Source organism: Peromyscus maniculatus, chromosome 23 (genome assembly GCF_049852395.1).
Source record: "Peromyscus maniculatus bairdii isolate BWxNUB_F1_BW_parent chromosome 23, HU_Pman_BW_mat_3.1, whole genome shotgun sequence".
Classification (NCBI taxonomy): domain Eukaryota; kingdom Metazoa; phylum Chordata; class Mammalia; order Rodentia; family Cricetidae; genus Peromyscus; species Peromyscus maniculatus.
The window spans coordinates 57153777-57297955 of record NC_134874.1 but is presented as its reverse complement, the minus strand read 5'-3'; the positions used below and the strand labels follow the sequence as shown (position 1 = coordinate 57297955).

The 144179-nt window shown below is 48.2% G+C and overlaps 1 protein-coding gene across 4 annotated transcripts; it reads right to left on the bottom strand.

Moving 5' to 3' along the window:
• Nucleotides 1–76806: 76806 nt before the first annotated feature.
• On the bottom strand, nucleotides 76807–136177 carry Usp12 (ubiquitin specific peptidase 12). 4 transcript variants are annotated; one of them, XM_076560835.1, is made up of 9 exons: nucleotides 135656–136177; nucleotides 111226–111306; nucleotides 105868–106081; nucleotides 96299–96528; nucleotides 93770–93846; nucleotides 93578–93661; nucleotides 82428–82625; nucleotides 81188–81266; nucleotides 76807–79686 (listed from the first exon to the last, which is right to left on the bottom strand). In XM_076560835.1, the coding sequence occupies exons 1-9, from the start codon at nucleotides 135701–135703 to the stop codon at nucleotides 79585–79587; spliced, it is 1113 nt and encodes a 370-aa protein (XP_076416950.1). In that variant the 5' UTR covers nucleotides 135704–136177; the 3' UTR covers nucleotides 76807–79584. The 4 variants fall into 4 exon arrangements, with proteins under 4 accessions (XP_076416950.1, XP_076416951.1, XP_076416952.1 ...); XM_076560836.1 differs by lacking the exon at nucleotides 111226–111306 and having other exon boundaries at nucleotides 135656–135972; XM_076560837.1 differs by lacking the exons at nucleotides 105868–106081; nucleotides 135656–136177.
• Nucleotides 136178–144179: the final 8002 nt, after the last annotated feature.

Genomic DNA, 144179 nt, shown 5'->3' with positions numbered 1-144179 from the left:
AGCAGTCCAAAGCCATTTTTAAAACAGTGGTAGAGTTCAGTTTTAAAGATGCACCTAAGAGTGGCTCTTGGCAGGATTCTGGTTGAAAGAAACCAACTAGATGAGACATTTCGGGGGGCGGGGGGAGGGGGATGGCTCAGCTGGGAAAAATACCTGCTGTGCTGTCTGGGAAACCTGAGTTCAGTCCCCCGAAACCTGCGTAAAAATGGAAGGAGAGTATACACTCCACAAAGTTGTTCTCTGACACACACCTGAATACACTCTCACACACTCATTCACACTAACATACACACTCACATGCACATAGACAAAACTATTACTTTTTAGGAAGGACACTTGAGGGACAGCTTGAGTCTACACTTTGAGCACAGATGTTAGAAGATTCGCATTATTTCACTCACTACAATATGGGTATCTTTCTGGAAAATGTCATTTTCTAAGATAACTACCAAGTGATGATTGGAAGAGAAAAGTCAGACATGGCCACAGGTTCCAGAGTGAGAAACCTGGTGATGACTTTGGGGGTCTGCATTCTGCTCCCTCTGGCCCATTCTGCACATTTACAAGCTGCTCTTGGTTTAAGAAAAGTTAAGAATAGCGATAAAAAAAAGAAGCACGTGGCAGAAGCTTGTAATCGGGTTGTCACAAGCCTTGGAAGAAATGAATTGCATCCCTTAGCTCCCTGCTCCACGTGGCCATTAATTACCATTTCTCGAGGCTCATCACTTAAGAGCACTTGCTCTTCCAGACGACCCGGTTCAGACTCCAGCACCCACATCTGGCAGCTCACAACTACCTCTAACTCAGGTTCCAAGGGGTCTGATACCCCTCTCTGGTCTCTGTGGACACCAGCACCAGGATTTGGGTGGCAGGTGGCATCCAATATACCCAGTCAGACCCCTGTACCCATTGGGCTTCCCTTTTAATATCCACAGCAGGGGAGGGAATCCCACAACAAACTCCTGTGGGTATCAGGGGCTCTGTGCTTGCTTTTCTCTGGAAGAGTCCAAGAATGGGATGAATAATATATTGATATGGTTTCTGTGGGGACTCAATGGAGGATCCTTAGAAGGTCGACTAAAGGCAAAGAATACAGTAGAGAGTCAATAATCGCTGTTACTATTACCTTGTTCAGGAGCATCTAGAGCTGTGTTTCAGCTCCCTCTAGTGGTAATGGGTGGTAACTTCGTCTTCCAGAATTGGTTGTGGCTAATAGGCCAAGGACCTATTAGATTCCCAAGAATCACCAGCAGCCATCCTGGTGCTGACCGCCACTACGTGAAAGAATTCAGAGCGGCATGGCCTCGATAAGAAAGGTCACTGCATGGCTGAGAAGCAGTGGGCGTTTGGGGGTTTACAGAGAGAAGGTCCTAGAGAAACTGCATTTTTTGGAAATGTGGCATTCAAGAGATCATTGCCATTAGTTCATGGGAATGGATCTGTCCCACAGACAAGCAAGTCAGCCACCACCACCCGTCCTGGTCGGGATTTCAATTGTTGTGATGAAATGCCACAGCCAAAGCAGCTTGGAGAGGAAAGGGTTTATTTCACTATGCCTCCACATCATTGTTTATGGTCGAAGGAAGTCAGGGCAGGAACCTGATGCAGAGGCAGGAGCTGATGCAGAGGCCATGGAGGGGCGCTGCTTGCTGGCTTTCTCGGCCTGCTTTCCCATAGAACCCTGGTCCCGCCAGCTGGCGGGGCTCACACCAATCCTTCAAAGGGGGATCTGTTTATTTGTCAACAAATTGAGGTTCAGAAAATCTTAACCATTTGTTCCATGCCCCAGGACCTGGTCCCAGAAATCCTGAGCTGAAGACCAGGCCCTCCCTGTCCTCCCAACTCCTGCATCCCCTTGGCATGGTGGTCATTACTGTGCTCATTTGTTACTGAGCCCTTCAAGGTGGGCTTTGAAAAAAATGGATGCTTCGAGTAAGAAGTCTGGATTAGAGGAGAAACGCCAGTCATAACAACGGTCTTAAACTGAAGGGAACTGAACTTAGGTGCCAGATCAGCCACCTAACAACAGAGCCTCTTGGGTAAGTTACTTCATTTCTTCCTGCCTCGGTTTGCTTACCTGTAGAGTGGGGTGGACGGTGTGTTGCTGTTGTTGCTGTGATGAGTCAGTGGAGATCTATAAGGAGGATTGAACCGAGGGCAGAGAACACAATAGAATCAACCATCGCTGTTGCTGTTAGTGTATTGCCACACTCCTTCCCATTGTCTCAGCCCCTTGTCTCTCAGCTCTAAAGAGCCTGTGACCCCTGGTGCTTGGGGGCTGTGCTGGCTAGTTTTAAGTCAACTGGACACAGGCTAGAGTCGTCGGAGAGGAGGGAACCTCAATGGAGAGAATGCCTCCATAAGATCCGGTTGTAGGGGCTGGAGAGGTGGCTCAGTGGTTAAGAGCACTGGCTGCTCTCCCCGAGAACCCAGGTTTAATTCCCAGCACCCACAAGGCAGCTCACAACCATCTGTAACTCCTGTTCCAGGGGATGCTCATACAAACATATATGCAGGCAAAACACCAATGTACATAAAAAATACAAATAAATTATTTTTTAAAAAAGATCTGGCTGTAAGCTCTGTTGGGCATTTTCTTAGTGATTGATGTGGGAGGGCTCAGCCCATTGTAGGTGGTGTAATCTCTGGGCTGGTGGTCCTGGGTTCTATAAGAACCTCAATCCCGTATCCGGTGAAGCTTACAGCTCTCAAAATTCCTGTGAACTCCAGGAGCAGCTTATGTTTTCTTTTTTAATATTTTATCTATTTTATTTCATTTTACGTACACAGGTATTTTGTCTACATGTATGTCTGTGCATTCCTGGTGCCTATAAAGGCCAGAAGACGGTGTTAGATCCCTTGGAACTGGAGTTACAGGGACTTGGGAGCCACCTGCTGTGGGTGCTGGGAACCAATCCTGGATCCTCTACAAAAGCAGTGAATGCTGAGCCATCTCCCCAGCCCTGGGGATGTTGGTTTAAGAAGTGCCCATTTTCTCTGTAGACAGATCCTTTAGTCCTGGTGAACCCAGTGCACGGAAGACCGTTAAGGACACCAACATGGTCCAGGGAGAAGCACAGAACAGTGACCCAGAGCAGAAACACAGTCTTCAGGGGAAGGTCTTAAAGAGAAGAAGGGAGGCCAGGTATGATGGCAAAAAGCACAGAAAGACTAGGCGTGGTGGCACGTGCCTTTGACCCCAGCACTCCGGAGGCAGAGCCAGGCGAATCTCTGAGTTTGAGGCTAGTTTGATCTACAAAGAGAGTTCCAGGACAGCCAGGGGTACATAGTGAGATCCTGTCTAAAAAAAAAAAAAAAAAAAAAAAAAAAAAAAAAAAAAAAGGGCGGGGGGTGGGGCTGGAGAGATGGCTCAGTGATTAAGAGCATAGGCTGCTCTTCCAAAGGGCCTGAATTCAATTCCCAGCACCCACATGGTGGCTCGCAACCATCTATAAAGAGATCTGGTGCCCTCTTCTGGCCAGCAGGCATACATGTAGGCAGAACACTGTATATATAATAAATTAATAAATCTTAAAAAAAAAAAAAAAAAAGAGGTGGGAGGGGTGTGTCTGTATGTCTGTCCAGCTTACTGAGGAAGGAGAGTGGTGAGGTAGAGAGACAAGGCCACAGAACACTGGCTGGGTGTAGGTGTAACCGTCTTGTTAAATAAGAAACACCGAGCCAATGCAGAGATGAAAGCCCAAGAGGTCAGAGCAATAGCTAAGCGCTAAAAACCTTACCCTTCACTGCCACTTCTGTCCTTCTCAGCAAGAGACCTCCTTCCTGTGTCTCTGTCTTCTTATAGACTTTCTGTTCTGCCTCCTCATTGGTTGTAAACCCAACCACATGACCGCCTCGTCACTGCCTGTCTATACAGACCTCCAGGTCTTCTATGGTTGGTATTGAGATTAAAGGCGTGTGTCTCCATGCTGGCTGTATTCCTGAACACACAGAGATCTGCCTGTCATGTGATCGGGATTAAGGGTGTGTGCTACCACTGCCAGACTTCTGCTATGGCTTGCTATTAGCTCTGACCCCCCAGGCAACTTTATTTATTAACATACAAACAAAATCACATTTCAGTACAAATATAATATCACCATATTTCCCCTTTTCTATTTTAATAAAAAGGAAAAAGGTTATAACTAACATAAGGAAAACTATATACAAACATACAATAACTATATACCATATATACAAGCAATAAATACCTAAAAAAAAGTCTAGTCCATTTATATTTGACAAATTTAGAGAAAATAATTCCATTATCTATCCTATTTTGGTAAGTCCAAAATGTACCTGATTCACTTTCTATCCTAACTTATATCACTAACAGAACTATCTTACAACATCTTTCAAATTTATACGCTTACACCTCTTTAGTGAGGTTTTTTTTCTGAAATTCTTTTTTTTTTTTTTTTTTTTTTTGGTTTTTCGAGACAGGGTTTCTCTGTGTAGCTTTGCGCCTTTCCTGGAACTCACTTGGTAGCCCAGGCTGGCCTCAAACTCACAGAGATCCACCTGGTTCTGCCTCCCGAGTGCTGGGATTAAAGGAATGCGCCACCATCGCCCAGCTTTTTTCTGAAATTCTTAACAAGGAAAACTATAACTATAACTAATTAATCTTCAACTCCCTCAGAGACCCAAGAAGGAAATAATATTACCTAACAAAAATAAAAACAGGAAGTGCATGCAAGCAGCTTCCAAAAAAAATAATAATAATTGTGAGTTGACAGAAACAGTCAGCTGCCTGGACAGTCACCTGAGGTTTCTCCGCAGTGTTGGGGCATCATCTTCAGCCTATAGGCTTAGTGTATCTGACAGACTCATTTGTGAAGTAGGATGTACACAAGGTCAATAGTTTTTACATTGGGTGAGAGCAGTCCATGTACCAGAAACACCTGAATTCCACTAGTGTCATGTCATGATTCAGGATTTTAAATTCTGGAAATTGTTGATGTTTTTTTAATTCAGCTGTCCATTCTTCTTGGCTGTGTGTGTGTGTGTGTGTGTGTGTGTGTGTGTCTTCATCTCAGCATCCCATTCTTCTCCACATCCTTCTATTAAATGCCAGTCTACTATTGAGAGGCATGAGCTTAGTTACTCTTCAAGAATAACTGTTTCAGCTGCTGTTCCATTGCACATCAGAAGCCATCGGTCCACTGCCTGTTCAGCTGCCTTTGAAGAAAAGGGCACTGTACCTTTTCCGGATTGCGAAGGCCACTTCAGGAATGGGGCCATATCGTCCTGGCCTCAGAAGATGCCTTTTGATAAAGCCATAACCACACTTGTTTTGGCAATAATCAGTAGTCCTTTGTTTCGTGTCCTGTCTGTCCTGTTTGTCAGCAGTTGATTCGAGGATACTTTGTTGTCCAGTGGCTAACTTTTGCCACAATGAAAGTTAACTCCATATGCAGTTTCTTCAATGCCCATATTTTCTCTGAAGTAGATTGGTACTGCCAGGAACCGACATGTCTCCTAGACATAACAAAAAAGAAAAATTTTCTAAGTTATTAAAACATTTTAAATGCCATATTCTATAGATCTCTGAAGGGTTTGAAGATGACCTATCTAAAATATCTCTGCTCAATCTTGAAAACATAATATGACTACAAGTTCTATTGTAATGTCTAACTACTAACTTTCATTTCTTTTTATTCTAATAGTTGGTAATAATAACATTCAAGGATCAGCAAATTGCATTACATTGTTAAATGAACTGTATAAGTATAATATCTTGAACAAGATTAGAAATATATGTATGTCATTTTCTAACAATATCAATCTCAATATATATAATTTGTATATAATATAAAACAATCCAATCCAATGTAAAGTATTTAAAACTAGTAATTGTCTTTTTCCTTTTTTTTTTAAACAAGAACCTTAAATCTAATCTCCTTTGCTTACCCCTTTTCCTAACCCTTAAGAACAACTTGTAACCTAAACAATGAAAATTATCCCAGACCCAAAACCCATAAAAAGACCAAAAAAACCACCCGCCCCATACCACCTCTTTGGGAATGTGGGTGTCATATTCTTAAAATTGCTTCCTGCTGGATATGAGAAAAGGTATCTTTATCCTGAAAAGAAAAATTTTGGGTTAATTGTCAAATTCTAGGAAATGTAGCTATATCCTTTTTGTTATCCAGTTTGAGCATAATGCCAAAGTTCAGGGTTTATCTCAAGTCCTTATTCAAGTAGTCTTTGAAACTGGATCATCTCAGCTAGCCCTCTCAAAATTGCTCTGAGCAGTCCAAATCTGATCTGTAGATGATGTTTGTCAGCTTAGTGGTATTATTATTGTCCATGTGGAATTGTTGTTGTGGGGCCCCATCTTCTTCCTGGAGACTTCAGTTGATGTTAGGCCTGGCCGTTATTTCCTGCAGAAAACTGATAAGAGACTTTAATACAAATACATGTATAGGCAGTTAATTAAAGCCTTTTATCTAGAATTAGTTAGTACTCTAGGTGACCACTAATATCTTAACAAAGTTTAAAATGTGTGTGTATCTTGTAAATTTTGATATAAAATTCATACTTTAAGAAAAGTTGGAGCCGAGTGGTGGTGGTGGTGGTGGTGGTGGTGGTGGTGGTGGTGGTGGTGGTGCACGCCTTTAATCCCAGCACTCGGGAGGCAGAGCCAGGCGGATCTCTGTGAGTTTGAGGCCAGCCTGGGCTACCAAGTGAGTCCCAGGAAAGGCACAAAGCTACACAGAGAAACCCTGTCTCAAAAAAAACAAAAAAACAAAAAAAGAAAAGAAAAGAAAAGAAAAGTTGGGCTGGAGAGATGGCTCAAAGGTTAAGAGCACCGACTGCTCTTCCAGAGGTCCTGAGTTCAATTCCCAGCAACCACATGGTGGCTCACAACCATCTGTAATGAGATCTGGCGCCCTCCTCTGTATACATAATAAATAAACAAATCTTTTTTAAAAAAAAGAAAAGAAAAGTTTAAAGAATCAGAATAGAATCAAAGAATTGAGATTAGTAGTAATAGGATAGTCCCTTCATAATTTGGCTTTTCTCCTGTCCCATAGCAGAAGATGGCTCTTTTCTTCTGGCATGATACAGGGAGTTTGCATTTTCCTTTTAACAACATGCTTGAGTTTAAAGAAGGAGAGAGCCATTCTCCAACTCCAAAGTCAGCTTTAAATTTTAATTGAACTGGGACTATTAGAAGACCAATAGAGTTAAATTTCTTTAGAGAAGAGCAGAAACAAACATTTAGGAAGACTTATGAAATTTTATAGATGATATACCAATAGGCCATTTTACTCTGTTTCCTGGGACAGATGATTTGTCCTTTTTCTTCAGTTTTCTCATTTGTCCAGTGTTCTTCAGATTCCTTAGCCTTCATTCTCCTAGAAGACAAAAACAAAAATGTTTCCCCAAGACTAATTTTGGGGAGGTTCCCTTTTGGCAAGTTATTATCTGATTAAATGAAAAGGCATGTGTTAGTGGTATAAGTTAGTTTAAATTGGATGTTCATGCTGGTTGATGAACTATCACCTCCTCTAAGAGGTCTCTCTTGTTCAAATCGAACCTATGCATTCCATAAAATACTATTGCCTCCTTAAACCTTCGTAAGTCTAACATTTCAACTGGAGTCCAAATATTTTGTGCATTCTCTTGACCAGGTAGCTGCTGTATGGTTACAGGATAAATTAAGGGTGATTGTGTGAAACAGGCTTTCTTTCTGTAACCTTATAATCCAATCCTGAAACAACTTCACTGTTAATTTCTTCTGTCTGAATCTGAATTTCTCTATAATTCATTTTTACAGGTTTAACAGGTTTTTCTAACACTTTTATCCTGGCACTTAAATTGACTATCTTTTTAAATAGTAAAATAAGGATAAGAAAAGTAATAACTGAATAATTCGATCAATATTAATCTTCTCATATAGTTGTTCCATTGTCAGAGTGCCTAAAATTTCAAACAAAGCCCAATTTTCTTAAAATGTACACATAAAACCCATTTTTTTTAATGTGGAAAAAAATTTCTCTTTTAAATAGCTTTTTAATTTAAAAATATCTGATATGTTAAGTGGCTTACCAAATCTATGTAGAACAGTAGAAATCCGAGGGAATTTCAAAACAGCCACCTGGTGTCCGAGGTGTAAATCCAGAGAGCGAGAGCGAGAGCGAGAGCGAGAGCGAGAGCGAGAGCGAGAGCGAGAGCGAGAGCGAGAGCGAGAGCGAGAGCGAGAGCGAGAGCGAGAGCGAGAGCGAGAGCGAGAGCGAGAGCGAGAGCGAGAGCGAGAGCGAGAGCGAGAGCGAGAGCGAGAGCGAGAGCGAGAGCGAGAGCGAGAGCGAGAGCGAGAGCGAGAGCGAGAGCGAGAGCGAGAGCGAGAGCGAAAACAAGCAAGAAAGCGTAGCCCCGAGTTCTGGCTAAAAGCTTAAATCCAGCCCCGTGTTCCCACTTTAGCCGATCGAGCCTGGCCTCCGGCTTCCTTAAGCTCCGACCCCATGCGTTAGCGTTTCTGTGTAGCTGTTGCAATTCCAGTCGAGTGCAGCCAACTGGTAGCTCCGGCAGGCCTGGGTTGTTTGTAGCACCGGCTTTAAGCAAGTAGCTCCAGCTGCGGTAATGGCCTGTAGCTGCAGTTGGTCAGGCCTGCAGCCTAGGCCGAGCCGGGCCCAAGCTGGGGAGCCGAGGAGCCAGGGAGCCAGCGGGCCGCCAAAGCCACCACAACTTGCTATGTACGAACAGTGGGCGCCAGACGGTAGGTGTGACTGTCTTGTTAAATAAGAAACACAGAACCAATGCAGAGAGAAAAGCCCAAGAGGTCAGAGATAAGTGCTAAAAACCTTACCCTTCACCGCCGCTCCTGTCCTTCCCTCCGCAAGAGACCTCCTTCCTGTGTCTCTGTCTTCTTATAGACTTTCTGTTCTGCCTTCTCATTGGTTATAAACCCAACCACATGACCACCTTGTCACTGCCTGTCTATACAGACCTCCAGGTCTCTATGGTTGGTATTGAGATATAAGGCGTGTGTCTCCAATGCTGGCTGTATCCCTGAACACACAGAGATCTGCCTGTCATGTGATCAGGATTAAGGGCTACTGCCAGACTTCTGCTATGGCTTGCTCTTCGATCTGACCCCCAGGCAACTTTATTTATTAACATACAAACAAAATCACATTTCAGTACAAATAAAATATCACCATAGCTGGGTAGCTAGTTGCCCTGAGCTCACAAGTCCCCACAGGATGTAAGCTGGACAGCGCCAGGTCACCCTGGCCAAGCAGCTTCTGTGACGGCAGGTGTCTTGTTCCTTTCATCTTTAGAATACTTACACAGGGCTGCAGAGAGATGGCCCCGTAGTTAGGAGCACCCGCCACTCTTGCGGAAGATCTGGGTTCGGTTCCCAGCACCCACATAGCGACTCACAAGCATCTTACTCCAGTTCCAGGGGATCCAACGCGCTCTTCTGGTCTCTGCGGGCACCAGGCATACGTGTGGTTCACGTACACCTAAACTAATACAAATAAATCTTTTTAAATACATTTATGGTTTGTTGTTCTTTTTGTCTCTCGCACTCTATTTCTCACATTCATTAACTTATGGAAATAACACTTATTGGGGCTATAAAAATGGCTCAGCCATCAAGATCAAACACTGCTCTCTCTTATAGAGGACCCCGAGTTTGCCTCCCAGCATGATGCCAGGCTGCTCACAACTGCCTGTAACGTAGCCCAGCTTGAGGAGCATCCGACCTGTCTGGTCTCCCAGGGCACCTGCACTCACTGCACATACCCACACACGGACTCACATGCATCCACTGAATTAAAAATAAGTTAATTAAATTTAAAGATAGCTTACTGAGTATCAGCAATGGCAGGCACCACGCCCCGAGGGCAGAATGGCTGCCGGGACTGGCATAATCCCGGTTTTTCTGCTGCCTCCCACCCAGCAAAGGTAAGAACCTTGAGTCCTTCTCCTTTCCTGGTGCCTTGTCCACTCAGCCCACCTCGTCATCACAGCGCCTCGCTGCTGACGCCCACACAATGCATTTTCTACTCACAGCCCATGCAGGCCAAAGCCTCTGATATGGCAGTGGTCTTGGGGGACACTGGAGACATTTGAGTCCCCATTTTTATTAACCACTGAGATGGGAAGTAGCGTAGTTGTTGACAGGGTACTGGAGACAGGGGAGGGAGGCTTGAGGAGTGGCAACTAGGGGGTCTGACCTTTCTATGCAGCATGATGAGAATGTTCTAGAATTGACTGTGATGATGCCTACAAAATCCATGGCCATGAGAAATAAACTCTGCTTGTACATATACCTCATTTTATTTATTTATTTATTTATTTATTTATTTATTTATTTATTTATTTAATGTGGGTGGGTGTTTTGCCTGCATGCATGTCTGTGCACCACATACATGCCTGGTTTCTGCAAAGGCCAGAAGAGGCCATCGAATCCTCTGGGACTGGAGTTACAGGTGGTTGTGAGCTGCCATGTGGGCGCTGGGAATTGAACCCAGGTACTCTGGAAGAGCAGCCAGTGTTCTTAACTGCTGAGCCCTGATAATACTCCAGCCCCTGATCATACACTTTAAATAGGTGAATTGTGCGGCGTATGGATTATATCTCAATGAAGGGGTTATGGAAAAGAGGAAGGAGGGGGAGGAGGTGATGTAGGGAAGGAAAGAAGAGAGAGAGGAAAGGGAGGAAAGACCCCACCCAGTATAAACCTCTTAAAGGTAAGGGCAGTGCAATGCATCCCATGTTTGGATTCTTGGTCCCTGGGGTTGCAGGTGCGGTGGTCATTACCCTCCCACCAGGACCCCGTGGCTCCTGCCACGACTTCCGAGCAGGAGTCTCCGAGTGGCAAAGGGAGCAGGAACCGTGTGTGCCTTGGACTCCGACTCGAGGGGAGGGCATGGTCCGACTGTGGCCTGACAGTCCGCCCGCCCTTGCAGGAAGGAATGCGGAATCAGCTAAGCGGCAGTGCTCCAGCCTGCCACACGAGGGCAGTATTGTCTCAGGAAACAGCTTCTGCAGTCCTGCACCTCAGAAAACACCCAGGCAGGAATCATAGTTCAATAAAGTATGATAAAGTAACCATGAAGCTGCTCGTTAAAAGCAAAAGAGCTATGATTACATAAACAACCCTCGTTAGTAAATATTTGATGTGGAAAAAAAATCCTTTCCAGGGTGGAACTGAAGACCGCCTACTGAACCTGCTTCTAAGCCCCCGGCCCCCAGAACTGTTACCCCAGGATCCCCTAACACTTTCTCTGGAAGCGGAAGCGCCCACCAGGCCGTCAGGGGCTGAACAGCGTAGCACGTGGGGACCAGAGGCCTGAGCTCCAGCTGCAGTCGGACCTTGGCCCCCACCACATACAGGCCGAGTGTGTGTGTGTGTGTGTGTGTGTGTGTGTGTGTGTGTGTGTGTGTGTCTGTGTGTGTGTGCATGTGTATGTGTGTGTCTGTGTGTGTGTGTATGTGTGTATGTGTGTGTGTGTGTGTATGGGTGTGTGTGTGTGTCTGTGTCTGTGTGTGTGTATGGGTGTGTGTGTGTGTGTGTGTGTGTATTTCTGGCTGCAGGAATGACCATGGTCCCACTTCCCTGAGCTATGCGGAGCCACGGAGCAAACACCCATTTTATATTTTGAACAGCACCCGGCGGTGCATAACATGGTCTCAAAAGCCGTTAACCCCCGCCGTTCTCAACCCAGGTGCTTGCTGGGACCTCTTGGGGGATCTTTAAAAGCCATTCCGTCCCTTCGCAGATGGAGGAGTCCCTTATCCAGTTCTCTTTCTGCGGCTCCACCCTGCCTGTGGTCGGCTGCGGTTTGAAAACACAAAGTGGAAAATTTCAAACATTTCACAAGTTCTAAACTGTGCATCCTTCTGAGTGGCACGATGTCTCCTGTCACTCCGCCCCTCTCTGACCAGGGTGTGCCATCCTTTTGTGCAGTGTTTCCACACAGTATATGCTACCTGCCTCCCCGTCACTTGGTAGCTAGCTCAGTTCTCAGATTGGCTGCCACGGTGCACAGCATCACAGTGCTTGTGTCCCAGGGACCCTGCAGCGTCAGGCATCCTTGGCAGGGGGCCGGGGTGGGAGCGTGGTCCCGGAAGGTATCCCTTGCAGGTACGATGGATGAATTATGGTCTCCAGTTCACCTGCGTTCATCACCACATGGTTCCTAGCAGCCAAGCGTCCACCCCCATGAGTAAAATGTAGCCCCTGCCGCGGTGGAATAGAACGGGGGCCTTAAAAGGAATGAGTTCTGACGCGGTGCAGCTGGGAGCCTGAGGACATGAAATAAGCCAGCCCCAGAAGGGAAGTTCCTGCGTGGTGCTGCTCAAATGCAGTCAGACTCGGAGAGAAGGGCAGGGCGTGGGCTGCCAGGAGCCGGCGGAAGCGGGGCAGGGAGTTAATGTTTAATGAGGTTGGCTAGAGTTCCAGCTCTCTCTGCATGATGAAGAGCTGGATGGCCAGGGTTTCGACATGAATCGAGTCATCACGCCCCTGAACTGCATGCGTGATAATGGCCAGTGTGGTCAGTTTTATGGTTTCATAGTTAAAGAGCATCTTCCTTAAAATAAAAAATAAAAGTAGAGAGCGGACACGGAGTTGGGAGGAGTGGGAAGGTGGGGGGTGGATTGGGAGGAGTTAGAGGGAGGAGGGGGAGTGAATAAGGTCAGACTATAATTGTACGACATTCTCAAATTAAAATATTACGTTAGAAAGAGGTATTTTCCTTTTGCAGGTCCACATGGTTAGAGCCTGCGGCTCCGAGTAAGACATAAAGTAAAATTCAAATTTAAATAGTAGTTCTTAAATCAAGGGGACCCTCTCTCACCCAGTCGTGTCTGGCTCAAACTCAGCAGTGACATCCCCAGGATGACTTGCAGCCAAAGGCTTGACGTTCCCCCGGAGCCCTCCCTCATAGCACTGAGCCAGCCTGGCACTCACCCGCGATGACCCTGGTCACCCTACCACCCTCAGGCCGCTGACAGGGCGGGACTCAGTGGCCTCCAAGCCTGAGACATGCGCTGACTTCCCCCTCCCCAGGCTCTTTGTCCCTCGTGGGCCCCCACAGAAGAGAAGGGAACCTTGGGGGACAGTGGGTTATAGGCCAAAGGGATTTTGACCTTTCCTGGAAAGGATCCAGAACTAGCAATAGACTTCTGACCCAGAACTCGCCCTTTGCCAGGAGGTGGGTTGGCAGCCCTGCTGGCATGCAAGGACTCACTCAGTGTATGGGGAAGCGAGTCCTTTGGTGGCAGAGGTGAAGGCAGATGTTCCCTATAAGACCCGCCATTACACAGCACATACATGTAAGCACACTGGCACCAGCATCTACATCCTTAAAACATGGGTGGGCAATAACCCAAACACCCAAAGGGAGATGTTCACAGTCTCGGTGAAACTATTCAAAATGAGGGGGCTGGAGAGAGGGCACAGCAGTTAAGAATACTGCCTGCTCTTCCAGAGGACCTGGGTTCAAGCCCCACCATCTGTAACTCTAGCTCCAGGGGATCCGATGCCTCCTTTGACCTCCTCGGGTACCAGGCACACAGTGGCACACATGCATACACGTAGGCAAAACACCCGTACACACAAAGTCAACTGGTAAACTGTCCAGCCCACAGAAACACCCCAAGCAGAAGTACGGTGGGGGCCAGGGGACCCCAAGACAAATGCTCCTTTCCAGTCTGGGGCATATTCGGGTGCAGGCTCCCGCTGGAAGGAAAACAAAATGCCCTACAGGTTCTGCTTATGGACCATTAGTTAATTAAATCACAGCTTTACTGCGCCTGCAATTAGCTCGGCGCTAATCTCAACGCTCCAGCTTCCTGGGGTCTGTCTGCGGGTCTCTTTGCTCCACCCACAAGTGTCCCATTGGGGCCGCAGTGACAGATAAAGAGTTAGCGGTCCGGCCGTGATTGCAGCTTTTCTCCTTGATATCTTTATGCTGTGCTATAAAAAGCCTATTATACTTAATTTGAAGAGTGAGACCTGCTGACACCTCTTTCAACTGGTAATCTGTAGGCAACAACGGGCGGAATATTACTCGAAAGGAATAAAGCGCTTGCTTTATTGGAGAGCGGTAAAGGGCTAATAGTTGGCACAACAATGCGCTGTTTGCTCTTAGAGATAGTTGGGTTTATTAGTTTAAGCCACTCAGGGCACGTTACGGTCGGCCTCAGCCCCGCGCCGTTTTAGGACTTGGCTTGGATTAGCGGAGCAGGAGGAGGTCTGGAGAGAGGCTGGTCTGTCCATGAGCACACTCTCCCTAGGAATGCCACCAGGAGCCCACCCCACACATGCCCGTACACGTACGTGACGCCACCCTAGACCGGGGCCGAGGGGACAGTGGGCTGTCACTATGCTCTGCACACCAGTCCATGGTCTGTCTCTTTTGTCTCTTACAGGTCCAGGAGGGCCAGGCCTGGGCCTGAACTAGCCCCAGGAGCCTGAACTCTCTCGGCTCTGGAAAGAGGGCGTCAAGGAATGGAGCTCTCCCTGTTAGCACTGGGACTTTCGGTTTCTGCTCAACGGGTCAGGTCTCAGGGCCTGCAGGTGGCCCCCAGCGTGGGGGTCTAAATGGCAGGCCCGGAGAAAAGTCCAGAATGTGCACTTTTGAACTAGCAGCTGCTCCCGAGTTCTCTGGAGACCCCACAAAGAGAAGCATGGCTCATAAGTCCGCCACTTGGCCCTGCTTCAGCTCCTCCGAGACGAGACCTGGGAAGGCTCCGAAGCCTGGAGCCCCATGATTGGGCTTCTAAATATCGACTACGGCCCAGCCTTGCTCAGAACCAGAAAGGAAAATGACTCTGCCATGAGGGGTGGGGGGTGGGGGAGGGGCTGGCCAGTCATCATATCCACCCTGCCCACCCCCACCCCCCCCAAAACTATGCTGCTGGGATGGAGCGAGCCGAGGCAGCCGGCTCCATACCCACACCCAGTTCAAAAGGTGAGCAGCCCCAGCCAGGGCCTCCTGACAAGGCCCCACTGATCCTCCTGCCCCTGAGAAGCACTTATCGCTTGAACTTTCAGCCTACTAATTCCAACCAAGGTCCATATCGCTCAGCTTCAGGCAATAAAAAAAAAAAAAAGTATGTTTATCTTTTGGAGTCAAATCCTGTCTCTCCCAGATGACTCTTCCACAGAGCTATTTCCTTGTTCTCTGTGTCCTAATTCCCAGTCAAGGCCAGTTAGTACAGCTCTCCCAGAAAGCCTAAAAACCCGGCCTTCTCAACGGAGGCACCAGGGCTGAGTTCCCAGAGGCCCAGTTCAAGGTCATGGTCAAGGTCAGGAGCTGTTCTGAGAAAGAGCTCTGGTCTCCAGGTTCTCTATCCCATAAATAATGGGGTGCTAGTCAACCAGATTTGAAGGTATCTAACTAAATAAATCCCTTCTTGAAGTCAAAGTGGAACTCTGGGCGGCCAAGGAAAGTTAACATCTTCTGTAGATGTTATCTGGACACCCAGTGGCACCAGGCAAGATCTCACCTAGGCCCAGTGTAAGGCCAGAGACACAATGACCCCCCATCACCTGCTTCACCCTCTCTCGGCCTGCCCTGGGGCTGCACTGTCATGCAAGAAGCTAGGTTGGTAGTGAGATCTAGGCACCCTGGAGAGAAGGAGCCAGATGGAGGACAGGCCACCTTCGGGCAGATGCAGGGATGCCTTGCTGGCAAGCACTGGCCCCTGACCAGGTCAGTCCCAGGTAGCACTCCTTGGCTCTGGCTGCTGCTGCCCTTGACCGAGTCTCACTGAACAACAGCCTGTGGACATGGAAACTGATGCGGTAGGGAAGAGGGATGGGGTAGGGTCCTCCACCAGCAACGCCTTAGCATGCAGCCCCGGAGATGTGGCTGCCTCCAAGAGGGACAGCCCCAGGGCTCCCCGCTCTGCCAGCCAAACTGCTCTGCTCTCAACATTGACCCTTGTCAGGGCAGAGAATGCTCCCACGGCCCGGGCCGCGAGGGGCAGCTGCCAGGACTGGACCATTCAGATGGCGCCGTCTCGGGGACCACCGCTTTCAGCGGCTGGCGTAAGAACACTTTCGTGTTTCAGGACCCTCCGCTGAATCACGGCTGGGCAGTTTTACCTTCACTAGACCCGGCAGTACTGTTCCACAAATGAAGAGGTCCCACAGGGACGTCTGGAAAACCATCCCACTTGAGAGCATCGTCTTCGGGTATGGCAGTCTTCGGGTATGGCAGTCTTCAGGTATGCACCCTAAGGAAATGAGTTATGGCTGGGAGATGCCCTTGGGTTGCCTCTGCCTGGCACTGAGCGCCAGGGAACCCCCCTGCATGTGCCTTTACACCGCGGGCCAAGCACCACTGTAAAGCTGAAAGAAAATGAGGCACGAGTCCACCGGGCTTTGTGCGTCCACGTGGCACATCGTGGCGTCTCCTCACTCAGCAGGCAGCAGCATCCATGGAAGATGCTGGTACTGCCAAAGCATTAATGATGCTGTAAAATAATAAGCTGCAGGGTGCTCCCGCACGAGTGAGCACTTGATAAAAGGGAGATTTACAGCCACATCCATCAACTTAATTATCTTTTACTAGGGGTTTAAACTTAGTTGTAATGCTAATCTGTATTTAGTACAGTTTACAGGATCTATGGACACTTTACAATCTTCCTCTCTTCACAAGTGTCAAATTATGGCAATATTGATAAAGCAATGGAGATGATGGGAGGAGAGAGAGCCCCGGGACCAGCTCGCACGCTTTTTACAGCTCTGTAAAAACCTATTACTCTCTGGTTTAAGGATGAAAATGTGTGGCCAATAATCTGAGCTGATAGTGTTTCGGAAGCAGTTCCATAGATAATAAATGTGCCTTTCTTAGCCTTCTTCACCTCCTCCACCCAATCCCAAGAGCAGGCTCCATGGACCGGACCTCGGGAAGCTGGCCCCATGAAGACTGAACCCCTCTGCCCTTGCAGGCTTCTTGCCTTAGGCCAGGACGGGTCTGGGAGCCTTCTGTGGTCCCTCTACACAGACGAGCACACCAGTTCTCCAGCTTCCTGCTGCTCGATGGACGACAACCCAAGACAGAGAGGTTCTCAGCCTGTGGGTGGTGACCCCTTTGGGGGCTGAACGACCCTTTCACAGGGGTCACATATCAGAGATCCTGCATACCGGATATTTACATCACTATTCATGACAGTAGCAGAATTGCAGTTATGAAGCAGCAACGAAATAATCTTACGGTTGGGGGGTCAGCACGACGTGAGGAACTGTATTAAGGGGTCACGGTGGTCAGAAGGCTGAGAAGCACTGGTACAGGGGACCCTGGAGGGAGCTGTGCTGTGTGTGTGTGTGTGCGTGTGCGTGCGCGCGTGCGTGCGTGCGTGCGTGCGTGTGCGTGTGTGTGTGTGTGTGTGTGCGTGCGTGCGTGCGTGCGTGCGTGCGTGTGTGTGTGTGTGTGTGCATGTGCGCGCGTGCGCGTGTGTGTGCGTGCGTGTGCGTGTGTGTGTGTGTGTGTGTGTGTTCAGGCAAAGGGAAGAGGAGCCACTGTCCCCAGAGACCCTGCCTCTGCAGTGTGGCCCCCAGTTGTGCAGCCGCGCGTGGGAGCGACCTCAGGACCAGTGTCTGTGCCTTCTCAGCACACTCCTGAAAGGAGCCACGGCCTTCAAGCAGGAAACTTGGTTGTTATTTTCTTCCTCTTCCTTCCTCCTCCCTCCTCTGCTTCCTCCTCCTCCTTCTCTTTCTCCTCCTGACTGGTTTTGTTTTATTTTATCTGGAGAGAGGGACCCATGCAGTTCCACGTGGCCTTGAACTCACTATGTAGCTGAGGCTGACCTTGAACTCCTCATCCTCCTGTCTCTACCTCCTAAGTGCTGGTGTTACTCGTGTGTGCCACCACACCCAGCTACTATTTCTTTCAGGGGCACTGAGCTCTCGATGTCTAGACCAGCAGTTAACCCTGATGCCCCTCCCCCACCCCAGTGGTGATCAGTGTAAGAGACTCTCTACCTGGAACACAAAGTCGGTCTTGACACTTTCTCACTTTCGACGCTGACACCACAGCACTGAGGTGATGCTGTTTTTAGGGGTCCCCTCTCGAGCCTTTCATGGGTCTGGGAAGAAAAGGAGCCAGGGCTCGCCTCAGCTCCTAAGACCTGCTTGAGATTCCTGTTGTCACTCAAAGGCTTCCAGACAGTGGCTGAGCCTGCACAGCCCTGTGTTCCAAGTATCTATCACCCGTGTGACATTTTCACTGACCTAGAAGAAAGGTCTCCTTTCCTGCAGTAGATGCCGCTCTGGGGTCCTTGACTGCCTGGGAATGCTAGCCCCATACAGCTCATGGTGGTGCTGTCTGTGCAGAAAGGCCATGTGGAGGGTGTGTCCTGCACCCCATTCCCCATTTGCCAGCATCATAATCCCAGGAGGGAATGATGGCCTGGGATACAGTGCCACGGATGGAGGAGGAAGAGATGTCTCTAGCCCACCCATCAGCAGGTGGACCAGCCGGCCGCGGGCAGAGGGACAATGGAATGCTTGGGTGGACAGTAGCTCCCGCAGACAATTGGGGGTACCAAATACCTTTAAGGCCATGAACTAGAACCCTTTCCAAACAAGATCATCAACCACAAATCAGAGACTCCTGAGGCATCAGACAACCCCGAAGAGTTCAATGCAGTAGCAGCAGTTTCTCTGTGAAATTACTTATCTGCCTACCCCCTTCAAAGGCCCTTGTGAAAAATCACAGGAAACAGGAAATAGCAGAAGCTCTCTGTAAAGTGCCAAATGATGACAAACATAAGCTATATCACGTCACAGGTCAGGGACCCAGTGAGCATTTTATATCCGTTAACACCTTTAAATATTTCTCCTCCAGGGCTGGAGAGATGGCTCCAGGGCTAACAGCACCGACTGTCTTCCAGAGGACTCGGCTTCGATTTCCAGCACCACATGGCAGCTCACAACCATCTGTAACTCCAGTGCCAGGAGACCTGACGCCCTCCTGCCCTCTGTAGGCACCAAGCACACACGTGGTACACAGACATATATGCAGGCCGACACCACATACATAAAATAAAAATAAAATATCTACCCCCCAAATCTATGAGGGAATTTATTATTGTTGCTATTATTATTATTGTATTATTATTGATATCACCACCATCTCCATTTTGATTATGCAGAAACTGAGGCTGGGAGATGATCTGGCACCTGAACTGTCCGTGCCCTGAATGAACTTGCTCACGACTCACTGGATGAAGGCTCCTAAGGCTCAGAGGAAGGAAACACAGTCAGCACACACAGATGGCCTTGCAAACAACCCAGGCCAGGCGGGCATGTGGAGCCACTGGGGAGACTCAGAACATTCCTCTGCTAATCTAGTCTCCCCGTTCACCACCCACATGGGAAGTTACCACTTCTCTGAGATCTAGAGCATTCCACTTCTGAACCCAGGGAATGGACTACCGACTGAGCTGACCGGAACTGACTACCCTGAAGCTGGGGTTGGGATTGGAGGGATAGACCGTAGCCTTTCTGAATGGACGTGAATGGTTTGTCAGTGCCAACTAGAGGCCAAGAGGAGACTAGAAGGTGCCTGGATTGTTCATCCCACCAGGTAAGTCCCAAGGCAGCAAAATGGTGTCCTGTATCCTGAGGTAGACCAGCTAGCTTTCTGTGAGCTGGCAACCATGGACCTTAATATGTCTTAGTTAAGGATTAAACACCCGTGCGGTGGAGGAGATGAGGACTGTCTACGGATGCCTTCTTTTGCTACATGGATGGTAGGGGTGGGGTCCGGGCTCTGGTGGGAATATTTGGGGACAGCTAGAGAAGAGGCCCCCCTACCCTCTCAGGCATACATGAATGCTTCTGAAGGTTCTCATAGGTCTTTAAAAACAAAACAAGGGGTCTGGAAAGATGGCTCAGTGGTTAAGGGCACTGACTGCTTTCCCGGAGGACCCAGGTTCAAATCCCAGCACCCACATGGCAGCTCACAACTGTCTGTAACTCCAGGATCTGACACCTTCACACAGACTTAACTGTGGGCAAAGCAGCAGTACATATAAAAAGTAAATAAATTTTTTAAAAACAACAGTAACAAAAAAAAAAAACCTCTGCTTTTATGTATCTCCCACCCCCAAACTTTTTCTAAGAATCATTTGCTTTATAAGGATTCCCAGGCCTGACCCATTCCGAGGCTAGACCTTCAGCCCCTAGAACAGACAACTCCAACCTTAGGGAGAGTTAACAGAACAAGGGTGTTTTTATTTTCCTTCCCAAATAAGAATGAAAAGATGGTGGAGTCCCAGCCTGCTTCTAGGTCCACAGCATCACGGCTGTGCACCTGTTAACTGGACCACGGTGCTGGACCACGGAGGTCAAAGACATAGCTGGGGAGATGAGCACACTTCATAGGCAAGAGTCCCAGGATGCGCCTGTGAGGAGACACGTGGGACCCTCTCTGGCTGCAATGCCACCAAAAATTGTTCTCTGTGAAACTGTAAATGTGAGGGAGGAGGCATGCACAGGTCCTCCAGTGTTCTCGCCTTGATGGGGGCCTGGCTCATGAACTGCATTCCCAGGGGTCCTCAGAACACATGTAAGGGGAAGGAGCCAGCCGTGGCCGGGGGTCAAGGGTTCCTGGGCATCTGCTGTGCTACCTGGGGCAGAGTCAGTATAAAGCCTGGAAGCTGCTGAGCTGCCCAAGGCCTGCTGGAGCCTTGCAGAGACACCCCTCATTTCCTCCAGGTTGGTCCCTCGACAGGCAGCCGCCTCAGGGTCCGTGTCCAACCGTGTCCCATGTTCCTGCTGTCCCCTCCTCCTCCACCACCCGTCTCTGCATGTCAGCAGGGCGACAAGGGGCAAAAGGATGGGGTGAGGGCTTTGTTCCTTCAAGAGGAGCAGAAAGAAAAAATAATCAACTGTCTTTAAAGCCTTCTAGTGATAAAGGGAGTTCCCGGCATTCAGTTGTAATAGGACGAATTAAAAGGACATTGTCGAAGATTGTCAGGGCAGTTGTAGTGCAGTGTCAACAATGCTGAGAAATAAAGTCAATACAATTTCTCAACCTGAAAATATAAACGTTCTCGAGATGATTTATTTGGCCATAAATTATTTTCATGCATTCTCACCGCCCCCCCCCCAACTCCCGCGGCACACACTTTCAAATGAATGCCATTTGCCCCGGCAGAGCGGAGGCTGACACACTCAGGGACTTTTAATTCCATAAATTCACTAAATTTATAGGAGGGCTTGTGTCTTCTTGCTTTGCATTCTACAGAGGGTTGACATGAGGGGAGATTCACTGTCAGCCTTGAGGGGCCCAAACTGCCGGGAGGGAGGGAGGGAGGCCCAGTGGTCTCTGTAGATGCGGGAAGGGAGGGACTTCAGATCTAGTCGGTTTTGTTTGCTTGTGTGCATGGAGGCAAGAAGTCAGTATAGGATCTGCTGTATCTTATCCAGACTATCTTATCAGGTGGTAAATCTGTCCTTTGATCTTGGCAACAATGTGGAAAGTTGGGGACAGCTGCCACCACCCCATCAGCAGCCTCGGCAGGTCCCTCATAAAACATTTATGAAACCTGTAATAAACCGGGCAGATAAGGAAGAGGGCTTGAGATTTCAGAAGTCAGCAGATCCACAGAAAATGCCCTCTTCTACCTCCGAGGTTCCTTTATTTGGAAAGCAAACACAAACCATCAATTCCCACTGGCCATAAACCCTCTAAGCAAAGAGTTTCACCAGACCCTGAGATTAGCAGGATGTGCTCGGATTCTTTACCCAGATTCAGAAAGGCCCTCCCCTCCCCCTCCTTGAAATTCTCAACGTGGAGGCCACTACTAAGGGCACCAGGCATGACCAAGAGCAAGGTTGACATAAACACAAGTCCCGGAGAAACAGAGTCATTTAATGCCCCAAAGTAAACGGATATCCCAGAACTGAGTTTAGAACAGGAAGGCATGGCACGAGGCGCCAGCCTTGGCTCCCTCCGTAAACTGTAACGTGGGAAGTGTTTGCCCTCATCTCTAAATAGGGGAAATGAATTCTGGGGAAGTGAATGAAACTCTCTGAACTGAATCAGACAAGAGCTGTAACTATCTGGGACTTTCCTTAGTTGCCATTTCTGGGAAAGTATCACAGAGTTGAGCTGCTGGACTCAGGAGGTCTTAGAAGCAAATGGAGAAAACCAAAAAGCCAAGAGCATCGAGGGAAAAATCTAGAACAGCCCTGGGAAGCACAAGCTCCTCCAACTCGGGGAAGGCTGGTGGGCTGAGTGATGCAGACAGAGATGCACAGGAAGACACACAGCGTGCTAGAGATACCAGAAGCATGTGTAGGGGGCTGTACGTAATACATATGAGCATACCTTCATTCAGAACCTTGGTTTGGAGAAGATAAAATGTAACAGAGACCCCCCCAAAAAAATAGTAGAACTGATTGGGGAAGGGGTGTATGGACTTGAGGTCTTCATCTCTTCACCCCAGTCAGCTGTAGCTAAACAGAGAAAAAGAAGTTTCCAGGGGCCTAATGAGCAAACAACAACTCCCCTGAGCGGAAAGGCTGTCTCTCCCACGTGTGCCCAGGCTAGCCAGGGCTTCCCTGTATCTCGCTCCACTGGGTCTCCATCTCCCTCTCCTTCTTCATACTCTGCTTGCCTTAGGATCCTTGCACATCTGCCCCGATCTCCTCTCCATGTCAGCTTTCCTGGGCTGAGGTCACAGGGCAGCACTGTTTGGTTAGCCTTGTAAACCACCTGCCCCAGCATGCACCGGGTACCTGGCGCTAATGGGAATGTGGGTGAGGGAAGGTACTAAAGGACTGAGACCTGCAGGCTCCACCAGCAGGAGCTGCCCTTATTCAGGGCCGCACCTCCATGGACCAATGAGATCAACTGGTCACTGGAATGAGGGTTCATCAATATTAGAAGGAGAAGAAGTGGACATGGGACTCAGCTGTCGCTGGGGAGCGAGGGCACACTAATTATGCTGGCTGTGTCTAAGATACCCGTAAGTGCTGGTTGTAAATATTAGTCAATAGTGGTTTGCACAAAAGCCATTAAAGTAGGCCAAAAAAAAAAATGTGTCTGTTAAGACATACAATGCTTTTAAGCTAAGAGGCAATGGTTCGTCCCTGAAAAAGACCGTTAAGGCTGTGTTTGCGAGGGGGTTGCAGCTCAAGGGAGCAACATTCTTCGGGCAAACCCAGTGGAATAGGCCTTTGCCTGTCCACTGCCATCCCCAGGCATCCCAGAGAGGACCAGATGGGAAACAAATCAATAGCAAATCTAAGGACAGTGGCCATTGTAGTACAGAGGATGCACAGGTTCCTGCTCACCCAGACAGGACATCACCCCGCCCGCATCTCCCTTATGCCAAGGACCCGTGACGTGAGGAGACCAGGAGCACACACTCAGGCCCGGGATAAGTACAGAAGGATGACATTTGCCTGGTGTGCATAGGCCATGAGTTTGGTCCTCAGCATAGCGTCTGCCACCTTCAACACCTTGAACAGCAACCTCTGAGCCCCAGACTTTTTCATCTGTAAATGCCAAGGATCACAAAACTGCAGGCTTAGATGATGTAGCTGCTGCTGCTCTCCCTGGTATCTTTGATTGTTGATGCTCAGAATCCATCGCTGGCAACCCTTGAGTGTTTCCCATGTCCACAGCCTCTTCATTGTGAAGCTTGGATTTGGCCCAAAGGTTGGCAGCCCCTGTTTCCCCTCATCCAGTCTGACATTTTGGCTGAGATCTTTCTTTTTGTATAGTCTCTCAACTTTCACGATTACTGGCCACACGTGGAATGGGCACAGTTATTATCTGTGTTTTACAGACAAGGCAGCAGAGGTTGGCAATGTGCAAGGCTGCAGAGCATGGCTGGTCAGGCAGGGCACGGAACCTGGCCTGAATCTCTTCTAAGCACCACCTCCGACTGTGGGCCTGACTGCTTCAGACCCACAGACCGTGCGAATGAAGGGGAGCTAAAGGCACGGAGAGCCGGACTGGGTGCTGCTTACACCACACGTCAAGTGGGTTATCACAGGAAACAGGAAATGGAGGTCAGTTAGCTGTCCATCACTGTGACAAAAATGCCTGAGATAAGCATCCTATAAACAGACGAGGCTTCGTTTGGCCCAGGGTTTCAGACCGTGGCCATGTTTTATTGCCGTGGGCCTGCTCCTCCAGCCTTGATCCCAGGGCTTGTATCTGCCCCTTTAGAAAGATGCTTCCCGGGTGCCACTGGCCACCTGTGGGCTCAGAGGTGGCCCCTCATACTTGGCTCTCTCTCCCAACTGGTGGGACCGGCACACGGCAAAATCCGCTTCTCTCTGCATTCCACGCTGCTTCCGCGGAGATCGGAGAAGCTTGGTGCTTAATAGATACAGAAGAGAAGTGTGAAGGGGGGAGGGGAGGAGGCGCGAAAACACCAGACAGGAGTGGAAGGGAGACACACAGCCAGGCAGAAGCCACACCGCTTCCTGCGTACAAACACCGTCTCAGGGCGGACTGGCCGGGGACTGCGGGTGCTCTCTCGTTGGGTTTGATCGCTCCTTTCTCTGTCTTCCTAGCCAGAATTTTGGAAGGGAGGGTGCGCATACCCTCAGGGTGGCTGTTCAGTGTGAGTGGCATCGGGGCCCATAATGAAAGCCACCCACTCCCCTCCCTGCCACCGCAGAACAAGAAACTCAGAAGACTCAGTCCTGGAAGAGGCTTACATGCAGCGGGCTGCCCATCAGCCCTCTCCTCCTGAGCACCCTCACCGCCTGGGCACCCTCTCCTCCTGGGCACCCTCTCCTCCTGGGCACCCTCTCCTCCTGGGCACCCTCTCCTCCTGGGCACCCTCTCCTCCTGGGCACCCTCTCCTCCTGGGCACCCTCTCTCCTGGGCACCCTCTCCTCCTGGGCACCCTCTCCTCCTGGGCACCCTCTCCTCCTGGGCACCCTCTCCTCCTGGGCACCCTCACTGCCTGGGCACCCTCTCCTCCTGGGCACCCTCTCTCCTGGGCACCCTCTCCTCCTGGGCACCCTCTCCTCCTGGGCACCCTCTCCTCTCCCCCGCTCCTGCACCTCCCGGGCTCCCTCTGCTCCAGGGCATTATTATCTGCACACACTGTTCCCAGGCGATAACGAAAATCTCTCGGGTCAGGCAGAGGGAAGCTTTGTGGCCCTCCAGAGGGGAGGAGGGTCTCTTTGCTTGCCGGACCTCACTGTTGGCGCACCTGTCACTTCAGTTTTGTGACAAGGTGACATGAAGAGGGGAGAGGGCACATTTTTGGCAGGAGAGGTAATTTATTAGAAGGCCACTGGCTATAAACATCTCCTTTCGGTTTTCTATTGCGGCCCTGGCCTGCCACGAGGCTGATCCCTGGTTAATGCATAACTGAATGAGGGCCACTCTCAGGGCAGGTTTGCCAGCCCCATGTCCCAGCGCTTCACTTCCTACTCCACCTGCTGGGGCCATGTCACCCTCGGCTAAGTTTCAGGTTTTCCACCATCAGGTGTGGGCGGCTGTGCTGGTCCCCTTATCGTGACAGCAGCCGTTGACATGGGGACGAGTCTCCGGTTCTCGGACACCCTCCCTGGAGCTCCAGACAGCAAGGGACAGGGGGAAAACCTGCCTTTCTGCTCATCACACTGGAACTTCTGTGCTCTGGGGCAGAACTGGGGAACATTGTGTGGTGGCGCACACCTTTCAGCCCAGCGCTCGGGAGGCAGAGCAGGCGGATCTCTGTGAGTTCGAGGCCAGCCTGGTCTACAGAGTGAGTTCCAGAACAGCCAGAGCTAAGAGACCCTGTCTCAAACAACAGAAAAAAGAAAACGCAGGTCACTTACCAACAGGGAACTGACTGAAGGAATAGGTCCCTAGACACCCTCTGTAAACTTGGAGAATGAGGAAAACTTTTTCTGGAAAATCTTAGAATATAACGTGAGTACAGAAAACCACGTAGGTTGCAGCTTGATAAATTCCCACCACGTGAGCCTGCCCGCCTAACTTGGACAGGTTCAAAACAGGGCTTTACCAGAATCCCAGGTGTCCCTTCTCACCCAAGCCCCGGTGGCATCATCCTGGCCACCATCAAGAGCCCCAGATGAGTTCTGCCTGTCTCCATGTTTCCTGAATGCTCTCTTGTGTCTGGCTTCTCTCAGCAACAGGACGTATGTGGTTGTAGTTCACTCATTCCCATCAGTTTATTTCACCAGGGAATGTGAGCTATATCCGGTTTGGGCTAGCTTGTGTCAAAAACACAGGTGCAGTGCCTTGAGAGGCAGCTCAGTGGTTAAGCACACTGGCCGCTCTTCTAGAGGACCCCAGTTCAAATCCCAGCAACCACACAGTGGCTCCCAACTGTTGGTAACTCCTGTTACAGGGGATCTGATGCCTTCTTCTGGTCTCTGCAGGCACAACACACGGTACACTGGTGTACATGAAGGCAAAACATTTATACACATAAAATTACATTTTTTAAATGAATATGCATGTAGTTTGGCTTCTATGTTGCTGATTCAACCAAATATGGATCGAAAATAATCAGAAAAAAACACGTCTATGTGAAACATGTACAGATTGAAGGAAAAGTCCTTGCCAGTATGCCCTAACAACATAGCAAGTATTTGCATTAGAGTTCCATTGTATTAGGTGTTAAAAATCACGCCCTCAGCCAGGCGGTGGTGGCTCACGCCTTTAATCCCAGCACTCTGGAGGCCGAGCCAGGCAGATCTCTCTGAGTTCAAGGCCAGCCTGGTCTACAGGCTCCAAAACTACACAGAGAAACCCTGTCTTTAAAAAAAAAAACTCATGCCCTCATGTGTTCTTACAAACATGTTAGAAGGGACATCCTGGGCTTTCAATATCTGGGTGGTCCTGGAGCCGATGCCCAGGACAGATAACAAGACGTGCCCGTCTGTGCCATTTCCATTTCGCAGAGACAGCAGGGCCTTTGCTGCGCTTCTATCTCTGTCTCTCACGTGCACAGATAAACACACATGCAGAGAGAGAGAGAGAGAGAGAGAGAGAGAGAGAGAGAGATGCATAAATAAACATTAAACCAAGAGTGTCCGGTGTGTGTGGCTGACTGGACAAAGGTGAAGGCCTTGGGGTCACTTGTTACATCACTTCCTTTGTCCCTGAAACCCAGGAACAGGAAGTTCCTGGTAATAATGAACTCAACAAACCATGAGAAGATGGGGCGCTTCAGCCCCCCTTTGCTGGTGTGATGTCAGAGACTGTGAAGACTCAGGTACGTCTCATGTCTCTATCTCCCGGGCCTCTGTCACCTCCCAGGAGGAATCAGCACATTTGTCCTTAGGCCAGGCTCCTTCCGCTCCAACCACCGAACATCATCAAACCAGGACCCAGTGGCTGCCCAGTGTGACCACTGCTGAGACTTCGAGACTTCTTTTTCCCATGGAACACTTCACAAAGACCCTCCCCATGAGCGAGGGCCCAGGGAGGGGGGGGGCCTCTCTGAAAACTCACCGATGTGACTCCCCACATTTAACTCAGGACAAGAAGAAGGGGATCATGGGAGAAGAAGAAACATTTGCAGAGCTCTCCCGATCGTCTCCCCGTCTGTCCACTGTAAAAGCCAGCATTAGGAAAGCTGGCGCTGGAGTGTCCTCCATGGTAGGACACTTGCTTAGCATGCACAGCTCTCCAGGATGGATCCCAGCATGGGAAAAAGAAAGTAATCAGGTTTCAGCATCCGTAAAGCTTCTTTCTAACTGAGTCTACCAGGTTGATCACAGTCCTCGGGGGAGGTTTTGCCCTGGAGGAGGTGGGAATGGGGAGTGGGCTGGGGGTAAGGGGAGGGGGTGGGAGTGGGGAGAACAGGGGATCCTGTGGCTGATATGTAGAATTGAATGGTATTGTAAAATAAAATAAAAGGGTGGGGGGGAAGCTTCTTTCTATTGCCCTGGGACATACTTCGCTCATAACTCAAAGCGATTAAAATCTTTTTTTTTAATTTGAGAGACCCATATCCAACTCAAACTCATCAACAAGCAGGTGTTAGATGTAAATGCAGAAAGTCAAAGCTTCGACAAGACCAAGAAAGGCTTAGGTGTGTGTCTGGCTATGGGCAGGGACCACCTGAGGTCTGGAGTCTCCTCCCCTCTTGCGAGTCCGCCCAGTGTGGCTGATGAGGAGAACTAGATACCTATAAGGGAGAAGAAAGCTTATGCTGGGGGGGGGGGGTGGCTGTGAAGAAACACCAAGGCTCTTAAAGAAGACCCCCATCTCCACCCGGGTGTTATTTGCCCCTTTCTGGGCTGTCTTGGGTGTCCTCGCGGGTTCAAATCAGGCTCCTCATAGTCTCGCTGAACTGGCCTGTTTCTCCCAGTGAACAGAGAATTCCCGGCTCTCTAAGAACATCTTTCACCATCGGCTGCATCTGCAGTAAAGTGTACAGAGGGGAGTCTTCTAGACCAGCGCTGGGAGGCAGAGGCAGACAGAGCTCTGTGAGTTCAAGGCCAGCCTGTCTGCACGGTGAGACCCAGCCTCAAAAAAGAAAGAAGGAGGGAGGGAGGGAGGAAGAGAGGGAAGGACGGAGGGAGGGATGGAGGGAGGGACTCAGACTACTCAAACACTGCACGTGTCCGTTGCAGGATGCAGATCATAGTGGTAGCCATCTAAAGAGGCTGCTGCAGCAATAGCTCACCCAGTTTTGTTTGGTTTGGCTTGGTTTTTTAATCAGATCATCATCATCCTCAGCCACAGGATTAATAAAAACAGAAGATGATGAACAGAATCTTGAGGGGGGCTGACACTATTTACTGGATAATAAAAGGAAGCCCCGTTTGTAATAACCAAGTCTTCTTGTCTCATAAGCTCAGAAAGCAAACCCTGAGGAAGAGCCTATGAGGGACCATAGACATGAGGCCCACACAGGAGTCCAAGGAGTCGCCTCTCAGGATCACCATCTGCCACCACAGTGGTGGGGGAGGCCTCCTGGGGGGGAGTTGATACCCTCCCCTTCTCTACCCTCCCTTTTGTTCACAGTGGACACACACAAGGCCAAATGTCATGGCCAAAACGATGCTGGGCGCTGGGCCTCTCTGCATACAGTGAGCACACGGTGACTCTCAGAGCCAGTCACCCCCTATCTTTCCCCTTTAGAGAAGCCAGCAAAATGCTCACTGCTCGGACATGTAACAAGCCACATGAGAAGCGCCGGCCAAGTCCCTCCTTAAATGCCGTGGTATTCCCTGGGTCTTGACAATGGCTCCTTCACAATTGCTTTCTCGGCTCCGTCAAGTCAACGTCTGGCCACAGAAAGCAAGGATCTGCTGCCAAGGGAGGGCAGAGAATGGGAAGTGAAGTGTCTGTAGGATGAGGAGAACGAGAAGAAGGAGAGATGTCTGACCCCCCCCCACCCGCCCTTCTCTCCTGTCTCCACATAGCAAAGCCCAGCTTGGTGACCAAAGGACACACACAGCCAAAGAGCAGTGGCCATGGAGCAGCTGAGTTCCAGCAGTGGCCAGGCATCGAGGTCCCCCTCGATGGACATCACTGAGATGGCCTCATGGAACACAGACAGGAAAGGAAGTAGAGGAGAGTCCTATTCCCTTCTTTTCTTCTAAGGATTTCTATGCCCGTGATTGTGACGGGATGCGGGTCCCCTTTGAGCTCAGCTTGCTCCTGTACTACCCACCTGACGTTATCTAAAGGGAAGGGGAGGCCCAGCCCCAGCAGGGGGCAGTAACCTCAAGGACAATACCTACCTAGACCTGAATCATTGCCCAGAGACGCAAGGCAGCTCACAGCCTGCACCCCTGAGCTCGGCCTTGTGTCCATGCAGAGGGGAGCAGGGCAGCCAGGTACCCTCAGCATAGGACATCCCTCGGTGGCCTGGCTCTGACACAGGGACACACTGGAAGGACAGAGCAGTGAGGAAGCAGACATGGGGACAGAGACCAACAGGGCCCCCATGGGCGCAGGAGGCAGGAGATGCCACGGAGCTTAGAAGCCCAGAAGCAGGTGGACAAGTGGGGGTACCTCATTCTGCATACAGTGCTACACCAGAGTCAATGACATTTGACCACTAAGGGCTTCCCCACGGTTATCAGGGGAGCTGTGGACGAGTTCTCTCTTTTTCAGGGTATGTGTTCAGTATCCCAGGCTTATCTTTGCTCCTCTGTGGACAGCAAAAATCAGCAAGTAGATAATTTTCAGGACAGCATGCACCGTCAGCCCAAATGTCCGCTCAGGATCAGAGTCCCTGAGGAAGGGGGCCGTGACTCACGCTGGCCTCTCGGGCCCTTCTGACTGGGTCTCTGCTCCCAGGACGCCAGTTTCCTTTCATGGTTTTCTCACAGTGGAGACTTGAGGTAGTAGCAGTCAGCAACACAGGGAAGGGGATTCAACCGACCCAGATACTCCAGTTTCCCACGAGAGCTTAGGCTCTCGTGTGGGGACAGCTGAACCAGAGCCAATTGGCTGGCTGTCAGTGCGTAATCCAAACATGGCCAAGGCCCCTTGGCCAGCAATAAACCCAGCGCTGTGAAAACAGACCCTGGAGCCAGGGGTAGAGCCCTTGCTTCAATAATGATTAACTGGCAGCCAGAGGGCCCTGGAGGTCAGGGTGATAATGAGAAAGCTCCCCTAAACCTACCCTCAGTACCGAGGGCCTGGAAGAAGCCAGCCTGGTATCACCACCAGCCCGTTTCCTACCCCCACTAGGGTGCACTTTTCAACCACCCAAAAGTCGGGGCCTCCCTCACCTCCCTCATGGGAGAAGGGGCCCTTGTAAAGTCCAAGGTGAGCACTGGAGTCTTCCTGGGAGGCCGCGTTTCCCAAAGCCGAGTCTGATAAGGCTTTCCAAGTAGAAGGGCTTAAGTGCTTATCTTTATTGCCTGGTTCATCCTAAGGCACAGAGGGCCTTTCTGTTCCAGTGAAAGTAGGAACGAACTTTTTCAGGGGACTTTTCAGCTCTTGGATGCTGCTGATTCCTCCACCTCTTCCTCCTCCATCTTCCTCCTCCTCTTCCTCTTTCTTCCTCATCTTTCTCCTCCTCCTCTTTCTTCTCCTTCCCTCCTCCTGCCCCTTCTCTTGCTTAATTAATCCTCTTTTTTGTTTGTTTGGTTTTTCGAGACAGGGTTTCTCTGTGTAGTTTTGGTGCCTGTCCTGGATCTCACTCTGTAGACCAGGCTGGCCTCGAACTCACAGAGATCCACCTGCCTTAGCCTCCCAAGTGCTGGGATTTTTTTCCCCTTTAGGATGTTCATTTCCCACTAGGATGTCTTAATTTGGAAGTTCCTTTGAAAGTCTTAAATAACATCAAGAAGAGGGGCCTGGAGAGATGGCTCAGAGGTTAAGAGCACTGGTTGCTCTTCTAGAGGTCCTGAGTTCAATTCCCAGCAACCACATGGTGGCTCACACCCATCTGTAATGAGATCTGGTGCCCTTTTCTGGCCTGCAAGGATACATGTAGACAGAACACTGTATACAAAATAAATAAACAAATATTTTTTTAAAAAAAATAACATCAAGAAGAACTTGTACCTCAGTTTACATTCAGCCTCGTGTGCCCCTGCTTTGCGATTTATGGTGCCCTGCACACAGTAAAAAGGAATTCTTCCATTTGGGCAGCAAGGCCAAGGTAGAGGGTTAAAAAATAAGAAATAATAATAATTAAAAGCTCATACAGCACTCAGAAGGCTGAGGAAGGAGGATCCTGAGTTTGAGACTACCTTGGCTATATAGCAAGATCCTGCCTCAAAAACAAAACAGGACAAAGGGCTAAAGAAATATTTCAGCAATTAAGAGTGCTTCTGGCTCTTCCAGAACCCAAATCAGGCAGCTTACAACCACTTGTAACTCCAAATCCAGGGGATGGCCTCTTCTGTTCTCCATGGTACTGTACTTATGTACACACACACACACACACACACACACACACACACACACACACACTTAAAAATAAAAATATATAAAATAGAACAATTACAAAGTGAAGCCTCTCTTAAAGATGATGACCAATGGGGTCCCCTGAACCTGCATGTAGAAGTAAAGTCATAAAGTGGAGGCCATGGATGTGGCTATCAACACTCAAGATGGAACATTAGCTATTTGCTTACACTGGGCATGGACTGACAGGTCTCCTCCAGGCAGACCTTGTTGGGAGGAACATGCAACAGACGTGCCCTTCATGGATGAGCAATGCTGTTCCTAGAAGATGGGGTTATTAGCTGAACATCTCTGTGTCCAGTAGAGGATACCTCCTTACAAATTATTCATCAGGGGGGCCACAGAAACACCCAAAACAACACAGACCGTTGCCATTGCTCTTATTTGCCCACCATAAGGAGATAGGAAGACTCTGTTGCTGAAGACTCCATTCATTTTGGATGCAGTCATACAGAAATCAGCCACAAATGAACAGGACACCCTCCGCCCAGTGGCTGTCTTACACAGTGCCAGAGGCTACTGGAAGAGAAAAGACATTAATGGTCTCATCCAACACTGGACCCTGCATCCTACAACACAATTACCTGGCGAGATGTGCCCACTGATTCAATAGTGGTATGGCTGCTATAGGGGTAACTAAACAATTTCTGATTGGTATGAGGCCTGCTCCCTCGGAGGGATTTCATGCCCGGTACTGTAAAGCCCAGGACTGGGAAGATCATAGGCCCTAGCAGGGAACCTACTGCTTTTTGTCTTGCTAAATGGCCAAACTGTCAAACTGCATTCTAAATCTTTTCATTAATGCTCATAGATGTGTGTTGCTATCAACTTTGGTCTGGGAAATTTCTTTTTACAAGGGTAACAGTTAGCAGGGAGGCTTAGATCTGACCAAAGTGCTGAGTATAAATGTCCAAGAGTCCTCAGCTGTGGATAGGTCATTTATATCCATCTCCCGACACCCAAGGCTCAGGGAACATCCCAGAAGAGGGACTGAAGGAACAAAAGCTGGAGGAAGGAGAGGAGAATTGTGAAGTGACTTCTGGACATGCCACGGCCATCACACATGTCGATGTACAGCAGCCGTGGTCACCCACACAAAGTCTACACAAAATCAAGCCAGGCAAAATTCCAGCATGGTTGGGGAGGGGCCTTGAGGCCTCATCCTCGGTGGAGGAGTATTGTTTAATGGTTGTTGAAGGAGGGAGACTTGGGGGTGGGGGGGTGTGGGAGCCCGTTCTGGGGTTCCTCGTGGCTTTACCCAGCAGGTCCGAATAGAGGATGATCAGGACCACGGGCCTGAGTGCAGGTGTCTGAGATGGCCTGCACTTGGCTGTGCTGGGGGAGGAGGTCTTTTGCTCCACCCCTTGGCGTCTCTATAAAAACCCTGGACCAGAGACAGTCGGGGCCCGTTGGAATAGGTTCCAGGCCCTCTCGAGGCTATCCTTTATTTTCTATCTGTTTATCTCCGCAAGATTCTCCGCTATAAATTCTTCTATCTAATATTTCCTGCTGCTCGCACTCAAAAAAACTCTGGGAAGCTGTGGGGGTGGTGGGTAAACGCCCCACAGAATGGCGCCGTGAACAGGGACTAAAGAAAAAAAGGGACTGAAGAAAAAAAGGGACTGAAGAAAAAAAGGGACTGAAGAAAAAAAGGGACTAAAGAAAAAAAGGGACAAAAAAAGGGGGGACTAAAGACAAATGAACAGGGACTAAAGACAAAGTAATAGGGACTAAAGATAAAGGAAAATAATAGTTTTATTACAGAGTTTTTGGTGAAAGTGCTGAGTCAGCCCTGCCAGTGGAAAGGCATGCCGGTGTTATGGAATATATATATATTTATATATATATTTTTTGGTGAGGCAGGTGTTTTATCCTCGAGAGAAAAGGAAAGCGGACTGGAAGGATGTCCGATGCTGCAGCGAAATTCTCTTCTGTCAAAATTTTCTATCTTCTATCCCTTTCTCAGTTTCTATCTGTGATAAGTATAAGATATAGGGTAGTAATATAGTGTAGGAAAAACTTAGAAGTGTAAGATTGTGTAGGAAAAAATAAGTAAGGCAACTAGACAGAAAAACTCTTCAATTTTCTAACTTTGGGGGCTTTAAAAGCAAACTGGGAAAAAAATCTTTCTTTGGGCTTTACGGGAAGTAAAAAAGCTCTTCTTTGATCTTATGGGGAAGAAAAAGTTTCCTATGGAAGCTTTTGACCTGGGGACAGCTGAAATGCCAAATCCAAGCGGCAGGAGAAAGTGATTTCTCCCTGAGGCAAAAATGGGGGTGTAAGAAGTCAAAGTTTAAAGTTGGAAAGTTATGGGAAAAGTTGGTCTTTCTCCTGGGGGAAAAAATCTTTCTCTTAAACTATAAAGCTTTTCTTGGAAAATTTGGGGGGGAAATCTCTCTAAAAAGCCTTAATCTTTCTCAAAAGCTCTTAAACTTAAAAACTAAAGCCTTTAACTTTCTCAGAAGGACAAAAATTAGAATCACCTGAAGATTTTAGTATGGGGACCTCCTGTGATTAGCTCTAAGGGAAAACAAACTTAAGACAGCAAAACCTAAGTTCTTTCAAGCTTTAAAAATCATCCCTGCAATGCAGGAGGCAAGGACAAGTTTCTAAAAACCCCTTCAAAGCTCTGTCTCTTCAAGCTAGTAAAAGACAGTGGGTCAGAGTACCCTGAGGGAAACGCTTGGGAGAGTGTGGGTAAAGAGCTACAGAGAGCCCAAAGAGGCAGGAAACTTGACCTGAGAAAAGCAAAAAAGCCAAGCTTTTCAGTTAGAGCTGAGCTGAGGCAGCAGAGGTTCTGAGTGAGCGTTTCAGAATGAAAAGGTGCTCCTAATCGTCCTATGCAAAGATTCCCTGAAACTGTTAGCATTGTATCCTCGCTTCTGAGCAAAAACCCAGAGGCGACTGGCCAGCGTCTCTGAGTTGGAGTGCATTTTGGGGATACTAGGATTCCTGCAGTTGTAAACTTCCTGGAGCACAGAGATGAGGCAGGAAGGTGCAGGACCCAGGGGAAGATTGCTAATGAACAAAGCAAGCTAAAGCCTGTGGGAACGGCACAGTTGTCCACTTTCCTACAAGTCTCGGGTTGAAAGGTCCACAAATGCAAAAAGGAATCTGAGAAAAGCTTCCCTATCAGAGAAAGGACCTTTCTGGGAAAACAGTAAAGCTGAACTGTGTCTGAAGCAGTTGTGCTTCTGGGTCAGAACGCTGTCTGGGGAAAGAGCCCAGCCAGGGCAGAACAGAACTAACCAGGAGTAAAGCTTTCTTTTCTGTCAGAGAAAGCACCTCTTTGAGAAAAGCTTTGTGTCAACTGACTCCCTGAGATGAGGGAGTGTAGCCCTGAGGGGTGATTGCCTCTGGCATAAGCTCTGTCCTTGAGCACCCAGACAAACAATCACAACCCACTGGGGGACTGGGCCAGGTGAAGGCCTGATGAGGCAAAACACCTGTCCTAATGGGAGTTTAGAAATGGCAAAAACCTCCCTTGTTGGATTTTCAGTCTGTACGCAAACCGCACAGACCCCGAAAACAAACGGACTAAAGCCCCTACCTTCAGTACCAGGGAAAACCGCTGCTCTAGTGTCGGAAACTGTTTCTGGGGTAGAGGGGATAAATTGAGACCAAACTGGGAACTGTCTGGGAAAAAGACTCTGAAGAAACAGAAGGGACATAATCCTCCCCAGAAAATATGACCTGAAAAAGCTGCTAGAATCTGAGGCAGATTTAGGGGGAGAAAGAAAGCTCCTACCTCCAAAGGCAGCTAGCAGAGGTACAGAGCTGCAAATACCTGAAGCTCTGCATCTGGGGAAGGAAGGAGCAAGAAATAAGATCAGTGGGAGAAAATCTCTGAAGGAGCTATGGAAAAGCTATTGTAAATGATCTTGTTTTTCACTGACTGGCTAAAACAAGCACAAGCCCCGAGGAAAGTTGCTATCAGAAATGCCAGCCTCAATGAGCGCTAACGAGGCAGGTGTGGTTCTGATTCGGGGGCCAGTGTCTGATGAAGGAAAGACACCTGTTAAAGCCAGCTGAGGAGAGACCAGAAACCTCCCAATGTCCCATAGCTGAAAATGTAAAATGCTTGTTCAAATCTCCCATTGCAAAAGCAAAAAACTTTGTTCAAACCTCCCGGGCAAGAATTTGTAAACAAGTCTAGTAAAAGAGAACCAGTTGACTCTCAGACCCAAAAAGAACTATGGGAAATGATATAAGGGACTGATATAAGGGACTGATATGGGACTGATATTATGGACTGATATAAGGGAAATGCATTCTGGGAAAGGTAGTTTTTCCGCTAAAGATGGCGACATTGCTCTGAAATCCTTTTGTCAGCTCAAAAATACGTTCATGGTAAACTTAAAATACAGCTTTTAAAAGAATAAGGAGGAAAATCGTCTAAGAGTTTAAGTGTCAGTTCTGAAGAAAAATTGAAAGGATACGGAACTAGGTGCTTCGTGGTTTGGGGCGCCGTTGGTAAAATGCCTTATTTACCCTAATAGCTGTGAAAAGTTTTTACTGTAGTTGGATGACAAAAAAGCTACCTTTAAGAGCAAACAAGTCACTTTAAAATCCTTAAAACAAGGGAAAACAGTTTATACACTGAACGTTGTCTTAGATATGAAGAAACTTATGTTGAAATTAAAAAAGTTTTTGCCTTTTGAACAAACTACCTACAATGAGTAATTCCTTTACAAATCTAATAAGGAGACAAGGAAACAGGCATTCAAAAAAGAAATGACTGCTTTATAGATGGGAAACAAACTTCAGAAAATCTAGCTGTCTTACAAAAGAGTTGCTTCACCTGAAAGTTCCTTATAAGAAATCAATGCTAAATATCACCGCTGCTAATAACATCAGGAGTTAAAGCTAATGAAGTGAAAACACTAAATCCCAGTGCTTTATAACAAAGCTGACTATAAACTCTAAACTTTAGAAATGATGTACGTACTTCCTGTCTAGTTAAGAGAATCTTTCTAATATAGATGGTGATAATTAAGAGGAAGAAGTAGAAAGATGAAAATAAGATAAGTGAATTTGTAAAAATTCTGTCTTGTTAGATCTGTGTTAAGAAATCTTTAGGTGTTTGCTAAGTTAGATATATGCTAATGGTAGCCTATATAAGTTTGTAAAATAGATCGATAGAGTTCCTTTAAGAATATAAGCTTGTAAGAAGCATCTAAGGTAGTCTTAAGACATGTAGTAATAAGCTTGTAAGATGCTAGTTGTAAATGTAAGTTTAAATAAGAAATAAGATGGAATGAATATAAGTATATAAGAATTAATAAGAAATATATTTGCTAAAGTAGTTCTATAGTTTCCTTAAAGTATAAATAAGTAGATGTTAATATGTGAGTTTGTAAAAATGTGTAAATGTTGAGTGAGTTTATGCTTAAGCACATGTTATGTGAGTTTGTAAAGTGTAAATGTTAAGTGTGAGTCTATTAATGTATATGGTGAAAACACCTGAGACACAGGAGATAGTGTCCTAGTAGACTGCAAAGTAGGCAGTCTGAATGGTTTAAAAATCTCCAGAAGCAGCTAAGAAGCTAAGAATGGCGGACGCCAGAACCAGCACAAGGCATCCACAGCTGAGATCCGTGGAATATCAATGCAGCACAGAAAAACCTGAGCTAACAGCAAAAACGGTGCGGTTTAAAATATTACTATAACTAAAAAGTTCTGTCTGTGAGAACAAAAGTTGCAGAGACGCTTGTTTGAACAAAAATTATTAACTGCAAAAAGTTTTGGTTGAAAAACATCTCTTCATATTTGGAAGTGAAAGCCTGATACCAGAATTTATTTCTTGTTTGAACCTTTTGAACTTAAAATGAAGAAATGTATTTCTACTTAGAATCAAGATGCAATTTTGTGTATGCATATATGCTTTATTAACTGGAGATTTATGAATTGTTTTGTGGAACTGTTGATGTAAAAATGGAATTACTTATGGAACTGGTTTTGTGTTACAAATGGAACTGTTTAAACAGAAAAGTTTGGGTTTTCTAACTAGGCTTGAGATTTTGCTTAAAAATTATAAAGAAAAGGAGGAGCTATGAGATTGAATTATGTTCGCAGAAACCTATTGATATTAATGCACCCTGGCTTTGTGGAATTGAGGAAATGTTTAAGTTTGATGTGGATACATCGAAGTTTTTCCTATGTTCTGTTAACAAGAAAATTCAAATGACTGAGTTAAAGTTGTAAGACGGAGAAAATTGTTAACTATATATAGCACCATATATGCTAATTCTAATGGTTCTGTTAAGAGTTTGCTTTGAGTTGTAAGATTGAGAGAATTGTGACTATGTATAACAATATTTGTTAACCTGTTAATGGTAATGATGAAGCTAAGGGATTCTTTAAGTTTGTAGTCGCCTTAAGAGTTTTGGTTTAGAAAGGGCTTGAGGCAGCTAAGACTGCTATGGTCACCTTGGACCTAATTCAAAAGAGAAATGCCATCTATATCATCCTCTACTCCCATACTGGGAGGTGTAACAGCTATGGAGATTGCTGTAAGCCATTAATAGTTATTTTTTTATATATTAAGAAGGGGGGACCTGTGGGAGCCCGTTCTGGGGTTCCTCGTGGCTTTACCCAGCAGGTCCAAATAGAGGATGATCAGGACCACGGGCCTGAGTGCAGGTGTCTGAGATGGCCTGCACTTGGCTGTGCTGGGGGAGGAGGTCTTTTGCTCCACCCCTTGGCGTCTCTATAAAAACCCTGGACCAGAGACAGTCGGGGCCCGTTGGAATAGATTCCAGGCCCTCTCGAGGCTATCCTTTATTTTCTATCTGTTTATCTCCGCAAGATTCTCCGCTATAAATTCTTCTATCTAATATTTCCTGCTGCTCGCACTCAAGAAAACTCTGGGAAGCTGTGGGGGTGGTGGGTAAACGCCCCACAGGGGGGTCAACAACAAAATAACAACAGCAGTGTTGCTGGAGGGCTTCTCTCCAGGTTCCACCAAGCCCCACAGTCCCACAATCCACATATAAAATAATCACTCAGACGCTTATATTACTTATAAACTGTATGGTCGTGGCAGGCTTCTTGCTAACTGTTCTTATATCTTAAATTATCCCATTTCTATAAATCTATACCTTGCCACGTGGCTGGTGGCTTACCAGCGTCTTTACATGCTGCTTGTCCTGGCGGTAGCTCGCAGTGTCTCTCCCCTTCTTCCTATTTCCCCAATTCTCCTCTCTCCTTGTCCCGCCTATATTTCCTGTCTGGTCACTGGCCATCAGTGTTTTATTTATATAGACTGATATCCACAGCACAACAGGAAATGATGTCATGAAGTTAGGATGGGTGGGGAGACCTAAGTGGCAGCTGGAGGGGCATCGTGATAGAGAGATACAATCAAAACACATAGTATTAATGTATGGAATTTTCAAAGCATAAATCATAAAATATTATTTAATAAAACACCACCTAGAGTAAGGCATTTCCATTTCTAATAATTGGCTATTGATTAAGTCACAGATGTACAGGACAATAGTAATCTACTATACAGTTATTATATATAATGTGTGTATATTAATCTATATATAGAATTACACATAACTATGAGGTACACTGTGACATTTCAGTACATGCATACAACACACACAGCGCAGTGTGTGGCGGCCAGTGGAGGTTCACGGGTGCGTCTTGACAAGAAGAAGAATCCAATCCACTCAGACTCCTAGGTCTAATTACCAGTTTGTTGGAAATAGAAGGCTAGAGGCAGACAGAATGGAGCAAGGCACCTGCTGTAGCGACCGGGAGATCCGGGTTAGAGAAAGCTGTGCACACACCGATACCTGCCTGGTTATATTGAAGGGGTGCTGATCTATTGTTTCCAGGATTCTGTGAAAATTTGGTCTCATGAGAACTAAAAATACTGGAAAGTCTTTTGCATACACACATGCGCTCAAATCCAAAACACCACCCATTACGCAACCTGCTGAAATGGGAGCGAGGGAGGTAGAAATTTGGAACAAGGAGCAGAGTGCCCGTCTAGCTCTTCCTGTCCCAGGCCTCACTGCTGCAGAGCACCAACCCAAACTGGTCAGGGGCCACTGGCACACCCTTTCTCTGAGACCATGAACTCACGCAGTTCCCAACATGAGGGTCGAGGAGCACACAAAGACTTGTCCCACCCTTGAACTGGCCTGCCAGGCTCTGAACCCACGTCAGTAGCGTGGCCCAAGGGAAATGTGCACATGGGATTAAAGGGTCATAAAGAGCCGGGCGGTGGTGGCGCACGCCTTTAATCCCAACACTCGGGAGGCAGAGCCAGGCGGATCTTGTGAGTTCGAGGCCAGCCTGGGCTACCAAGTGAGTTCCAAAGGCGCAAAGCTACACAGAGAAACCCTGTCTTGAAAAATCAAAAAAAAAAAAAAAGGGTGATAAAGGCCTGGGTACCCAGATGGGGCTCTAGGTCTAACTCACTCATCCGCTGAGTGACTGGGCCACAATGCTTCCTCCATCAAAAAGGAATGCCTTTTGTGCAAGACACTTGTGGAGAGTTGACCAGGAAGGAAACAGCCATTCCTGCATCCAGGAGAAAGAGATGTGACTTGGGATGCTGTCACATGAGTCTGGATGAGGAGTGGGGCTGTGGAGAGGTGTGAACCACTCTGAGATCTGAGCTGAGGTGTCCAATTCTAGTTATCAGGGAGAACTCTTGGGGGTGGATGGCTTTGGGCTGGGTACTGACACACGGGCAGTGTTCAGATTGAAGAAAGCACATCCACACAGAGAGCACTGAGCCTGAAGTCAGGTGAGTATGGAGACTATGGATGTCTGCCCAGGGCCTTGGAACGCTGTATGGAGGCTATGAGGAACTGCTGGAGACCTGGGAGTAGGGGACTGTTGACCAGGACTAGCTGTAGATATAACCAACCGTCTTATTAAATAAGAAACACAGAACCAATGCAAAGAAGAAAGCCAAGAGGTCAGAGCTAAGAGCTAAAACCTTACCCTTCCTCCTGCGGTGGTCCTACCTCTCCGAACCAGAGCTACTTCCTGTGTTAAAGTCTGTATATAGACTTTCTGTTCTGCCTTCTCATTGGTTGTAAACCCAACCACATGACCGCCTCATCACAGCCTGTCTGTATAGACCTCCAGGTTTTCTATGGTTGGTATTGAGATTAAAGGCATGTGTATCCAATACTGGCTGTATCCCTGAACACACAGAGACTTACCTAGCTCTGCCTACCAAATGCTGGGATTACAAGCGTACGCCACCACTGCCCTGCTTTGCTAATAGCTCTGACCCCTGGGTCACTTTATTTATTAACATACAAATAACATTTTAATACAAATAAAATATCACCATAACTAGCCTTTAAGATTAACAGAGGACGGCTCCGGGGAAAGGCAGTCGATCCTACCATTCCCTGAAGAAAGACACGCAGCCTGTCTGTAGACCATTTCTGATAGAAGCAACAACCACAGAAAAGAGATACTCACAGGAACTGTCTGGATCCCACACCCACTTCCGGCACTGACCACGGGAGATGCTCAATATATATTTGCTAATTATACTCACCCCTATAATCAGTGAATCTCATCTGGTGGGGCACATGGGCTGGAATTCTTAACATTCATGTAAAACATCCCGAGGAGTCTCTTTGTGCTGGACTAGAATCACAGAAACCAGACAAGATCAGGCCCAAATCCAGGAAACGAACCAGGCACTCTCCTCCTGAGCCAATCAGACACTCCCCTGTGGCCGGGGCCTGAGCGCATGTGTCAGGACCGTGTGCAGACACTGACTTCGGTTACATGTTCTATTCAACCAGATCAGCCTGGGGGTAACATCCAGGCCATCCCAGTGTGAGAAGTTGTGTCTGCTGGGATCACGGTTCTGTGGGCACAGCAAGAAGGCACATTGCGTGCTGGTTGGAGCAGCTGTTCGAAGCTAGCCTCCCCCTTCCTGAGTGTTCATCATTCTGTCCTTTCTCAAGTTCTTACGCAGTAAGACTGTCTTTCCTGGCTTCATTTGCAGTCCCGGTTCTCTTCCTCCTCCTCCTCCTCCTCCTCCTCCTCCTCCTTCTTCCTCCTCTTCTTCCTCCTCCTCCTCCTCCTCCTCCTCCTCCTCCTCTTCTTCTTCTTCTTCTCCTCTTCCTCCTCCTCCTCCTCCTCCTCCTCCTCCCCCCCCTCCTCCTCCTCCTTCTTCTTCTTTTTATTGGCTTGGGTCTCCAAATACTCAGCAGTAGCTTTAGGCAAGTGTGGGGCAGCCTGTGTTAGGCAGGTTAAGAGGTGTCAAGAGGTCAGGGTGGCCCAGGGGAGCAAGGCCCAGGAGGACAGAAAAGAGCCGGGATGGGGGTGGGGGGGGGTGTAGCAGTCCATTAGCATCGACCTCATAGCTGCCCTGAGAAGGATGAGAAACAAAAGGATGTGCAGACATGGGAACAGAGCTGATAAGTATCCCGGGCAGGTCTCTGCTTCCTCATCAGCAACAGTATTCCCTAACTTGCGGGGGTGTGCTATGTGAATCTATGCAAGACCCCAAGATACTGCAGTTAATATATGACATTTGTTTAAAGAAGTGGCCAGCTCCTTCCCCTGCCAAAGACTCCCGGGGCAGGGTGGGGGGATCTGTCACCGATGGTGTGATATGTGGAGTGGATAGAGGAAGTTCCTTCTTAAAAGGCTCAGAGACCACTTCTTGGCTCTTTAGAGAAAAGTGTGGATTCAGCTCACGCAAGCAGCTAGGCAGGGTTAGCGTGTGTCTTTTATAGAAGAAGATTTGGATCACACAGTTGCCCCAAAGCCTGGGCTCTGGTCACCACTGACTGCTGCCTCGAGCTAGCTCTGATTCATCGGGACAGAGGAAAAGCTGGAGTGTGATTGCCAACATCCGCCCTATTGGTCTTTATAACTTGGCCTAAGCCCCGCACAGACCCCAGTAGGGACTGATGAGAAATTTGCAATCAGTTGGGCCAAGAACTGCTATGGTAGCTGGGGGACAGGACAGGGAGTTTTTCTGGTCCCAACCTAAGAACCAAAAGAGACCTGGAAATGTACCGGACTCTGTCCAGCAGAGTACTTGTACCCAAATGCCAAATCTCTTACCTTTGCTTGGTGGTGGGGTGTTCAGGTAGCAGATGGAGTGAGGGCTGTGGTCATTGGCGGTGTTTTTTTGAGATCTAGAGTTAAGGAGAGGACGCATTTGGACACGTATGAAGCACCTAGAACATACGGAGAAGCATTCTGTGGTGTGCTGGTTTTGAACTCAGGGCCGTCTGATGTCCCCCAGAGCCTCCCTGGCGGCCAGTACACTCTCGAACAGGTCTGCTGCTTCCAGATGGGGACTGCAGCGTCTCTGGCAACTACTGCTCTAAAGTCCCTCACATTAGGGAAGCTCCCCTCTGCTCCCTGCTTTGAAGACCCCAAGCAAGACCTGAACCCTGCAGAAACTGTAGAGGGGTGTCAGAGCCTTGCAAATTGTATGAGTTTCTCTGCATTTTTCTTAAGCTAGATTCATTCATTTTCTTTTATGTGTGAGTATTTTGCCTGTGTGTGTGTGTGTGTGTGTGTGTGTGTGTGTGTGTGTGTACACCACAGACATACTTGGTGCCCTCAGAGGTCAGAAGAGGGCATTGGATCCTCTGGAACTGAAATTACAGATGGCTGTGAACCACCACGTGGATGCTGGGAATTGAGCTTCGGGTCTTCTGCAAAAATAAGCACTCCTCACCACTGAGCCACCCCCCACCCCCACCCCCAAGCTCCCTCTTTTTTAAGACTGGGCCTCACTCTATAGCTCTAGATGGCCTGGAAAGCACTATGTAGACCAGGATGATCTTGAAGTCACAGAGATTCTCCTGCCTCTGCCTCCTTAGTGTTGGAATCAAAAGCCTGTTTGTTTGTTTGTTGTTTTTTGTTTTTTTCGAGACAGGGCTTCTCTGTGTAGTTTGGTACCTGTCCTGGATCTTGCTCTGTAGACCAGGCTGGCCTCGAACTCACAGAGATCTGCCTGTCTCTACCTCCCGAGTGCTGGGATTAAAGGCGTGCGGCCGCCGCCACCCGGCTGCAATCAAAAGCTTTCACCACCCTCCCCCACCCCACAAACTCCAGGATTTGAAACACTTATGCTGCCAAGTGGTCCAAATCAAAGAAACTCAAACTGCAATGGTTGTTTCAAACAGCCCATTTTGTCTAATATCGCCCCGGGGCGCGGGAGATCTGCCCCTGGCTACACTTCACAATTGGGTGTGTTCTTCAGGAATTGGCACACGCGACAGTCATTGGTCGCCCAGTTCCAGCATCCCCAGTAACACTATTCAACACAAGAACTTCCACGACCCAAGCCAAGACATGGCCGGGAAGGCCCATTATGTCACCATCCCAGCTGTGACTCTATGGGACAGGGCTGCCATGCTGTGCCTGACACACCTGAGGGACCTGGCACTGGGGGAGGTGGCTGGGTCAAGGCCAGGTAGCCAGGCAGAGGCAGTGCCAGCACCCACACCCACCGTTCCCTGTAGCTTCCTGGAAAAGCCACGACCTCGGAGGGTTTGCCTGCTTTGTGCAGTTCCGAAGAACACCCTTCCCTCCTCCTGTCCCAGTGAAGGCCCCCGTGGGGTCTCGGGCAACAGAGCGGCCTGCCTGGGGAGCGGGCATCCTTGAGCCCAGGAAGGATGCTGGGAGCCAGCCTGGGGCTTGAGGTGTGCACTTCTGAGTGGCATGCAACAGACTCCTCTCTCAGCATCTGTGGAATGCAGAATTCCTGAGTCAGGGCTGGGAATGTGCTTTTTACGAGCTCCACAGGTGACGCTCACAAGCATTAAAATTTGTAGCCCAGCCATAGTCATCTAATTGCCTTTCTGAATGGAGTGGGCCAGTTCTTTGCTGGCCATCAAAACGTAAAAGTGTGTACACAGGGCCTGGGAGGGGGGTAAGCGCTGGGAATATGAGCGCGGTTATCTATCGCTGGGAATATGAGCCCGGTTATCTATCGGTCTGGGGAGACAACAGGCAACTTTTACTTTTCCCTTAGCTTCTGTTTCATTTGAAACAGTGTTTCCCCCTTCAGTACTGCCTAAAGAACCTCCCTCATCGTTTTGTCCTTGGGTTTACTTGGGGGTGGAGAAAACAGCCAGGGCAGTCAGCAGTCATCACTGCCCCCACCCCCGAGGTGATTCCCGAGTTTAGAGGCATCCTGGTGGTCTAAGAAAAAGCCCAAGGCTCGTGTGTACGGGACCAGAAGATACGCTTTTGCAGGCACAGCACCAGATTTGAACGCAATGATTGTACGTGCTTGAATTTTCTGAATTAAAACTGTGTGTGGGTGTCTACTGCCTCCACGGGGCTGAGCTTCTGCTCTAAGGCCCATAAGGAAAATGGAAGACTGAACTCAGTCGTTCATTCCTCCTCCTCCTCTTCAGAGAGTTTGCAGATGCTGACAGGCTGGGATCTACCACGGTTTTGATTGTTCTCTCTACGAAGTCCCAGCGTGTGCAGTCAAACAGAGTCCTTTCCGGGAAGGCATTCCAGTGACAAAAATGGCCAACTTGGTGGCCGCAGTGTTTGCAATTTATGAGATATTTTATTTTCTGAGAAGATCTTGTCCGCATTCAACTTGTTTAAATTTTATCCAGCCAAGCGGATGCAGTGGCGCATGCCCTTAATACAGCACTTGGGAGGCAGAGGCAGGTGGGTCTCTGTAATTTTGAGGCCAGCCTGGTCTACAGAACAGGATCCAGGACAGCCAGGGCTACACAGTGAGAGAGCCAGTCTCGATAGATAGATAGATAGATAGATAGATAGATAGATAGATAGATAGATAGATGCATTCAAAGGGGAAAAAAAGACTTTGGGTTCTGAAACCCAAAGACGGGAATGAAACTGAGCGAGAGAAAAGTCTGGAAGAAGAGTGGCCTGATTGGGTGTGCTTCTCACCTCTCAAAGCCAGAGAGCAGAAAGCATGGGCACGCCTTTAATCTCAGCATTTGAGAGGCAGAGGCAGGCGGATCTCCATGAGTTCAAGGCCAGCCTGGTCTACAGACCAGTACTAGTACAGCCAGGACTACGTAGAGAGACCCTGCTCAAAAGAAAAAAAAAAAAAAAAAAAAGGAAAGACATGAGAAAATAAACTGCAGCACGGCCATCTATCCCAATGAATGCTTTACCAGTGCTTCTAGAAACCTGAGGGTGTGGCGAGGGGATGTTTGGGGCCAGCAGATGGCATGTCACAGGCGTGTCACAGGCATGACCGGCAGGGCAACGAGCAGCCTAACTCTGGCAATGCACAGGGTGGGTTTCCCACAGTCTGTCTGCTTGTGTTCACAAACAGCATTTCCTCAAGTCTTTCAGCTCAACCACTGGCATCTTGTGGCGGTCTGTTCCACAGCTGTGCGTGCGTGCGTGCGTGCGTGCGTGCGTGCGTGCGTGCGTGTGTGTGTGTGTGTGTGTGTGTGTGCATGTACGTGTGTGGAGGCCAGGGGTAAATGTTTAGTATCCTTCCTCCTTCGCTGTGCCTGTTTCTGAGGTGGGGTTTCCTATTGAACATGGAGCTCACCCACTCAGCTGGTGATCCAGCCCTCGGGATCCTGACTCAGCCCACCATCTCCGGGATTACAGGAACTCAACCCCATGCCTGCCCTTTCCTTGGGATCCTGGGGCTCAAACTCAGTTCCTCATACTTGTGCAGCAAACACTACCTGAGCCATCTCCCCAGAATGAAATAATCCTAATCACATCTGGGGTGCCTTGGGGTCAAAGCTGCTTCTCTCTACCATCTTAAATAAAATGGCAGAACCCCAAAGTTTCCCGGCACTGAGATCTTGCACGGTGCATGGAAGACGGCTGTGGAATGTAGTCTTCCGGCAGATCCCAAAAGAGGAAAACGCTACCAGGAAGTGGTCTGATGCTGCTGGGGTGAGAGAAGCGTGGATGGATGGGACCCACCAGCCAGCCCCATAGCAACATCCAGGCTGGCTGGACCTCTGCATGCCACGGTGGCTATTCAGATTCCGCCTGGCATTGGTGAGCTACAACAGAGGTTTATAAAGGTAGTCTTTGAGAAAAGACAAAGAGAAAAGGATGCTGTCTGCAGAGTTCCCACAAGCCCTGGTGATGACATCGATGATGTCAAGTTCCCGAAGACCTCGTCATTAGCCTGTGCTCAAAGACCTCCTTGGAGTCGTCGGTCTTCTCCTTTGCAGACCCCTCCACGTGTGCGTTTAACTACAGAACAGAATTTGTCTCACTCCTTACAACCAAATGCACTCACTACAGTGAGAGAGGGTGACTGCTGGATAAAATAAGAGACCTCTGCAGGCCAATGGGAAGACTTTGGAAGTCTCACTGTGTAGCCCTGGCTGGCCCCGAACTCACTGTATAGACCAGGCTGCCCTCAAACTCAAAGAGATCCTCCTGCCACTGCCTCCCAAGTGCTATGTTAAAGGTGTGCAGCATCCACACCCACCACACTGTGGTCTTCTCCTGGAAGCATCCAGAAGTCCTTCCACAGAGGTCAAACGGACGTCTACAGAGCTCTTGCCCAGAACCACTCCAGTGTGCCTCATGGGACACTGAAAGGTTTTCAAGGCTCGTTGTGTTTGGACGTGATTCTTGCCTTTCACCCTAAGGTCAGACTCGAACTTCTGCCCCAGCAGCCCTCATGATGTATCTAGGAAACAGATGTGACTACAAATGCCTTTCCTGTTCTGTTCTTGAGGGATGTGTGCCCCCTTCCAGCCCCGGGCTGGCTGCCCTTTTTAGATTTTTGCCAATTCTGTCCCCAAATACATTTGACCTAGGTCAAAAGACGGAGAGCAGCAATATCTCCTCAACAGAGAAGTAAAAAGCAAAAGAAAAATGGCTGTATCTTGCATACGTATTTCCAGGTCAAAAAAGAAAAGGATGCATCATCCTACAGCTTGTTCAGAGGCATGAGAAGTTGACGGGAGAGAAAGGAGGAAAGAGACGTACAGAGAAGAGAATCCACAGCACACGTGAAGCCAGGCACAGGCGCCACTCAGTCTGCAGCTGGCCCAAGTTTATCTCTGACCGTCCCCCGGCAGTTTGAAACATTACAGTTCACTGATAACCAGAATGACTAAGCGCTAAGGCCGCTTGAATGTCACCCCTGCAGCACCAATAAAAAACCCATAACTCCTGCCCTGGCAGAGGACTGTGGCCAGCACGCTGATGAAGCAGTGGTTATATTACCCGACCACGGGTTACAAATGGCTTTGTAATCAGCATCCTCCTTACCCAACTTAGCCTGAGTGGCCCTCAAGCCAGCAGAGCCCTGGAGCAGACACAAGGCCTTCCGCTTCCTGGAAAGTGGATGTCTGAGAACTGAACATTCCTGGAGCCAGCTCTCCCAGAGCTCAGTTCCCTCTATATCCGATCCAAAGCTAATGCATCGGTCATTTAGACTACCACGGCGTCTGACCAGACCCACTCCTACTGAGCAAGAGTCAAGGGCCAGTGAGAACCTTTCAAAGAACCTGAAGGCCATTGAGGCAGAGACACACACACACACCCAACCAGGAAAGGGGCCACATGCCAGCTGAGGTAGAGATTGTTGCCATTTTTTAAATGATTTTTTTTTAATTTTATGTGAATAAGTGTTTGCCTACATGCATGTATGTTCACCACATGCATGTAGTGCCCAAAGAATCCAGAAGAGGGCATCAGATCCCCTGGAGCTGGAGTTTCAGATATGGGAGCCAGAAACCAAACCCTCTGCAAGAGCAGCCAGTGCTCTCAAGTGCTGAGCCCTCTCTCCAGCCCTGATTGCTGCTGTTTTAAAGAGCAATGGCTATGAGAAAAAAAACAAACGTGATTAATTTTTATGTGCATATTTGTCTGTGTTGAGGGTGTTGATCCCCTGGAATTAACTGGAGTTACAGACAGTTGTGCACTGCCATGTGAGTGCTGGGAATTGAAGCTCGGTTCTCTGGAAGAGGACCAGCGCTCTCAACCACTGAGCCATCTCTCCAGCCCTGCAATGCATTTTTAAATTAGAGGACTAAAATGAGACGTGTGGATAGCTGCTCCCACTGGCCCAGGCCCAATGGCTGGTTGAGTCCCTGGGGTTTGTCCCAGGCTTCCAGCAGATGCCCAGTTGGTGATATCATTCAGTGACTAAAGAGATTGCTTTTATTTCTTTAAAAAGATTTCGGTGTCATCTGGAGGGGAAGGTGCACACACATGCTAGCAGAAGGTTACACATGTGTTCCTGTCCACACACCCTGTCCACATATGCAGCAGCCAGATGATTGTTGACAAAAGCATTTCCTGTCCCCTAATGCCCCACACCCCTTCCAAACTCAGGACCCTTGACCTTTCACCCCACCGGAAGTGCGGTCTGAACTTCTAGACCACAGATTTGTGGTGTCTGGTTTTAATTTTTAAATAAATGGCTTCACAGACAATACTCGCTTATGTCTTGGCTTTTCATCGTGACGTCTGGATTTTTGTGTGTTCGCTATGTATAGTGTTTACATTGATGGGTGGTTTGTTTGTTTGTTTTTCTTTGACACAAAGTCTTGCTATGTAGCCAAGTCTGACCCAAAACTCAATCCTCTACTTCGTCCTGGCTAAGAGCTGAGACTGCCAGAAGCCTGGCCGATCTTTCTGTTTGCTCCCCTCCCCCAACCACACGAACGGGGTGTCTGTATGGTCCTCTCTCCTGTTTTTTTTCTATTCAAATTAACACTTAATCTTGCCCATGCTCCAGGCACACCGATACGACCTTTCCACCATCCTCGAAGTCCCTGCTGGGGGCATCTTTTTTATATGAGTGAGGCTCAAGAATGTTGGCAGTGGTGGTAGATTCTGGGAAGCCTATTTGGAAATGCCTTCCCTGAATAAGCTTAATCCTCGGTGAAAAACCAAGTTGGCTCGAGGGTCAAAATGAAATGTCTATGTTTAGATCTGAAGCCACTGCAGCACTCCGCTCTCTTTGAGAGCGGTGGCCACCAGATGGAGGGCCACTGCTGGACAGTGGCCCGGAATGAGCAGGAAAGTCAACAGGAGCCGTGAGAGATGCTTCCTGTGTCAGGCTGCCAGGGAAGGCCAGTGACGGGGAAGGACAGTGCAAAATGCCTCGCCCTCAAGCCCTCGAGGTCCAGGAAGGGTGGTCGGATGGGAGATGGGAACTAAAGGTGTTTGGGGTTTTTTTGCTTGTTTTGTTTTTAAGACAGTGAATGTGTAAATTCTGACACCAACTCCAACATCATGTAACTGCCAAATTGGCCAGTAGGTGGCAGGATAAGACCAATTATTCTCCGAGAATGCCTACCCTCTCTGAGCCAAAACTCAGGAAGACCTTAAGGAGTGAAGCGTGGCTCCAGTGTGGAAGGACGCAGATCTCCCCGAGAAGCTGATGGAATTAATTCAGCTGTTACTTTAGCCTTTTATCTTAGATCCCTCGTAGGAATAAAACTCTTGGTACTCGGCTTTTCCTGCTTCCCTCTCATCAGGAAAGACGTGCTAAGTTACAAACAACAGTTTGATATATGTATGGTGCTTTTGAGACTTAAACAAAGCTAAGAAAGTAAAATGTGAATGACTCTCTTTGCAGCCAGAGACACCCCAAAGGCACAGTGATGTTGCTCCCCATCTCCCTCCCGCCCCCACCCCCGACCTCTGCCCATTGTGTGTCTACAAAAACATAAACTGACATTCTGCATACTGACAGCTCAAGGTTCCCTGGACGGACGTGGGGTCTCTGCTAACCTGGCAGTTCTGAATTCACCTGTCTGCAGTATCTCTGGCCACCAAAGCCAGACCCCCTTCCCTCTTAGGTCTCCTGCTCCAAGGATTGTACTCAGTACAAGGATTTCAACGTATCCCCACCTCCACTGGGAGCTCCTGTTTAACCGTGAGCAGACACTGCTGCGTCCTGAGAGGTTCACACACAATGCCTATTAAGTCACATTTTTCCTCTTGCTGTTGTTATTTCAGGCGCCCTCCACAATGTGAAGTAGGATCCTGTGATGCATTTATGTCTTTCTTATCCTTGATATCTGAGTGTGCAAAGCATGTGTCCCGTGGCTGGGCCCAAGTGACGCAGTGTGTGCACACTTTAATTGTCACATCTTATCCCTGTTCTACAGATTGATTCTCAAGACAAGCCACAAAACTAAGGAGTGCATCCTGTAAGGAAGACGTGGCAAGCAAACAGTGTCTGAGGCCGCGGCAGGCAGGTGGGCTCATCCTGGTGTGTGGCCCGAAACCCTCAGCCAGCACCACCCCATCTGTGTTTTAGGGGAAGATCCCAGTGTGGGTGGTAAGTGCACTGATCTCAGAAAGAGACTGCGTGGTGAAGGGGGACATGCCTCAAGCATGTGACTCTTGCCCAAGAGCCCAGATGTGGGGTCTCCCACTGTCTTGGCTGTTAGAACCCCACGGGTTCTCAATGAAGACAAGAGGAGACTCTTGGACCCAAACGCTGATTGTACTAAACATGAAGCTTTTTCAGATAGACCACTTCAGGTCTCTGCTCAAGGATGAAATATTACAAAACTCTTTGTGTTGTTTTATGTGGTTGTGGGTATATGTGTGGTGCATGTGCGTTGCATGTGAGTGTATACGCATGTACTCTCAGCTGGAACAGGGTATCAGGTATTGTCTTTTGTCACTATCCACTTTACCTCGCCCTGAGCTTGCCATTTCAGCTAGGCTGACTGGCCAGCGAGCACCTGGCATCTGAATGTCTCTGGTCATGATTGCTGGGGTTACAGGCACAGGCAGCCACGCGAGCGAGTACACGGCAGCCGGAGATTTGAACTTAGCTCTTCACACTTACAGCACAAGCCCCCTTGCCCACTGAGCCCCAATTACAAAGATTTTTGAAATACAGTCTCCCCATTTCCCTCTGCTTGTCTCATGTGTCTCTGTTCAATCCCTCCTCAACTCCCCCAAAGGAGTTTTCACATGTTAAATGATAAACCTGTAGGGCTAGGGAGATGATTCAGTGGTTAAGAGCACTTACTGCTCTTCTAGAGGACCCGAATTCAGTTCCCAGGACTCAGATGGTGGCCCACAGCCATCTGTAAATGTAGCTCCAAGGGCTCTGATGTCCTCCGTGGGTTCAGTCCCGTAACAACTCCTACTGTTCTGAAGCAACGGGAAGAGCGACCCTGGCACCTCCCACCTGCCTCTCTTCAGTCGGCTCTAAGCGCATCTTCCTACTGAAACTGGACGATAATGACTTCTTTCTTACAGCCAGAATTCAGCTCTCGGCTCAGCTCTTGGGACTCTGTCCAGGAAAGAGACAGGCTGAAAGGACCGCCTGTTCTGGCTGATCTCGATTATATGTAAGTAGGATGGAGAATCATCTAGGAGGCTAGAGAGGCTGACCTCTGGGCGAGTGCGTCTGCAAGGGTATTTCCAGAGGAGGCTAACTAGGGGGAAAGAGGCCCCCTGAATGTGGGTGGCGCCATCCCCATCAGCTGTGAGCCTGCGTGGCATACAAGAGGAAAAAGGAGAAGCCCTCCCTTCCCATGATGCTCTGCTCTCCACCACACATGCCCTGCTGTGCTGGACTAAACTCTGAAAGGGAACCAAAAGGGATCCTTCTTCGTTTGCTGAAGTATTTGACATGCTGATGAAAACCAACAACAAAAACCTGCAACTAACACCCCCATAATCACAGAAAATACAGAGCTCTGGCCTGAGACCTGGGTCCTGAACACCATCCAAGCAATGGTTCATCCTCACAGCTATGGCCCAAATTCTCCACAGATTCCATTCATCCTCAGAAGCATCTGAAGGTCCCTCATGGGCATTTAGTATCTTCAAAACAGGAAGCCAGTGGCAAGGGGGGCTCAAACCATTGTCTCTGGGCTCTCTGGAGCACCTCATAGCTAGCAGGCACTTCCACGGAGGTACCTTTGACTCCAGAATAAAATTTCATTCCTACAGATGTACACTGTCTCAATTAGGGTATCTATCACTGTGATCAAACACCATGACCAAAATCTACTTGTGGAGGAAAAGGTTCATTTCAGCTTACACTTCCAGGTCACAGTCCATCACCGAAGGAAGTCAGCGCAGGAACTCAAGGCAGGAACTTAGAGTTCAGAACTGAAGCAGAAGCCACGGAGGAACATGCTCACTGGCCACAGCCTCCTTTCTTATGTACCCCAGGACCCCCCACCCAGGAAAGGGCATTGCACACTGGGCTGGCCTCTCCCACATCAATCATTAATCAAGAAATGGCATGAAGATTATTCATCGCCTCTCCAGTGTGGTGGTTTGAAAGAAGATGGCCCCCAAAGGGAGGGGCACTGTCAGGAGGTGTGGCCTTGCTGGAGGAAGTGTGTCACTGTGGGGGTGGGCTTTGAGGGCTCATGTATGCTCAAGACACCACCCAGTGTCTCAGACCACTTCCTGTGCCTATCAAGATGTCGGACTCTGGCCCCAGCACCACGTCTGCCTGCAGGCCACTGTGTCACGTCATGATTATGAACTAAACCTCTGAAAATGTGAACCAGCCCAGCTAAATGTGTCTCCTTTATAAGAGCTGCTGTGATCATGGTATCTCTTCAAAGCCATAGATAGAAACCATAACCAAGACGTCAAGTTTCATTATCTTCTCCCTCCAGCACACACACTCACACACCTCTCAGGTCTGTTCGGGACAGTCCCCCACTGACAAGCCTACAGACCCACTCTCACGCCCCACCCTAAATCTACGCTAGCAGCCAGTGCCGACAATCCCCACAGCCTTTCCACAAGTGCCGCTGAACACCGCCATCCATCTTTTGGTCCATCTGAACGGAGTGTTTGTGGTCCCAGAGCATTGGAAGTCTGCCTGATGCATCTCAGATGTCAAATCAGAACTCATTTCACATCTACACACTTCCTAGGGTCCTCTGACATGGGTGGTAGCCATTTTTCAGACTAGTATATAAAAACCTAAACATACTCGTCTCTGTGAGGAGGTACCGTGTTGTTCTGATGCACCGTGTTAAAGCGGGGTTGTATATATTCATCTCCTCAAACATTCATCAGTATTTTGAGGTGTGTAGATGGTTTTTGTCACCTGTGGGCACCCGGCTGCACAACAGCACAGAAGGAATTGTGTGTTCCCACCACTCAGCCCCCGTGGATGGGTATCTCCCCTGGGTGAGGTAAGTTTTGAAGGGATGTGGACAAAGGGCATCCTCAAGGCTCTGAAGGAGAAGCATTTCCATAGATACCAGGTGTCTGTTGCTGCAGTCGTCTACAGTTAGGTCTTTCATGGGTTTGGTGAGACGTGCTTAGCCATAACCAGCAGTGAAAGACCCATAGATCCAAGGCTATCATTCGGAAAACAGTCTCGGATGCCGGAACTCTGATCCCTTACTTTGATCTGTCTTCCTGAGCTCAGAATTTTAAAACCAGATGGGTCAATAGTTCTGCCAGCTGGGTGTTCCGGGGTCACAACGCAGAAGAAACTATCCCAACGACAGGCACCGCGAATTATTTGTGTGTGTGTGTGAGTGTGTGTGTGTGTGTATGTGTGTGTGTTTGCATGTATAGGTGCCTGTACACTTGTGTGTGTGTGCATGTGTGTGTGTGTGTGTGTGAGAAATGTCAGAAGTTCAAGTCAGACATCTTCCCCCATTGCTTCCTGGTTATTTATTTATAATTTTATGTTTTTTTGTCTATGCATGTGTTGGGTATGCCTGGTGCCTGAAGAGGCCAGAAGAGGGTGCTGGATCCTCTGGGACGGGAGTTACAAACAATTGTGAGTTGCCATGTTACAACTGGGTGCAGGGCATTGAATCCAGAGGCAGTGGGTGCTTTGAACTGCTGAGCCATCTCTCCAGCCCCAACCCCCCATTGCTTGTTGTTGTTGTTGTTGTTGTTGTTGTTGTTGTTGTTGTTGTTGGAGACAGGGTCTTTCACTGAACCTGGACTTCACCATCGCCTAGACTGGCTGGCCAGTGAGACCCAGGAGCTGCCATCCATGCTGGGGTTACAGATGTGTGCCCAGATTTTTATGTGGATGCTGGGGATCAAAACCCAGGTCCTCCTGCTCGCACAGCGAGCCATTTACCAACTGAGCCATCTCCCTGGTCCTGCTGTACTTTGAATTGGTTCCCAAAGTTCATATGTTGAAGCTTCACCCCAGTGCAGTGTTGCTGGGCGGCGGATCTGAATCAAGGTGTTTAGGCCATAAAGGCTCCCGTCATCCACAGCCTGGTGCTGGCTATAAAAGGGGCTGAGACCGCAAGCTTGACCTCTCCCTCGCTCTTGTAGCCTCACTTTCCACAACAGTACGAGGCCGAGCGAAAGCCCTCACCAGGTGCAGCCCCTTAATGGCGGATTTCCCAGCCTCCTAAACCATGAGAAATACGTTTCCATTCTCCCTGCATCGTCCAGCCTTAGGTTTTCCATCACGGCAGCGCAAGTTGGTGGGATAAGACATTTGTCCACACTTCTTCCTTGCTGTCACTCTATCTCGACAAACCTGTCGCCAAACTGAACACTGTCCCTCAGGGGCCTCTCACGTCTGCCGCTCCATGCTACCCCGCTGTCCCACCCCGGCGGACTCTCTCCTGGTTGCAGTGACATCTGCCGCTCCATGCTACCCTGCTGTCCCACCCCGGCGGACTCTCTCCTGGTTGCAATAGAATGTTGACAAAGAGCCTACCTCTGACCTTCCCATGGCTGCGACAAACCCCAAATCGGCTTGCGCCTAAAAGAGGCAACCTAAGACACAAGGCCGCCTTTGCCAAGGCCCCACCAACCTCTGCCCGTCTTCTCTAGCCCCACACTACGTGCTCGGCCCCCTTAAGCTCGGGAAAACGTGCAACACTCCCTCTCGTGGGTCTTGCGACCCCAGCTCCTCCCTCTGACTGTTTTTAAGTGTGGGTTGTATTATTATTCATCAGCTGCGGTGGGGCTAATGGATCAGGAGACAGCTGCCATTGGCGCTAAGAATGTTGGGAAGCTATTGTTACTCACAGACCGCGACCCCCCCCCGGGGGGGGGGGTCACAGACCACCACGTGGGGCCAGGCAGGGAAGTGCTGGGTTGCTCAGGAGGTGGAGGAAGGCGAAGACATAGAGAGCTTTCCTTGTGGTCTCTGTGGGAAGGAACGGGCAATGCAGAGTAAGCAGGTGCCGAGTTGGTGGGGTTGGTTCATGTCACGGAGCTCTGCACATAGGGGCCATTGACAGTTTCCTGGTACCAAACCTTGGGGCGGGGGGTGATAGAGTGTGAGGGCTCAACCATGTCCCTGAACAAATATGTGGTTTGTCTTCTGCAGGCATCTACTAGCTCTGTAGGCAGGCCCTGTAAGCAGCAGGACCCTAGATGTCCAAGCACCCAATATAGGGTCTAAAACAGTATAGCTAATATGGCTTTGAGGGTGCCTCCTTTGCTCTTGGCATGAGTGGGGATGATGTGGCCCAGAATGGGCTCTGGTCCCCATCTAGAGGCAGGTGCCAGGCACGCTGTCGGCACTAAGACTGCGGGCTTTCTCTCCTGCACGTGGCCCTCCGCTCTCAGCTCGTTCCTGCCTGTGGTCTGGCTTAGCTGTCCCTCATGCTCTGTCGCTCTGTCGAACACAGCGCTGACCACACGGGATCTGAGACAGGTCTCCCCCTGGACAGGAAGCCATCTGAGGACAGGAGCTGGATGCTGGAACTGAACTCCAAGGGCCCACCACAGGCCTCGGCCCCCTGTCACATGAGTAGCTCAGTAAACATTTGCAGAATAAATGAATGAATTGTGATATCACCATTTCTACGGGCTCCCACTGGAGGGTAACTCTGTGGCCGCTCTGGGACAGACACTGTGGCTTTCTTGTGCTAAATCCTCTCTCCAATCCTTTCTTGAAATCAGAGCAAGGCATTACTCCATCTGCCCCTTGGGCCAGGCAGGCACCAGCTGGAGTGGGGCATCTGAACTCAGGAATTGATTTCCCAAGTGCACAGAGTCCGCGTGCACACCACATGAGGCAGAAGCCCTGCTAATGAGGAGAGCAGCCCAGGCCTCGGCCTGCTGGGAAATGAGCACGCCTCACCTCTGCTGCCAGGCAGGGTTCCTTGGCTCAGGCCTGGGCTGTTCTCTCCCACACCCCCTCAGACTGCTTCCCCAGCTGTCTTCACGCATCCCAAGCCAAAGGCAGGCTAGTTTTCCTAAAAACCTCAGCGTATTACATCCAGCAAGGGAAAAATCTCCAATCCGAAATCATCCCTTGGCCACTTACCTTCTTGAGTGGATGCCCATTACGGCCTCCACACTGGGTGATGTTTCATCACCTTTGAGCTTGTTCTCCACAGCGCCCGGAGTGGGGCTTCTGTGGGCGGCCTCGGCAGATGGGCTCCTGCACAGGTAGAGGCATAGACAAGTGCTTGCAGCTCTGGGATCGCAAACTGGCAGGCTCCGCTCTGTGCCAAAGCATGTCTTCCTCAGCTGCTGGGCGGCTTGTGACATTTGTTCCTGAGGAAGCGGGGTGGGGGCGGGAGAGCACTCAGCTGCCTCTTCCCCCAGGTCTCTAGGGGTATGAGGCCACAGAGCAAGATGGGGAGAGGCAGATGCCACCAGCAGGCCTCCCAATTCCCTAATCCCTCTGGGCTCCCTGCCACAGTGGTGCCTCCGCAAAAGGCCTGGAGTCCCCGAGGGGAGGGTCTGGGAGCAAGGAGCAGATCAGCCACACGGTACCCATTCCGTCTTTGAAAAATGCTCAGTGGGTTTCATGCAGCAGACAGCAGCAGAAAATACAAAGAGGAGGAAAGAGGTTTTCCTCAGGGCACAGAACTTCTGGTTGAAGGGTCCAATAAGAACACATGTAACACATGACACTGGGCTGGAGAGACGGCTCAGTAGTTAAGAGGTGGTGCTTCTAGAGGACTGGGGTTCAGTTCCCAGCACCCACATCGTGGCTCACAGCCATCTAGTTTCAGGGGATCCAAAGCCTTCTTCCAGCGTCTCCGGGTACCACATCCACGCAGTGTATATGCACGCATGCAGGCAAACCCCTCAAACATGTAAGCCAGTCTTTAAGGGGCTGGAGAGATGGCTCAGCAGTCAGGAGCAGACCCTACTCTTTCAGAGGACCAGAGTTCAAGCCCCGGCACCCACACTGGGTGATCACAGCCTCCTGTAACGCCAGCTCTATGCACTTGCACGGGCTGATTTTAGGTCAGCTGGACACAAGCGTCCTCTGAGAGGAGGGAGCCTTAACTGAGAAACGCCTCCATAAGATCCAGCTGTAGCCGAGCCTGGAGAGCATTTTCTTAATTACTGATTAATGTGGGAAGGACCAGCCCACTGCGGGTACCACCAACCACCGATGGTCCTGGGTTCTATAAAAATGGAGGCTGAACTATTTGTAATAGCCAGAACCTGGAAACAACCTAGATGCCCGTCAACGGAAGAATGGATGAAAAAAATGTGGTACATATACACAATGGAGTACTACTCAGCAGAGAAAAACAATGAAAGCATGAAATTTGCAGGCAAATGGATGGAACTAGAAAAAAATCATCCTGAGTGAGGTAACTCAAACCCAGAAAGACAGTCATGGTATGTACTCACTCATAAGTGGATTCTAGATATAAAATAAAGAACAATCAGACCACAACCCATAGAACCATGGAGGCTATATATATAGCATGGAGGTCCCTAGGACGACTGTGGCTTATAATAAATTTCAGATTTACTCCATTATTGAAAAAAAAACATAGCCAAACGAATGGAAACCCATGAACTATGAACCGAAGGCTGATTGGCTTGATCAGTTTGGGAGGCAACTAGGCAGTGGTACCGGGTCCTGTGCTCATTGCATGAGTTGGCTGTTTGAAACCTGGAGATATGCAGGGACACTTGGCTCAGTCTGGGAGGAGGGGACTGGACCTGCCTGGACTGAGTCTACCAGGTTGATCTCAGTCCTCGGGGGAGGATTTGCCCTGGAGGAGGTGGGAATGGGGGGTGGGCTGGGGGTAAGGGGAGGGGGTAGGAGGGGGGAGAACAAGGGGAACCCGTGGCTGATATGTAGAACTGAATGGTATTGTAAAATAAAATAAAAGGAAAAAAAAAAAAAAGAAAAGAATCCCAAAAACAACACCGAAAAAAAAAATGGAGGTTGAGCAAGCCATGAGGAACAAACCAGTATTCCTCCATGGCCTCTGCATCCTGCCTCGTTTGAGTTCCTATCTTGGCTTCCTTCAGTGGACTGTGACCTGGGACATGTAAGCCAAATCAACCCTCTCCTCCCTAAGCTGCTTTTGGTCATGGTGTTTATCATAGCAATAGCAGCCTTAAGTCAGCACTCACATTCACAGACCCATATCACACACACACACACACACACACACACACCTCTTAACAAAAACCAGAACATGACAGGGAACGCTGTGCTCAGCCTGTGAGGGAGGCCAGGAGCCTCCAGGGGCCTTTGTGGCTTTGGCTGAGTCTTGAAGGAAGCAATGAAAGACTTGAGAAATGGGAGCGGGCGGGTGAAAGGTAACATTGTCCCGGAATGGAGCAGGACAAAGGGCTCGCTTAGAAAACGTAAGCACAGACTCACAAACTTCCGTCTGAGGATCCCAGCGAGCTCACACTCCTCAACCCAAGAAACAGAGCACACGGCTGAGAGTCTCTGAAGCCTACATGTGTCAAACCCCAGTGTGGACCCAGATCCCCAGGGACCTCGTTACAGTGAGGACCCCGGCCAGGCACAGTGGCACACACTTGGCACACACTTAGCACCCCATCGCTCAGGAACTGGAGGCAGAACCCCTAGCTTCGGGCTAGAGTGTGCTCTGTAATGATACCCTGTCTCAGAAAGAACGAACCGCAGCTATGGGTGTGGCTTAGTGGTCATGCACACTGGCCTAGCGTGCATGAGGTCCCCAGTGCTGCAAAAATCAATCAATAAACAAATCGATAGCAGAAAAGCAGAGCGAGAGCTCTGGACAGATCTGAAGCAGCCCGCACATGTTTGTTTGAAGCCCAGCATCCTCTTCCTCGGACTGTTGGCTCTTAGCTGATAAACAACACGTGTTCAATGTGAACACACGCCACGCCGGGTAGTAAGAATCAAGCCACAAGCTTTATGTCCCTTGGCAGGTTCAGTGACTCAACAATATCACCAAAGACGCCAGCTCTCTCCTGTGCCGTTCCCTGCTCAGCTCTCGCCCTCAGCCGGCGTTCTTACAACCCAAAGATGGTGGTCCCAGCTCCAGAGAGCTGGCCCCATAACAGAATCGGAAGCAGGACCACGGAGACATCTCCTCACAGGCTCGCTCTCCGCAGTAGAGAGAATGCTTTCTCGGAATGTGCCCTGGAGAGACAGAACCCACATTTATAAAAAGACTTGTCCCAAGGAATCGGCTCATGTAACTGTGGAGGCTCATAAGTCCCAAGATCTGAAGGAGGCCCAGACAAGTGGATGATATAGTTAGTAAGTTCAAAACCCAAGGAGAGCTGAGGTTTCAATTCCTATCCAAAGTCAAGAAAAACCTGTGTGTCACAGACTGTAGGCCATCTGGAGAAAGGAATCTCGTCTCTCCTCCAGGGACTGGCCTTGTTCTGTTCAGGCCTTCAACTGACGGTATGAGGTTCACTCACACTGGCTTCACAGTGCATCTCATCCAGGGCCCGCAGGAATCTTGGCCCAGGCAAATTCATGCTAAAGCTAACTGCCACACCCCTGACTTGTCCTCCCCAGGTTTCATTGGCCATAGCCGGGTCATGTGCCTCCTCCTAAACACGGACAAAGGAAAATGTGGTGTCCAGATGCCTCAAGCAATTAGGATTAATCAATCCCCTGTACACAGAACCCAACGCTCCCATACGCAGCCACCAGTGTTGCCATGAGGAAAACAGAGCAGTGCTTATAGTTTGTTATGTGACAACGAAGAGTTAATTTTGGTGTGGTGTCTTTATTTGTAAGGTTATTGTTTTATAATAAAATTTATTTTAAAAAAAAAAAAAAAAAAAAGAGGAGCCGGGTGGTAGTAGCGCTCGCCTTTAATCCCAGCACTCGGGAGGCAGAGCCAGGTGGATCTCTGTGAGTTCGAGGCCAGCCCGGTCTACAGAGTGAGTTCCAGGAAAGGTGCAAAGCTACACAGAGAAACCCTGTCTCGAAAAACCAAAAAAAAAAAAAAAAAAAAAAAAAAAAAAAAAAAAAAGAGGAGGAGGAGGAAGCATGGAAGAATCAGGACCCACACGATTGTGGTTCTCACGTTCCTCACTCCTAAGCACTCTGGCAATCCCAAGGTAGTGTTTTCTGTGTCCAAAGGCCAGGGTGTCACCCACTTCCCTCTGCAACACACAAATCTGCAGTCAGTCTTCAGCTCTAGCCTTAGACCTCTGTTGACAGACCTCCGAGTTCAGTGACTGACATCTTAGCACCTAGAAATAAGAATGAGGACAGCTTCCGTAGCAACTTGCTTGATGGGAAAGTACTGGAACGTAGAGAAGCAACTCACGGGTCAACGGCCATCTTCCTCAGCTGGGTGTGGTGGCAGGTGGGTCTCTGTGAGTTCGAGGCCAGCCTGGTCTACAAGTGACTTCTAGGACAGCCAGGCCATTACACAGAGATACCTGAATGAAAAATAAATAAATAAATAAAAAAGAAAGAAAAGGACATGACTGCTCCTAGGTGTGGTGGAGGAGAAAGTTTATTATAGATGTGTGGGAGAGCATAGCCAGAGGCAGAGACATCCAGGAGAGTCCAGAGTGGACACGACCAGGCTGAGCGGGGTCATGAGGGGAGGAGGGAAGGGAAGGGAGAGGGAAGAGAGGGGAACAAGGTGCAGCAGACAACAGGGCAGAGGTACAAAAGGACGGGTAACCCCCGGCTGGATTATACCGAGAAGAGTCTCTGGGGGAAGGCAGCCCAGCCCCTGGGCTGGAGAGTTTGGGGGTAGGGGTGGGATATGCCAGCCATGCCCTGTAACAGGTAGGAACTGAGGGGTGCTGGGAGCACCTGGCCGCCAGGTCCACTATGTTATGTCAAATAGGCACCTCAGCCATTGTCCCAGGGGTTGAGACTTAACAACACACACACACACACACACACACACACACACACACACACACACACACAGCCGTCTTTCTCTCCGCTTACACACTGCATCCTGGCAGCCGGATCACAGCAGGTGCGGCCAGCTTTCAGATTCCTCCCAAGGGCACAGACCTCCCCTGCCTTCACTCTGTCGTCCTGCAGACCTTTGACAAATCTCTCAGCTGCTTTCCAGTCCTCAGCATCATAACTCTTGTCGGCCCACGGTCCATGCCCCATCCTCCACTTCATCCCAAAGTGCTCCTGAAAGTGTGCTGAGTCCCATATGGATATACTTGGGTGTTTCCTCCAGGGAGCGCTATGCTGTCACTGAAGTCAGCAGCAATTAAATAGACATTTCAGGAAGAAAGATCTCATGCCTTTCCGGAGCCAATCTGTCTTGAGGTAAAATGTAGGTGCCCCCCCTCCCCGGGTGTGAGTAAGGTTGGAATAAAGATTTTCTTTTCTCCTTGAGAGTATTTCACTATGGACCCCAGACCACACCCCAGGCTGAGATGTAGCTAAGGCGTCCGTGTTAAGTGCTGTGAGCAGAGGTGTGTGTGCACCACCACACCCGGCTAAAGTGGGAACAGCATTAGGAAATGAAGTCGGAGTGGTGTGTAAGATTATTCATTCTCTCCGTTGTTCCACAGATATTTAAGATGCCACACTGTGCGCCAGGCGCTCTCCAGACACTGGGAATGGGAAACAGTGGAGTTTTCTACCCTTGGGACGTTCCCTACACAGGGTATAGCAGAACCCAGACAGATGCTGAGGAATCTGGAGTTGTCCTCGGGGTCATGGGGGCCGGCTGACATAGGGTTTGGCTGGGATCGGGGAGGTAGTGACACAATATGACTTTCATGTTTTGGTGTTCCCTCAAGGGCCCACGTGGAGGCTGATTGTGACTGAGGGCTCATGTAAGAACTCACCTGAGGAGTGATCAGACCTGGAACTGAATTGTGGCCAGGAGCTGGGGCTGGGGGACAGACATTATGTACAGGAGGCAGAATGCATTCCATTTCCCAGTTTCACGGAGGATCTAGTATTGGAGTGGTAAGGGAGGGAGACTCAAGAGACATCCACCCACCCATGACAAGAATAGCAGGAGGGGACCTGGGCAGAAAACCACCTGGTACATCTGAGGATGCAGAGAGCAGCAGGAAGTACAGACAAGTGTCAGAATTAAGTCAACTGAAGTAGATCGAGCACATTTTAAAAGTGCACATACATCCCAGAACACTAGCAATGGATGGAAAACCTAGTTTTAAATATCAATATCAAAATTTAAATGATACAGCTGGACACAGTGGCACGGGCCTTCAATCCCAGCACTCAGGAGACAGAGGCAGATGGATCTGTCAGTTCAAGGCCAGCCTGGTCTACAGAGCAAGGTCCAGGACAGCCAGTGCTACATAGAGAAACCCTGTCTCAAACGAACAAGCAAACAAAGATGCCTAGAAGGCAGATTATAAAACTGACACAGGAAGCAGAAAAAAAAAAAATGGTAATCTTGGGACCCACAAACACAAATGCGGCAAAAGAAAAGGCCAGAAAAAAATACACTACACACAAAAAAGCTTTTTAATAACAATATAAAGCAAAGGAAAAGCAATACTCAATCAGGAAGATGGAGCAATTGGAAATGCCCGCACACCTACCAACAGAGCCCCAAACATGGTGAAAACTGACAGAATGTTCTCCAGGGGGTAAGCCAAGTCAGCCACGAGCCAGAAAATGCAGTTCTCCTTGCTCAGCCACTGACAGAACAGTTAGACAGAATATCAGCAAAGATGTAAAGAACTTTGAAAACAACTACTTCCCCAGACAGTCGAGTCAAGGCCCAGTGCACACATTCTCCAGGTTAGACCGTATTTTAGTCCAGAAAAAAACAGTCAAAACTTAAAGGAGAACAGAGTGACATTGCACCCATCCCCACCAATCACAGAGAATTATATTAAACATCAGCAATGGGAAGAAGATTGGCGATAAGCAACAATTTGAAAGTTACTATACTTTTTGTATTAGCGTTTCTATTGCTGTGATAAAACACCATGACCAAAAACAACCTGGGGAAGAAAAGGTTTCTTTCAAAACTTAAGAGTTTACAGTCTATCATTGAGGCAAGTCAAGACTGGAGCTCAAGCAGGATCCTGGGGGCAGGAACTGAAGAAGACAAGGTTAAGGGATACTGCTCACTGGTTTGCTCCCCATGGCTTGCTCAGCCTGCTTTCTTACATCATCCAGGGCCTGCAAGGGTTACAGCTCCAGAGGGAACGGTATCCCGACTTGTCAGGAAGTCAGGCTCTACCTGCAGCTGTGAAGGGAGAGTCCATGGATACCGACAGCTGTGCGGAGAAGGGTATCCTGACCTGTGCGAAGTCAGGTTACACCTGATGGTCTCCCCACAGGATGTGGCAATCCTGCCCCTCTCCTGGAGAGAGCTGTTACAACTGAGCTCTGCTCGGCGCCCCCTAAGGGAGTTTCCCAGCAGAGGTATCCCTTTCTTCTTAGCTCTGGTCCAAGACGTTACTTCCGCTTCACTCTGCTAAGGAGGAAAGCCCTGCAGAAATGTAGCAATCTGCTCCAGCTCCAGTGAAAAGTTGTTACTTCTGCGCTCCCAAGGGAGCTTCCAGCAGAGATTCTGCTCTGTGCCAGCTAAAGAAGCTCTTCACCCAAAACTCTTTCAAGAAAGACGTTTCTTTGGGAAGGAGGAGTCCTGGAGAGTGGCTGCCTCTGCCAGGGTGGAAGAGCGCAGCTGATACTGAACAGGTGCAGGGATTTCATAGGGCTTCTTAGGGGTGGAGTTTTTCCAAAGAGAAGATTTTCAGGGAAATTGGTCAGATTTCAATCCCAAACTCAGACTGGCTAGATTTCATGCTCAGCGATCGGTTGGTTTCATGTTCAACTGGTCAGGGCCAGAGTTGGCTCTGGTTCCAGGGCCAAAGTATGTTTCTTTGGCTCTGGTGTCAGGATCAGGGTACATTTCTTTGATTCTGGTTTCAGGGCCAAAGTCTTTCTTTCACTGGCTCTGGCCAGGGTGTGTTTCTTTCACTTGCCCTTTTCCCCTCTAGGGCCACCTGCCCCGGGGTGGCACCGCCCACAGTGGGCTGGACCCTTCTACATCAATCATCAATCAAGAAAATGTCCCGCAGACTTGCCTACAGCCCATCTGATGAAACTGTTTTCTTAATTGTGGGTGCCACTTTCCAGATGACCTTCACTTGTGTCAAGTTGACAGGAAAAACAAAAATAAAAACTGTGTATGTACTGAAGAGGAAAAGAACAAAAACAAAAACTGAAGCCACATATCTAGGTTTTTGCCCAAAGAAATTAAAGAAAATCCTCGGGAGGCAGAGGCAGGCGGACCTCTGTGAGTTCGAGGCCAGCCTGGACTACCAAGTGAGTTCCAGGAAAGGCGCAAAGCTACACAGAGAAACCCTGTCTTGAAAAAAAAAAAAATCAAAAAAAAAAAAAGAGAGAGAGAAAGAAATTAAAGAAAATCATGACAAACCCAATGTTAACAGAAAGAATAGTCAGAATACAAATCAATAAAATAGAAAACAGAAACACAAAGAGAAAATCAATGTAATCAAAGTTGATTCTTGGAAAGAGTCAACTAGTGAAGTCAATTGCTACGCTGATCAAGGGAGAGCAGATGGACGGTACGTCGTGAATGAGAGAGGAAGCTGGGTATACCGAGTCAACCTAAGTGCCTCCCGACGCACAGACAGATACAGCTTATGTACACATGGTGGAAAGCGTTCATCCCTAGACAAAAGGGAAGCCCTGTCATTTATAACAACATGGATAAATGTGGAGGCCATATCAGTGAAACAAAGAAAAGGCAGAAAGTATAAGCATGTGGTGTACAGAAGCCAATGTGCCCATTTGTCTTAAAAAGAAGGAGCCACTGATGCCCGTGGTCACGCTCTGGGAGACTATGCTGTTGGCAAGCATGGGCACTGCAGACCTCCTCACACACCTTGTGTCTGGGGACGCACGTGACCCATCAAATCACAGCTGCTTCTACAGCCCTGGGAAAACCACACAAGGGACGAGATGAAACGCTCTGTTTAATTGGCCTATGAACTCTCGCAACCTGTTTTTCGGCTCTTCTCTGTTTTATAAGCGTCTGGGAAAGCCATCCTCTGCTCTCTCCCTCAGGCCTGGACATGCCTTATTGCTCTGTCCTCTGTACAGGCCCCTGTGAACGGCTCTCAGCTCATCGAACAAGGCTAAAATGGGATGCTGGTTTATGCCAGCCGGTAGGTAGGTTTAGGCACTTGACGGTATCAAGAAAGACAAGGTTGATAACTGCCAAGTGAACTGTGGTACAGCAGACACCTCAGCCCTCCTGTGTTCCCGTGAGTTCACCCTTCAAGTTCACTCAGTGACGAGAGGATGCTGGGAGAAAGATTGACAGGAGACAACTTGAAAGAGAACAGAGGTTCTTGAATAGAGAGAAAGTTTTATTGACTGCATCAGACTTGGGACCAAAGCATAGACGTCCTGGAAGAGGAGGTGGGCTCTGTGTTCAGTGTTCATATGATGCCTTAAAGCTGCCAGTCCCAGTGACGGCGTTAGCTGACATCACAGTAAATAAACTCATGACACAAAAGGGAACAGTAACTCAAAGGTTCTCATTAAAAAAAAAAAAAAAAAAGTGGCCAAGCCTTGTGTCGGAACATGGTCCAGGAACGGAGCTGTGTGAGGAGAATTCTGAGTGTGGCAAGAACACTCCGTGTAAACAAGTCTTGGGACCTCAGTTTCTTCAGAGCACTGTTCTTTGAGTGTGCTTTCATGCTCCTCCCAGATGTAGTGAGTTTACTTCAGACTACTCATTATTGCTTGCTGCTGGTATGTTTAACGATCCTTTATGTGCCTGTATGGAAAAACATGTTTTCGCCACCTGTGGCTTGTTCTTGTGACTGTATACAGCTTGAACTCATGAGAACTTTACTCATGTGATTTTTTTTCCCCTTAACCCTCAGAGTATACATTGTCTGAGGCTCTGGATAAAGTTGACTATTGCATGAGACTTTAAGTCTGCCTCAGTTATCGGCTCCATTCTCTCAAGTCTCACTGCCTCTAGAGCGGTAACACCATGTTATCTCATGCTTGTAATTTCAAGACCCAAGAGGCTGAGGCAGGAGGATCACAAAATTCAAGGCCAGTTTGTGGGGGTGTTCTGTGTTGCATGGGTTGGTTGAAAAAAGAGGTCACTCCAAGAAGAAATTTTAAGGCCTGTGTGGCAGCAGGAAGGTCCAGCCTCTGATGAACCGAACCCCAAACAGCCACATAAAGGCATATTCAGCTGGGTGGTGGTGGCACACACCTTTAATCCCAGCACTTGGGAGGCAGAGGCAGGTAGATCTCTGTGAGTTTGAGGCCAGCCTGGTCTACAGAGTGAGTTCCAGGAAAGGCACCAAAATTACACGGAGAAACCCTGTCTCAGAAAACCAAAGGGAAAAAAAAAGGCATATTCATTGACTGTTTCACAAAGTTGTGTTTTGGGTGAAGTATTTCCTCATACCACGGTCCCTAGCCTAATCTCTAGGTCTCTCTGAAGGGAAGCATCACATGTCCTCATGACTTTAGTCCTTTATTGTGTATCGTTTGCGATACCAATCATCCAAGAGCCCCAGCTGTGCCTGAGGTGTCCTGTGACCAAAGTCAGTGAAGACCGCAACACCCTTCCAGAAAAACAATTCTACAAATCACAGAAAACAATCACTGTTTCCCACAGTGATTCTTCAAGGTCAAAGTACTTCTAGAAAACAGCTGTTCACTCTAATGTCTCCCCCAGATACAGAGAGTCTGCTAAATTCCTACAACACCGGTTTGGGCAACAGAACAAGATCCCATCTCAAAAGTGGGGATAGACTTCGCTGACCACTTACATTCTGGGGTCTCTGACGGGGGGGATAGACTTCGCTGACCACTTACATTTTGGGGTCTCTGACGTCCCCAAAATAATACAGGCACTGTCCTGGGTTGCCTTCCAGAACTAGGTAGTAAGACCCTATTGCTGAAAATCCCATATACTTTGATTACAGAAAGTTGAGAAATCAAGCTGGAGCTGATCTGGAAGCTTCTTCCCCATTGGACAGTGTCTTAGTCACTGTCCCATTGCTGTGAAGGGACATCATGACCACGGCAACGCTTGAAAGAGAGCATTTAAGAGGGACTTGCTTAGCTTCAGATACTTAGTCCATTGTCATCGTGGTGGGGGGCGTGGGGGGGCGTGGTGGGGGCGTGGTGGCGGGCATGACGCTAGAGAAGTACCTGAAAGCTTTACATCCTGGTCTGCAGGCAGGCAGATGGAGAGAGAGAGAGACAGAGACAGAGACAGACAGAGACAGGGCCTGGCATGGGCTTTCAAACCTCAAGCCCACCCCCAGTGACACACTTCCTCCAACAAGGCCACACCCACTCCAACAAGGCCACACCCACTTCCACAAGGCCACGCCTACTCCAACAAGGTTACGCCTATGGCCTTTGGGGCCCATTCTTACTCACCAGATACATTTCATAGCGTCAAACGGTGCTAGGTGTTATTCAGACAGCTGGGAGAGAAAAGTCAGCAAGTCCTCTCATTCAGCTGTGGCTTGTGCGTGCTACACTACAACCTGCCAGGCAAGGTGTGCTCACTGGTGCGACAGTGGCCTGGCTGTTCTGGGGGTAATTCGGTGCTCTGATCAGACTGAGGCTCACGCCGTGGGAGGGAACTCATGCCTGTTACTATAAGCCCATTCCCTAGTGGGGAAGCTACTACTGTTGTGTCACCCAGTGGGCATACTGTGCCCATCAAACAGCCCTCTAAATACTGAAGCTCATACCTACACATCAGGCTGCTCTCATTGGCCAGAGAAGGCTCTTTTTCCAGGAGGCGGTGCTTACTACAGAAACTCGTAACTGGTCTGTTGAGTGCTCAGTGCTAATCTGTGTCACCCCCTCCAAGCTAAGGGGACATCACAGAGGAAGGGATAGAAAGAACGTAAGAGCCTGAGCAGGGCTGCATGATGCTGTCTTCTGGGTAGGATATGGCCATTGACTCATGAACTCACACGACACAAGTAGGAAACAAAGAAAGCTCTGTTTCCATATCAATATTAAACCAGCCTTAGGATGTGGCCGTTAACTACCTAAAATGTGTACATGCTAAAAGACAGAGCTACAAATCAAGGGAAAAAAACTGACAAAACTAAGTGGAGGTGTAAGAGCCCAGCTAGCTCATTCGGTCAAGCACAGGACCCTAAAATGGAGGCATAAACAATCCACAAACACATCTGGAGTGTTCAACATTCTTCTCACTGGAAAAGAGAACCAGCAGAGAAATCAATAGGGATATACATGAACTAAACAATAGCACCAACCAACTGCAGCCAACTGACAGGGAGCAGTGCCTGGAAGATCAGTAAGTGATGTGTATTTTAAATGCTCACAAAACATCCAGATAGACTACACATGGGCCATAAAAACCAACCTTAACAAAATTTTAAAAACTGAAATTGTACAAAAGACAACAGAATTAGACTATAAATAGCCGTCAGTGGGAGCAGATGGCTGGCTTTCCAGCTGGAGCGCTGAAGAGGTGGGACACTCATGGGGCGGGGGGAGGTGTCGGGAAGCTGAGCAGAGCTGGGAGCCATCGCTGCAAAACCCCCAAGCACCATGACATTTCTCCTGTGTAGCCATAAGGCAACAGGAGGATGGGGTTCACAGGGGCGAGTTACAGTCCCACACATGCTGGGAACTCACTGGCATCCCACACGGAAGGACATGACAGCAGATTGTCCCAGCCTTGCAGAAAATCCTCACTCCACACTTCCTCCTTTCTCTGCCCTGACTAGAAGCAGGCATCTCACTGAAGGACTCTTCGTCTCTGTCCACTCCACAGTCTAGCCTGGGTCTCTTTGAGATCCACACACTCTGTAGTGTGTGTGTCTTTAGTGATCTCGTGCCCATCCCTAAGATACCAAGCACGGAGGCACAGCTGATGAGTCAATCCCAGTCCATAATGACCTTCTCTCTTTCTGTTTTCAAAGTTTTGTTTTTATTGTATGTGTATGAGTGTTTGTCTGTCTGTATGTATGTGCACCACATGCATGCAGTGCCCTCAGAGGCCAGAAGAGGGCATTGAAACTTCTGGAACTTGAGTTACAGGTGGTTGTAAGCCACCATGTGGGTGCTGGGAACCAAACCCAGGTCCTTTAGAAAAGCAGCCTGTGCTCTTAACCACTGAGCTACCTCTCCAGCCCAAAATTCGCTTTTTTTTTTTTTTTTTTTTTTGAGACAGGGTTTTTCTGTGTATCCCTGGCTGACCAGACTGGCCTCAAACTTATAGAGACCCACCTGCCTCTGCCTCTTCAGTGCTAGGATTAAAGGCGTGCGCCACCATCACCCGGCTCAACTTTCTCATTTCAATATCTGTACCAGAGCATGAGAGCAGACTGAAGATCAACCTCTGGGCTTGGAGATTTCCCCTCACATCGCATTTCAGCAGAACATCTGCAAAGCTCAATGCGTTCTTGACCTTGGAGGAAAGGGTCAGTCCAGAGAGAAGGCACCACAGCAGGGAACTGCTTCTTCCTCTTGCAAATTTTCATAGGACCCCTCATAGCCATTCTTACTAATTTCCACGGGGAGCTGGTGTGAGCTGTTCAATGTTCTCTGCCCTCAAGGACCAGGGTGGCTTTATAAAGTGTCCCGAGACCAGCGACTCTTGGGGTATTCTGCAGGGTGCTTTGGGAGAAAGGCAGGTGGTTTGGACACACTCCCAACGGGATGAGTTGCAACAGGAAGTGGTAGAGAAGCTGGCTTTTCATTACAGATGTTTCTGAAACACTCTGATATATTCTGAGATACTCTATGTATCCCTCTTTACCAAGACAGCCTGGCTTACAGTTATCTTCCAGCAGACAGCTTACCAACGCATCTGTGACTTTAAAAGCATCCCACTTTGGCACTAAGACTCCATTCCCATGGTCATCCCAGGTCTTGGGGTGAATGCTAAAGCTTTGCCGCTAGCATATCTAGTGGTTCATAACCCTCTGTAACTCCAGTGCCAGAGGATCTGACGACACTCTCTTCTGTAGGGTCTGCATTCACATGTACACACTCCCCACACGGGCACAGAATTTAAAAAACAGAGCACTGGCTGGGGAGGAGGGAGGAGGGAGGATCTGTGGTTGGTATGTAAAATAATAAGAAAGAAAAAGAGCACTGGCTGGGGAGGACGGAGGAGGGGGATCTGTGGTTGGTATGTAAAATAATAAGAAAGAAAAAGAGCACTGGCCGCTCTTGCAGAGGGCCAGGTTTAGTTCCCAGCACCCACGTGGTAGCTCACAACCATCCACGTGTAACCAGGCCTTGGCAAGGCAACATCTCCTTAAAGACCCCTCACTGGCTTTGGCCATCAGCCGCTCCTGAGGGACCAGTGCAGTCCCCTTCAGCCCCCGCCCCCTGCATTTCTATCATCAGTGCCTTAAGAGACATGGATACCCATCCTCAGAGCAGGTGAGTTAAAAGTCAGAGCTTGCAAGCAAGGCTGGAACACTGGTCTTTTCAAAAGCTTCCAAGATTCTCTCAAGTGTTTGGAACAGAGAACCACTGGCTTTATGTGCTCCCTTCCCACGGTGAAGAAAGAGATCCACTCTGGAATCAGTCCCATCAGTCTCCTGACCTGTGTTACACCACGTGCTTTCACTACTGGCTATCCATATACTGAGGATGAGGATGCGTTAAGCATGTATGAATGTCTTGTTGGTGTTTCATTCTGATACAGGGCTTTACTTTGTAGCCCACCCTGGCCTCAAACTCACGGCAATTCCCCTGTCTCGGTCACTCAAGTGCTGAGATTACATGCATGAGTCACCACAATTTTTATGTACAGTGTCTGAACAATCCAAAAACAATCCAGCAAAGCAGCTACCGTGACATCTATTTCAGGTTTATTTTATTCGAAACAGACTAGATAATGGTAAGTTATTGGGTCAATTTTACACAGCTGTTCAGAGAAATCAATATTCGATTCCAAAACTCCAGGATTTGTCCACATGCCATATTGTTTTCAGACCACCTTCAGTGGATGTAGGAGCTATGACTCTGCATTGGAATTATCAGTACTTTCCCCTAGTATTTCACAAACAGAAAATTCTTGTCATTAGTCCATTCCTCCAGAGACCACGGTGTCAGGGTAGCTGCCTGAGTTCAGGAGGCTTTGCTCCCTTATTATCGTAATCTCATTTTGGAGAACAGCAAACCAGAGGATAATTCCGGGTTAAATCGCATTTGTGTTTTTAATCAAGTAGCCAATGTAATTGATTATGTAATAATTCCATTCTCTGCTTATTTTAACCCTTAGGAAAATAGTAACTCCCCCTATTAAACTCTTTCTGACCCTGATTTTGCAGACTCAATGTGCTGCCCAAATCTGACAAGACTGGCATTCAAGACATGGAAATTACGTGCATAAAAATATCAAAATGGACAGAGTCCCTTTAATTGCAGAAGCAACTTCCTAGGTAAAAAGAATCCACAGCACCATCCTAAGAGGACTTCTGGAAAGACCTCCTCCATCTTCTTTCCAGACTGACAGCCTTGTCACTAACAGCCAGACTCTGTTTTGATTCTGTAACTACTGCTGTGAGATCAGAGCTTGGCTGAGCCAGCCCATCATGGCCCCACCCAATCTTCTGACAGTCACACACAGCTTAGGAGGTTCATTAAGCACCTGCGACGGTGATCCTTGGCTGGCAACTTGATGACATCTGGAAGTAACTAAAACCCAAATAGCTGGGCACACCTTTGGAGGATTTTTTTTCCCCCTTAATTAAATCGTTTGAAGTGGGAAGACTCATTTCTAATCCAGATCTTTGGAGGTGGGAAGATCCACCTTCAATCTGGGCCACACCTTCTGCTGGCAGCCCATCTAAAGGACGTGGAAGAAGGAAGCTTGCTCTCTCTAGCACACCCATCCCTTCATGGGCAGTAGAGCCGACTTCTTTGGGATTCCAGCCTATATTAAGACCAGCTGAGACATCCAGCCCTGTGGACTGAACTACTGGATTCTTGGGCCTTCTGTTGGTAGATAGCCATTGTTAGATTTGCTGGGCTACAGTCTATATGTCATTCTAATAAGTCTTATAGAGATAGATAGATATAGACAGACAGACATAGACCGACATACACAGACAGACATAGATATATGCAATGTAGGCACTTCCACCCCCCCAAAAAACTCTTAACTAAAAAAATTAGTAGGGCTCGGCAATGCTCTTGCAGAAGACCCAGGTTCAATGAATACACACACACACACACACTCATTCTGTAAGTTCTGTCTCCTATAGAACCCTGACCAACAATATCCTCCTGCAAACCAAAACGAACCTGCAGTAGTCACGGCTGACGATCAGCAGTGCAGGGCTGTGCTCACCCACAGAACAGGTCAATGGAGGGGCCTCACAGCAGCAGAGACGGCTGACCCAGGCTGACACTGGCTGCTGTTTTAGGGTGTTCTGGGTTGACACTAACAATGAGCATGCCGGTCAACTCTGGCTTTAGTCTCCATAGGAGGCTCATTTTTGGTGAAGAAATGAGGGCAGAGCTTTTTATACATTTACTCAAAGCCTACAGTGTCCACATAAGCAGGCTGAGCTGTAGAGTCCATAGGTGACAGGCCAGTTTTTAAACAGGTTTAACTGCAGGCCTTTTTTTTTTTTTTCTAGCTGTATTGCTTATCAAGAATATTGGAAAGCCATGGTGTGCCAGTTAGGTTCTATCCACTCAACACAAACTAGAATCAGTAGTCTATGCGGCACCCTGCACGGGAGAACACCAAAACCCATTCTCTTTATGGAGCACACCAGCCTGTTTCAAATCTACCTAACCTCAAGTTCCAATGGGACAGCTCTGCACTTGGGACGTGTGTGGCACAGGCTAGCTGGTGCAGGCCAAGCTCAGAAGGTCTAGTTAATGACATGCCATCCTGTTATTGGCACTCCAGGTGTCTGGAACTGCCAGGCAAGGTCAATGTACTAGAAGGAAATATTGTTCCCAATCTCTAGCCATCCCACCGCAGACAGGGTCCTCTCCCTTCCTTCTGTCTTTTCCATCACCTCGTTGGGAAGCTGGAGAAAAGGAATCGTCCCTGGCGCTCCTCTCCCTTGTCCTACAGCCCAGTCACACTCTTCCGAGTCTCATCACATCACAGCCACTCCACGCCATGCTCCAGACCGTAGCCCAGGAGCAGCTTCCACCCACCCACTTTGGCATAGATCATAAACCATCTTACCCCACATAACATCAAGTTAAACTAATGTAATTTACAATTAGCTCTAACTAATAGTTTAGCAGGGAGAACAGAATGTATAATGCGGACAAAATGACATCACAATGTTCATACTGCACTTAAAACAGGCCTTTCTTTTTGGTGGGTGTGGTGGTTTGAGACTCCCACGTTTGAGTACTTGGTTGAACAGTTGGTGGAACTGTTTGAGAAGGGTTAGAGGGTGTGTCGCTGGTGGGCAGGCTCTGGAGCGCAGCCGCACTGTCTCTGCGGCCACGCCCTTTCTCCACCTTCACGGACTCTGACCCTCTACAAACCGTAAGTCCAGTTTAATATTTTCTTTCCTAAGTTGCCTTGATCAGGGCGTTTCACAGTAACAGAAAAGGGGCTGACACAACAAGAACAGCATCGTTTTTTAGAAACATAGTAAATTGTTTTATTTTTCTTCAGTACTGTTTACAAGTGACGCAGTGTGCGCTTTCAGGGCTTTACCGGGGAGTGTTACAAATAACACAGTCACATAGTAGGTCATGCTTCTGAGACTTCATTTTGGAAGCAGGATCTCATGTGGCCCAGAATGGCCTCAAACTTCCTGTGTAGCTGAGGGTGGCTTTGAACTCCCAACCCTCCTGCATCCACTGCCAGAGTGCTGGGATTGCAGGCAGGTATTTTTAAACCTAAGTCTTTCATCATAGAGGCTACAGAATAAAGTTTATTCAACCCCCAAAACCGAAACATCCTTCCAAGTGAAGTGCTCTATATATGCGGAGTAGACGTGCTCAATGCCACTGATTTTATTTTGATACCAGCCTGCCTGCTAAAAGAGCAGACTGTATCAGCTCGGCCCTCTCTCTGAAATCTTCATCCTGGTGTATTCAGCTCACCCTCCTTTCTTAGGAAGAGAACCAGAGGCAACGTTCCAATGGTAAATTGTGCCGATCTACCCTCGAGTGTGGAGCAAAGAACAGAATAGTGAATAAGTAGGTGTGGACACTGGAACAAAAAAAAAGTGGGGCCATTTACCTGCAACTTCAACGTGCTCAATGGGCTGCCCCATCTGGGAGGGAGCGTGAAACTCTTCTAACATAATATTGTAGCCGGTTCTAAGAATCCCACTTAGGAAGCTTCTAATGGCAGGAGGCAGAAGCAAGCAGATCTCTCTGAGTTCAAGGCCAGCCTGGTCTACAGAGTGAGTTCCAGGACAGCCAGGACTACAACCGAGAAACCCTGTCTCAAAAAACCAAAAAACAAAAAAAAAGCTTCCACTGGTGCTGGCTTGCCCCTCGCTCTCACTGCTGCATGCAGCTCCATGCGCTCCGACTTCCCAATGTAGTCCCAGTTCAACTCTGGCACAACCACCCACACGGCAACTTTCAAGTGCTGTGCGTGTTACACTCTCTAAGCTTCCTCTTGTCCGTGCTGTGAGGACCTGGGTGGTAACGCTCCCATCAGGTCAGTGCTAGACGGGCAGTGGGCTCACAGAAACATGATGAGAGCCCACATAAGTCAGGAAGCCCCAACCTGCCTAGATCCTCCAGGGACCTCTGCGGGGTGGGATTCTCCTCCTCTGCTCAGTGAAGGAAAACCTTTGGGAATTTAATCTCAGAAACCAGAACATTCTACAATTATCCAGATTTAGGAATAGCTCATCTGATTAGAGAAAGATGGCTACTTTTTTCTGATATTAAGACAGTTACTTTCTTTTTTTTTGAGACAGGGTTTCTCTGTGTAACAGCCCTGGCTATCCTGGAACTCGCTCTGTAAACCAGGCTAGCCTTGAACTCAGAGAGATCCTCCTGCCTCTGCCTCCTAGTGCTGGGACAAAAGGTGTGCACCACCAATGCCCATCTACTCAGTCAGCTCTTTAATGGCAAAGACCATGTATGCCTTCCAATTCCTCAAGGACGACTTACAAGTGTAGGTGCTAGTTACTGGTTAAAAACAAACACACAAACCAACCCTCTGGATACTTACACCCATCCAGAAAGTCGAAGGGGGACAACGTCCTAACTCATCCTACGGGGCCAGCATCACTCTGCTATCACAGTCAGACAATACAATAAAAGGAACATGTCAGGTGACTCGGACGAACGGATGTTACAGGGGCAAAGGCTTTCACTGCCAGTAGGAGGGACAGACAGACACTGACCTCTGGAATTTGCCTCTTACAGCCTGATTCTAAATGTGAAAATATAAACTAGGGACTTGTCTCAAAAGGCACATCATTGCATAAAGGCAGGCCTGGACCTGGAGTTCCCCCAAGGTCCACGGTGAAGGCTTGGTAGGGCCTTTCAGAGGCAGGGCCAACCGTAGAGTTAGAGCTGGGTGTGACTTTCAAGATGGTGTGACCCCAGACCTTTCTTCTCTGCTCCCTGGCTTTGTGAGCCAGGCAGTCCATCTCCCACAGGCTCCAACTCATGGAGCCAACTGACCATGAACTGAGACTCCTGGAACCATTAACCTAAATAAACCTTTCTTCCTCATAAGATGCTCCACTCGGGAAGTCTGTCCCAGTGCTGGAGAACACACAGCAGACGGTGTTCAGGAACAAGAGACCACACACCCTGTTTTATAACCATGTGGCTTTCTAGGGACTCTGGGTAACAAAAGCTGTAACTTACACAAAAGGACTAATACAAGTCCTAAAGTGTATGCTTCTAATTCCAAATACATTTTGGGCAAAAAGAAAAAATATATACTTAAAAACCAACAAGCACAAATAAGCCAACTTTAATAGATAAGACTTTGTATTTATATAGCGCCTTCTTCAAGAACCTTAAATGCGTTACAGACAGGATCTCGAATTCATCCCCACAACAACCCTGTGAGGTAGGTATTACTCCCATTTACAGGAGGGAACTGAAGCACAGAGAGGGTAAGTGACTTGCCCAAGGTCACACAGTTGAGTTCACCGGAGAGCTAGGACTCCAGCACCTTGCCTCCCAGCTCCCAGCCACATCCCTCATGAAGAGAATCTTTAAGGAAAAGCATCTTTACAGAAAGTATCAGGAGGATTTGAAAGTGAGGTCTTCCTATGGCCATCAAGTTAAGGAAAACCCTCCACTGATGGCTGAGGCCGGAAGGCCACGACAGCACATTTCCTTGCCCCCTTCCTAAGCCACGTGGCTCCTGTCTTCAGTGACCTTCTAAAGGTAAAATTCCTATGACAGAAGCCACATGACCCAGAAGTGGGGCTTAACTTAGAATATTTACTTTTAGTTACGATAATTCATAGAAACTTTTGTTCTAATATACAAAATTTGGGGCGGCTGCCCCAGCAAACATGTACATAATTACACAGCAACTAGCCTTGTTCACACCTGCATCTGCCCTCATCATCATCATCGCAGGCAAAGAACGATCACCTTGAAACATGTGCTGGGGGGGTCACCTTCTTCACTTCCTATACCTGATATTCCCAGTCCCCAACCCAAACCCTGTATGTTTTTAAAGTTTACTGATAAAGTTTCTGATAAAATTCAAAATGTTTTACTTAGGTCCTTCTGCACTAAGAATAAAACCGAGTTAGAGCCAACAGCCAGTAAGTGGTCCTCCCCCGCAGACTGCCCCGCGCAGACCTGAGCAGGGCGTGGCTGGCTGCCGGGAGCTCAGTAACCTTGCTAGAACTTGCCACCATCCAGAACTTAACTAGGCCTTTTCCTGTGTGCAAGCAAACAAGACCGTACTTCAGGGCTGCACGGGGCAGCCTCGAGAACTCAGCCATACTTGATGCCTTTTCTTTGAACACAAAGCTGCAAAAAACGCAGTTCTGGATTCCAACACAATTTGGTTTAAGCCCTCAATATCACGTGCTCTCAATGGCCCTGACCCCCCACGCTCCTACTTGTGTTCTCTGGGCAAAGCCTGCAGATCACAAACCCCAGCCAGGGTAAGGCTTCAGACACCATAAAATGAGTCTGTCAAAAGGTCATCTTCTTCTCCCAGCACATCTGTCTACGAAGCCCGATTAGCTAAGTGACCCTGTTACAAACCTGCTTATGGGACGAACAGATGAAGTCATTTCCTGAGCTAAAAAGTACAGAAAGTAAATGTTAATAATAGCAGCACAAAACATTTCTTTTTGCTGTTTGCTTCTCAGTCAACAGTTTTAGTAAAATAACCTTAGAAAATTAGGGGCTTATCAGTAGGCCACCACCACCGCATGAAGAATGCAGTGAGATGGACTACCCAGAGCCTGGCTGCTGTGACTTGGACTATAATCCTCAGTTGCTTTCTACAAGTTACATTCAGCCACTGCCAAGCTACTTGATGCTCAGACATACAGGAGACTCCTGTCACGAGCTTCTGAACACCGTTCTAAGGGATGTGCGGGTCAGGAGGGGAGGGGCTTCTTTTCTGGATTACTGGTCTACCTCCCCAAGTGTCATCTCGCAAAGGGCTCTAGCTGCTCCCTGCTGCTGGGATTCTGAAGAATCTAGCAGTCCATCCCAAGGCTAGAGACTCAAAACAACACAGCTGTGAGGAGTTGGGGGTTCTGGCCGACAACATGCCAGCATCACACGGGTTTCCTTGATCATTCTACCAACAGGGAATTTCTACTTTACTGAAATTAAAGCTTAAAAAAAAGCAAGTGACAAACTAGGACAAAGAGCAAACATTCAGCCAGGGACAGCTCCTCCTGACCGCGTCTGTCTGCTCACTGCAATCATCTCATGATTATCTTAGTGATTTCAGCTAGAATTTTCAGTTCACCTTAAAAACAGAAACAAACAACAGACTACTTCTGCCGACAAACTAATAAAATATGCTAAGATTTGCTGACAGAATCACCGGCACTTCATGTAATGCTCGGACTCCACCAGTTTAATAAAATAAATAAGGAAAATGATCATTACAAAGCCAGTCTTTCCCCTTGGGGAACCAAGAAGCCACTTCTGACCAACTGTTCCCTCCGCGTACACACACTGTACATTATCACACGCTTCTCCAGAGAAGCAGAGTATCTTTGACTTCCTGACACCGGGCTCCGTGTCTGCTAGTTCTGTGCATCAGGAAGGCAACTGCGAGTGTTGGGCCCAAAGGTGCTTTCCGGTTTGTCTGAAGAGACCACTCGACCGCTCCCATCCAATGTGAGCATCCCGTGCGCGCACAGTGCGGCGTGCTCCTTCAACCTGACATATTCTAGTTCTTCCACCGCCCTCCCGAGGAACTCAAACCATCATTGGTGTGGTTCACAGAGAACATGTGTGTCGGTAGCTGGCAGCTGCTTTACCAGAGGAGCTGGTATCTCTGATTTCACTTCCTTGTGTGGAACTGCACAGACAGCATGATTCCTGAGCAAAAAAATTCAACTACTGTGATCGGAAGGGCATGTTAATCCACAGTCTTTGCTTTATTGTATGCAAAGTGTGCTACTGCCCTGAGCGTCCTGAATCTCTCTCTCTTCTTGACCATCAGCTTGATCCTTCCTGAAACAACCAGAGAAGCATGCAGACGCTTGCTCCGCCTTGGCTCCTTCAGTCCCGAGACTGATAGAAAAGGATGTACCCAGACTCCGAGTTCTTGGAGATATCAGACGTCAACCCGTAGAACTCTTCAATAGCTTGTGCATCTATTTTCTGTGAGGCAGAACAGAGACGTTAGCACATGCAGCTCTGACAACCACACTTGAAACTCCAACAAACAGTACCCAATGTCGCTAAGGCCGGGACAAAGAGTTCAGCCACATGCTGAGGAGCGTTACAGTCACGCTGGGAACACTTTCAGCAATGGGTCAAAGCTGAACACAACAGCTACCCTTGAGGCAGCACCTCTCATTCCAAGTGTCCGTCGACCTACATGGAACACATTAACCGTCAACTATTCTGGATATGTAAACATGAGAACACCTGTCAACAAAGGACCAGACAGGAGGACACGAGCATTTCTGTTCCTGACAGCCAATGCTGACGGAAGGCCATGTCTCACGGCTACATTCATACAGCAGACAATCACAAGGCATGGGGCAGTGGGCACTGTGGGGATGGATCTCACAGCAAAGTAAGGACAAGAGCCAGGCTTCAGAATCACCGTGAAGCACAGCAAAGATTAATCCCCGCAGCACAATTGCAAACAGTGAGTACCAAGGGACAGAGGGCAAAAATATGGAGCGCTGTGCTGGCTAAACAGGAGCAGGGGGAGCGTGCTGGGGTGCGGAAACTCCCCACATTTCACCTGGCTGGTGGGTATAAGCGTACATTTGAGCACGTACACCTTTGCAAAGAAAAGCTCATAACGGGTGCAGTGGTCGGAGTGAAAACAGCCCCGTGAACTCGTACGTTTGAATGCTTGGTCTCTAGCTGGTGGAATGGTTTGGGAAGGATTAGAAGGTGTGTTCTTGTGGGAGGAGGTGTATCACTGGGGGTGGGCTTTGCAATTTTAAAAGACTCTCCCCATTCCATTCCCAGTGTGCTTTCCCTGACTCCCTCATGGGCTCTAACCAACTGAAACCATAAGCTCAATTAAACTCTTTCTTTTATAAGGTGCCTTGGTCGTGTTTTATTGCAGCAATAAAACCTAACTAATACAATTGGTTTAAGACGTCTGCATTGTGTTACACAGCTCAATACTTTTTAAGAAAAAAAAAAAGAAGGGTTAGAGAGATGGCTCAGAGGTTAAGAGCACTGGCTGTTCTTCCAGAGGTCCTGAGTTCAATTCCAGCAACCACATGATGGCTCACAACCATCTTTAATGTAAACCTGGTGCCCTCTTCCAGCCTGCAGGGATGCAGGGAGAACACTGTATGCATAATAAATAAATAAATGAATGAATGAATGAATAGATAAATAAATAAGTGAATGAATGAATGAATGAATGAATAAATGAATATTAAAAAGAAAAAAGAAAAAGAAAGAAACATTTTTATAAACAACACAAGAGGACGGAAAGCCTTCCTTCTCTGTTCTGGGTGGGGAAGGCTGGCTGGTCACTCCCGCGTGGACAACGGGAAGAAGCAGAGCTCAGAGGACTCTGTACCCTGAACACTGTCTGACACCTGCTGTTGGCCACACGAGTCCAAAGCTGTGAAGGAAAAAGTGAAGAAGAAACGCACAACTCCACAGAAGTGAAGAAGCTACTTACTTCTACAATGTCGTCATCAAACAACAACCAAAAATCGTGACTCTTAACTATGGCAATATAATGGCCTCGATTGGGACCGCTACAAAAGAAAACAGAAGAAAAGTTAACTTTTTTAATTTGTCATTCATATTACCTTCTAGTCCTAAATTTCAAAGTTTAAAAAAAAAGTGTGTGTGTGTGTGTGTGTGTGTGTGTGTGTACGTACATGTTGGTGCACACGAACGAACAGACCAGAAGAGTACCTCGGATCCCCTGGAGCTGGTGAGAGGCAGTTGTGAGCCTCCTGAGAGGGTGCTGGGATGAACTCCCATCTCCGGAGGAGTGGTGTGCACTCTTAAAGATCCGGGCATGTAGTTCAGTGGTGCAGCATTTACTTGGCACGTGTAAGACTCTGGGTTCAGTACCCAAAGTACAACACCCAAAACGCAAAAATGGGACCCAAGCCTGTGCACCCACACAGTATGGGAAAGGGGGGTTGGCTGGGACTGAACGGGAATTTGGCTGGTTGGAAATGATAAACAGACATGAAGGTAAAATCAAAACTTCTGAAGGTAATTACCAAAGCCACTTTAAATTCCTCTCACAGTCACTGACAGGAAACACACCTAACTACACTCAGGGACAGTTTATCTTGCAAAATCTATTCAGGCATCATTTCCACACAAAACCAAACAGGCAAAGGAAACCAATAGACTGTCGTCGAGTTCTAGAGGCTGTGACATTGGGTCCTTAGACGACTAGACAAACAGGAATAAAAACGAAGGCATACATTAAAATACGTAAAGGGGTTAAAGGAGAGGGATCAACACCTATCTCAAAAACCAGTTTTAAAACAAACTCATCTTGAAAAAGACGAAGACTGTTAGTGTCCAGCCAGCCGTGGGAGCACACAGACTAATTCTAGCACTCAGGAGGCTGAGGCAGGAGGACTGAGATTTCAGGCTACCCTGGGTTGCACAGCAAAAAGACGGCCTAAAGAGTCAGAGAGGGGCCGGAGAGGTGGCTCAGAGGGTAAGAGCACTGGCTGCTCTTCCCGGGGGCCGGGGTTCAGTTCCCAGCACCCACATGTTGGCTCACAACCATCTGTGACTTCAGGCCTCCGAAGGCACCAGGCATACATGCAGGTTTTTCAAAACACTCACAGACATTAAAAAACCATCTCAAGTGTCTTTCCCAGTGCTGCCCAGTGAACACTCCAAACATGCTCTGTCCCACTGTGGCCGGCCCGAGTCACAGTTACCTTCCGCAGTGAACCACGACAGCCACAAGGTCGTACATCCTGTCGGGGTTGGTTGCATCTCCTGAAGTGTTAAACAGACGAAGTTCTAAGGGAAAAACGACCCGGTAAGAAAGCTTTGTGTATCGGTGAAGCTGGTCCATATACTTAAATCTTTTCAGGTGGAGAGCCAGAATCATGGGTAGTTTCTTAACTTTCATCCTAAGGAATACAGATGAAGACAGAATTTCAGAAAGCATTCACTGTGAGCAAAAAGAATTATTAAGTTGGCGCAAAAGGAATTAGGTTTTTGGCCCTGCTGAAATCTGACTTTGACACTAGAATACATTCTTAATAAACATGCTTCTGTTACCCATCATTTCAAAGCACATTTCTTACTTCATGCTTTTTTGCTAATGATTTACTTACTTATTTCCTTTATATTTCTTTTACACTATGGAACTGATGTTAAACAAAAGGCAAACAGGAGAGATTTCCTTATGTGAGGACAAAACAGGTCATATGACACCGGAGACCCTGACAATGTGAGCAACTCCTCTGGTCCGGGAACTGCTAAGGACACACAGTGCAGGATGGCTGAAGAAACTTCACGGGAAGCGGAGTGCACCGCGGCCACCAGCGCCGCTCTCCGCTCTGACCCCGCACAACAGCCTTTTGTCCTCTCTTCTTCCATGCCACAGCGACCTACTTCTTGATTGACCTGGGGGACAAGTGGGGCGTGGCCACTGGCCAGGACTAGCTGAGCAGCGGCTCCACCCACTCCAGAGCACACCCAGGGCCAACTGTCTAAGAGGGTCATCCACACTGACGTCTGCCGCACTGTGAGCAAGCCACTTTCCAGATCCCAACAAGAGCACTGCGTCGGAGGCCATGCTCGGCCAAACGCATGCTCCACAGACAGACAGGGCTCATCGGCATGCTCCACAGACAGACAGGGCTCATCCGGCATGCTCCACAGACAGACAGGACTCATCCGGCATGCTCCACAGACAGACAGGGCTCATCCGGCATGCTCCACAGACAGACAGGGCTCAACTCTCTCCCACAACAAAGCGGACAACACACGGCACAGCCAAGGCTTCAAACAGTGAATGCATTGGGCTATGGATCTTTGTCTCATCTGCCACCACTTTCCAGGCATCTTGACACACTGTTCAGCAAGCAGCAGGGTACAGAAAATGCTTTCCAGGAGTCCCATGGATCCCTGAGCACAGATTTTTACACTACAGTAATAAACAAACCTATTTCTCATTGGCAAAAATGTGTTGTTTTGCTTCCTACTCTGATTGGTAAATATGTGTTTGAGCCTAGTAGTAATGATCTACACTACTCATGCCCATTTAGTGGTAAGAGCAGGTTTTCCCCTAGAGCCCATGGCCTGGTCTCAGGTTCCTGGCCTCACTGACAAGTGTCAGATATGGGCTCCATCAAGCAGGAGACCTTAATCCTATCAGTTCCTTCCCCTGGAGAACTGTACTTTGTAATTATATGGGCAAGGAGAAGACTCTTCCTGGGGGCGGCCTGCGTGCTGAGCAGGGGGACCAGGGACTTAGGAACTCCGTTTCTGTAAGTCATCAGCCACGCCCCATGGAGTCACCCCAGCAGTCAGTGCTAGACCAAGCTAGAAGGGGAAATTTCCCTGGTCTGTCTTCAGGACCTCCGCTGGATATCAAATGGCTATGTCCCCAAGGAAACCCCCACAACAGGATTAAAGACTGATTCGGTGTTTGCCACGGTAAAAAAAACACCAGGTGTGACAATGACCTGTTCTAGAAGGGGGTGAAATCGTCTGGGACTAGAGTTTGGCTTTGAACTGGGAAACATTCTAATATGTTTGTCTTCTTCTTCAACACTATTTCTCCCAAGGCTGCCTCACAATCCTCATTCAATAATCAAGTCTTTTAAAGCAAAGCTCACATTGATTCTCTTCAATCATTACACATTGGCTTTGACCCCCAATACTGCCCCATGCCCTAGTCTTGGCTTATTTTTCTTCTTTTTATGAGCAATCCAGTCGGACTAATATATGAGGTCAAAAAAGAGCAGTCTGCATAAGCCAGGGAGGAGGAAGGTGCTGCAGACCGAGGCACCATCAGGAGGGATGGAGGGTCAGGCTGGGAGAGAGGCGGCTGCCAGGAGCCAACCCTCACCATCCGAGAGGCAACTGCGCAGGTTAAAAAGGAGACACGGCAGCGAAGCCCACGCGTCAGCTGCAATGGGAGCCACCAGCAGATCCACCGCTTCCAGTATGGACGGGTGCAGACGCAGACTTCTGCATGTCCACAGAGCCTCTGCTCAGCTCTGGAAGGGCTCAGCAATAGTGACATCTGAACAGCGAAGCCGCATCCACAGTCCTAGCTTTCGAATGTCACCTCCCCTGGACAGGACCACAGCCCTTCACAGAAATGGCTAGTTTCAACTTCAAGTGCAAGAAGTTCACCTGAACTCAGCATGTAAGAAGCAATGGGGCAGAGGAGCCACCAGGGACCCCCACAGCACGACTGAGCAGCAGATAACCGGAACATGGAAACAGAACAACGGTAATGGACCCACTCAAATAGGACTGTCGGAGTGCACTCAAGTACTACAAATGGCAGTTTAGTGAAGAATGAAGTATCTGTAATCTTTACTTAGCTCTACACCAAGTACGTAAAAATTACAGCAGGGCAAAGTGTAGCTTACATGGAGACGTCAGTGGCAGGGGCAACAGCAGTGTCGTGTGCAGAGACCCAGCGTGGCCGGCCCACCCCCAGGAAGCCTGGCTCCAGGAGCGGTACAGGGAGTGGCATTTGGAAACTTGGGTCTGAGGAGCACCTCAAATCCCACCCATGCCTTCCGTTATCCCCTTGGGTCCCAACTGCTTGACCAGTGTGGTTTATTCTGAACACCTGCTTCCCTTCTGGGAGCCTGGAATTTGGAGCAAGACAGCAGAAAATGCCTACTTGACAAGTCCATAATAGGAATGTGGGCATGGAGCCCGCAAAGAGCTTCCCATGATGTCAATAGATAGGGGAAGTCAGTGTCCTGTGTCACGTCACTGGAACAGGGCCTCTTGGAAGCCTGCCTGGCTTTGCCCTTTGCTCTATTTTTTTTTTCCATGATAATCTTAGCTGTGAGCATGACTACATACCAAGTACCGAGTCCTAGAAAGTCACCAAGCACAGGGACACTCAAGCACCTGGGACACAATATAATGGTGTGACACTTAACAAGACACATATCTGGACAGGTAGACAGGCCCGGCGGCAGAGACAAGCAGACGCAGGTAGGCCTGCGGCGGGGGCCGGTGGAGGTAGACCGGCCCAGCGGCGGCAGCCGACAGGGATATTCAGACCCAGCGGCAGCCGGCAGAGACATTCAGGCCCAGCGGCGGCCCACAGAAGTAGACGGGCCCAGCGGCGGCCCGCTGAGGTAAACGGGCCCGGCGGCAGCGGCCGACAGGGACATTCAGGCCCGGCAGCAGCCGGCAGAGACATTCAGGCCCAGCGGCGGCCCACAGAGGTAGACAGGCCCGGCGGCAGAGACAAGCAGATGCAGGTAGGCCTGCGGTGGCGGCCCGCGGAGGTAGACGGGCCCAGCAGCCTGCTGAGGTAGACGTGCCCAGCGGCGGCAGCTGACAGAGATATTCAGGCCCAGCGGCGGTGGCGGCCCGCGGAGGTAGACGGGCCCAGCAGCCTGCTGAGGTAGACGTGCCCAGCGGCGGCAGCCGGCAGAGACATTCAGGCCCAGCGGCGGTCCACAGAGGTAGACAGGCCCGGCGGCGAAGACAAGCAGACGCAGGTAGGCCTGTGGCGGCGGCCTGTGGAGGAAGACGGGCCCAGCGGCAGCCCGCTGAGGTAGACGTGCAGCGGCCGACAGGGACATTCAGGCCCGGTGGCGACCCCCAGAGGCAGACAGACCCAGCGGCAGCTGACAGGGACATACAGGCCCGGCGGCGGACCGCAGAGGTAAACAGGCCCAGGGACGGAGACAAGCAGACACAGCTTGGAACAGGGACGCCCCTAACCCCAACATCTGGGGAAGAAGCTATCTCCGTGGGTCAGAACCAGAACGAATCTGAACACTCCATCTGAGGACAACCCAGGGCCCAGCTGCTGATCCTGTGAAACCCAACAACTTGGAGGTGATGGTGAGACTACCCTGCTCAGCTGAAACCCATCTGGGAGAGGATTCAGATGCCTACAGTTTAAAGTCTGAAGAAACAAGATCAGCTGAGGAGTTGACAAATGAACAAAAAGTGACCTGAGAACACAGAAGAAGGCGCTACCCAGACACCAAACCAGATCACCAGAATCATAAGTATATAATTCACCGATCGAAATCAGCTGCCCCTGAAGAAATAGCCCAAAAGCACCAATTTAACCAAGAACCCCTACTAAACTAAGACTAAAAATTAGAACAAGAGAGGCACTCTCAGACACAGACACCACCTGCACCTCACAGAGGAAGAGATGAGTAGGCGCCAGTGCAAAAATACAGGCAACAACATAAAGACCTATATGGCAACATCAGAACCTAGTGATTCTACACCTGCAAGACCTAAACATACCATGACAGAAGAAACAGAAGAAATCAACCCTAAAAATGACATTAAGAAGATGATAGAGGCCCTTAAAGAAGAAATAAAACATTCCCTCAATGAGGAAATAAAAACTTTCCTTAAAGAGGAATTGAAAAACTACCTTAAAGAGGAAATAAAAACTTTCCTTAAAGAGGAAATAAAAAACTCCCTTAAAGAGGAAATAAAAACTTCCCTTAAAGAGGAAATGAAGAACTCCATTAAAGAGGAAATAAAAAACTCCCTTAAAGAAATGGAAGAAAAAACGAACAAAGAATGGGAAGAAATCAAAGAAAGCCAAGAAAAAGCAATTAAACAGATGAAAGAAACATTCCAAGATCTGAAAAATGAATTTGAGACAATAAAGAAAACACATGCTGAGGGAATGCTGGAAATAGAAATCCTGACAAAACGAACAGGAACTACAGAAACAAGCATAACCAACCGATTGCAAGAGATGGAACAGAGAATCTCTGACACTGAAGACACGATAGAGAAAATAGATTCGTCAGTCAAAGAAAACAATAAAGACAAAAAAGTCCTAACACAAAACGTCCAGGAAATTTGGGACACCATGAAAAGACCAAACCTAAGAATAATAGGGATAGAAGAAGGAGAAGAATACCAACTCAAAGGCACAGAAAATATATTCAACAAAATCATAGAAGAAAACTTTCCTAACCTAAAGAAAGAAATACCTATGAAGATACAAGAAGCTTACAGAACACCGAATAGGCTGGATCCAAAAAAAAAGTCCCCTCGCCACATAATAATCAAAACACTAAACACACAGAATAAAGAAAAAATATTAAGAGCTGCAAAGGAAAAGGACCAAGTAACATATAAAGGCAAACCCATCAGAATAACACCAGACTACTCAATAGAGACTATGAAAGATAGAAGATCATGGACAAACCTCATGCAGACACTAAGAGACCATGGATGCCAACCCAGACTATTATACCCAGCAAAACTCTTAATCACCATAGGCGGAGTAAACAAAATATTCCAGGATAAAACCAGATTTAATCAATACCTGTCCACAAACCCAGCCTTACAGAAAGCACTAGAAGGGAAAATTCAACCCAAAGAAGCTAAACACATCCATGAAAAATCAAGCAATAGATAATCCTACACCAACATACACCACAGAAGGACAACACAACACTACCAAAAAAATAACAGGAATTAACAATCACTGGTCATTAATATCCATCAATATCAATGGTCTCAACTCACCTATAAAAAGACACAGGCTAACAGAATGGATTAGAAAACAGGACCCATCTATATGCTGCATACAAGAAACACACCTTAACTCCAAAGACAGACACTACCTCCGAGTAAAGGGCTGGGAAAAGGTTTTCCAAGCAAATGGACCTAAGAAACAAGCTGGTGTAGCTATCCTAATATCTAATAAAATAGACTTCAAACTAAAATCAATCAAAAGAGACCAGGATGGACATTACATATTCATCACAGGAAAAATCCACCAAGATGAAGTCTCGATTCTAAACATTTATGCTCCAAATACAAAAGCACCCACATTCATAAAAGAAACACTACTAAAGTTTAAAACGCACATCAAACCCCACACATTAGTAGTGGGAGATTTTAACACACCACTCTCACCAAAAGATAGATCTACCAGACTGAAACTTAACAAAGAAATAAAGGACCTAACAGATGTTATGACTCAAATGGACCTAATAGATATCTACAGAATATTCCATCCTAACACAAAAGAATATACCTTCTTCTCAGCACCCCATGGAACCTTCTCAAAAATTGACCACATGCTTGGACACAAAACAAATCTCAACAGATACAAAAAAATTGGAATAACCTCCTGTATTTTATCAGACCACCATGCCTTAAAGTTAGAACTCAATAACAACAAAAATTATAGAAAACCCACAAACTCATGGAAACTGAATAATACCCACCTGAAACATCAATGGGTCAAGGAAGAAATAAAGACAGAAATTAAAGAGTTCCTAGAATTCAATGAAAATGAAAGTACAACATACCCAAACTTATGGGACACTATGAAAGCAGTGCTAAGAGGAAAATTCATAGCTCTAAATGCACACATAAAGAAGATGGAGCAATCCCATACCAATGAATTAACAGCACAACTGAAAGCTCTAGAACAAAAAGAAACAAACTCACCCAGGAGAAATAGACGCCAGGAAATAATCAAATTGAGGGCTGAAATCAACGAAATAGAAAACAAGAGAACAATACAAAAAATCAATGAAACAAAGAGTTGGTTCTTTGAAAAAATCAACAAGATAGACAAACCCCTAGCCAAATTAACCAAAAGGCAAAGAGAGAACACCCAAATTCACAAAATCAGAAATGAAAAGGGAGACATAACAACAGACAATGAGGAAATCCAGAGAATCATCAGATCATACTTCAAAAACCTGTACTCCACAAAAATGGAAAACCAGGAAGAAATGGACAATTTTCTGGATAAATACCAAATACCAAAATTAAATCAAGACCAGATAAACCATTTAAATAGACCAATAACCCCTAAAGAAATAGAAACAGTCATCAAAAGTCTCCCAACTAAAAAAAGCCCAGGACCAGATGGTTTCAGTGCAGAATTCTACCTGACTTTCAAAGAAGAACTAATACCAATCCTCTTCAAAGTGTTCCACACAATAGAAACAGAAGGAACACTACCAAACTCTTTTTATGAGGCTACAATTACCCTGATACCCAAACCACACAAAGATGCAACAAAGAAAGAGAACTACAGACCAATCTCCCTCATGAACATTGATGCAAAAATACTCAACAAAATATTGGCAAACCGAATCCAAGAATACATCAAAACAATCATCCATCACGACCAAGTAGGATTCATCCCAGGGATGCAAGGATGGTTCAACATACGGAAATCAGTCAATGTAATACACCATATAAACAAACTGAAAGAAAAAAACCACATGATCATCTCCCTAGATGCTGAAAAAGCCTTTGACAAAATCCAACACCCCTTCATGATAAAGGTCTTAGAAAGAATAGGAATACAAGGAACATTTCTAAACATAATAAAAGCAATTTATAGCAAGCCAACAGCAAACATCAAATTAAATGGAGAGAAACTCAAAGCGATACCACTAAATTCAGGAACAAGACAAGGCTGTCCACTCTCCCCATATTTATTCAATATAGTACTAGAAGTTCTAGCTAGAGCAATAAGACAACAAAAGGAGATCAAAGGGATACAAATTGGCAAGGAAGAAGTCAAACTTTCACTATTTGCAGATGATATGATAGTATACATAAGTGACCCCAAAAACTCTACCAGGGAACTTCTACAGCTGATAAACTCCTTCAGTAAAGTGGCAGGATACAAGATCAACTCAAAAAAATCAGTAGCCCTCCTATACACAAATGATAAAAGGGCTGAGAAAGAAGTCAGAGAAACATCACCCTTTACAATAGCCACAAATAATATAAAATACCTTGGGATAACACTAACTAAACAAGTGAAAGACCTTTTTGATAAGAACTTTAAATCTCTAAAGAAAGAAATTGAAGAAGATATCAGAAAATGGAAGGATCTCCCATGCTCATGGATAGGTAGGATTAACATAGTAAAAATGGCAATCTTACCAAAAGCAATCTACAGATTCAATGCAATCCCCATCAAAATCCCAACACAATTCTTCACAGACTTGGAAAGAAAAATACTCAACTTTATATGGAAAAACAAAAGACCCAGGATAGCTAAAAGAATCCTATACGATAAAGCAACCCTTGGAGGCATCACCATCCCGGACCTCAAACTCTACTATAGAGCTATAGTAATAAAAACAGCTTGGTACTGGTATAAAAACCGACATACGGACCAATGGAATCGAATTGAAGACCCTGACATTAATCCATGCACATATGAACACCTGGTTTTTGACAAAGGAGCCAAAACTATACAATGGAACAAAGAAAGTATCTTCAACAAATGGTGCTGGCATAACTGGATGTCAATATGTAAAAGATTACAAATAGATCCATATCTGTCACCATGCACAAAACTCAAGTCCAAGTGGATCAAAGACCTAAACATAAATCCAGTTACACTAAACTTAATAGAAAAGAAGATAGGAAGCACTCTTGAACGCATTGGCACTGGAGACCATTTCCTAAATAAAACACCGACAGCACAGACCCTGAGCACAACCATTAATAAATGGGACCTCTCAAAACTGAGAAGCTTTTGCAGGGCAAAAGACACAGTCAATAAGACAAAAAGACAGCCAACAGATTGGGAAAAGATCTTCACCAACCCCACATCTGACAGAGGATTGATCTCCACAATATATAAAGAACTCAAGAAACTAGACATCAAAGCACTGAACAGTCCAATTAAAAAATGGGCTAAAGAGCTAAACAGAGAATTCACAAAACAAGAACTACAAATGGCTGAAAGACATTTAAAGAAATGCTCAACATCCTTAATCATCAGAGAAATGCAAATCAAAACGACTCTGAGATACCACCTTACACCTGTTAGAATGGCTAAGATCAAAAACACCAATGATAACCAATGTTGGAGAGGATGTGGAGCAAAGGGAACACTCCTCCACTGTTGGTGGGAATGTAAACTTGTACAACCACTGTGGAAATCAGTATGGCGGTTTCTCAGAAAATTAGGAATCAAACTACCTCAAGACCCAGCCATCCCACTCTTGGGCATATACCCAAAGAATGCTGATACATACCATAAAGATACATGCTCAGCTATGTTCATAGCAGCACTATTTGTAATAGCCAGAACATGGAAACAACCTAGATGCCCATCAACGGAAGAATGGATGAAAAAAATGTGGTACATATACACAATGGAGTACTACTCAGCAGAGAAAAACAATGAAAGCATGAAATTTGCAGGCAAATGGATGGAACTAGAAAAAATCATCCTGAGTAAGGTAACCCAAACCCAGAAAGACAGTTATGGTATGTACTCACTCATTGGTGGATTCTAGATATAAAATGAACAATCAGACCACAACCCATAGAACCATAGAGGCTATATATATAGCATGGAGGTCCCTAGGATGACTGTGGCATATAATAAATTTCAGTTTTACTCAATTATTGAAAAAAAATAGCCAAATGAATGGAAACACATGAACTATGAACCAAAGACTGAGGGGCCCCCAGCTGGATCAGGCCCTCTGAATAGGTGAGACAGTTGATTGGCTTGATCAGTTTGGGAGGCATCTAGGCAGTGGGACCAAGTCCTGTGCTCATTGCATGAGTTGGCTGTTTGAAACCAGGAACTTATGCAGAGACACTTGGCTCAGTCTGGGAGGAAGGGACTGAACCTCCCTGGACTGAGTCTACCAAGTCGATCACAGTCCTCGGGGGAGGACTTGTCCTGGAGGAGGTGGGAATGGAGGGTGGGCTGGGGGTAAGGGGAGGGCGTGGGAGGGGGGAGAATAGGGGAACCCATGGCTGATATGTAGAACTGAATGGTATTGTAAAATAAAAAATATATATCACAAAAAAAAAAAAAAAAGAAAAACAAAAGCAAAAACAGATTCATTCTGGACTAGAATCTAATTCACAGATTTTTAGTCTGCAATAAAAAAATAACTGGACAGCATCTTAAAAAAAAAAAAAAAAAAAAAAAGACACATATCTGAAAGACTCCTTTCCAAGACAGCTAAGCCAAAAAACTGGAGACATGAATCACAGATGTAATCTATCGTTCCGGACAGGGCACTGCCCATCTGGCACTTCTCACTGAGCCTTGATTGCTAACACTAACATTAGGAAAATGGGACTGGAGAGACGGCTCAGCAGATGAGAACGCTTGCTGTGCAAGCCTGAGAACCGGGGTTGGGATCCCCAGACCCATGTGTTCAAAACAGAACAAAACCCAGAGCCAGGTACGGTGGTGCACACTTTTAATCCCAGCACTCAGGAGGCAGAGGCAGGCGGACCTGAGTTTGAGATCAGCCTGGTCTACACAGGGAGTTCTAAGGCAGCCAGGACTGCATAGTGAGACTCTGCAAAACACACACACACACACACACACACACACACACACACACACACACACACACACGTGGGGGAAAATGAGCACAAAGACAAGATATCACCTGGGCTTGCTAGCCATATGGCTAACCACAAAACAGTGAACTCAGGTTTGGTGACAGATCCTGTCAGAGGGAAAAGGAGGAGGAGAACAATGGAACAGAAAACCCAAAGCCCAATGTCCTCCTCTGCCTCTGCATACACATCCATACATGCTAACAGCACATACACACAACTAAGAAGGAGCATTCAATGTACACTTCTGCAGATCATTTTCAGACAGACAAGGCTACCAACATCTATGGCCAAAGAATCATTAAAATAATTTTAAAAGAGGCTGGCAAAACAGTTCAGTGGGTAAAAGTGCTTGTTATACCCTCTTGAACCTAAGTTCAATCCCAGATGGTGGAAGATTCCTCAACTGAGTCCTGAGTGCAGTCTTCTGGTCTCTATCCATGGTGCCATTGCACACACACGCACGCACGCGCGCACACACACTCCCAATAACGACAGAGTCTAACTAGACCCTAATTACCGTTTGTGTGCTTCCTGTTTGCTCCGGCACTCTTCACAGTAGTATTTATACTCACTGCACAGAGTTTCTGTGTTACTAAAACCTCTGTGGAAAACGGAAAATAACTTATGTTAGGTATACTTGAAAAAATTCACTTAATATTCTATGCCAAAAGTAAATATTAAATTGCAAAAGAAATAATTCTACACAAACCTTAAGCAGTGAGTAATTGATGTATTTTGTTCCACGTCAACAGAAAGGTCTAAAAAATCTTCATCTTTGCTGCTTATCTGTAAATATAGGAGTTATTTCAATTGCCAAGCAAGAACCACGGTTTCCAGCTGCCAGATTACATGTATCTACCAACAGACTAAGCAATTCTTCCTCCTTATGCTCAAAAGACAACTACTTGGTCTGGAGTACCTAAAAGGTACCGAACCAATGTCCACCTGTCACATCTCCTGTATGGAAAGACATCAAAAGCCCCTGAGCGTCTCACTGGCTGAGGCCGAGAAGATGAGATTTCACAGCTTCCCCAGAGTGGTGATGTGTGAAGTACACTGTATCATACTCTGGTTCTGAGAGGCACAGGCTGTCACCTAGTGAGGCAGAATTTCACTTCTGAACATGCCCAGTTGCACTGGACTAGATTCTGATGTCAGGAGATACGTCTAGACGGGACTCACTGGGACATGTGATAATGAACATGGAACACAGTGTTCCTGATGCAGAAGGACAGCCAACATACATGAAACTCGGGGAACATCCACATTTGAGGGAAAAATGGAAAAAAGCAAGGCGAGGAATGTGACCGAGAGTAACCTTTAGAGAACAGAGGTAACGCTGCGGCCTTCCCCAACCAGCTCCTGTGGGGAGCCGGCTCCCCTCAACACCCCCACCGGATCCTCTGCACAGGACCTCACCACAGGACCCAGGGAAGCCATCCTCACCTCACCTCGTCTCTAACAGTCAGACTTCCATCTTAATAATCGTCTACAACCCTCTACTCACCTTCTCTCCAGCAGAACTGGTTCCTAAATGTGTATGATACACCCACCCACCCCCAAAAATGTATATTTACACCCCAGAGAGAACCCAGATTTCACCCCGCTAGCTTATTTCGAGAAAGGCCAGGAACACGATAACCTGCTGTGAATATGCATACTGACAGATTTAGGTTTAAGGAAATTCTCTGCAATACACACTGCAGGCCACAGAAGAACTCACTGGTAGGAAAACAGAACCCACCCCTTACAAGTTACCTGAATAACTATTCCAACACTTGAACATCATGGCTGACATCCCTCTCTCCTTAGACTGTTTCTTCTCTGTCCTCCCCATCTGACACAAACCTGACTTCAAAGCCTAGCAGAGCACTCCACACAGGTCTCCCTCCCAGAGGCCTCCAGAGGTCCCAGATCTACCATGTGAATCTCACCTATTACTACAATTCAACAAGTAACTCTTGTTTCGTTGAAGCCTGAAGTGTGTGTGTGCATACATACATGTCCCACATACATACGCATACATATGTACTGGTGTCTTCTAACAGATCGATGTCTATTGCAGTAAACATAAAACCCCTGAGCATGTCTACTATTCCAATGGAAACGCTGCTGTCATGACGGCATCCAACCCTGGCCTGCAAGGAGCTGCCGCTCAGGCCATGGCAAAGGCTCCCACCCCAGCCGGCCTCTCTCTAGGCACAAAGCATCTTCAGACTGCTGCCAAATACCTCTTCCCTGACCTGGAGAACATCCACCACTAAGTTACTCAGGCACGGGAACTGGTTCATTTCCTAGTGCAGGTCTATCTGATTCTTGGCAACCAATGTGAAGCTTCATCTTTACCAAGTGGCCACCCAAAGGGTGCTCCCCTCCTTGAGGGCACACAGTACCGTTCTATTCCAACAACAGATGCTGTGCACATCTGTGAAAAAGGGGAATAATTCATACTCAGTCACATGCCACACCAGGCAGTGAACAGCCCACACAGAAGACCGTGACCCTGCAAGGTTATTGGGGACTGAGAAGTTCCGTACCCCCGCGACACCATAGCCATCTCATCGCTGTGTGTGCATAAGGCACTGGAGATGAGGGCCATCAGGAAGTCTGCTGTGCTGCTGCCCACACAGAAGCCCGGCCCAGTCACACAGACAAGATGTCAGTGCCCGGGCTCCCTCCACCCCATGCTCTGGCTTCTGATTCCACTTTACATTCCTCCATTGCTCCTCAGCAGGCACCCCTGGAGAAGAACGCTGCTGTGGCCACCTCACGCTCCTGTGTCAGCCGTCTTCTGACGCTCTTCAGACTCCCATGAAGGACTGACCGTGTCTAGACTGTGCAAGACCTACGTAAGTATACCCCGGAAGGTCCAGTGATGAAGTTATCTAACCATGCTTGGCACAGAACGGGCTCCTGTGGTTAAGACTCATGACTGCGTTCATGACCCTTACGTCCCCTATAATCTTACCTTACGGAAAGCTTCAATGACATGATTCTAAAGGTCTTTAAAACAAAATCAAGATATTCAAACTGCAGTGAGCAGCCTTGTACTACGAAAGCACTCACCATCAGACACAGCGGCCTAAGCACAGGCAGAAGCCTTCAGACTGACAAGTGCCCGTCACACTCAGGCCTCGTTTGAGAGGTCCAAGTTCATCTCCCACACCCTTGTTCTCCCAGGAAAACCTCAATGAACACAGCACACTGTTCTCCACACTAAGTGCTCGGATGGACTTACAGTTTCACAAGTAAGACACCTGGTTTCATTCGTTAATGTTCCCTGGAAAATCTCGTGGACCCAGGTCGGGTCTGGTGTGCTGTTGTTCTCCTCAGCGTCCACGTCACTGTTCCGTACGCGGCCATTCTGCTTTTCCTGTTTCCTTTCTTCTTGTAGAATATCGGCAATTGTGTTGAGTAGATAATTTAAGAACTCATGGGCATCTTGTTGCATGTAGTTATCAAACAGCTCTAGAAATAAAAACAGGAAAGTGAGTGTATCTGATATTTTATCAGAACCAGAAGTACACATTATTTATTCAATAAGAGAGACAACTTCCACTTCTAAAACGTATGACTGAATTAGAGGAAAATAAAAATGAATGAAGGCCTTCACAAAGCAGCACTAACAGATGCCCAAGAGGGAGAAGACATGAAGCAGCTGGTCGTCACCATCTCTGATCTTCCGCAAATAATTCACCAAAGGCAAACTGGTCAGCAGAAGCTCGGCACCGCTTACTAACAAGGCTGAGCGGACACTAAGAGCCCAGCTTAGTAAAGGAAATTACCAGACCACTAATTCTGATTACCAGAATTCTGGGAAGAGGAAGGCTGAGTCAGGAGACACTGGCCCGCCGTCCAGGGAGCAGCATGTAATGTCACATGGGTAAAGCCATGGAAAACGTGGTGACATACAGGTTAACAAAAATGGGCTGAGTTTAAGTGTAAGAGCTAGTCAGTGGTAGGCCTGAGCTAATGGCCGAGCAGTTTGAATTAATATAAGCCTCTGTGTGTTTACTTGGGTCTGAGCAGCTGCGGACCGGGCAGGACACAGGAAAACTTTCAGCTACAAATGAGTCTGATTCTGTAGGACAGGGTTGAGGCTTTTCAAAACTCCTGCAGGGAAGTGACTACATGCAATCAGGTTTGGATGTGGTATCAAGAATTATCCACTAGGGCCATGTGCTCACTAACTTCCACTCTGAGGGATGCCGGGGCTCCGCGAAGGCCCCCTGCAGCCCTGGGCGGCCACGACAGCAACACTGCAGTGTTAACCTAGGGCCTGGGCCTGGCACCTGCTCCTCGGCCCCTGAGTGCACAGGAGTTCTGTGAGGTCAGCAGGCTCAGGCCTTGCTCTGCATATTGTACAAGGACCAGAGAAAGTCAAGTCTTCCTGTCAGGAAAAACAGAGCCAAAAAAATAAAAATAAAAACCATACCCAATACATCTCCCAGGTACTACACCAAGCAGGCCTACTACCTGAAAAGAACTGTACCGGGGAACTTTATTTTTACATCCTCACTGTGTACTAAGAAAGGCCACAACTCTTTCTTTTAAAGCAAATACAAGACTGGGAATATAGCTCAATGGTGGAGCACTTGTCCATCACGAGACCCTCGGTCAATTCCTAGCCCCTCAACACACATACACAAGCGCACTCTACACACACAAAGGAAAACAACAATACACATTTGGAAAATAATGTAGGAAATGTCTAAGACAGAAACAACCTAAGTGATGTTTTTAAAGAGCTACAGAAGAAGACGGTCATGCATTAGGGATCACTCCCAAAGCCATGGCCTTACAAAGAAAGCATCAGTGTCAAGTGTAGCTGCTGGAGTGAGACTATCCGATGGCACAGGGTGCTGCTTCAAAATGACCGCTGAAGGCACTACCCTCCACCTCTGGGCCACCGTCCTCACTTAACTCCAGGTGCTAAGACACCCACCTCATGAGGCTGTTAGGAAGATTCTGAGCGCTGAGAACAAGGGTCACTGGCTAGCCCGGCTACTGTCAATGATGATGTTAGGGACACTAACTACAGACAGACAGCATGAATAAGGAACAGCAAAGGACGAGTGCATACCTACCTATCAATATCCTGAGTGTCCCAGAACAAAAACAAAAGCAACTCCTAAGTCTCCTTTGCAAAGGTGGAAGAAAACAGATAAGAGGTGATGCAGACTGAAAATTCAGAAACCCAAACAATTCTTAACAAGTCACCGGGAGACAAAAAGTCAAGCGGCGGAAATCAGGATTCTGCTCACCACTTTGGCAAAATAACAACATGACTTAGTTGGCATTCTCTAGCACTGGTTGCTGGGGTTGTGGAATGGCACAGCGGGTTCTGAGGAGCAGTGTGGGTGGTTCTAGCTCTAGAACCCCACGTGAATCCACATCATACAATGGAGCAAGCCCAGGCACGGCCACTCATTTATAACAGCACAAGTCTAGAAATATCCTAAATGTGTGTGAAAGAGTGGGTGGCTTATTTAAATCACGTGCAGCTCTGCTGTGGTCATGGGGAACCAGGTCCCCATGACCGAGCAGGGCTACATTCCCCAGACACTCAGTAAGGAAGCTCAGCGTGTAATGGATCCCATTCAGGCGCCATCGAACCCAACCTGAGCGTTCTTCCTGGACGTGATTAAGTGCACACAGAAAGCTCTGCTACGATCCAGTTGTTTCTAAGGACTTTACAGCTTTTCTGTAGATCCTTAGACTATATGGTATATTTATTATATACTGAACAATAAAATACAACTTTTTGTGCAAAAGGACCCCCTCCCTGTTCCTCATCCCTGCATGCTGCACATCCTTCACATCCAGTTACTTCTTAAGCCCTTCTAATCGGCCCCCACCCCACCCCCCAGCCCCCACCCCACCCCCCGCCTTTGTAGACATACTCTCATTCTGTAACTCAGGCTGGCCTGGCAGAGCAATCCTCCTGCCTCAGCCTCACCAGTGCTGTGATTTAGGTGTGAGCCACCACTCCTGGCCCCCTAGCATTCCTGTGCCCTGGTCTTCCCATTTCCATCATGACTTACTAGTTTAAGTCAGCTCCCCTTACTTGGCCCACAAAGTCTCCCTCAGTTTTCTACTGAGAATATGCAAGTTTGATTTGCAGACTAAGAATTTCCCAGCATCTCCTGTACTGCTGGCTAAACTCACATGAAGCCTGTGTGGATCACTCCTGAACTGCTTCCGCACACTTACACCGTTCTGCAAATGTCACTCTCAAACCAGTACAGTAACAATGCACAGGAGGCACCCTTCACTTCCTCCCTCCTGGATTCCAGACCCCGAAACCTCCAACCATAGGTTTTTGTTTGTTTTGTCTTGGTTTTCCAGACAAGGTCTCTGTGTAGCCCTGGCTGTCCTAGAACTCACTCTGTAACTCAGGCTGGCCTCAAACTCACAGAGATCCACCTGCCTGTGCCTCCCAAGTGCTGGGATTAAAGGCGTGCGCCACCAAGCCTGGCCTCCTGTTTAAGAGCCCAAACCCCACAAGCCCCCAGGCTGCCACATGTCTGAGCGCAGATGGACTTCACACCCACTGACCTTTAGCTGTACTTACAAGCTGGGATCCGCCATCAAGGACGCAGATCCAAAGCACTGTGGTCCATTTCCCACATTTCCTGTCTAGCAAGGGCCCTGCAGCCTGCCCCAGTGGAGAGTAGGAGAGTGCGGTGGCTGGCCGTGCACTCTACAAACCCTCCCAGCACGCACAGCCTGAGGCCACTGAGGCACACTAGCGCTCAGGACAGGTCCAACCTGGCGAGCTCTCAAGTGAAGCCGAGCTAATGAGAGTCAATCATCTCTACCCTCTCCTCTCAGTGCAGGCAAACGCTCCGTCCCTGAACGCACTGCCCTGTCCTCTCCTGATGCACTGTTTCCTAAAGCTGGGGCCCTCACTGTCCACCCCCTGCTGCTTCTAGGAGCTGCGTCCATCTACCTTTGACGCGGTCCAGCTTCAGCTACCATGGCAACTTACTACTCCCAAGGAAAACGTCAAGATCTAGGCATCCAGAGACCCCTGACGCCTTTACTGACACTATATGCCAACCTCTGCCAACCCAGTGATGGCCTGGTTCATGGACCACCCCAGCAGCCACAGGAACTTCAATAGCTCACAAAACAAAAAAACTTGTCACTTGCTCACTAGTTTAAGAAGCAGAAAACTGATCAAAGGACTTAAGAAATCGAAAGCGGCCTGTGAGTGTCGTATGCCTGTGACCCTGGCGCTCGAGGGGCTGAAGCACAGTGAGTTTGATGCCAACCTGAGCTGGAGTTCAAGGCCAGCCTAGGCTTCAGAGGAGATGAGTAACAAAGCAGGGCTGAGAGCACGAGGAGGGAGTCGGAAGGTTTTCTAAGAATAGCTGGGAACCCAGTTGCAAGCTGGGGTGGTGCCGTCACTGCAGTGGGCAGCACACGCTGCATCAATGCCCAGCGGCAGCACTGCCATTTCCCCTTAGACCACTCTCACGTATGTGCGTGGTCTTCGAAATAACTGCGGTGTTTATCCAACAAATGCAAACGAGTTTTATCTGAAATCTTTTTGTGGAGGAGAAAGGAGGTAATCCACATAACAATGGCGTCAGCTCTCCCGAACACCACAAGTGTTTTGAATCTTTAAGAATGACACACACTTCAGTCCACTGAAATCCCGTTAAATATCTGCACCTTTAAGAATGACACACACAGCAGAGCAGCAACCTCTGTAAACTTTTGCTGCCCTGTGTTTTCAGTAAATGTTACACTCAGGATGCCAGAATCTTGCAATGCCTGAAAGACTACTTACAGCGTACAGGTATCCGCAGGATTACACAAATTGGTATTTGTGAGCAGCGGGGGAGGGCCGCAGGGTCACACTGTGTTTCATTCTGAAACACTGGTTTTCTTATGGGTGGTCTTCTACTCCACTAATATTACAGTGGGAAAAATGAACTTCCACACTGTTTCAGTAAATTAAACAAGTTCGCTCATTCAACAACTATTTAGTAATAAGCACCTGCTATGTGCCAGGAACGGGATTATGTACTGGGAATCAATGGTGAGGAAAAACAAATGGGTTCCCTCCATTGTGGAACTGACAGTCGAGTGGGAGAGACCTTTTCATTATGAAATAATCTATGAAAAGACAATACTCAAGTCCCCAACCAGCTGTAACGTGACCTCAGAAGAATAATACTGCTTACAACGGCTACGTTTTCTTCCTAATACTTAAACAGCCAGAGTTTCATAAAACACTTTGTGCTGGTCTAACAGTGAAATAACTGAACGAAGTCAGTAAATTTACTCAACTCTCGCTAATCGACCTTCTCTGCACACAGCCGCTATCTGCTCCTTGTTTTTATGGGCACACACGGTTCTGTCGTCACTCCACAGCCCGAGAAAGTGCTCTTCACACGCAGATTTCCTAAGAACCAAGACCACAGCCAGCCACAGCTGCACTGCTAGCACACGGGGCTGCAGCATCCTGGAGGTGATTAGCATTTTTTGAATGAATGATGTTCACAATGAACAAAAGATAGGTGTTCAATCAGCTATGATATGTGAACATGAGGTTCAGCTCATAACAATGCGGGAATATGTTATACAAACACACACCCATATACAAATGTGAGAAGCAGCATCCATTGCTAAGGTTCGTGGAGCCAGACGTGAAGCTACTGATAAGACCTCGAGCCCACCTTAATGGCCGCGAGTTGGTCGGCTGCAGCAAGCACTAGCTAACACAGTCCCACCACTACTGACCTGGGCTGCATTTCCTTCAGAGCCTGGAGGAAGAAGCGTCAGCCAGATGAGCTCATCTTCCTCAAGGACTGCAGCAGCCTCTGACAGCTCCCTGCCACCGAAACCCTCACCCCACCTTTCAAATGCTGCCCACGGCAGCCCATGCCCACCCATAGGGATTCTTCCCTAATGAAATCACAGTCTCTGACAGCTTCCCAAGCTCTGGGCCCTGTCCTGTATCCAGTGGTCTCCATGGTACCACACTCCTGCCAAGGGAACTTTCTGGCCATCTTCCCGTGCACCTGTTCTTTGTTTCTTCTGCTTCTATCCCATTTACATGAGGCGTCAACACACCAGGTCTCTAACAGCCCTTGACGGGGGTCTTTCCAACACCTACACCTGGGCCCACAAGGCCATTCGGGCTTCCATACCGTCTCTGCTTCCTTTTTCCTCGAAGCACAGCCAGACTGCACAGACAGTCGCTGGCACCTGTCCTCCCGGGGATGTCAGAGCCCTGAGGGCTAACGTCTAGATTCCCAGGGCCTCCACAGAGCTAGTGAACAACGGGAAATCAGTCCGCAATAATAACCAATGCCAACAGTTACCCAGCGTCCAACCTGTCATCACAGACAGTGGGCAGGGGAGCTGGGGCAGTCACACTACATCGGGGAGCCCTTATGCTTGAGTCAGTATCAGGAGCTAAAACGTCAACAAACAGACTTACTAATGAAGAGAAGTTCAAGTCTGTTCCTTCCCCAAACACCAAAACAATCAGCAGTGTAAAGCAGCAGGTGTGAAGATAATCTGGATGACCATGTACTAAAACTCCAAGACGCTTCTCTCACAAAATGAGGAGCTCAGGCAGGCAGGGCAGCCTAACAGTGGGCTGCCAGCAAGACTGACACGAGTGACATGTTTTCCACAGATGGAAACAAACCATCAGCAGGGAAACATGCAACGGTAATGCAGTCAACCCGCTCTGATCTGTGTCCTCCCACATGCAATTCTCAAGGAGAATCCAAAAGCCTGAGGTAAATATTAATGCATTCTAAAACATATTTACAGATGCCACCAATACCAAGTAGTAAGAACTCTCTTCTAATAATTTATTTCTGAAGTTCAGAAAAAAGAAAAGAAACTTAAAAGAAGCCGCATTTATAGTAAATATTTATTCTGCATCCATCTCACTGAAACAGGCATTTAGTGGGTCTGTTCCTCTCTCCATTTACTCTGCCTAAATACAAAAAACTTTAGAAGATTTTTAAGTATTTAAAAACAAACCACTATAAAAATGTCTCAGGTTTTGGCAAATAAACATTAAAAAAAAGTCTTCAAGTATATAATTGCATAGGATGTTGGAAACACTAACTTCAGGACCTGGGCCACAGCTGAGTGGCTGATGTAAGCTCTGGATCCAAGGCTCAGCACTACAGAAGGAAAAGTAAGTGTGTGCGTGTGTGCGTGTGCGTGTGCGTGTGCGCGTGTGTGTACGCTGAGCTTGACCTGTGTCCAGCATGAGTCAATTAACATTTAAGAAAAACAAGTCATCATGCATTTAAAAGCACAGGCAAACAATTTTAAAAGCATACTATTCCATACATGGAAAACAACATGGGCTCTATGTAAACACAGAAGCATGGTATGTGTCTCTAAAATAGTCATCAAGAAAAGATGGTTCATCACCATACACAAAAGCTTCCCCTCAGGTACACTTCCAAAGGTGACCATCAATACAGACAAAAGACTCAAATCCCATTAGCTTAATCCACATTCCAAAAGGCTGGTTTGAATTTCTTTCTTTTTTTGTTTTGTTTTTTGGGACAGGATTTCTCTGTGTAGCTCTGGCTGTCCTGGAATTTGCTCTGTAGACCAGGCTGGCCTTGAACTCACAGAGATTCGCCTGTCTCTGCCTCCTGAGTGCTGGGATTAAAGGTGTGCGCCACCACTGCCTGGCTTGAGTTTCTTAAAAATAGAAAACTCCATGCACATCTGGAATCTAAGCAAGTAAACAGCTCTCATGAGAGGGAAAATGTGGTCTGCATGCAGGACTCAAATGTTCTTTATCTGTGAGGAAAATGAACATTTCTCAGGCTGCCTCTCGGCTTCAAGAACAGGCTCTAGCTGTGCCTTCAGCAGGAAAGTCTCCTCATGGCAGGGATAGCTCCTACTAGGCTGATTTCAGTTCACTCAAGGCCCAATCACACATCAGACAGTCAACAACCAATCTTACAGACCTCTTCAGTCATACTTCTCTGCAAGTTTCACTTTGGTAGTTGATCAAACTAAACGACAATTCAATTATTTCTACATGGAGTGAAATACCCACATCAAACACAAGACTGGACCCCACAGGTCTTCCCTCTCACTGTGCTCCTGAGGCAGCAGCACATTACGAGACAGAGCTGCTGACAGACCAAGGAAGCCAGACACCAGCTCTGCGGCCCAGGGACTCTGCAACCTGGGTCAAACTGCAGCACATCTCATGGCAATGTCTTATAGAGTGAAATGAAAAGTATCTCAAATGAGAAAAAGGTGGGGCTTCTCGGTAGTTATTTTTAGAAACGAGGATAAATTAACATTTACCAATCCTAAGAGGATAAATTAACATTTACCAATCCTAAACCGGAATGGCCTCAACTTCCGTGATTTTTGTTTTGTGGCCAAAGTGAAAGAAATGATAGAATCATTATTATTGAATAAACAGTGTGGGTTATACAAACAGAATCCTTCCCCAAAAAGCAATGTCCTTTCTACCTATGTTGGAGAATATTATTTTAAGATGTGTTACTTTTGTTTATGTTGCATTTGTTTAACTCTGTGAAGCTGTGTTGCTGTGCCTGTCTGAAACACCTGATGGTCTAATAAAGAACTGAACGGCCACTAGCAAGGCAGGAGAAAGGATGGGCAGGGCTGGCAGGCAGAGAGAATATATAGAAGAAATCTGCGAAGAGGAAAGAAGTAGCCAGAGAAGGAGGAGGACTCCAGGGGCCAGCCACCTAGCTACACAGCAAGCCACTGAGTAAGAGATGGGAAAATCCCTGAGGCAAAAGGAAGCTGGGATAATTTAAGTTAAGGAAAACTGGCAAGAAACAAGCCAAGCTAAGGCCGGGCATTCATAAACCTCCAGAAGTGTGTGAGTGTGTGAGTGTGTGTGTGTGTGTGTGTGTGTGTGTGTGTGTGTGTGTGTGTGTGACAGAGACAGAGATTGATTGATTTACTTGGGAGCTGGGTGGCGGGCCCCACAAAAAGAACAGAAGCAAACAACAACAAAGATGTTTTTAAAAGATAAATGAATTAGCCCAGGAAAGCTATGTGCAACCAAAGAATCACATTCCATGGAAAATTTGTGATTTGTTTTGCTTTGTTTGTGGGGTTGGGGGTTGAGGGGGGTGGAGGTGGAGGTAGGATCTCATGTTGTTCAGGCTGGCCACAAACTAACTACTCCATGTCTCTTGGTACCCAAGGCAAAAAAATTCATTCTTGATAGAAATGAGGCAAGAGGTCAAAAAGAGAAGGGTCTCTCACTCCCCGGCACACGGGCTGGGACCTGAGTAACACACTTCCAACAGGGTCACCCTCACTGGAGCTGGCTCCTCTACTAAGCCCCCCCCCCACAAGACAGGAGCCTACATCTCGGCTTCCCCACAGACTCATGTGTTTTGAAGACGTGGCTCCCAGTGCTGATGCTGTCGGAAGTTAGGGAACGGTCAGGAAGCAGAAACTGGGGAAGCCGCGACCTTTCACAAGCTGGCCCACTTCCCGCTCTCTCTCTGCTTTCTGTGTAGGGCTGAGTTACGGTCTCCCCGCTAGGCAGCCGCTCCTGCTTCTCGCAGCATGGACCACACTCCCTCGGCAACGGTAAATCCTAACCAGCCCTTTCTCCCTGGCTGGCTTCTGTGCGGCATTCTATCTCAACAACAGAAGAGTCACTAGTGAGACCGCTAACAAGTGGGAGTAAGGCACCACGAGAGAGAGAGAGCTCAAAATACCTGAGTCCCGCACGCTGTCCTTTACCTCCCCAGGACACCCGAGCAACAATGAGCAACAACAGCACATGGGGAACGGGAGAATTACCGTTTTCTTTCCGCAATCGTGTGATGAACTTCTTGGGCGGGATGACGCCCACCTTCTTCTTCTGGGTGGCTATGCTATGGAAGAGGTCGGCCAGGCACGTGAGAAGGCTCTCCTTTTTTCTGGGCTGGCTCTTGTACGCGAGAACTTTTTCCCGAAATGGACGACAGAAATAAAGTGCTTGAAGAACTGAGTTGCAGTAGCAGGTATTCCCAAACTACAAGAGGAAAGAGGGGCGCCGTTAAACGCAGAGTGCAGCTGGGGAGAAAGCCCGGGAAAAGCCAAGGACCACACAAGCTTTTGTTCTCAATTCCCATGATTATTAACAATGGCTGTGTACCAGGTATTCTATGTATCATGCCTTTATAATTCACAAGCTGGGTGCGGTGGTGCACACTGCTAATCCCAGCATTCTGGAGACAGAAGGAGACAGATCTCTATGAGTTCAAGGCCAGCCTGGTCTATTGAGCAAGTTTCAGGACAGCCAGGGCTACACAGAGAAACCCTGTCTCAAAACCAACAACAGAAAGAGTTCTCCAAAACTCTTCCAAGAAGCACACTAAAGTCAGGTTTTGTATCAAGGTCTCCCAGGTGCTACATACCAAGCACCAATGCAGAACAAACACTAAACACCAGGCTGGCTGGGACTGTGGTTGTGGAAGGGACGGTCTAACAACCGCAGAGGCTGAGAGGCCACCCGAGAAGGCTGCAGTCGGTCCTCACCAATAGGCCACCTCTGCTGGGTATGGGCATGCGTCGGTGCATGTCACTCAACTTGGATTTCCTCCTTCAAAGAGCACCGGACGGCACTACCTTACAGAGTGAACTACCTCCCTCTCCTTCTCTGAGGGAAATGTCAGACTGAAAGCAAATGCAGATGTGTGTGGAGGAAGAAAGCGTAGAGCCTGGCCACGGCAGACCTGTTTGCATGCTCTTCTTCCCAGAGACTGAGCAAATGAAAACCTGCAGACTCACTAAAATGTACTGCACAATTACAATCTTTTCTGAAGAGATCTGAGGGAAAAAGATGCGAAGGCCTTTGAGAATGTGACTCCTGGCTTCACGCCTGCGAGGCAGGCGGAGCCAAGCACTGGCTTCAGAGAACGGCTGTGAAATGAAGACTTCTAGGCTGCGGCTCACTGATCCTAGTGCTCACTCAGCAGTCTGCCTATCTGGAGAGAGTGCACCTGCAGAACACACATCACCAAGACTGATCACTAATCACCCAGCATCATTTCATCTGGAAAGTAGAATCTATACCACAACCGTAGAAATCTGGTGAAAGTAGACTCTATACCACAACCGTAAAATCTAACAGTCAGCACGCTGTGGTGCTGCCAACTGAAAAACACAGCATCACAATTTGTACAACACCCAGCTTTTGGGCATCCTCATCAGAGGATGTGTAACAGAGGAATTTAACAATTTCCACAGAAATAAGAGACAAGCAAAACACATCACCTCACAGTTACATCAGAAAAGTTAAGACAGAGGACTCACTGTAAAACTACAAGCCACAAACGGCACAGGCTGAGAAACCAGAGGGCATCTGTGACATTACATGTACAGAGAAGACTGGAAGTTAGGCTCTTAGTCGGGGTTACTACTGTTGAAATCAAACACCATGACCAAAAACAACTTGGGGAGAAAAGGGTTTATTTGGCTTATGTTTCCACATCACAGTCCATCACTGAAGGAAGTTGGAGCAGAAACCCAAACAGGTCCTGGAGGCAGGAGCTGACACAGAGGCCGAGGAGGGGTGCTGCTCACTGTTTTGCTCCTCATGGCTGCTCAGCCTGCTTTCTGATAGAATCCCGGACCACCGGGGCGGGGGGGGGGGGGGGGGGGGGGGGGGGTGTGCACCACCCACAATGGGCGGGGCCCTCCCCCGTCGATCACTAATTAGGAAAATGTCCTACAGACCTATCTTACAACAATTCCTTAGCTGCGGCGCCCTCCTCTCAGATGGCTTTGGCTTGTGTCAAGGGAACATAAACCCCCAGCACTGGCTCCCACTGTGTCAACCCAGCCTGTCCATCCTCTGAACACGTGCGGCAGCACACCCCCAATCCTAAGCCCTACCCCTGGGTAGTTTTCTTTTACGTCACTTTAATCAATTCCATTAAGGAAAACTCAGAGTCAGAATTCATTCTCAAAAATCAGTTAAGAGTCAATCTTCATAATAATTAATAACCCCCCTCTTTTTTGGGGGGGGTGTGAGACAGGGTCTCACCAGGCAGCTCTGGCTGTCCTATGCAGACCAGGCAGGTCTCAAACTCACATCTGCCTCTGCCTCTGCCTCCAGAGCGCTGGGATTGAAGATGTGTGCCACCAGTACTGGCTTAAAAAACTTCTTTTAAGTTTTATTTTTATTTATGTGTCTGTGTGATATCGATTATATGTATGTTGATGCTCACCAAGGCTTAGAACAGGGAGTCATATCCCCTGGAACTGAAGTTACAGGTGGCTGAGAGCCAACTGACATGGGTTACCAGTAGCCAAAGTCTCTAGCCCCTGAAACCCTTTTAAAACCCCTGTTACTGTTCGTGTGTATGCGGCCTGTGCATGTATGGCAAGCTAGCATCCTCACCTGTTCAGCCTTCTCCCTGGCCACTAAGAAAACGACCTTCTACGAGCCTGGCCTGGCTTAAGCGACCCCAACCTCTCAATTCACCCCAGTGGCCCAGAGGCTGTTACTGAATCCTGCAGACGCCGGCTGCTCACTCCCACTCTGACTCTACTGCCCTGCGCTTCCTCGTGAGAGGCAGCTCCCTTTCTCCACGTACCATCCAGTGGCTGGCCACACCTATCTCATCACAGCTGGGGCAGACAGGACAACTTGCTAGTCTAGCGAGGATCCATGGGCCATAGTTCTTTGACCAGAAACCGTCTGGCATCTCTGAAGGATAACCTTCAAGCAGGCTGTGGCTGCCAGGTGGAGACAGGCAGGACAAGAACTCAATGCACACTGTCACCTAATTAAGTCCATAACCCACAAAGAGAAAGAAACCATTTTATTCTCTCTTCTCCATGCCAGGCCTTGCTCCAAACAATTCAGTTTAAACAGCCTGCCAAAAAAAAGTCTAGAAGGAAATCATAATTTTTAAGAACTGTTTGGGGTTTTATTTATTTTGTGTATATGGATACTTGGCCTGCACCTATCTGGGCATCACATCCATGCAGTACCCAGGAAGGCCAGAAGAGGGAGTATGATCTCCTGGGACTGGAGTTAGAGATGTTGTGGGCCACCACGCCGGTGCTGGGAACCAAAGCCAGCTCCTCTGCAAGAGCAGCCAGCGATCTTAACCTCCGAGCCCAGCAACGATAATTCTGCCAATAATGACCCACAGGACCTCACAAAGGAGTCACCGCGCCCAGTCTTCCGTGTGCAGGAAGTGCCGTGACAACCGCAGGGCCCGCATACAATGTGGAGGGCTCCACACAGCAGTGAGAAGCAGCGCTGTCAGCTCCACTCAGCGGACCCCTCGGACCCCTCAGCATGAAGACACTCAAGCTTGCTGATCCTGCAAGTTCCTCACCGTCCACACCACAGATGTGCCTACACAGCTGCTCAATCAGAGCTCAAAACAATGACTTCAAAGAATTTAGCTAGTAAAACTTTTAAAACAGATCTAAAAAACAAACCTGTAACTAACAACAGATTAACGAGGTGATCACTAACAATGCTAGGCTGATTAAACTGTGGTAATTTCATTGTTTTGCAAACAACAAAGTGCCTGACTCCCACAGGCAGTGCTCACTGGTGACCCTCCTGTCCTGGCCCAAAAGGGGCCCAGAAGGCAGGTCTGGTAGCAATTCCTCCAGTATATACTTTTTGAAGAGCAATGAAGCCTAGAAATGCAGCTGCTTACAGGCTGATGGAAAGAACACACACGCCCCTCTCCTGTCAACAAAACTCAGTGTCTTCTCCCTCCTTCCGCCCCCTCACAGTCAGGGAGCACAGAATCCAGGCTTGAGCACACCGTACAATGCTCTACATCCAGCTACATCCCACCCCATCCAGAGTTTCTGAACAGCGCCAAGGATGCAGTACTGTTTACAGTGCTACCTACTTGACACATAGGTTGCAAGGACAGGAAAAATGACTTAAAATACTGACCTCTGAGTTATCCACGCCATTCTCCACATCACCACCCCTAAGGTCAACACTGGTTTGTTTTGCTGTTTCTAAGCAAAGCTGAAGTTTTAATACAGGCTTAACCACATACACTAGAGACAGAAACTCATGCTTTAGGAAAGGACAGTTGTATATCCCAAGTGTGGGTGTATGTCTCAAGAGAGCTGAGCTAATCTTGATATTTAAGGGACACCTATGAGTAAAGAGTGTGACGATAAAAATAAAAAAGTGGCAATCTAACAAGAGAGAAGCAGAGGGAGCTGAAAAATAAGCTGGACAGAGCGGTTAAAGCGACAGAAGAGTGTGAGAGTGTGAATCACGGGGAGGACCACGTCTCCTGCGAACACTGCCTTACAGCAGAGTAGAGGCCGCGCCTCACGACCTCGTAACCCTTGGGTCCCGAAGCCCCTCACAAGTGGCACGGTTTGTAGAAATGAGACATGAACGTCACACGCTGTATTTCCATCCACCTGATTAATTCAGCGGTCTCTTCTGAGCTTATCCCCGTTAACCTGCCCTGACTGCTAAGGAAGGAGCTTCAAGGGAAGCATAGACCTTGTTTGAAACTACACCAGTCCATGATTTTAGACAGCCTTTAAAAAGAAACAAAAGTCACACCTGGAGATTAACCAGACCTGAAGATGACGACGACACACTCCATGGACTTCTCCGGTCAGAGCAGACAGTCATTCCAGGCCGGCTGCCGGCTTCCCGTTAGACCTTACGCTTTCACTATCAAGTCTATTTGTATGCACTTACCCACCACCACGACTGAAATACCCACAACAGAGCTAGAACTAGGAAAACAATATAATGTTGTTTTTTCCTTTGCTGCGTTAAACTTCAAAGTTCTTGCCGGGCTTGAAGGATGGACGTGGGAGGCATTTTCGTGGCTGCACTGACGCTGCACATGGGCGCTACAACTCTCACAGGATCAAGCCATCATCCAACTAGTTATAAGTCAAACTTTCACCATAAGAAAATTTTTGCCAGAATTGGAAAAATGAAGCCGACAGTTTAGAAACTATCCTGAGAGTCTTAAGACCTCAGGCAACTTTACCTTCTTTCAACTACAGAAAATTTTAAAACCCTAAATGCAATGTCCCAGCATGGAGTTTTAATGCCACAAACGAATTGTTTTTCTTTAATGAATGATGAAGAGCACTCAGCTAGTGTCCCAAGCTTCACGTGACCCTCTAAGGCTGGGTAGCTTTGATACTTACATTGACTAATCCAAAATAGTGCTCGTTGACCGGAAATTGTTCTGGACCAATCTCTTTCTCTAATGCCGAGGCATTGGCGCCCTGTAAAATGAAAACCACAAATCTCAGGATTTACAGTATTTCTATAATGTCCAATCATACAGGCAGAGACATCCTTTAAAAGGTCATACTCACATCACAGCAAACCAACATTAATTTTAAAAAAAAAAAAGAATATTTGAAGATGAACAGCTATAATCACATAACTAAATACTAGTTTACAGAAACTAGTCAGGAAGCATGCTCCTAGCACAGCCCTTCTTCCTAAGCAATCAGAGAAAACTCTGACTTCCAACAGCACAGATCTTCAGCTCACCATGGAGCTGTGACTATGAAGACGGGCTCTCACACGCAGGGCCAGCCAGCATGCGCAAAGGGACTGAAAGGACGGGAGGGTCATCTGTGAAATGCTGCTGCCCAGGTCGGGACCAGTATCTACATAACCACTGTCCTAGAGAAAGACCCAGAAGTAACTAACGACCAGATGCCCAAGGGGTGAGCAGCATCAGTGACCCTGCAGGCAAAGGAACCCCACCAGGGAGACGACTTCCGGGCTCAGAAACACTAAAAGAACGGCACATCCGCCCCTTCCCATTCACATCTTTCCCCCTTTGCTCAACACCCTAGGTCAGCTTCAGAGGCCACCGCCCTGCTCCTGGCTCTGCTCTTGCCCTACCCACCGCCTCCTCCCCACCTCTCTGCTGTTCTCTCTACTCTTCCATTGTCTTCTTCCAGAGAACACAGGCCAGCTCCATGGCTAGGTCCCAGTGCCCAGCCTCCTGAGAGCTGGGACTTATCTGATCATGTTTATTATTTTTAAAAATAATTTATTTTTACTATTTTTAATTACGTGTGTGCGTTGAGTGTGGTTTTTCTGCAGGTGAGTGAGCTGGAGTTCAGGGGCTGTGTGAGCTGTCCGACACGCTGACGTGGCTCGGGTCCCCTGCAAGAACAGTGTGCACCCTGAACTGCTGGGCAGGCTCTCCAGCCCTGATCCTGTTTCCTCCTCTCTCTCTTCAGTCTGCTGTTGGCCACGACATAATCCAGCTCCACAGGAAGGGGAAATGTGCCGGACTTGTCTTGCTGTGGGGAGAACAGGAAGAGGAAACAATCCCCTCCCAACACTTCACAGCCACAGCTAACCCTCAAGAAAACCTGCGGCTCTCACCCGTGGGTCCGCAATTTAACGGCAGCAGCGAACCCACACAGGGCACGAACAGTGTTTCCCCACAAACAGTAAAATCACCAACACACTTGTAGAAGGTGGATTCGAGTCACCCCCAAAGGTCAAACAAACAAAATGCTAAGGAATTTGAGTTCAACACCTGTGGTGTCTAAGAATGGAGCAAGGCTGGTATTGGGTCACAGCTTTAATCCACTTCCTGTCAACACGTGACCAACTAAAATTCAAGTTTCGTTAAAAATAGAAATGTTTTACAAAAAAGATCCCACGAAAGGATGAATCCACTATGTAAGGACTACAGAAACCAGGCTTCCTAGAGTACCACTGAACTGCAAAGCTATGGACCTGAGTCTGGCCTGGGTCACAACATTGAGTGATGATGACTGGATACTTCTCCACCTGGACACGGCTTTCCTGAGACTCTTTCCAGCCACAGGAGCTGTGTCATCTCGTGCCACTTTGTTAAAACATGGATGATCCAATGTAGGACAGTCCACCGAAGACCAAAGTCCAGAACAGAAGACAGGGAGGAGCCGGCATGGCGGCTGATTTACAGTCATGATAAATATTAAGGTATGAGAGTATATTAGATATAAATAATTAAGATATACGGATATTAAGAGCCCGCAGGCCACAAGTGCCAGGTGATGCCGCTCTTGACTACCCAAGATAAACTCCTGCAAAGATGAGGACTTCCGTTTGCAGAGGTCAAAGGATGACGGTAAAGATGAATGACCCGTGGGGACTGTCACCCTGACACTAAGAGACAACAGGTTAGCAGGCTGGCAAAGCAAGGGTGCCATCCGACAGTTTCCCTCACTGGCTAAGGAAACACAACCAACAAACCGTCCTCTACCTTCATGAGAGACACAAAACGACCTGAAAGCAAGCTGGCACCCTGACATGTTTTCATAAAAATAATTAACTTCCTTTAGAGTAAACAGTATGTCCTTAGAAATTAGAAATCTCCTGTCTCGAACAACCACATCTAACCCAGATGTGTGTGTGAGTGAGGGAGTGCTTATGAAGACACGTTATTTTGAAAAGTTAATTATGAACAATGTGAAGTTTATACAAGAAGGTAATGTACTTTAGTGAGGAAGAAATCAAAGTATAAGACTTGAGAAGACCAGAGAAGAGCGAGCACAGCGGAAGGGCAGGGACGGGGGACTCCTCCTAACTTGAGCTATGCCAAAGGCTGAGGAGGGTCAAACCCCGACTGTGTGTCTGCGTCCTCTGTCTTGGCCCGAGAATTTGATTCTTGAAGTGAAAGCCACGTACACCTTCAACAAGCACTCAGGAGGCAAGGCTATGAGTTCAAGGCCACCGTGGTCTACACAGTTCCAGACCAGCCAAGAGTGCACGGGGAGATCCTGTCTTTAAAAAAAGAAAAAAAAAGTGCTAGGTTAGCAAGGTGGCGGCGGCGGCGGCGGCGGCGGCGGCGGCGGCGGCGGCGCACACCTTTAATCCCAGCACTTGGGAGGCAGACGCAGGCGGATCTCTGTGAGTTCGAGGCCAGTCTGGTCTACAGAGCGAGTTCCAGGACAGCCAGGACTACACAGAGAAACTCTGTCTCAAAAAAATATTAAATAAATAAATAGAAGCAAACGAACAAAATCAAGTGCTAGGTGTAGTGGTGCACACCTTTAATCCCAGCACTCGGGAGGCAGAGGCAGGCGGATCTCTGTGAATCTGACCTACATGGTGAGTTCCAAGTCAGCCATAGCTGAGGTCTCATGACTGAGACCCTATCTCAGGGAAGAATAAATAAAAAGCAAAAGGAAACAAAACAAAGCTCTGTGCTCTAACACTGACGATCCCAGCCTGTGAGGACAGCAGACTGTGCTCTGGTGCGTTTGGAGTGTGCATCAGCCAGGTTTGCCCTTTGGAGAACTGTCCTTTGGCTTCTTGGCTGGGAAATGAAGGTCCTGCCACACAGCCCACAGGCAGGCTGGCAGTGGCCTGGCTGACGGGCAGCTGCCCATCCTGAGGCTGCCCTCCTGCCCTAGTTCTCACATGAACCACAGCGTCGTCACCTGGAATCACCACGTGGTCTGTTTTCTCCCCAGCAAGGCAGGGAGCAGCTCTTCCGCCTGCGCTGGAAGTCCAGAGCACTGCCACACAGGATCCCACATGGGATACAGTGAAGAAGATCTCATTCCACGGAGTGCCCTGTCTGCAAAGCCACCAAACAGAGGAAGGAACTCTAACCAGGGCCTTCTCTGGAAACACGCGCCAGCGTCACAGCAGGCATCATGGAGAATACAAACACAGCCCCAGGATGAGGACTCCGACACAGCAGGTCTGGGTAAAGCAAACACTGCCACTGAAGGCACAAAATGGAGCCAAGACCACGACGGCAGCGAGCCTCGCAGTCCCGGGAGAGCACACACTGTACAAGCCATCCCAAACTCCGTAACGACAACTGCTTCCTCTGCCGCTACCGAGGCCTTATGAATCTGGGGCTGGAGAGATGGCGCAGTGGTTAGAGCACTGGCTGCTCTTCCAGAGGAGCCGGGTTCAGTTCCCAGAACCCACATGGTGGCTCACACCTGTCCGTAACTGCAGTTCCAGGGGACCCAACACCAATGCACATAAAATAAAAAATAAATAAAATTCTAAAAAATGTTTGGAACTTAATCCTCAAAACAACCTCTTTAGAGATCCTAATTTTACATATAACAAAACCAGTATTCAGTTAGTTAAGCCCTAAGAAATTTTTATTAACTATATTTTTTTCACTATGTAATATTCTTTCGAGATAACAAATTTAGGTATTTTAAGTTGAAATACAATTTTTCAAATCTCAAAATGTTTATCTGCTCTAAGTAAGGAGGTCAATGACTATCCAGCCAAAACAAGAGCATTGTTGACTTGTATAAACCCCACGAGAAGTCTTCCAGAGCAATCTCTAATGCTAATGTGATTTGAAATGATGATGAACTCATGGGAGGGAGGGAGGGAGGGAGAGAAGGAGGGAGGGAGGGAGGGAGGGAGGGAGGGAGGGAGGGAGGGAGGGAGGGAGGGAGGGAGGGAGGAGTAAAGAAGGGAAGAGGGGGAGGGGGAAGGGGAAGGGGAGGGGTGGATACCCAGAAAGCATCTGTCTCTAAGCACCGCTCTCCACCGCAAGGCGCTGCACAATACCAGAGAACTACAGCCCCGGACAATGTGCACAGGGCCCATTTGAAGCCTGCTGGCTACGAGGGGAAATCTGAGCCTTCATCATCAATGCTGACACGGATCACAGTCTATACAGGCAAAGTCCAAGCTGCTTTAAGTACATGAGCGAATAAATGACAGGAACCCTCTTTCCTAAAATGAACTAACTAAACACAGAAAGCCCTAAATCTAATATGTAATGTTTGACGAGGAACAATATATTTACCTTCATCTCAAAAGTATCTTCCTAGAAATTAATTACAAAGTAAAACACATTAGTAACTTCACGGTGGAAAAACCTGATGAACCAGTATTCCTACTTGGAAAAAAGTGTATAAACCGAATCTAATCATGAAGAAACATCAGCCAAACCCAACTGAGGAATAGCATGCAGAACCCGCTGGCTTGTTCTGTTCATAACATCAAGGTCAACGGAGACCAAAACTGCTGGCAATGGTTATGAAAAAGACACTATCAAATGATCCAGAGAAACGGAGTATAACAAAAATAATACTTGCTGGGCAGTGGTGGCGCACATCTTTAATCCCAGCACTCAGGAGGCAGAGGCAGGGGGATCTCTGAGTTTGAGGCCAGCCTGGTCTACAGAGCGAGATCTAGGCAGGCACCAAAACTACACAGAGAAACCCTGTCTCAAAAAAAACAAACAAACAAACCCAAAAACAAACAAACAAACAAAAACATAATACTTGCAAAACAACAGATCTAGCACCCTGTCAGTCAAGAGTACCGTAAGCAGAGGATGTCGGGAAGCTCTCACACTACACTCGCAGCTTCTCCAGAACTTCAGGTTAGAATTACATGGTCACCAGAGCGAAGGAGCCGCCATTCACAAAACCTGGAAAAACTGTGCATCAAAAATGAATGTGACTAGCATGCACAGGATCCTGCACTGCTTCTCAGCACATGACCTGGGCAGTTCCAGCCTTTCGTTAGGTCTTGTGGAGTGGCACAGTCGAAATTCCACTCTCCTCCTTCCATACTGACTGGGAGACATCGTCCCGTGAGGAGCTTCAGCTCAAGTAACTGCAGCTGAAGGATAGATCCTGCACTCCAAGAGTGAAAACTCAAGTCCCCGGTTTCCGGTCTACTTCCGTCCCACAAATGCTGTGGCTGAGTTCCCCTGTGCCGGTGTGCACTATTCATTTTTCATATCACACTGGAGTAATTATTCAGGTTTGTAGCTGGCTGTTTCTTCACTCCACACCCTGTGGAACAGGCAAAGCTGGCAAAGCGGCAAGCCCCTTGACCACTCGCTATCTGAAAGGAAGATGCTCGCGGTTTCCATCTGGATGGCAGTAGTGGCACTCCCATTCTGTCCCACAATGAGTCACCCAGCATTCCTCCCAGAATGCGCCAGGCCTCTGCACCCTACGTCCACGTTACAGTAAATCAAAGGGCAAAGGAGAAAATGTAAAAGCCACAGGAAACACTCAAACCCAGAGAGAGTCCTCAGTTTGAGAACCCGTGCCCTGCTTAACAGTCGTGGAGAAAAAGGAGAAAGAAGGTCGCACTAGGTTACAGGGGTAAGTGGAGGCGATGCAGGCTGTGGAGGTGATGCGGGCTGTGGAGGTGATGCTGGCTGTGGAGGCGATGCGGGCTGTGGAGGCGATGCGGGCTGTGGAGGCGATGCGGGCTGTGGAGGCGATGCGGGCTGTGGAGGCGATGCGGGCTGTGGAGGCGATGCGGGCTGTGGAGGTGATGCGGGCTGTGGAGGTGCGGGCTGGGAAGAGGGCTCAGTCAGTCAGTGGTCACCAAACAATCATGAGGACCCGAGTTAAAAGTCACGGAACCCACGTGTAAAAATAAAATTAAAGCCTGGCTTGGCGGTGTACACCTTTAACCTCCCCTAAAAGGGGAGGGGGAGGCACAGGCAGGTGCATCTCTGTGAGTCTGAGGCCAGCCTGGGCTACAGAGCGAGATCCAGGACAGCCAGGACAAGAAAGTGACTGTCTCAAAAACATCAGACAAATAAAGATGCAGCATGGCCGAGTGTGCTTAGTGGGGGGAGTGGACACGACAACTACTTCTTGTTGAGCTCCAGATCAGTAAAAGGCCCTGCCCAAGAAAGTGGGTGGTGCCTGGTGAATTACAAAACAAGCTGTCCTATGGCCTCCACACACACAAGCACTTGTGTACCCAGTTCTCTCTCTCTCTCTCTCTCTCTCTCTCTCTCTCTCTCTCTCTCTCTCTCTCTCTCTCTCTCACACACACACACACACACACACACACACACACACACACACACACACACACAGTCACAGTCACACCAAAGCAGGAGATGGAGGACTCGACAGTTGGGTACCAGCCCCCAGCAGGCCCTGGACAGTCTGGAGATTCCCCTCTGGGAAAGTTGATGGCAGGGGCGGGGGACCCATGGGTCAAAGTCCCTCTGATTGATGACAGGCAACTGCACTAGTCTGTGATGGAGCTGGTGCAGGGACCAGAAGACAGCTCACCCTGGTACCCAGTTGTCTACACTGCTGGGCAGCCACTGAAAAGCACACCCCCAGCTTCCCCTGCTGCTTTACCACAGTCTTGTTCCGCCTGCGGGCTTCCTGCCTCATCCTCTGCCTCATCCTCTGCAGGACCAATCCCAGGGTTCATGGTGATTGCAGTAAACACATCCTGCTCTTCCCTCCCAGGGGCTGTCGGAGCTCAGCTATCCCAGTGAGTGTCTTTCTTGATGGACAGCAGGTTAGCTGATGCGTTGTCTCTTCTGACAGAGGTAGCCCTCAACAGATTCTTTCCACCGAACTAAAGCAGTGATACAGGGAAAAGCTGCTGGGCCAAGGAACTGAATTTCCACACTTTCTACAGAAAAAACTAAGCTCCAAGAAAAGACTCTTTGGGAACCAAATGGTTAGCTGATAGCCTCCTGAGTGGCCATTTTCTTCCACATTTTGTTGTTCCCAGTGGGTAGCTTTTCAGAAGGAAAGGCAAATTAATAACAAAAGCAATTGAAGGGCTGGAGAGATGGCTCAGAGGTTAAGAGCACTGACTGCTCTTCCAGAGGTCCTAAGTTCAATTCCCAGCAACCATATGGTGGCTCACAACCATCTATAATGAGATCTGGAGCCCTCTTCTGGCCTGCAGCCAAGCATGCACGCAGAACACTGTCTACATAATAAATAAATAAATATTTTAAAAAGCAACTGAAGGAAGTGTTTACTGTGGCTCACAGCTTGACCTCAGTGACAAAGCCCCGGCAGCAGCCTGAGGCAGCTGGTCACACTGCATCCACAGTCAGGAAGCAGAGATGGGTGGGTGCTGGTGATCAGTCAGGTCTGGAACCTCCACCTGTGAAAAGGTCCCCCACCTACACTCAGGCTAGGTCACCCCACCTTAGTTAAATCTCTCAGGAAATCCTCTGTGGTGGTTTGGATAGGTATGGCCCCCACGGACTCATGCGTTTGCTTGGCCATAGGTGTGGCTTTTTGGAGGAAGTGTGTCGCTGTGGGAGTGGGCTTTGGGGATCTCATATGCTCAAGCCACGCCCAGTGGGACAGACTCCTGCTGCCTAAGGATCAAGATGTAAAACTCTCAGCTCCTTCTTCACGTCTGTCTGCACACACCATGTTCTGCCACAATGATAATGGACTGAACCTCTAAAACTGTAAGCCCCCCAATTAAACGTTTTCCTTTATAAGAACTACTGTGGTCATGGTGTCTTTTCACAGCAATAGAAACCCTAACTAAGACATCTTCTCAAAGACATGCCCAGAGGTTTGTCTCAGGTGATTATAAACCCTGTCAAGCTGGCAATCAAGACCAACCTCCACACTCATTCGGTGCAGAAGAACTAGTGAACACGAGGCATCAAAGGCAGATGCCATTTCACTCACATTAGAACGAGTTACACCACCTAAAGGCAGAGGTCATCGGACTAGATCAAGTAACAATCCCAGGCTGAGTTCAGACCTTTAGCACCCACATACGAGCTATATGCATGCCTATATATAGGCATGCATATAGCTCAAGGCCATATGCATGCCTGTAACCCCAGTACTGGGGAGAACTGAGGCAGGTGGATCACCAGATGTTGCTGGCCAGCCAGTCTAGCAGAAAAATAGTAGTTGCAAATTCACCAAGAGACCCTGGCTCAAGAGAGTAAGGCAAGAGATGGACCAGGACACCTGACATCCTCCTCTGGCCTCCACACAGCATACACACTGTGTACACGCTCATACGTCACATGCACACATGCATGAAAACACAATCTCACACCAGGCACAACTGTAGGCTTGACCTCTAGCTACTGGGAAGGCTGAGGCAGGAAGACTGAGAGTTCCAGGCCAGCCTCAGCTACAGAGACAAAGGAGAAAGGAAGAGAAACGAACAAACCAACTAGAAACAGCTTTCCAGAGGTTGACAGGACAAACCTCCAACAAAGCGCTAGCAAACTAAACCCACCAACACACCAGAAGAATCATGCACCAGCGACCTGCCAGAATTATCCCAAGAATGCAAGGGTAGTTTGATTGCCCAAAATTCATTCATATAATGCAGCTTACTACTGAATTTAATAAAAATCATGTGCTCATTTTAGTAGACACAAGAATAATCAAACAAACCCAACAGAACAAAATTCAGAAGACATTCTCAACCTGATAAGGAAACCACTCACCTAGATGTGTTTGCCATGCACACAAAAACGTGAGTGTGATCCCTAGAACCCACATAAAAAAGTCAAGGGTGGGGCTAGAGAGATAGCTCAGTGGTTAAGAGCATTAGCTGCTCTTCCAGAGGACCCAGGTTCAATTCCCAGCAACCCCATGGTGCCTCAAAACCATCTCTAGTGGGGTCTGATGCCCTCTTCTGGCATAAAGGTGTACATGCAGCTAGAGCACTCATACATAAAATAAATCTTCAAAAAAAACAGAAAGGGCCAAGGGTGGTGACATGTCTGCAATCCCAGCACCCAGGAGGCCATACAGGCAGATTCCCAAGTCATCGATCTTGTTTTTTAAAGAGACAGAGTTTCTCATTGGTCTGGGGCTTGCCAGTTAGGCCAGGCTGGCTCTTGACAGACACCTGGAAGCCATTTACATACTGCTGCACATGCGCACACACACAGGAAGCACCCAAAAAACTGGAGAGGTCTAGCCAGCGCAAAGAGAAAGAATGAGCATCCAGATGTCAAAGGAAGTTGGCCTGTCTCTGCCCACACACATGACCTCACACTGAGACCCTCACAGAAGCCACTACGAGAGTTGTTGGAATGAGCAAGTTTAGAGAGGCTGGGGTTAGACAAAGACCGCTCATTCCTACATGTTCATGTTCAATGATCCCAAAATGATGAAGACCACAGTTCCACCAAAACCACCCCAATACACCAGAATCATGCAAAAAAGTACCTGTACTCTCCAAACTCTCAAAGTTACTCGAAGAATTAAAGGATATTGAGGGGACCAGAAGAAAGCTACCCCACTCACTGACAGAAAACCCTGTTAAAATGACAATGCTCTACAAATTACCAGATTCCATAGAATCCTTATCAGAATTCCAGCTAACTGTTTAGACACTGACAAGCTGGTTCTAAGACCCATGCAGAATTATATGAGACCCAGAATAGTCAAAACTATCATGGAGGGCTGGAGAGATGGCTCAGAGGTTAAGAGCACTGCCTGTTCTTCCAGAGGTCCTGAGTTCAATTCCCAGCAACCACATGGTGGCTCACAGCCATCTATATGAGAGCTGGTGCCCTCTTCTGGCCTGCAGGCATACATGCAGATAGAACAATGTATACATAATAAATCTTAAAAGAAAAAAATACTATCATGGAAAGAACAGTGTGAGAACTCCTACTTCCTGATTTCAAATCCTCTCCTGAGCACCTATAATCCAAGCAGTGTGGCACTAGAGGAAAGTCACACAAGCAGGTCCGTGCACCAGAGCCGGGCTGCACACCTGTCACCCAGCACTTGTACGTCGCCAGTCATCCTCCACAGAACAAGTTTGAGGACAGCCTTGACCGTCTCAAAAACACAAAACAAAAGCCACGGTCCCAGAAATAAACCCACATATTCATTCATTTCTGGTTAATTTGTTTTCAGCAAGGGTGCTAAGGCCATACAATGGGAAACAGCCTGCCTCCCCCTGCCGTGTGTGTGTGTGTGTGTGTGTGTGTGTGTGTGTGTGTGTGTGTGTGTGTGTGAATGTGAACACCACAATGCATACATGCAGGCCAGGACAACTTTGTGGAGTTCTCTGCTTCTACCTTTACAAGGATTCTAGGGATGGATTTCAGGACCCCAGGCTTGAGTAGCCAACACCTTTTACTGCTGAGCCTTCTAACGTACCCTGACCCAGCAATTTAGAGCAGATGCCCAAGAGGGAAAATGCTCGGCCACACACAAAGTTGCTGTCCTAACTCCACAGTAGCATCTACCCACCAAAGGCACAAACAGCTCAAACCCGTCCATGTCCATGGATGAGCAAACAGATAAAATAAAGCATGGACATAAATACAGGAGAATACACATCCATTAAAAGTGACAAAATTGGGGCTGGAGAGATGGCTCAGAGGTTAAGAGCACTGACTGCTCTTCCAGAGGTCCTGAGTTCAATTCCCAGCAACCACATGGTGGCTCACAACCATCTGTAATGAGATCTGGTGCCCTCTTCTGTATACATAATAAATAAGTAAATCTTAAAAAAAAAAAAAAAGTGACAAAATTGGGTCTGCAGTGGTTAAAAGCACTGGCTGCTTTCCTAGAGGACGCGGGTTCAATTCCCAGCACCCACATGGCAGCTCACAACTGTCTAACTCTTGCTCCAGGGGACCTGACACCCTCATACAGACACACACGTAGGCCAAACACCAATGTACATAAAAGAAAAGTAAATAAATGTTTTAAAAAGTGACAAACGCTGGCAGACTTTACCACACGGACGACCTCTGGAAATGACGCAAGTGCAGAGCCAGTCACGACACGCGTGTAAAGAAACACGCATGTAGAGAAACACGCAAAGGGACAGTGCCTGGGGCCGTGAAGACAGTGGGGAGGAAGGTGGGAAAGGAAGCAAGGGCAGGAAATGTCTTCTGAGATGAAGAAATGCTCTTCACCTACCTGGTAATTCCATGGCTGCCAATGTGCCAAATCACTGACCTGTTTCCTGTTAAACTGCACGGTGTGGACGCTGTACCTGAATGTTTTCATGGCTGAGCTGGTGACACAGGCTGAGGCAGGAGAGTGGGAAATTCAAGGCCAGCCTTGCCAACTCAGTCGGACCGATCTCAGATAAGACAGTAGGGAGAGGGCTGGAGCGGGCCTTAGCGCTTCTGCTTGTGATCCTAACGTGGGTGGCAGACACAGAAGGATCACAAGTTCAAGACACACTTATAGGCCAGCGTGGGCCTATCTTTAACAATGCACAAATAAATAAATCCCCGCCTCAAAAGAAGGTAGGAGGTGTAACGCTGTGGGAGAGCCTCTGTATGGGGAAGGAGGAAGGACTTGGGTTTATGGGGTTCAATATCCCATAAACAGAGAGGAGCTGTTTTAAGAAAGAATATGGGTAAGCCGGAGGGTGTAGGCGCATACCTTTAATCCCAGCACTCCAGACTCTGAGAGTTTGAGGCCAACCTGGTCTACAGAGGGAGTTCCACAACAGTCAAGGCTACACAGAGAAACCCTGTCTCAGAAAAAAAGGAAGGAAGGAAGGAAGGGAGGGAGGGGAGGGGAGGGGAGGGGAGAGGGGGAGGGAGGGGGAGGGGAGAGGGAGGGGGAGGGGGAGGGAAGGGAAGAAAGAATATGGGCACCAACTGTCCAGTGTTCACCGAGGTACTACATCCAATGTATTTCAAGCTCACTGTGTCCAAACTCAAACCCAGCTTCAGTCCTCACTATAATTTAACTGTGTGCACATGATGGACATAGGCACAGATGCATGTAAGCACACCATTACATATGAATCACAGAGAGCTCCGTAAATTCTAATAATGGACTTCAAAAACGGGAGCGACAAGAGTGGACCCCTCGAGTTGGAACAGTGAAAGCCATCTATGGTCTACTAGCTTGTAAGGCTGCAGATCTTGTAACCTGTCCCCTCCCAAACTCTCAGAAAGTACCCATTCGTCCGTCAATACTGTTCTCTGCTGGATGAGAGTCTCGCCGCGTCTCATCTCTCAGGACGATGACATGTCCTTATCCAGTCCAGACCCAAAGAGTTACTGGTTTCTCTCTTGTTCCCTTAATACTTTTTCCTCAGTCTCTCCTACCACATTGAACGTCTTCTAGACTTACAAGGAAAATGCTAACTGTCCGTATTCTTGCCTCATCCGAGCCTAGTAGCTTTACTGAGATTCCAAATCTAATCCTGACAGGTCTTAACAGTTGACAACACACTTGAAATTCTTCTGACAGGACCTTTAACCGTTCAAACTCACCTCCTTCCCACAGCAATCTGAACCTCTCACTTCTCAACTCAAGTGCCTTTCCCTGCCTTGCCGTCCACACAGGCAGGGTTTATTCAGTCTGCCCTCTGCCCTTGGGGTAGGTTTTACTGAAACCCACTCGTTATTTGATTAATAGGAAGTCTGAAGACTGGCCAGAAAAACAGAAAAAACGGGGCACATGAGGAGCACCTCACTCCTGCCATGCTTATAGCTAAGCACTTCCTTGACCTTTCTGACCCTGGTCAGGCTTACTAACTCCTGGTCTATGCTCTTAGAACCTTCACGACGACCCTCCAGCCACCCTATAGTCCCACTTACTAAAGAAGTGTTCCTTGGGTTAAGAACAAGAATATCAAAACATTGTTGAAGGTTTACTTTTATTTTATTTGTATAAGTGTTTTGTGGCATGTATTTATGTGCACCATGTGCATGCCTAGTGCCCATGGAGACCAGGAAAGAGCACTAGACCCTGGAAGTGGACGTACGGGCAGTTATGAGATGCCATGGTAGTGCCCTCTGCAAGAGCAGCCAGTGCTCTGAGTCACCTCTCCAGCCCCTATGAAATAATCTTTCAAATCCTTTGGGTAGTGTAAACTTCAAAACCACAAACTATAGCTGAAGTTTTCCTGCTCCTGCCTGGCCCACGGTCGAGACAAATCTCTCTCACCTGCCAGTCCCGCAGCCGCTTGGACCCAATCAAACACACAGAGACTTATATTACTTATAAACTGTATGGCTCTGACAGGCTTCTTGTTATCTAGTTCTTGTATCTTAAATTAACCCATTTCTACAAATCTATAAATTGCCACATGGCTCATGGCTTACCAGTGTCTTACGTCATGTTTCTCATGGTGGTGGCTGGCACCATCTCTCTCCCTCAGCCTTCCACTTCCCAGAATTCTCCTCCCTCTTCGTCCTGCCTATACTTCCTGCCTGGCTACTGGCCAAATCAGCGTTTTATTTATTAATCAATTATCCACAGCAACAAACATCATATATATAGCTATGGCTAAAACATTCAAATGTGACTTTCTCTTCCTTTAACACATATATTCAGTCTGTATCGAAACGTCTTAATAAATCCCAACTCTGTTCACACCGATTTTTCCTACAATTCTTTTACTCAGTGTAAATGAACAATCCCAGCTTCTTCAGGGCTAGAGAGATGGCTCAGTGGTTCTCCACCTACATAGAACACTTCCAACCCCAGGGAACGCAACACCCTCCTCAGGCCTCTGTGGGCACCTGTACACATTCAGACACATCCACATAAAGAAAAATAAAATCTTCAATTAAAAAAAGTCCCAGCTTCAGTTGGGCAGTTTTAGCACACAATCCTTTAATCCCAGCACCTGGGAGGCAGAGGCAGGAGGATCTCTGAGTTCAAGGCCAGCCTGGTCTACAGAGTAAGTTGCAGGACAGCCAGAGCTACACAGAAAAACAAACCCTGTCTTGAAGTGGGGTGGGGGGTGGGGGGGGGATCCTAGTTTCACCAGAGCAGAGGAATGGGCCAGAACGCCTGTGGACTCTGTGTCAGCACAGGGCTGTGTCTCCTGCTGCCACTGGTCAGATGTGCTTTTAAAGTGCTCGCTGCAGTCACCGGGCGGTGGTGGCACAGCCTTTAATCCTAGCACTCAGGAGGCAGAGCCAGGCAGATCTCTGCGAGTTCGAGGTCAGCTGGGTCTACAGAGCAAGATCCAGGACAGACACCAAAACCACATGGAGAAACCTTATCTCGAAAAACCAAAAAGGGAAAAAAAAAAAAAGTGCTCGCTGCAGTCAGGCCAGGTAGGGCAGGTATGATCCACTGATCCATTTTCATGACCCCTCACGCTATAGATCCTGTATTTTACTGCAGCAGTTCCGAAGGTCCCAGCAGCTGATTTCCTGAAGGCTCCCCCCAGCAAAGAGTGTTCTGCTGTGACCAAGTGTGGTATCGGGTCTCGAGTCAACGCTCTCCTTTGCTATGCTTGTAAGGGAGAGCAGACGCTAGGCCTCTCCTAGTCCTCAGTGCAGACTACGGTAGCAGAAAAGAAAGCCCTGCCGACTTCAGTGTCCACCTTCCAATCCCCAGAGCATGTAAACACGATGCTTACGGGGCAAGGGGAAATTAAGGTTGCATAAAGGCTTAAGGCTGCTAAAATCAAATGGCCTTGGTTTGGAGATTATCCTGGATTATCCAGATGGACACCCTCCACCCTAGTGTAGTACAGGGCTTCATAAAGTCTAACTGAGTGACAGGAAGTCAGTCTCTGAGGGATATAAGTGACCAGACAATGATGACCTTAAGACACGGGAAGCTGAGGCCAAGGAACAAGGACAGCTGAAGAGACAGAGAGGCCAAGAAAACATGCAATCCCCAGCCCCTCACAAAGCACCTGGGTCTCAGCCTAGTGACCCACTTCAAACTTCTGGTCTCCAGAAGCAGAGTCAGAAACAGGCTGCTGTGAGCAGACAGACATACTGTTGTGAGCTAGTACTGTGCTCTGATGCAGCAGTCACTGCAGATTCATGTACACACAAATGTTTTGGTTTATTGTAAACATTACATATAGAAACAAATGCACTCTAAGTCTTAAAATATGAAAATTAAAGTACACAGCTCACCTTTCTAAATTACATATTTAAGAATTTGGTAGCTTTTTAAAACAGGTTTAATAAATATGTGACCTCAAAATGTTTGTTTTAAAAAAAATAGAAATGTGCTGGATGTGGTGGCGCACACCTTTAATCTCAGCACTTTGGAGACAGAGGCAGGTGAATCACTGTAATGAGGCTAGCCTGGTCTACACAGTGAGTTCCAGGAAAGCAAGGACTACATAGAGACCTTGTCTAAAAAGTGTCCAGAGAGAGAGAGAGAGAAAGAGAGACAGAGACAGAGAGAGAGAGAGAGAGAGAGAGAGAGAGAGAGAGAGAGAGAGAGAGAGAGATGAAAAACGCTGCAATGTGCATAGTCTGACAGTCTTCACTACACTCTGTTTGGGAGCCTGTGTCTTCATTCACTATCATAACACATGCCAGATTAGTGTGGAAGATGTTCAACCTTTTTCAGCTATTTCCCATTATTTCATCCATTACATATGGAGCACATCATAATCCTGCGTCTCATCTTTGCCCAGGGACAGTGCTCTTCTTCATAAAGCAAACAGAACAGCAGCAGATCCTTGCAGGGCAGCAAAGGAGAAACAAAGCACAGCATCAGTGCCGGGGACGCTCGACGGCCGTGACCCTTGCTGCTCTTCTACAGGACCTGGTTCAGTTCCTGGCACCCATAGAGCCCACGACTTCCTGTAACTCTACTCCCGGGGTATCCGACGCTGTCTTCTGGCCCCATGGGTACTGCATGCTTGTGGATCACCACTCAAACACAATCACATATCATTTTAAAAGCCTAGAAAGGAGAAAATTTCTTCCAAGTCCTAACAGACAGGTGATGGCTAAGATCATCCCCACAAAGCAGAAGAACGTCCGTTCTCCAGTCTCCAGTGCTCGGTGTGCTTTCTACTCCACAGAAGGCATCACTCCATCCTCTCTTTGCCCCTGACTCCTTACTGCTTACCCGACACACACAGGCACTTTCTAACTTGAAGAAGCATTCAAGACTCATTCCATGGAAAGCCCATGTAGACCAATACTGTACACATTATCAGCGCTGGGTGGTGGCGCACTCTTTTAATCCCAGCACTCAGAGGCAGAGGCAAGCAGATCTCTGTCTACAGGGTGAGTTCCAGGACAGCTAGAACTGTTACACAGAGAAACACTGCCTCAAAAAACAAAACAAAACGAAGTTACTAGTACAGTGAATCTGCTGGCACCAGAAGTTAACTGTTCCTGGGCTGCAGATGTAGTTCATTTAGTAAGATTCTTGCCTAGCATTCACCAAGTCCTGGATTCCATTCCCAGTACCACATAAACCCAGCAAGGTGTCCTAAGCTGTAGTTCTAGCACTCAGGAGGTAGACATCAGAGGACCAGAAGTTCAGAAAGACACCAGCAAAATGGATCAGTGAGTTAAGACACCTGCCACTGAGGCTGACGACCTAACTTCTATCCCGAGAACCCAGGAGAACTAAACCTGACAGGCTGTCCTCTGACCTCCCTCCACATGTGCACTGTGACATGTGTGTGTGTATGCACACACATGCACACTTGTTTTCTTAATTAAAAAAAAAGTCCAAAGGTCATCCTCAGTTACCATACTAAATCCCAGGTCAGCCCAAGATAATACTTAGAACCCACTTAAGAGAGAGAGAGGGAGGAGGAGGAGGGAGGGAGAGAGAGAGAGAGAGAGAGAGAGAGAGAGAGAGAGAGAGAGAGAGAGAGGGCTAACCGCTCTTTGTATCAGCCAAAGAACCAAGCCACAGCGCCATACTCTAAATTTAAAAACACAAAGGGCTGGCACCTCCGACAGCTGTCTGTCTGTCTCACACTGCGCCATCAGCAGTCTGCTCTTTCTCCTAAGACAAGGTCTCAACACATCACCCAAGTTGGCCTCTTGCTAAAGCTCATGATCCTCCTGCTTCAGCCTCAGGCCCGAAGCACCACACAGCTTCTTGACAGTCTTTGTGGAAAGCAAAGCCTGGATGCTTCCGAAACCAACGCTTTACATCACTCCTACCTCCTTCTACACAAACTCTATGCATACTAAACAATCAACTCTACTAATTCTGCGCATATTAAACAATCAGACCCTTCGAGTATTCCTACAACACTGATTCTGAGTGCTCAAATGAGCGGCCCACATTCACACGTAGTACTTAATGATGTCTTCCAATACCTCAGGGTAACAGATAGAAATGTAAATACTCTTCATCCCAAGACCTATCTATGAACAGGTGCGACACGAACAAGGAAAACAGGGCTCCAGGTAGGCCGGGCAATCGGGCAGCTCAGTGTAAGACTCAGCCTGAGTTCAGCACCAGGAGAACACGCCGGAGGAGGTCCAAGGCTGACGGAAACACACATGCCTCTTCCGATAATGACAAGGGTAGCGCTCAATAAAGTGAGGCTGTTGCTGGGTGGCAGGCAGAGCATATGCTTAGCATGAGCTTAGCACATACAAAACACTGGCTTCAACCCTCAACGCGGTTAGAAGTGCTCCCAAGCCGTCTGAACCTCTAAAACAGGCTGGGGTGCCGGATCGGAGCCACTGCTGTTCCCAGATGAAGCAGAGAGTGGTTGCTATGAACTTTTCAAAACAGAAGATCAATTTCATTCTTAGCTGTAATGTTATAATTTAATTTAAGTGTAAGTGTTTCTTCAAAGGCACCTGCTACTAATAACCAGTGATGGACTGATTAATTCCGACTCTGGCCAGTGTTTGCTGGGCTATGAGGTTCACCAGGGCAACAGAAGGAAGCAAGGAACAGTATGAGCAGTGTGCCAGGTACCACAGCCCTCATCATGTACACAGAGTGGCCCAGAGAGGTCACTTGTAAAGACACGTCAGTCAGGAAATAAGTGCAGACCCTCGACGGAGGGAACTCGTTCAAACGCAAGCTTTTCTCCACCAGTGCATCAAAAGGGTATCCACATGGAGTGACCCAGAGTGGAGCGCACACCTGTGCATCTGCCCTGCCAGCTCTCAGGAGCCACCCTGGGCTACACGCCAAGACCCTGTGCCAAAGACCCAAACCAGAACAAGCAAAAGTGTCCAGGATGTAACTTAGTGGTAGAGTGCCTGCCTACCACATATAAGTCCTGAGTTCAAATCCCAGGATGGGGGGCAGTAGACGGCTATGTGGATTCTCCTGTGGGTGACTGGAGGACTGCAATCACTACTCTACAGTGAAGACTTTGAAAGAAAGGAAAGATGTGTGTTTACTCTGGGCTGTGACTTTGCATAAATTCTGCAACACTAGAAGAAAGTAGGAAAATAAAACCTGATTAAGAGCTCCCAAAGTGGGCACAGCACACCAGCAGTCATTTACAAATTCTCAAGGGACCAGAGTCTTCCATTCCAGACATAAAAGGAACAGTGTAACACTTACCAAAAATGGTCTAATTTGGGTAGTAAGATGGCCCACTAAGTAAAGGTGCTTGTCACCCGGCCTGACCATCTAAGTTCAATCCCCAGAACCCACCTACGTATGGGAGGGGAGAGCCAACTCCACAATGTTATCATCTGACCCCACATGCTCACCAGGCACACATGCTTACACACTCATCATGTACACACACAAATGGTAATTTTTAATTAAAAAAAAAAGTCTGACTCAATCCTTATATCCACAGATGACAAAAAAAAAAAAAACAAAAAAAAACAAAAAAAAAAAACCTGCTTAAAATTATAAGAAAACTTTCCCACACACATCTAAAAGTAAAAATCTGGGCTAGAACTTACCGCCTGGCTCAACAGGTCTCTTTTATCATATCATGCTGCTGAATACATAATAAAAGTCTATTAAGTTTCTGGACGTGGCTGGGCGGTGGTGATGTACACATTTTATCCCAGCACTTGGGAAGCAGAGGCAGCCAGGTCTCTGTGAGTTCGAGGCCAGCCTGGTCAACAGAGTGAGTTCCAGGACAGTCAGGAGCACACAGAGAAACCCTGCCTCGAAAAGCTAAAACCAAGTTTCTCAAGTGACTACTGAAGGAGAGACACCACCACCACCACCCCCCACCCACCCCACCCCCGCAAAAGCTATCGACAGTCTTTCCTGAGGTGGTAAGGGGCAGAAGAGGGGGAGTTAACATGACTTTACAGGCGGGGGGAAGGAATGTGTCAGGGACCAGGAGGCAGCCTCATCTGCAGTGCCTTGGTCAAAAGCCTAGAATTAAATTTGGAAAAAAAAAAAAAGCCTGGAGTAGAAGAAGTCGATGTGTAGTGATTAAGTGGCAGAACCTAGCCGAGGGATCAGGACAGGGTGGTAATTAACCACCTCGGTACCTCCTATAAGGAGGCTAGGGAGAGGTGGAAGGTGACAATCGAGAGGCCACAGGGCCTGAAGCAGGGTCACCTTACGTGCCCACACTGCACTGCTCACTGCAGGCTCAGCAGGGCGCGTCTGCCTATGGTAAGTGTGCAAGATTAGCACAAGCCAGTATCTTACACACAACTTCATGTCTGGCAACTGTATCACCTTACCCTCTAATACGGCAGTTCTCAACCTGGGGGTCCTGACCCCCTTGGGGGGGGGGGCTCATATCAGACATCCTGAACATCAGGCATTTACATTACAATTCATAACAGTAGCAAAACTACAATTATGAATAGTGATGAAAATCATTTTATGGTTGGGGTCACCACAACACGAGGCACTGTATTAAAGGGTCGCAGCGTCAGGAACGTCGAGAACCACTGCTCTAATACAAACACAACCTGCTGGCCACCTAGTTATCTACCCCCGTGACCAGTCAACCTTGCCAAATTCTTATCTCAGGGCATTTAACTCGCCACGCTTATTGGCAAACTCTGAACCCAGCAGCTCGGCCACTGATGGGACAACCTGAACTCCCTCGAGCCTGGCTTGGGGAGCGCGCAGAAAGCAGGTTTACTGAGTACACAGCAAGCGGCAGTGGGCTCCGCCCCCCACCCTGGGTCTCCATTCCATGGTCTCATAACTGAGTCCTGGACAGCTGGGACAAATCGGGCGGCAAGAGTCAAGGGCTCGTGAATGAACCGTCCCCCAAAATTAACTCCAAAATCAAACACCTACTTCATTAGAAAGCTCAGGCTAATGAAGACATTGTCTCAAAAAAAAGTAGATATGGCACCCAAATTCTATCCTCTGCTCTACATGCCAACACACACATACACACACACACACACACACACACACACACACACACACACACCCCAGTAAATGAATTCTGATTTGGGATTAGGACAGAACATCTGAGTTTCTTAAATGGCCCTAAACACACTTCTGCCGTTTCACACTACATGTTTATGTGAAGCAGTTCCCACCATACTCAGAAAATCAAAATATCCATCCTGCTGACCTCAGGAAGGAACCGAAGCCGAGAAAGGTGGTGCACTCCTGGAATCTCAGCAATCGGAGGTGGAAGCAGAAGAATCAAGAGTTCAAGGTTACCCTCTGCTACGTAGCAAACATGAGGCTAGTCTGAGCCACATGAAAATCTCCAGACACAGAAGGGAGAGGAGGGGGGAGGAGTAGGGCAAAGGAAAAGCAGAGGATGGGAAGGCAAAGCAGTGACCCCTCATCTCTCCACATCCTTTAAACAAAGCCTAGGCTTCGAGGCTCTGCCGCCTCCTCTTCTGGATGGTGGTAGCTGCGTGCCCACATGCTCACACACTGACCTGGCGGTCAGAGGCAGCAAGAAAAGGCAGGCGGTCGGCTCCACCTGAGCCGGCTTCAGTAAGTGCTTCAAAGTCTTCCCTTCTGAGTCCAGGCCTAGGCTCAGGGGTTTTCAGAAGCACAAGCTAGCAGACTGACCTAGCACCTACCTTGTGGCTTTGACTTTGTTCACGCCATGTTCTAATGGTCTCACACACCCCTCCCTGCCTGCTGACTGGCTAGGCAAGCAGCCAAGCCAGTGCCATCTCATGGAGAAACCACTCACCTCCTCGCTTCTGTGATACCCAGTCCCCCTCCCCAACAAACCTCTCCCAACTAGGACTCTCCCAACCAGACAGTGGCCAGCCCCAGCGCCTTGTCTACTAACTCCCAGGGGGCAGCACTGGTCTCCAGCAGACATGGCTGACCACCTGGATTAGCCACAGGCTGCTGCTGACTTCCACCCAGAGCCTCTGCATATATCCAGGCCTGGCCCTGCCGTCCGCCGACCAGTGAGGAGACAACTAAAGAGCTGTCATGGGCTGCACTGCACCAGGCAGTGAAAACAAACTGCACCCGGAGCACCACCTGAAGGGGGAGGTGTACCACAGTGGAAAGGTAAGTAGGTGCTTCAGTGTCTAGACAGTCACTCTGAGCCAGGCTACACCACCAAGAGAAACAGAGCTCACCAGCTTTCACATGAAGGCAGAAACACAGAGATCTAAATTGTGGCATATCTGAAGAGACTTATTTTTAATTTATTTCACCCAATTAAGCTATTGCAGGTTTATTCTGCACCTTATTTTGACAAGTGAATAAATTATGTAAACTTCCATATTTACAGAATAAAATTTCAATTCAGCCTGAGTGTTCCTCTAAAGGTTTTCGAAGCTGCTAACTCTCCGAGGCATCCAATCCTAAGTCCAGACCCCTTTCTCTCCACTGTTCCACACCCAGCCTTACCTTTACTTCACACTCACCTTCTGAGAGTAAATGAGGGACTTTTTCCATTGTACACAGACGTTAATGTCAAGTCTTTAACTGTACAGCCCTCACAGTCTAAACCTGGTGGTGCACACCTTAAGTCCAAGCAGCTGAGAGGTGGCGGCAGGAGAATCAGGAGTTCAAGGTCACAACTACATATCAAACTGAAACTCAAAATGACCTACGGAAGACCCTGTTTCAAAACACCAGCAGAGGAGGAAAAGAAAAACCTTCATCATCTAATAAAAGAAAAGGGAGGGGGCATATACAGCACAGTACTTCTGAGATCACAAAAACGCTGTGCAAGTGTATAAGGCAAACAGGCAGAGTGGGGGTGCTTAGTTCAGACGACCTCCTTAAGAGACAGTTACACACTTGATGGATGGCGGGACAGTTCTCATTCCAAGCAATTCCTGATTTTCACTTTTATAATTCTCAGAAGACGGACAGCAACCCTCCTTACACTCAAGACTGCAAATCACTCTGACATGCTCAGCACCTACTCAGGGAGAGGAGGAGAATTTATTCAAGTATGAACAAGACACGCCTTACCTTAATAGCACCTCTGGAACAATCTCACTTTGGCCAGGCGTGGATGTCCATATATTTGCCAAAATATATACACACACCACGTGCCATTACTGCACCTGGGCAGCCCTAAGGAGTATGCGCGTGAGAGTGGATATCCTTGACATCCTATCTTACTCGATAGGATGCTATCCTATCAATATCCTTGGTTGCTCCTACTTAATCACACTATATTATTATATAAACGAGAATTGTCTTCCTCAAGTTGTCTTGTGCTGGGGGTGTTCTCTTTCGAGACAGGGTGTCACTGTGTATACAGCTTCATCTGCCTGGACCTTTCTGCATACAGAGTCCTGAACATAAAAGCATCCTCTAAAAAGCCTTGTAGGGACTGTCTGGATCACTTCTGTATCGCCAGTGTTACTCAGCAGGTGCTAGATGTATACTTGATGTAACTGAGTGAATGAACAGCCTACAGGAATCACACCACTCCTGAAGCCCTAGACTTTGACAATGAACTATGACCCCAAAAGGTGTGGAGCTCAGCAATCTGGTAAAATTAGCACTGTAAAAGATTCAATCATCCTATGTGGCAGGTCTAAAAGTACAACCAATCCCAGAAATTAGTATAGCCCCTTCTGAAGGCCAGGAAAGAACAATTATCCACGTGGGAAAACGGATTCGTCAATGATTCCATCTAGCTATGACTTTTTTGATGCTGTGGACTTGAAGCTCACGGATTCCATCCATTTTTTTTTTATACTGTTCCACAGAATGCAATAAAGAATCCATGTTTCCTACCTGATTCTCAACTCCTTAAAGAAAAACACAGATCACTTTCAGGTGGAAAGTCTGGGGATCTCCTAGATGAAATCCAGGACATAAAAACGGAAGTGAATAGTGCAAATCTGTGGGGTTCCCCCCACACACACATTGGAAATAACAACTTTTTCGGTGATTCATAAATTGCAACCTCTACGTACAAGTTCAGAAAGGAGCTAATGAATTTGTCCATCATGTGGGAAACCGTGGTGCTTCTGGCAATGCACAAAAACGTTTGGAACCCACCCACGTTTCGCTTTATTCGGGGTCTGTGTACTTCAACCCCACACAGCGGCGTCTGCCTCTATTCAAGTAAACAAACGACAGGAAAGCTAATGCAGCTTTTCAAGATTAACGCGGATTCTCAGCAACAAGGCTGCCATCTGGACGGACACAGGTTGGAAACCGCAAGAGTTCGTTTCTCCTCGGCGAGTAGAAAATGCAGAACATTTCAACAGCACTCTTAAAAGTTTCCACCGTCACACGCCCCCTTCCAGAGCCGGGGCCCCCGGGCTCCACCTAGCCCGAGGAGTAACTCTGCCAGGACTTCCGCCCTCCGGCAGGATCGAGACCCTTCCTTCCTGCCGCAGACCCCCGCCCTACCCCGCGCTCGGCCCCACGGAAGCGCAGCGGCTGCCGCGTCCCTTCCCCCGGCCCAGTCCCCTGACTTCCCGGTACCAGACCCCAATACTCAGTCCCCGACCCTGCCCCGAGCCTGCAGACCTCGGACCCAGTGCCCCCCGTTAGAAGTCCCCGGCTCCAGTCCCCCAGCCCCAGTCCGCAGCCCTTACCCCAACCCCCCGTCCCTGGGTCCCCCAGGCCTTAGCCCGCAGCCACAGTCCCCGAAGCCCCGGCCCCCAGACCCCGACTTCCCCGTCCCCAGCTCCGAGTCCCGGTCGGTCCCAGCCCCAGTGCCCCGGCCCCGCCTGCTGCGCCCAGCACGCCTTCCCCACGGCCCCTCGGCCCCGCGCCCCGTCCGCTCGCTCTAGAGCAGGCCCGCGGGCGGCGCCTCGAAGGCGGGGACCGGCCGCCCGGGCCGCGCTGCCGCCGCACCTACCATGGTACAGATGGAGGCGAATTTGGAGACTGTCATTAGGATTTCCATCCGCCCGGCGCCATCTTCCAGACAGTCGCGGCGGGCGGGGGACGCGGGGAGCCGGGCCGCCCGCTCGCTCCGCAGCCCGCGGCCGCACCCGGAGCCGCCGTGGACCCACGCTTCTCGCCTGCTGGGCCGCCGCTGCCGTCGTCGCCGCGGGCGCTCAGGCTTCCTCCGGCCCAGCCCCCGCCCGCCGGCCCGCCCGCCCCCGGCTCCGCCCCAGCGCACGGCGCAGCCGCCGCCTCGGGGCCCGCGCCTGCCCGGGAAGCCGCTCGCCGCACACCCCGCCCAGCGCGCTGGGAGCGAGCTCCGCGCAGGCCCTTCCGCCGGGCCGACCTGGCAGCGTCGTGCCGCCCCGCCCACTCCGGCGCCGTCACGCCCACCGCCGCGGGGCCACGCCCATGCCGCCCCGCCCTCCCCCGAGGGAGCGCGCTTCGAGGCCGATGGCTCCACCCAGTGCGCGTCGGGGGCGGGGCGGGGCGGGCGCCGCGTCCCGCCGCCTGCCGCTGGGTCCTAGCGCGGGCACGCAGTCGGTGTCCTGGCTGCGAGAGCGTGTCTTGGGGGAGGTGGGGGAAGAGGGCGATGCTTTCGCCCTGCGGCGGCGGCGGTGGTGGCCTCAGGCAGCCTTCGGAGCGACTGACCCACCGCTCTCAAGGACAGCCAAGCCCCACTGTTGGCACAGAAAACGGAAGCTGTGGTCTGGGGAACTGTGAATGGGTTGGAAGGCAACCCCGCCAAAGCGTCCCAAGCACTTGGTGTTTTTCTGGGGTGAATCATCTGGGCCAAACTCCCCTAAAAAAGACTAATTAGATTAAAAAAAAGACGAACAAAATTTGCTTAACTCTTTGAATTAACAGTAGCGGGGGAGGAGAGGAAGGGGAGCCAATCCTGCTTGCCAGTGGGATACCAACTTGGAATTTTTAAAAGAGTGGGGGGGTGAGGTCCGAAGAGGCTGCAGCCAGCTTGCGAGGAGCACATGCGCACTGCTAGCTAGTGGATGGCTCCTATTTATTACCGGCAGAAAATTCATACGATAACTTTATAAACTACTACATTAGAAAGCCCGTGATTTGCTTTGATTGGTGATCTGAGGGAGGGAACCTTTTCTGACACCACACCACTCCCGCCCCGTCTGTGGAACTTAAGGGCCTGAAGGGAGACAAAGCTCTAAAATCTGGTAAGCCTCACTTCATACAAAGCATTCAAGAAACAAAGAATTCGAACAAAATTTAGTCGAGAAACAGATTTCTGGTACGTGAATGCTGTTTCCATAGCAATTCCATTGTGAACGTGGGGGGAGGGGGGCACCACTGAGTACCGCGAAGTTCCCCTGGCAGCTGCCTCTTCTCCAGGTGCCTACCTGCTGGAGGCCGGGTCTCCCTCTTTTCTACAGACGCCACGCTGAGGCTCTGTGCAGTGTTCGCCTGCCTGCTTGGCTCTCTGGCCTCCACCAAGCATACAGCATGTGCCTACAACATCTATGTTTTAAAGGTCAGGGTGGGGGCTGGACATATGGCTTAGTTGGTAACTTGTGTGGTGTGTAGGCGTTCCTGGGTTTCATCCCCAGCACTTTATAAACCCTGGTATGGTAAGGTCATCCTCGGCTATGTAGTGAATTCAAGGCCAGCCTGAACCACTCGAGTCCTTGTCTCAAAAAATAAAAGCTGCTGGGTGTGGTGGCACACACCTGCAATCCCAGCACAAGAGACAGAGAAAAGTGGGTCTCTGAGAGTTCAAGGACAGCCTGGTCAACATACCAAGTCTACAGGCTAGCCAGAATTTCATAGGGAGACCCTGCCTCAAAAATAGAAAGAAAGAAAGAAAGAAAGAAGAAAGAAAGGAAGGAAGGAAGGAAGGAAAAAGAAAAAAGAAAAAGAAAAAAGAAAGAATAATACATGTATGAAATTGTCAAAAATAAATTAGTAAAAAATCAATATTTAAAATGGTGAGCAAATAAAGTCTTCAATCTCAGTTTGCTGCTTCAGAATCCCTGTCATATGCCAGGTGGTCTGTTGTATGCATTTTTTTTTAAAGAATTATTATTTTTGCCGGGCGATGGTGGCGCATGCCTTTAATCCCAGCACTTGGGAGGCAGAGCTAGGCGGATCTCCGTGAGTTCGAGGCCAGCCTGGGCTACAGGGTAAGTTCCAGGAAAGGCGCAAAGCTACACAGAGAAACACTGTCTCGAAAAACAACAACAACAACAAAATTGTTTTTATTTGATGTGTATGAGCAGTTTGCGTGCTCATATACATGCAGTACCCATGGCGGCCAGAAGAGGGCATCAGATCCCCTGGAACTGGTTCCAGGTGGTTGTGAGTCACCACTTAGGTGCCGGGAGCCATAGCCAGGTCCTCCGCAAAAGCAGAAACTGCTCTAAACACAGACTCTGTCTCTGCAATCTGTGGTCTCTCCCTGTCTTTACCTCTTGACAGTTGAGTGAATCAACTTTCTTCTTGGTTGCATTTATTAATATGGTCTAGCAGTACAACTAGTAGGTTCAAGCAAAACAGTGATGTCTTAGCCAGGCGGTGGTGGTGGCGCACACCTTTAGTCCCAGCACTTGGGAGGCAGAGGCAGGCGGATCTCCGTGAGTTCGAGGCTAGCCTGGTCTACAGAGTGAGTTCCAGCACAGAGAAACCCTGTCTCCGGGGAAAAATAAAATAGTAATAGTCTTAAGTCAGTGTTGGGAATGGAACCCAGGACCTTATTCAGGCTAGGCAAGTGTGATGCCACTGAGTTACACTCCCGGGGCGATGACTTCTCAAGGCTCACTTCGAATCCGGCAAATAAAGTTGAGTTATCCATACAGCGGACATAAGTCTTATATAGGCTGCTCAAGATGATGTATAACCCATAGGTCTAAAATCATGTTGGTATTTCAACAGGGATTTAAAGAACGGGGTTGGGAGGGTGAACTGCAGTTCAGTGGTAGAGCATATGTCGTTAGCAAGAGGCCTGGGGTTCAGTCCTCAGTTCAGGAACTAGTGATGGAACTTAACTGAAAGCAGAGGGTTACCAGCCTCTACTTAAAATTGAACATAGTTTCATTCATTCATATGTGTGTGTGTGTGTGTGTGTGTAAATATATGTGTGTGTGTAAATATATGTGTGTGTGTGTGTGTAAATATATATGTGTGTGTGTGTGTGTGTATAATGATTACATCAAGTTTCCGTCACAGACAGCAGGAGAAAGGCTTCCTGGCTGAGTCCTGGTGCTTGGCAGGGATTGTCTCCTCATCCCTGCAGGTCCTTCCCTGAGCTCAAAAACACTCCCCACCCACCACCCTCACCACACCACACACACACCTCACCCCACACCCCACCACCCTCACCACACACACACATCTCAAGCCACACCCCACCCTAACCCTCACCTCCAGTCCCGTCATGCTGAGCAGAATACAGAAGCAGCTGGCTGCAAAATGCTACCCGTCCGAGAGCAGCCATTTCAGAGTCCAGGATGCATTGTCTAGATGCTTCTGTTTGTGATGCTACATCTTCTGCCAGATGTTCCTGACAGCTGAGTTCACCACCGCAGTAAGTGGTGAAGATGTCTCGGTCAATGCGATGGTGCTGGAGCTGTGTGCCTGTATCCTGGTGGCCACCCGAGAGCTCTCCTGCGTCTGCCCTTCCCCGATTCTCCATCCACAGCATGTGTTATTGACACCCTGCTGCAGAGCACCTTGCCCCGTCCAGTAACTGCCTTACCTGTGACCTCTGGAACCTTGTTTCCCTCTTCTCCAACCTGTCCCTCATCTTCCTCGTGGCTATTTCTCCATGGAGTCAGAGGGCTTTACTGGCTCCAGAAAGGATGTCCTGGGCCAGGTGGGATGGTAGTGATGTTGGTCTTTCTCGGTGCTCTTCATCAGCCACAGCAGAGTAAGTAACCAGGCCGGTGGTGAATCGCCCCGTGACTTCTGGGGGATACTTCCTCCTCTGCCTCTGCTCTGGCATCTCCTTCCTTGAGGTCCTGCTGCTCCCGGTGTATACCCCACTAGGTCTCACCTACATGCTTCTGAGCACTGAGACACTGCTGGTCAAGCCTCGGCTACTAGAACAGCTGGACCGCTCCGCCTTTGAAAGGGCAGCTCTGACCCTGAAGATCTGCCATCCCTCCTGCGGCCAGCTGCCTTCTACCCAGGGCTCCTGCTTCACAGATACGCCCTGGTTCTGCAGACATAGAGGGTCCTGCTGGAGACCCAGCAGAAGGCAACAGAACCTGAGCTACCCTCCAGCCATGCTGTGCTTGCTGGCGCTGTCTGTAGCCCTCCATACCAGGAAGTGCTCATCATGGGCCAGGTTTCTGTTGGTTTTTTTTTTTTTTTTTTTTTTTTTTTGGCAGCAGCATCCAGATTGTACCCATCTTTTACCCACAGTGTCCTCAATGAGGCTTCTCCTACAGCTCTCTGCTCTTCTGGAGCCAGATGGCATGATGCAGATCACTGGGAGGTGTGTCTATTTCCTGGTCCGAGGAGCTCAGCAATTCTGTCTTCTCTGGAACTGAACAGGAGGCCTCAGATTGCTTTGACCTGCTGGATGACCTGGAAGTAGTGTGTGTGTGTGTGTGTGTGTGTGTGTGTGTGTGTGTGTGTGTGTGTGTGTACGCACCTGCAATTGTTGATTCTTTTTCTCCCATGTGGATTCTGGGGCGTTGAACCCAGGTTGTTAATCTTGGTGGTAAGTGCCTTTACCTGCTGAGCCACTTCACTGACCCGACCAAGTGACTTGGGATGTTTCGACTAGCTAGGCAAAATTTCTACCCCAGGTTCTCTAACAAGGCAGCCTTCCATGACCTCATCACGTAGTCTGGTGAAGACCTTCATCATAGTCGTGGAGACAGAGATGATCCTAGGCTTTGGGCTGGACACATTGCTATGGTCTATCTCTAGCTGCAAGCGCGCACACACACCTCTATTCACCCCCCCCCACACACACACACCTCTATTCACCCCCACACACACACACACCTCTATTCACCCCCCACACACACACACCTCTATTCACCCCCACACACACACACACCTCTATTCACCCCACACACACACACACCTCTATTCACCCCCCCCACACACACACCCACCTCTATTCACCCCCCACACACACACACCTCTATTCACCACACACACACACACACCTCTATTCACCACACACACACACACACACACACACACACACACACACACACACACACACCTCCAGTATCTAGGAAGAACTAGCAATAGTGACCTCCATCAGAGGGGTCTGTAACTCGCTCTGTAGACCAGGCTGGCCTTGAACTCACAGAGATCCACCTGCCTCTATCATCAGAGGGGTCTGGAAAGAGAACTGGACACTGTCATCTGCCACCCAGGCCTAGATATGAGCCCAAGGGTGGCTGGAGCTCAGGGGCTGGAATTTTTGAAAATGTGTGGCAAAGGTCAGCCCATTTTGCTTATCAGACTTACCTGTGGCCAGAGCTTGGGAAGGATCTGGCTCCTTATTTACAGATCGGTCACTGCTGTTCTGGGCCGTGCCTGAAGCCATGCTTACTGATACGGCGTGCAATAGGACGGAGTATAAATGAGAGAGATTGGCTAGCAGCAAGCTCAAGACTCAGCTGGTGTCCCTTACCCCTGGGCCAACAGAGCCTCAGCACTGGGGGGGCTTTGGGCCGCTGGAGACACCTGATGTAGGGAGAGAGACAATGAAGTGGAGGAGAGGCTGTACCTATTAGCAACAAGGTGAATCCCAAGTTATGCTTTGGGATATGTACATATTACATATAATTTTATATATATAGAATACACACACACACACACACACACACACATATAAATGAGGAATAAGAAAAAATCTTCTTCATCCCTCAGGGAGGTCATACTTCATTGGAGGAGACATTGCTTTATGGAAAATGAACTCAGAGACTGAAGAAGAGTACCATCATCTCTAAGGGGATATGTCTAGCTCTTCCAAAAGAGGCACGGGCTGAGGCAGTTTCTCCATCTGGAGCATGCGACGGTGAGGGGAAGCTCGAGGTCTTTTGGCAGAGGGAAAGTTGCATGCCGGAATGCTGGTGAGAAGGAATGTGGACTGTCCTCAGCTGCCACACAGGGGACGTTGCACAGTGACCTGTGGACAATACAAATATCAAAGGGACAGTCCGGCCCTCAGTGACGCCAGCTTAGACAACAGTCTCTGGGACCACCACTGTCATTATCCACCCACAGTGAGTGGAGGCACTTGCCTACCCTAAACAACCTGCTACCGACCGACCGAGTGAGGAGATGTCTCAAAAAAACCGAAAACAAATTGTTCTTTGTTTTTCATGATCTCGTTGGAGTCTTAGTGGTGCAGTTCATCAGAATTACACGTGGCAAAGAATTTAGAAAAGCTATCAAAATAACGGGCCCATCACAGCATAGAAAAGGGTGTCAAAAGCCAGCCAGACAAGAAGAACTAGTAAGGGTCATGCAATCATTGGGTGGTTGGGGGGCAGGGCTGCTTAAACTTTTTTTCATTCACAGCCACTTCCACCCACCCTGAGAACTATCTATGTGACCTGGGGAATATGAGAATATAAAACAGCCTACACAAATCAGCGAGAGTGGCCGAGGTTAAAAACCTGCCCAGCTGCCAGAGACCTGCACAGCTGCCTGAGCCCTGCACAGCTGCCGGAGCCCTGCACAGCTGCCGGAGCCCTGCACAGCTGCCGGAGCCCGGCCCACCTGCCGAAGCCCGGCCCAGCTGCCTGAGCACTGCACAGCTGCCTGAGCCCTGCACAGCTGCCGGAGACCTGCACAGCTGCCGGAGACCTGCACAGCTGCCTGAGCACTGCACAGCTGCCAGAGACCTGCACAGCTGCCGGAGCCCTGAACAGCTGCTGGAGACCTGCACAGCTGCCAGAGACCTGCATAGCTGCCAGAGCACTCGGGAGGCAGAGGCAGGAGGGTCTCTGTGAGTTTGAGGCCAACCTGGTCAACAGTTAAAACTACATAGTGAGACCCTGTCTCAAAAATAAATAAATAAATTACTAATAATCATAAATAAATTAATTTTAAAATAATTATTTGGTACACACATAATTTTATTATTAAAGACAAAAAAGTAATTTTGCATAGCAATGAGATTATTTACCTGTTTATTTCTTCATGAAGATTTAAATCTTGGGCCAGTGAGATGGTTCTGTGAGTAAAAGTGCTTGTTGCTAAACCTGATGGCTGAATTTGATTCCAGAACCCACATGGTGGAAAGAGAGAATTGACTCCCATAAGTTGTCTTTTAACCTTCATATACGTGTGTTTGTGCATGCAACACACAAAATAAATAAATGTTTAAAATTAAAGAGTTAAATACTGGTTGAATGTTTGACCTGGCAGGATACAGAACATTTTCAACAATGTCCATAGTGAGTGATATTTTGATTTTATAATTGTCAATGCTGAGAATGAAGCTTCCCCTAAACATATAGTACAAAATGGCAGAAGTATGTTTGGGGCTGTCTCAGAAACTGAAAACTGTTCTGTCTAAACCCAAATAAAATTTTACTGAACAATTTTTTTTTTAATGCTGAATGCCATTTATTGAAGGAGGGAGGATGTCTTAAGTACAGGCTTACAGCATAAGTTCGCTACCAATGTTTCACAATCTTGCATCTAAGCTGTTAACGCCCATTATGCAGGATACACAGACAAGGGACTTCCCTTAAGCATTCAGGAGGTTGAAACCCAGGAGGGAGGATATCAAGGTTGAGGTCAGCAAGCAAGGCAACAGTTACCCAAAATGGGGGCCAGGGCCCTACAGGTCCCCCTTTTACTAATAAATGAGCTTCTGACTTAGGTTGCATAGGACGTCAGCAGATCACCATACCCGTCATGGAGACACCTGCCCAGGCCACACAGGCACTCTGTCTTAGGTTGGTGAGCGACCCCCAGGTATTACCCGTCTCTGAATACTCATTATCATACAGGCTCAATCGTATGTGAGCTGCAGAGTTAACTGCTGCCAAAGATCTCAAAGTGGCACTGGGCTTGCAATCTGTGTGTTCGACACAGAAAAGACCAACAGAGGTCCTATCCCACCCATAGCCAGTAGGCTAAAGGCAACTGAGCCATTCCCTTCCTTAACGAGCCTTACTGCAAATTGGAGTCCTTGTAAGATGGTATCCCAAAAACAAACTTGAGTTTATAAATTTATAATTTTCAAAGACAATCGAAATGTATATAACTATTGAATTAAATTTATCATGCCCAATAGAATGAAAGATTAATTAACTGTGGTAGCTACTTTTGCTGCCAGGGTCTCCACTCTGCTAGCTGTAGTAAGCAATTATGAGATGGTAATCCCAGAAACAGGGTTTCTTGGTGTAGTCCTGAAACTCACAGAGATCCACCTGCCTCTGCCTCCAAGTGCTGGGGTTAAAGGCGTGCGCCACCACTACCTGGACACTGAATGAATTTTTTTTTTTTGAGACAGGGTCTTGTGTTTTCTAGTGACCTTGAACTTC

Excerpts from the sequence above, each read along its gene's own strand:
- Usp12 (XM_076560835.1), bottom strand. The coding sequence starts at position 135,703 with ATGGAAATCCTAATGACAGTCTCCAAATTCGCCTCCATCTGTACCATG. Across the intron at positions 96,529-105,867 it reads ACGATTGCGGAAAGAAAACG|AGCTGTTTGATAACTACATG; the intron begins GTAATTCTCCCG and ends TTTTATTTCTAG. Across the intron at positions 93,847-96,298 it reads GGTGTCTTACTTGTGAAACT|ATAAGCAGCAAAGATGAAGA; the intron begins GTAAGTCCATCC and ends CTATATTTACAG.